This window comes from Hyperoodon ampullatus (genome assembly GCF_949752795.1).
Source record: "Hyperoodon ampullatus genome assembly, chromosome: 13".
Lineage (NCBI taxonomy): Eukaryota > Metazoa > Chordata > Mammalia > Artiodactyla > Ziphiidae > Hyperoodon > Hyperoodon ampullatus.
Window position 1 is genome coordinate 75,281,431 of NC_136926.1, and position 144,179 is coordinate 75,425,609.

The window sequence follows — 144,179 nt, forward strand, 5'->3', positions numbered from 1 at the left end:
AGTGAGTTTATAATATCTTCCCAAAGAAGAGGAAAAAAGGAATGAAAAGCCTGGTACAGTGGTGGCCAGGGATAGCCTGCAGAGACCCTTCTGCAGCTGAAGGGAACCTCCCACTGACCTGGTCTCTGAAGGACCAGCGTCAACTCCGAAGCCCAGAACGACTGGGTAATTGAAGGCTGTGGCTGTTAGGTCAAGGACAGTACTGGTCATTGACACCACACCTGAAACACACGATAAGCAGCCCTCTTGGGCCACATTCTGTCTTTTGCTGCTCTAGAGTTTCCATCCCCTTGTGATTACAATAATCAAATTAAGATCTGGCATCCCCCATTTCCTCCATCCTTAGGTTAAATTAATCCAGATAGCCTTGATTCATAAAGTTCCCTGGAATTTTCAACCAACTCCCACACTATGGTGCTTCCTGCCAAGTGATGTGTGCCCTGCTCTTCATTCTCTGACCACTCATTGATATTTGTGACTTGTTTTAAAAAATGATAGACCACCGTGAAGGGTCTATATTGGAGTCTTTCTGGCTAATTGATCATTCTTCCCCTTAATGAGTAACTTTTTCTAAAATCAAAGCTGCCTGGTTTATAAATCTCCAGTTGGCAGTGTTTCCCAGACCAGCGGTACCGATGAACAACCTCTGCTAACTAGGCTTCTTAGGAACTTCCTCCTGGCAACCTGTTTACTCTTATTTTGAAGGTAATGATAAAGCATTTCAGTGTATCCACAAATATCAGGATAAGTGTAATGGTTAACAAACCCATTTCAGGAAATTACTGACTTAAATGAAATAAACTCATCTCAACTGGACCATTTTCCACACCTCTGGACACCAATTCGTGTATGTGTATTCAGTAGTGTCATTTAGAATTTTCTGTACGTATTCTTCCATATTTTGCTTTAAACGTGAAGGCCTCCTTAATATTCAGTATTTAACTTTATTTCAGTCTCTCTGAATTCGATCACCTTCCTTTTATTTAAAATAATTACATAAAGACGAGACCCTGTTTTCAAATGTTTACAATAAAATGCATTATGTAGCAGAACATCTAAATACAAAATGTAGCAATATAATGCAGGACCAATTACCAAAGTGTCAAAACGAATACATCAAGCAAAAATGGGCATCCCTATGACGTCAGTTGACGCGGCCTCTGTGCTAACAGAGGAGGAGATGGGAAGGTGATCAGTCCATCAGTGCTTCTTGAGTATGGTTATGGGTTGTTGACCCTTCTGCTTTTACTTTAGGGAAGCATTTTAATAAAAGGGCAGTTAAGCCAGGATCTTATCTAAGTGCAGCCCTTTATCGCACTTGGCCACGTGTGTGTGTGTGTGTGTGTGTGTGTGTGTGTGTGTGTGTGTGTGTGTGTGCGCGCGTGCTGACATACCTCTTGCTTTGTCTCATGCATTTCCTGCAATCACATTGGCTATCACTGATGCCTGAGAGGGTTGATCCTACCCTTTCTGCTGCTGAAAGTACACAGCAGTAGGCGGTTTCAGCATGCTTCTACCAGGTGCTAAAGTTTACTTTCCCTGGCGGCTGGGGCTCCAGCTCTCTAGTTTGATATGTAGGCAGGTCATCCTGAGTCAGAGAAACCTTCACTCCAACCAGGAATGGTAGAAAGACTATTCTGCAGGGACATTAGCTCTGGACAGAAAAGGGTAAGTATGCTTAGACCTTACTAAAGTCACTGACCCCAGATGGGTGCTGGGCTGGTCACTTTCCCTCTGGGGTAAGGGAGGTGTTGGCATTTCAAATTCATCTCCTGATGATTGGGAAAGGTACAGTTTAGAAGTAGAGCTCTTCACAGAGCTACTTCTTGGTGTAACTAGGAAAAAAAATAACTCAAAAGAAGAGGCAACCATTCATGGAAAATTATAGGGAAATGATTTAGCTGTACTACTGAGAGTTTTCAGTAAATATTCAGTATTTTCAGCCTCTTAGTCAGTATTGGTTCTTTGCCTCTGCAGAGGATCTTCCTTGAAGTGAATACATTTTGAGAAAATTATCCCTTGATATCATGTGCCCCATTCTATTCCATACAGCTTGTTAACAGAAGAGTCTGTACTCTATTTCTACACCCCTTCCTCTCCCATTCTACTTCTGTGTTTCCACAGGAGATCCAAAACATCTGGTATCTGCTTCAATATTTTACTGCAAGTTGGCTCTTCCTCTCATGTTTTCTATTTTTTCATCATTTCATCGAAACTTTAGTCATCTTTGCAGTTCTGTTCTCAGATGAAATACACTAGCTTTCTAGTTGGAAAATTTTCTGAACATCGTTTCAGTTCTTCCTTTACTGAAATGATTGACAACTTGTTCCTTAAAACTCAGCCCTCCCTCGGCTTCAGTCATATCATTCTAGTTTTTCTTTTACCCCTGTGATAAAGACTTCATGGCCTATTCTTTGTACACTAACCCCTTAAGTACTGCTATTAACAGGGCATCCAGTCTTAGCTTTTTTTTCCTTCTAATTTTGCATATTCCTTCATTTTTTTCATCAAATATCTATTGAGTGCTTCTTATAGACATGCTCCATTCTAGGTGCTAGAGGGAAGGCACTGGATATATTTTAATGATATGACCAATTATGTATCCTGATGGATCCAAAAAGGGGTGTAAGACAAGAGAACTTAGTGGTGACTCTGGAGATTTTGCTCTGATCAAGTGGAAGGATCGAGTTGCCATTGTCTGATGTGGGCAAAGCAGTGAAAGGAGAGGTTTTGGGTGGAAAAACCAGGGGTTCGAAATAGACTCGTAAGTTTAGGATCTGCTGTGGTTTGTGTCCCCCTAAAATTCATATGGTGGAGTCCTAATGTGGAGGTATTTGGAAATGGGGGTCTTTGGGAGGTAAATGGGTCATGAGGGTGGAGCTCTCATGATGGGATTTTTGTCCTTATAAAGAGAGGAAGAGGGCTAGTTCTTTCTCTCCCTTCATGTGATGATGATACAGCTAGAAAGAAGCCATCTGCAACCAGAAGAATGTTCTCAGCAGGAACTGAACTGGCTGGCTCCTTTATCTTGGACTTCCCAGCCTCCAGAACTTTGAGAAGTAAATGTTGTTTAAGCCACACAGTCTATGGTAATTTATTATAGCAGCCTGAACTAAGACAGAATTCGTTTTAGAAATCTAAGTATAGACATTCAGAAGTGATAGTTGAAGTGATCTAAATTGAAGATATACATTTGAGAGTCTTCAGAATAGTGATAGTATTCAATGCTTTGATACTGGTTGAAATGACCAAAGAGAAGAGAACAGTACAAAGCAGCAAGCTATGGAGGATTCTGCTCCATAGGTTTTGTGGGGGAAAAAAAGGAGGAATCTGCAAAGGAGACTGAGAAGATACTTTTGAGGTAGGAGGAAAACCAAGGATTTTGTCATCCTATGAACCAAATACAGTAAGGAAGAGGAAGTGACTTACAAGTTAAAGTTGTGTTTGTCTAAATAAAATAAGAATAAAACTGATCATTGGATTTAGTCATTGGAAGCATCTTGGTCATGTTAGCCAGAGCAGTTTTAGGGCAAGTGTTGAGGATGAAGGCTCCACCTGAATGGGGTTAGGAGACAATGGGAGGAGGGAATTGCAGGCTGCAAGACATACTGAGGGATCACTCATGTTCTTGTCTTCCACTATCTCTCTATACATGCTCACAGCTATCACATTTATATGTATTTCCTTCGATGGAGTACTATTCAGCCATAAAAAAGAATGAGATAATGCCATTTGCAGCAACATGGGTGGACCTAGAGATTATCATACTAAGAGAAGTAAGTCAGACAAAGACAAATATCATATGATATCACTTACATGTGGAATCTAAAAAAAATGATACAAAGGAACTTATTTATAAAACAGAAATAGACTCAAAGACATAGAAAATAGATTTATGGTTACCAAAGTGGAAAGACTGGGGGGAGAGAGGGATAAATTAGGAGTTTGGGATTAAAAGGTGTACACTGCTATGTATAAAATAGATAAGCAACAAAGACCAACAAAGTTCCATGTATGGCACATGGAACTATATTCAATATCTTGTAATAACCTATTATGGAAAAGAATCTGAACTAAATCACTTTGCTGTACACCTGAAACTAACACAACGTTGTAAATCAATTATACTTCAATTATTGATAAAAATTTTTTATCTATTTTAACTATACTTTATCTATTTATCTATTTATACTTTATCTATTTTAACTATACTTCAATTATTGATAAAAAAATTTTATATGTATATCCCAGGCTTCTCTGAGCCTGGTTTTTATGCAGTTTTCTCAAAAAAAGCCCACCAAACCCAGATAAATCAATCATGTCCTTGTCTTCCTATTTTGCCCAACAAGAATGATAAATCTGCAGAAGTCAGTTTTCTTTCCATCCCGCTCCGCTGTACACACAGAAAGGCCCAACCATTTGTGTCGGGCTTCATACACTGATCTTTTTTCAAAATCTCACTTATTTCATTTCATTTTGGAGTGAAAGCACAATGTGACTGAACTTTTGAGTTTCTGTTCCCAGGAGAACGATGAAATGATGAAAACATAGAGTAAAAAGAAGTCAGATTTGTGTCAATGAACCCTTTTGTTTCAGCCACATTGAGTTTTAGGTGAAAATAAGACATTGATGTAGAAAATGGAGATGTGATGGCTTAGAGAGGAAGATTAGAGGTAGGGCAGAGATGAAAGTGTATAGATTTTCTTTTTGATATTGACAGTAAGTAGCTAACAGCTATAGCTAGTAGGTACAAATTATAACCAGAGCACAGTTTTCAACATTATATAAATCATCCTGTGTAAACAAAATCACAAAAAGAATTACACTTAAGCCTTCTTGCTTTCTTCCTGAATGAAAGAACTCAGTAAAAATATGAATATTGCATGTTCTCAAATGAAATCTCCAGGATATTGTGAGATTTATAGAAAGCCCACATGCGTTGTTTTTAATGGGGCCATTTTGAAACTTCAGCATTACAAATAAAATACATTTTAAATTAAGGAGTTAAGGGCTTCCCTGGTGGCACAGTGGTTGGGGGTCCGCCTGCCTATGCAGGGGACACAGGTTCGTGCCCCGGTCTGGAAGGATCCCACATGCTGCGGAACGGCTAGTCCCGTGAGCCATGGCCGCTGAGCCTGCGCATCTGGAGCCTGTGCTCCGCAACGGGAGAGGCCACAACAGTGAGAGGCCCGCGTACAGCAAAAAATAAATAAAGAAAAATAAATAAATTAATTAATTAAGGAGTTAAACTTTTCGAAGATAAAATTTTAGCATAAGTGCTTTTGTCCCTCAAGTGAAATTATGACCAAATTTATTGTTATATTTTCACTTTTAAATTTTATTCAGTGATGGTTTGAATTTAAAAGTGAAATTTCTCACACTGTTTAGAACTTTAGGTTTAGAAATCAAACCATAATAGTGTCATTTGCAGCTGAGCCCCATACAAAACCTCATTGAATTGATTGATTAAGTTGGTGAAATTTCCAATTTTCCATTTGGCTCTATTTGAGGGGCTTCCAGGGTCTCTCGACAGTGAAAACACAGTTAATAATTGTAAACTCTGATTACTAATTTCATTAACCTAGGACCCAATTCAACCATGACTATCATAGATCAAAGCTCTTCTTTTTTTTCCCCCTGAAGTGGCAGCATTAAATTGTGCTAGGACTCCTTTATTTGTTCTATGCAAATATAGTTTTTCATGTTCCCTCTCAGTAAGCACATTACAAAATAAATGCATTATATTCATTTAATGTTCATGTAATATTGAATACGTACAAAAGATTATATGTCATATATTTCTAAGCTTGAAGCATGAGGTATACATTAAACCCATTATTCAACACAGGAATTGCAACATTACTGAAGCCATCGAAACAATGTGTGTCTTCCTGCCCAGTTCCACCTACTAACTACCTTGAATTATTCTGGAGTGTTCAAACTTTCTTTATACTTAAAATAATAAGCATAGGGATTTCTTTTTACTTGTTAGAAATACATGAAATGGTGAAAACAGATTTGAATGGATTCCTGTCTCTCCATGTTAGGGAAGTGAGACTATCCAAGTGAGTATCACCATTTAACTTCCTCTGGAGTCTAAGCTCTGTCAACCTTTTGAGTGTAATTTGAATAACAGATACCTATAGTGACAAGCAGTATAGTACTCGATCCTTTCAATAGATTATCTAATTTTATATTATCTAATATTTGTCATTAACTATATGATGAGATGATGGATATTATCTTCATTTCAAAGGTTAGATTATAGATGCTCAGGATATTTGTCCAAAGTTCTAGAGCTGGTAAATCTGAGACTTGAACCCAATGTTCCCCTAGTCCAAACACTATGCTCGTTCTACTCTCAAGCATATAGCTTTGATCAATACATGACAAACTAATAATTGAGCATCAGGATGTGACTATAAATTAATCAGTTATGGTTCTTTCTCAAGGGTTTACATTTAATATCAACATCAGTTTAGATAATGTTATTCTTGTACTAACACTTCAATTGATGGCCTAAAGTTTAATGAGTATCGGTTAGTCTTTGAAGAAATGGGCTAATTGGTTATTTCATGTTTGGCACATTATCTTTCTAATTAGCCTTTTCCAGTATCGAATGTGGCAATGCAAATTTTAAAACAGCACTATTGATGATAAAAAGAAAAGTGTCCTTTTAGAATACAGGTATGCCTGTGTATCTACTATGTTTAAAATATATCCATTTATACCAAAAAATTCTGTCAAATCTAAGGAAATTATTAAATGTAGTTTAAGAAAACATATATAATTAAGCCCAAGACCTAGGTATATTTTCTAATAAGGTTGAAAGGTGGCAAAACTAATTTAAGTCTAAAACTAATTTAACCCATTCATGCATGGGTTTATTCATTTACTTTGTATTCTTAAAAATACCAATAATTAACATTTTTGAGTACCTATATGTAGTGGGCACTATCTTGTTGAACTTTAGTCGTTGATCTTATAATTGTCTTTTATCCTTTTAAGATTACTATCAGACGGGTATTGTTATGCACATTTAACAATGAGAAAACTACAGCAAAATCTCACAGCTAAACAGTGATGTAACCATAACTCAGTTATAGGTCTATATGATTGAGAAACCTGTACTTGTGTACAGAAGGAGGCCCTTAAAATGTGGTAGAGAAATCTGGAGTCAGGAACTGGGTCTCAGGTTTTGATGCTGCCACTGATTTCACGTGTGACATTAGACAGTCTCTCTGAGTCTTAGAGGGATAGAGGAGATGATAGCTAAGATCTGTTCTTGCTCAAACCTAACTTCTTGTATGTTTACTCTTTCTCCACAAATCATTGGTAATTTGGCAATGACATTGCCATCAACCATCTTTCTGTTGTATTGCGTCTGTGTGCTTTTTAAAAAATAAAACATTACAGTATGTTCATTGTAGCAAATTTACATAATAAAACACACTCAGTAGAGAAAGTAAACATGCTCCTAATACTATCACCCAAGAATAACGACTCTGATTGTTCATGAGTTATTGAAAGTAATATATAGGAGGTACATAAGTAGATTGGGGGTACTTTCTTTAGATAGTTGGTATCATACTAAATATTCTGTTTTGTGTATTCCTTGTAACATAAAACAGAAGTCGATATTTATTTACATGTTATTAAATAATTCTTTAAAAATGTTTTAGTAATTTCAAAATATTTAGTTTGGGCAACAAAGACTTTTTTCTGAAGCAGGTGGGGACTATTTGCAGCTTTGCTCTTAGAGTCTAAGTGTTAGGCCAGATGCCAACTGGACAGAAATGCAAGATGCAAACCTTGTTCATGATGGCGATTGTTACACAGCTTTCCAAGTCAACAACAGGTCTTGAAAATCACTCATTTCACCAATGAAAAATCATTTCAAGTATATTTTTTATTTCATTGAACTTTCTGGTGAAAATTTCAATAAAGGTACCTGATGCTGCTTATCAGATACATTTGGACTGTGTCCTCCTGACCAGCATACTGTAAGTGCTAACTAACCACCCTTAAAATATTAAAGGATAAACACATACATCACAGTATTTATACTAAAGTTTTTAGAGATTAATTCCTGGTCCTTGGTATAAATTAGAAACTTATGTCCACGCACAAATGTTTATAGCAGCTTTATTTACAATTGCCAAAATTTGGAAGCAACTAAGATGTTCTTCAGTAGGCAAATGGATAAATAAACTGTGTTACATCCATACAGTGAAATATTATTCAATACTATAAAGAAATGAGCTACCAAGCCATAAAAATACATGAAGGAATCTTACATGCATATTACCAAGTGAAAGAAGCCAATCTGAGAAGGTTACATACTGTATGATTCCAACTATAGGACATTCTGGAAAAGGCAAAACTATGGAGACAGTAAAAGAGTTAGTGGTTACCAGGGGTTAAGGAAAGAGGGACAAATAGGTGGAGCACAGAGGATTTTTCAGGCAGTGAAACTGTTCTGTGTGATACTGTAATACATGTCATCATTATACATTTTCCAAAACACACAGAATGTACAACACCTAGGAATGAGCTCTAACGTAAACTATGGACTTTGAGTGATAATGATGTATCCCTTTGGGAGAATATTGGTTTTACTGGAGAAACAGGAAGTAACATAATAGAGGACTATTTGGGGAGCAGGAAAAACTGAGTAAGACACAGTCTTAGCACTTAAAGAAACGGAAGCATAATATTGTTCCCTGGGCACATAGGGGAGGGTGGCAGGGCACACAGGTTCATGACTAACACTCACCCCATCCCTGTAAACTGCTCCAGGAGGAGGTGTGAAAGTCAGGATGAAGGAGACTGATTTCCTTTCAGTGGGAGAAGTGGGCTGGTTCTAAATGGACCAAGCAGCATCTGAAATGACACTGGGCAGAGAAATAGAATGGACTGGAAGGACAGCCACCACAGAAGATGGGGCATGCTACTAGGTCTCTTCTGTGTTTCCAATCTCTGGGATTCCTCACAATCACTACGTGAAAGAACGAGCAGGAATAATAGCAAGGACAAAAACACCATCTGTGTCCTGCTACAGCTTTGGTTCCATTATTTTAGTCTGTGTTTAAATCCTCACACTTATTTTTACTTCAGAATAGAGGCATTGCAGTGAATCAGGCTTCAGTATCACCTTTCATGTGTAAGCTTTAACTTTACTGATTATGTACTTTAAAGTAATGTTTCCACATAAATGTTGAAAGTGTTTCTCAGGACTTGCTGTCAATGTGTAAACACTTATATTTGAATTAAGCAGTACCTTTGCGTGTTATCCCTGCCCATGAGCATTTGAGGAGACTATAAATTAAATCAAAGGATAGTTTACTGGTAATACACAGCCTAATATATTTTCTCTCTTAAAGTACACACAAATTGGAAAGTACAGATTTTATTGTTCAGTAACCAAATCCATGGGATTATTTTGGAGCAAAGCAAGTATTGACTCTCTAAAATATACTTGTGGAAGGCTAATTTATGTTACGATGTTTTCTGGGGTTCAGGTAGTGCCTTTTTCCCTATTCATAATGTTCCAGCACAGAAAGTTGCCTTATTTTAGATTTTTACAAATATTACCTGAAAAAACGTATGCTATAGATTTAGTTTTCAAAGCTAAAATCTTTGATAGTGAGTATTTAAACTCCAGTTCAAAAAATAAGCAATAAGTAAACAGGTCACCTCCATGTGAAAAGTGAAAGAACTCAATATGAATTGTGTAGTTTTTTAGGGAGTAGAAGCCGGATCTCAGTGGAGCATCACCTTTTCTGGACATTTCAGCAGATTCTGGGTCCCTGGTTAAAGGGGCAGAACGGCCTTATACTCTGTTTTTATTAGTGGTGGTTGGAAATCGTTTGGTATCAGGAAGTTTAGCTTGCCATGTTAACTTAATTTTCCCAGGCCACTCTAATCCCCATAGCTGCTGTTTTTCTCTCCCAAACTGAATTGCCTGTGTGGAATATCAGACTCTTTGCTTAGGCAAATTAATCTCTCTGTCTTTGAGAAACACTCATGGTTTTCTGAGTCAAAAATATCCCTTTTTTAAAAGTAACTGTTTTTCTCCCAATAGAAGCTTCATTTCTGCTTCTGCACAAGCATAATGAGCAAGTTTTATTATATTACTTGAAATTTCAGCTTTTTTTTTTTAATGATTAAGCATCTGTTCTTCAATATTTCTCCCCTAACTGCTAGAATCAAATCTCTACACTTCAATGTTGTATAGTGTCATATAAGAAACCATTTATTAGAATATATTTAACGAAGCTGTGATTTCCATGTTACTAAAACAAGCAAAGTGTCAAATCCTTGTGAATAACAAGAAAGAAACACTGTTAAACTCTTCATAAGGACTTTTTTTTTATAAATCCAAAGTGCCTACAACCTGTAATATGGATTAACATTTTACAGCCCAAATCTAGCACTTTTTCACATCAAAAATCATAAACTTAAACTATACAATAGAATTTCTCAACCGATGCCTTACACAGAAGAAAAAACTGTTGCCGAAACACACTGTTCAAGTTGTATGTATGAGAAGGAGAAAGTCTCTTATGTTTGTGTTTAGCATCTCATCTGGCCCCACTTAGTATCTGCTAGACAAATCACAGAGGCCACCTAGAGGATAGCAACAGATGATCTCTTTGAAGGTTTTCCTCAGTTCTTGGCTCCGGAGTGCATATATTAGAGGATCAATGACGGAATTACACATGATTAGGATGAGATACAAGTTAAAGTGAGACATGAAGCACACACAGTATGGATTCTGGGGACAAGAGATGTAGAATATTAAGTGGAGGAAGAAGGGGGCCCAGCAGACAACAAAGACCCCAATCAATATGGTCAAGGTAATCGCCCCCCTCATGTTGGCACCTTGGTGGATGGTGCCAGTGCCTGGGAGGACGGCGATCCTCTTAATATGAAGTCTGGCCATGAGGAACATGTGGACATAGAGAGAAGCCATGAGAGCCAGCATGGTAAAGAACACGGTGATGAGGCAGATGATAACAGCGCTGCTATCTGAGTAAATGATGAACAAAATGCCCGACACTGTGCAAGCTGCCCAGATACAACTGATGATGATCGCGACCCGCTTAACTGTCATGATGTTATGGTACCGGAGGGCATAAAAGATAGTAAAGTACCTGTCCACAGCAATCGAAAGCAGGCTGCAAATTGATGCAAGCAAGGAGCTACAGATCACCGAGTCAATGACATTGTCAATATTCACTGTGAAACCTTGTGCGTCCGTGTCAGTGCTGTTTAACAGGGTGATGACAATGGTTTCTGACCCGTTGGAAACGCTCACCAACATATCAGCCACAGCCAGGCTGCAGATGAAAAAGTACATGGGTGAATGCAGATTCTTGTTCTTGGCTATTGCCACAATCACCAGAATATTCTCCAACAAGCTTATGACACCCAGAGTCACAAACACCTCAGGAGAGACAAAAAGTTGCTCATAGCACCCTCCGTCCGAGTAGCCTTTTGCAAGGGACTCACTGGCATTGCTGTGCAGTCCGTAGGTGCTGTGGTTCCAGAAGTGGAGAGAAGTGTGCATTCCATGGTGATGGGTGGAGTTCATCCTGCACCAAGGGGATTCAGATCCCCTCTGGATTGACTTAACCTCCTGGGTCAGGTAGCGTCAGCGATTTTCTCCACGTTTTTACGTGTCTGAAAGTTATAAGGCTGAAACTGGCATGCCTATGGTGAATAAATGTCACATGCTCCGAAGCTTGAAATGGAGTTTTTAGTCTCTTTCAGGTACGACTCTGATCAGCATCATTTTGAAATCTTAGGCTTCAAGATACTCATTCAGTCGAGTCTGCTGTTTGCTTTTTTGTTCTCACTTCCACTTTAACTTGAGTCGCATGCATTCAGGTCTTTTCAAAATAATTTGCCTAGTAGCTGCTGTACTATTGGGAGACAGATCTGTGTGCACATGCTCACATCAGCTGCCTCTCGGACGTATCAGTTCCCAACCTGAAGCTTTGCTTTGACTGTTAGTAGCTGCTGCTGATTTTTATGGTGTGTGAAGGGAAAAAAAATGTTCCGAGTGGCTCCTTCTCTGCTTCCTCTGGACCAATCCAAGTCCAGTGGAGTCTGTGAGACACCGATGATGTTCCAGAGATGCAAACTGCAGGCAACATTGATTCAGATGCAGAAGCCTGTGGAATCGGGAAGCGAGCAGGATGTGAGAGACTGAATTTCCCTTTTCAAGTTTTTAAGGAAAACAGCTTGGTTCCCAGAGGACATTCTTTGATTCACAACAAGTAATCTTGAGGCACCCAGGTTTATTCCTATTTAAAGGAGGTGTGTGTGTGTGTGTGTGTGTGTGTGTGTGTGTGTGTGTGTGTGTGTGTGTGTGTGTGTGTGTGTGTGTGTGTGTGTGTGTGTGTGTGTGTGTGTGTGTGTGTGTGTGTGTGTGTGTGTGTGTGTGTGTGTGTGTGTGTGTTCCTGAAATAGATACACTGCCTTTTTGGCCAGGACATTGAATTTATTTACCCTCTCAATTTCTTTGAATTAAGAACAAAGGCAGTAGTGCTTCAATTTAAAATAGTTGAAACACAGGGAGAATATGTAATAATACAGGAGACTATGCTGTGTATGGAAGGAATAGGTAGGTAGTTACAATTTATCACAAGCCTCAAGAAGGAGTTCATTTCTTATGCACTAATATCGGATATTTCTCCATAGCAGAATTTCTTTTATCATAGCTAGAAAAGCTTTATTTTCATTCACGATATTTAAAAACAATATAGTATTAATGTAAACTATGTTTACTCTGAACTCAGAAAGAAAAAGATCAGTAACTAGGCAATACTCAGGTTTTTTTAAAGAATTATTAAGGTATAATTGATATACAAAAGTTGCACATATTTAAGATATACATTTTAATGAGTTTGGACATTTGCATATATCCATGATACCATCATCACAGTCAAGGTACTAAGCATATTCATTACCTCCAAAAATTTCCTTGTATTCTTTTGTGTTTCCTTTTTTTGTGTGGTAATACACTTAAGGTGAGATCTACCCTCGTAATATATTTTAAAGTGCACAATACTATATTATGAACTATAGGCATTGTGTCGTACAGCAGATCTCTAGAACTTGTTCATCTTGCATAACTGAAACTTTATAGCCATTGGGCACCAATTCCTTAACAGTGGTCTTGGCAGTGATTTCTTGGAATTGACACCAAAATTACAGGCAACAAAACCCAAAATAGACAAGTGGGATTACAACAAACTAAAAAACTTCTGAACAGCAAAGGAAACAATCAACAGAGTGAAAAGGCAATCTAGGCAAAATGGGAGAAAATATTTGCAAACCATCTATCTGATAAGGGGTTAATATACAAAATATGGAACGGAATAACAAAAAACTGAATAGCAAAAAAACTAAATAACCCGATTTAAAAATAGGCAAAGGGCTTGAACGGACATTTCTGCAAAGAAGACATAGGAATGGCCACACAAAAAGGTGCTCAACCACACTCATCATCAGGGAAATGCAGATCAAAACCACAATGAAGGATCACCTCACACCTGTTAGGATGGCTATTATCTACAAAAGAAAAGATAACAAGCATTGGCTAAGATGTGGAGAATTCTGAACTCAGTTTTTTGGTGTGGTTTTTTTTTTTTTAAGGCAGCTTATCTACTTCATTAATCCAAGGCTTTCTAAATTAAACCCACAGATACCTTGGTAACTTTACTTATGCAAGCCCAGATGAGTGGATGCTAGTTATATATCAGAGTTTCTGAATGTTTTGCTTAAGCTAAGTTTGAAAGATTGTGAGAAAGTTACTTTTCAAATTTAAACTCCAGGTTATGACATTTTCTATAGTGTTTTTCCTTGCTATGACTATTTTTGGTTTTAGCTCTATATAATTTGTGGCTACTGACAGTAGGGACAACAAAAAATTATTATTTCAAAGTTAATTTTAAGTCTTCAGTTATTTAGGTAAGGGCTTTATCTTCTTCCCTTTTGCGACAGAGGCAATGTTAAGTATTATTCCTGAGCATTGAGTTAAATTAACATCTTCCATCCATCCCTGAAATTGGGTGGGACCAAATTCTAGCTAATGGAATGCCAGTACAGGTGAGAGCGTTGTTATCTCCTTTGTGAGATTCTACACATTTTCCCTCTGGTCTCCTCGTGGATGACGGCAGAATGTCTTTGAAGCCTCATGTTATAGATGTCAGAACCATGTCATGAAGGAGCCTGGGTCTCTGAATAACTGCACAGAACACAGCTCACATCTCCAACTCCCTCCACACCCTGGCCCACCAACTACATTGAACTGTGATGCAAGCAAGTGATAAATATTGCTGTGTTAAGCTGCTGAAATATTGATGTTTACCTGTCACAGCAGCTAGCGTAAATTACCTTGACTTTGAAACTTTTTAATGGAGCTGTTTACAAACCCAAATTACATGAACATCCTTTCTCCCATTTTGGATTTGCATGAGTAGTGAATTACCTAATAAGCAAGCAATAGGGAAGAAATCTGTTGAAATGTTTAAGCATCAGCTAGTCAACTCTGTATAACCTTCTTCCTGAGTCAACCTTGACTTTGTGATCTCTACTTCTCTTGGTGGCATAATTGTTCCATTTTCTTAGGCTTAAAATTCAGAATATCTTTGACTCGTTCATCTTTCTCAAAAATCCCTACATGAAATCACTTGTAAAATACCTTCTACCAGTGTGTCTGACTCCTCTTTCTCTCCCCACCAAACTCACTTCCCACTATTCTCCTTCATGGAAACCTTATTGCAATCAAAATTCCATGCAAGATTGCATGCACACTAGAGAGTTTCTCATGAGTTTACTCTATTCCCTCTGCTTGGAATGCTCTTTCCCTATATTTGTGAATGCATAATCATCATTATATTGTAAAAATTATTAATAGGCATATTATATATAATTATATAACAGGTAAAATTAGTACTTGAAAACAAAGCTCTCTTTTCTTTGGGTTTTCACCAAAAATAGGATTTAATTTACAGGCATTATGATCACACTGAAATCCCAGAAAACCATATACATTTAAAATCTCAAATTCAATTATTTGGTGTAGATTTTCTAAAACCTTGATTATATGGTTATTCATGCTGAAAAGATACCATTTTGTCATCTCCAAGGAGGAATTTTAATTGTCTGGTATAGTTTAGTTCTGTAGAAGCCAGAAGAAATACAACCAGCAATGCTAGACACATTAATGGTATTTTTAAAGATTTATTGCAGATTTCTTTTTTCTGAGTATACAAAAAAATGAGTTAGATCATAATATATTTCTCTTCTGAGCATAATCCTTGTTTTATATTTTATAACAATAAATATGAAACATTGCTAAAGAGAAGTATCTATCAAACTGTGCTACACAGAATACTATTTTTAGATGTTAATGTTATTCCCACCACAGAATAAAAGGTCAAAGAATTTTGGAAAACATTGCAAACTCATTGCCTTCTTGAAGTTGCAGAGTTTACATTAGCAGGTAAACTTTCTGAAATTTCTTACTAGAAAAGAATTCAATATTGCTTAATCTACTTATTTCCTGAACACAGACCCTATCTTCCCCCACTTTTAGTTTTCAAGTACCTATTACACTCAGTTCTATAACAGTCGTTTTGAAATGAGAATTTGTTCCAGAGTTGATTGATATATTAGAGAATATTTTGAGCATAATGCAAATATTGTGTTTGTTTTTATGTAGTTTTATGTAGGTGAATGTGGAAAACTGCACCCAGCTGATCCAAGAGACAAGAGACAAAACACACACACACATCAAACATTTACCAGCCACCTCAGCCCACAACATGTGTCACGACACACAACAATTTGGTGTTTCAACTTCTTGTGAGATTTCAGATCCTTCTTCCTCTATCACTTCCTTCATCTTAACTCACAAGCTGTAACCCTCCTGAAACTCACTTCCTCAAGCAAACTGCATACAGGTCTTTTTCTAGGTAAAGTTCCATATTTGCTGTACTGTTAAGGGTTGGTTTTTTTTGTTTGTTTGTTTTTGGTTTGTGTAGTTTTAACTATTAAGCATGCGTAATTCTGTTCTATTGTTTTTGTTAGGTTCCTGTCCTTTTTTTTAATGTGTCACTGATGAAGTTTCTGAGTGTTCTGTGTCTAACCCCATTTTTCCCCATAAGCCCTAGTTGTCATTGTGGTAGCATGATTTTGTGTAGCACATTGATTTTTAGACTACATATATCACATTAGAGCAGAACTAAAGGTAACATGATTTGGAACATACAGTTTGGGAAATATTCATGTAAAACAAATTATTCTGACTACGCAACTCTTACTTATTTTAAAGTGTTTAATGATTACCATATGCACCATGAAATAGAATCCTTATTTATAAAAATACATCTCTTATGTCTACAGGCTGATGTTCATGTCTTCCAGATTAAATAATTGCTGTCTCTATATAGAATATCCCAGTAACATGCATACACAATTCATATGCAGTATTGATATATTTGTAAGTTATTATTTTAGGGAATAGAAGATACAGACATTAATCAAAGCTGTTTTAGTTACTTCAAAGCCACATATGTTAAACTGTCTATGACCAGCACCAATGTGTTGGTGATAATGACAATTATATATGCAAGCTGTAAACATTTTTGGGATATGAATAAAAATAATAACGGATAAAAATTTGCCAATAATTCTTGTAGATTATTAATAATTAGGTAATGATGTACTTAATGTGAACATTTTATTCCCTGTTACAAAATAAAAATAATTTTTCTCTTTAGATTATATTTATCAGATATTTAAACATTCTCTAAATAATATATGGACTACAAGCAATTTTTGGTTGAAATCTGTGTTTATAATTATTTTTAATTGAAAACAAGTATTGTTCTCTATTGTGTTAATTTAAATATATCACTTGTTTGTTTTCAAATCTTGCAGAATTAGACAACACCAAGATAGTATAATAACTTTACCTAAAACACCTTCACTTCTAATAAAATATTATTAAAATGTTATTCTTTATAAAGTTGATACTATGACACATGAATTTATTTCAAAATATTAGAAAATTTTCTGTAAAAATTTCATTTTAATTTGGCTTATAGTAATAGCCTCTGTATGATTTTGCTGTCTTTATCTTAAATCCCTTCCCAGTCTACTTAATTTGCCTTTCTTCTTTCAATTCTTCTATTAACCAATAGTTTTACTGAGCATCTACTATATTCCAGGTATGGAGGTAAATAAGTCATGTGCTCTGCCACCAAGGAAATTTAGTGTAGATATAATCTAAATGGGAGACTTAATTGAAAGCTAATAATTCCTACATATTGTGACTAGTGATTAATAATTAGTAATTAACAGAAAGAATCTCTGCTTGGGCTGGTCTTAATTTGTTTATTGAAAGTGTTTTATTAAAATGCGAATTGGAGGAAGATAGGACATAGCTGGGTGAAAGAGGTTGAGAGGGCTAGAATTCAAGGCAGTTCTGCAAAATCAGATTGTGTGAAATAATATTATTAATTTGGGAAATAGAGAATACTTTGGCATGGCTGCAACACACAAAGGAGAGGTACAGAAAAGTCTGGAGATGTTAGCGAGGTACAGGTCACCTAGGGCTTTGCATGTCATACCAGGGGGCTAGGACTTTACATCCTTGGCCTCTATAACAACATGTAAAAACCTTGAATGAAGGCCACATTAAATTACCTTCAAGATAAAGAGCTTCAGTACTGAAGCAGTAACGTGATAAGATTTAGGAAAAGCAAGTATGGAATTATGGAGGGTAAAGGTCAGGAGTAATTACTAAGGTACTACTACAGTAGCCCAAATAAGAGTCTGTGAAGACCTGAGGTTAGCCAGTAGTTGTTTTGCTGCAGATGGGACTACTAATCAGTCATGAATGGAATGAGGAAGAGAAAGGAACGCCCTCCATTTTTTGGCTCCAGTGAATTGGCGGATGTTGGTGCCATTTACCTGGTAGACAGACACATGGATTGGTTCTCTCGGTCTCCATTTGAATCTCCTTCAGTTTGGAGTTCAGAAAGCTAAAATTTACATTGCCCAATTTTCCTTGCAGCCTGCATTCTGTATGTGAATTAGTTTTTCCCAATTAGATATTTTCTCAAGAGATTTGGAAAGCATAAATGAGACTGAAGTCACCTTCCTGTAGCCCTAGCAGCTGACTGAGGATCTGCCAGATGTCAGCTTTGGCACCAGGTGACTCCACCTTCAGGTGGCAGGTCACCCCCTCTGTGAATCAGGGATAGCAGGACCAGCAGCATGTCCTGATCTGTGGACTGCACTCAAGTGGTGTAAAATTGGAATAAATAAAATAGTTGAAGGTCCACAGCACCTATTCCAAAATTTTTGTAAGCACCTATTTCCTGTATTAAGTCCCTTTCTACTTGATATACTGAATGTCTGTTTTCCACACTGAACTATAATTGTTATACCTGATTAAGGAATCCTTTTAAGAGACAAGATGCATTTAGTTTTTAAAATTTTGAAATTGAAGTATTTTTGAGACATCTAAATGGACATATCTATTTAGCAAAGATGAGTATAGAATACAAAGGAACAATCCGGTATAAAGACATATATTTTGGTTGTAGTAGATATAGGCTGTACTGAAAGCTGTAGGCTTCTACTCGGATGGAAGAAAAAAGGGAATTATGAACAGAATCAGGAGGAACACATGTATCTGGGAGGCACGTGTAAGAAAAAGAATAGGCAAAGGAGACTGTGTTAGTCTAAGTCTTCTGGAAAGAAGATACCAAGATAGGATGAAGTGCATATGATTTTACTGATGAAAAGACTGTGAGAAAGAAAAAATGGGGAGTGAGCCAGGAGAAACTGAGAAAACTGTCAAATCACAATTCGAGCCTGACCTTGAGTGAGGAGAGAGGGAAGAAGGCAGAATGGAAGTGCCCTAGACCTGCAGTGAAGTTAGCCCTGCTGCACACGGTGATCGGCTGGGGGCACCTGTGGGAAGCGTGATGGTGGAGCAAGTGTGACAATGAACTTCAGAGAGCAATAGCGGGGGCTCATGGTCAGTTAAGCTCCCTGTAGTTGGAGGTCTCCTGGCATATTTTCACAGCTGCCACGGAGTCTGAGAAGTGGTAGAAAGAGAAGCAGGAGAGAGTCATTGGACTATCAAAGAATAAAGAGTATAAAGGAGATAAAAGGGCAGCAGGCACAAATCCAGCAGAGCTGTCAAGTGAAATCAGAATTGTTTCTTTTATACTGAAGTCAGTGTCACCCTTTTTGGAATGTATTTTGTTCACAGTATCTTTACTGATCAAAATATGACATAAAAATATAAACAGTTCCTATCAGATCAGTAAATTCTCAGTAATCCTAATAACACTTAAAAATAAAGGGCTTCCCTGGTGGCGCAGTGTTTGAGAGTCCGCCTGCCGATGCAGGGGATGCGGGTTCGTGCCCCGGTCCGGGAGGATCCCACATGCCGCGGAGCGGCTGGGCCCGTGAGCCATGGCCGCTGAGCCTGTGCGCGCAGAGCCTGTGCTCCGCAACGGGAGAGGCCACAATAGTGAGAGGCCTGCGTACCACAAAAAAATAATAATAATAAAATAAAATAAATTTAAAAAATAAAGTAACATGCTGCTAATTAGGTCTGTTATAATAACTTTATATTTGAGTGTGTGGATGTGTCAATTTCCTCTCCCTGAAGTTACAGTAATAGTAATAATAGTAATAACTTCAAAGCTTACCGTAAGAATTAAATGAATTAATATATATAAAGCATTTTGACTACTGCCTTGCACAGAGTAAATGCTATATAAGCATTAGGTATATTTATTTTATATTTTTTTAACCTAAGATTTTTATGGCTCTATAGTCTTTCTGGAAATTGCATACTAGTCAGAATCCACTTTTTTTTCACACTGTATTCAATGGGAGCCGTTTTTAAAGACACTTTGGTTATGAAATTTGATTTCTTATTTGTGTAGGCACTGAAAACAATTTCCCTTTGTTTGCAAACACTCAGTGATACCTCATGTATCATTAAACTCCTATTTTCAGCACAGCAATGGTTCAGAGTGGCACGATTTAGTCACTTCAGGCCCAGAAACACATAGGTCACATTTCTACACCCAAATGGGCTCATTTGCTTTTTTATCAATGGAGAACTGGGTTACAAACTCTATAGATAAATTCTCCTTTGCAATGAACTTGATGTGGCCTTTATCCCAATGAGTCATTTGAGAAACTTAGTTTTTGCTTCTTAATGGATTTTTAAAAATCCGGGTGTGGGAGAAGAATAGGAGGGTATTTAACACCTTTCTTGCCTTGGTGGGGAGATAGAGAATGCCTTGCTTCATTAAGCCGTAACTAATAAATATTCTAAAAATCAAATATTTATTTAGAGTTATAGTTTTCCATGTGTAGTGCATATAGTCTCAGAAATTTTCTTATAAATTTAATCTTTGAATTAGATTTCATTTGCTTGTGAATTGATTCTGAATTTTAATTGCTTTTAAATTGAAAGACGCTTCTGTCACTTCCTGCCCCAACATTTCCGTTAGTTAATCGACAATCTGTTTGGCTATTATAGTTGAACAACCTCTACTTAAATAAAATTATGATAAACAAATCTGTCATAAAACTTAGCATTCCTCCATTTCTGATTCTATAACTTTGGATTTTCTCATACAGCATGCCTCTGAAGGTGTCTGTGCTATTTCCCGGCTTTTGATTACATCTGGTGATATAGAGTTGATAGTTTTGTACAATATTATAATCAGGATCTCAGCTTTTCCAATGACTTGCAAAATAAGAGTTTGCAAAATAACTAAGTTTGGTTTACCTTAGTTTATCTAATATTATTAAAGAAGAGAAGCAGAAATATTATCTCACTGTGATGTTATAAGAAAATGTCTATAAATGCCCATGGAATGTTTTATAAAGTCAAAGCCTGTAAATGCTGAGTTTTGTCATTTCATGTATATGAGAGGTTTTAGACTCCCTAAAACGTCCTGCAATACCTAACAAACACATCTTGAAAATTCTTTCATGAATAATTTTTATTCAAGTTGCTTTTGCTTGTGGCCAGAAGTCTTTACTTCATTAAAATTTCAGAAGTAACTTTAAGGATATATGAAGTGCCTTCTCCCATTTAAGCTCAGTATATGTCTGACTGTGTACCTCTTACTAGGTTCAGGAGGTAATATGCTCCTATACCCCTTCAACTAGAGTTTTGCTTGGATGAAAGGGAAAAAAATAGTGACAGAATTTGGTTTTGTAGCAAGGTGTGGTGTGTCAGAAATGACCATTCCTGTGGTCCTGTGTGTGAGGTAACCAAAGACCGAGTGTTGGCTGGTTACTGCCACCCACGTTGTTTCTCAGGCAGGCTGTTTGGTAGCAAGGAGGAAAAATTTTACCCAAGTTACCTCAAGTAAGGGGCTTTAATTGTGAGGCTGTATCATGAATTGAACTGCTGTTTTAGAGACCAGCTGTTACCTCTTCAGTCTGTTCCAGACCCTGCATAGTTTCTATCTCTATGTTCCCCTTTTTCAACTATTTTTTTTTCTATCCAGACTTCTAATCCTGCACCTCTACCTTCTGTATAACCTCACTTCAGCCTGCCTTGGACCCCACAGGAACCTAACACTACCTGATGGAAACTTTGCATGTTCAGTACCCACTGGTAACTGTCAAGGTCTCTCCATGCTTCAGGTCAGATCCCTGAGAGGGTTTGGATGCCACAGCATGTCATAGGCCACAAAAAAGAACATGGAGTAGCTCATCTTATGTCAGGTGCCTTCTCCAGGTCCAGTTAGCTGGGATGGGCAGAGGGCCAAAGTGATACAAGGTAGCTTTCCATGCACATAAATGTGGTGGCCTGGATAACCTCATGTAAAAGGATGGTTGTAGGTGATGCGTCATGGATGGTGCCTGGTATAGGTGAAAAAAAACAACAAATTGTTCCAACTTATATTGGAGACATTAGGTCAGTGTACAGCAGGCCAATGTCATGGTGATTTATACTCTAAATTTCCTGAGATGCAAAACACAACAATATGCCTAGAGTATGTTGCATCATCTATATTATTTGAATTAGACTTTAAAGTTGCACCCCAGATTGAAAACTCAACAGTGATCTCAAATGATTGTTTTTCTTTTTTTACCAATGTTTTCATTCTTAGATGCCTGTTAGTCCACCATATCGATTTAGTATTATGTATGTATTGCATTCACCATCTTGATGCCTTGAGTTTTTCATTATATGCACCATCATTTTGCACGTTGATATGATTATTAGCTAATGAATTGAGAAAAAACTAAGCAGTTATTTCTGAACAAATCAGTGATAGTCAACTGTGTATGGAGTTCTTATACAAAAGAATTTCAATGAGTTTTTTTATATTTTAACATTATGTAAGATATTGTAATAAGTGTTGGGCATTTGGTCTCTTCAGTCAATAGAAAACTTTTCATTTTCTAAACTCTTATAGGAGGGAAAAATACACTGATTTTTTTCATTGTTTGCCTTACTCTCCTTTGGTTTCCTAACAGCCCCTCTGGTATTGTACAAAAGACACCTTAACTTTTTTTTTTTTTTTTTAGATTAGTGCCTCAAGTTTAATTGTTCTTTTCAAATGTGGTAAAACCACAATCTTCCAAAGCAAGTGCATAACTCTATTTATAGATTTTCTGTCTAGTTCCATCAGTGGGTTATAGTCTAAACAAGATGATTCCAACACTAGACTCAAGACCCTCTAACAAGTTTAATAACAGATTTTAGGTCTCTGGCAATTAAATAATATCCTTTGGCTTCAGTTACTCCTCACACTTCTCCAGTAAACATGCCATTCAGTGTGAATTCTTTTGCTCTAGGATATATGACTCTCATTTACCTTTAAAGTTTAGAACTTTAGAAACATATTACTCTGTAACTGGGTTTTGTGGTTATTCATAGCTTTTTTCTTGGGGAAGTTTCTGTACCTCAGATTATAAGATTAAACAAGTTTTGCCTCTTTCAAAATAAAGGATATATTGAACATTTATATAGTCTTTAATATTTTAACGTCCGCACACTCACTGGATATAAAATCACTGAAGGACTTTTTTAACAACAACAAACATGCATAGATATCCCAAGACTTTCACTCATCCATCACCCCATAAAATTTTTTATTTATGTATAGTTGGAAGGGCTGTATTTCCTATGAAAAATAAACTTGATCACAGCATATTTGATTGCTTCTCAGGAGTCTAAGTAGTCTAGTACCCTTGCAATCCTAGTTTGACGTATTATTCTCCATGTGATAGCCTTTGCCTCTATCTGGGATCTGATAGTCCCTGGCACTGAATCAAGCAACTAAAACAAGCAAGGTAACATTCTATTTATATGATCTTTCATAGATTCTATCAGGACTATAGGGTTTGATACAGTTCCACAGCGGTTATTTTAAACCCACGGAAGTTGTGAAGCCATTTTAGTTAGCCATCAGGGGGACCATACCATGTTTCATGAGCATAGCTTGATTATTGCTGCATGATGAAATTTAACATTTATTAAAAATTACATTTTTTTCCTAAAATGCTATGCAGTTATTATTGATTCATTCTGTTGGTCAAAAAATTCATTAAGTACCTCATATTAATAAATTAGTTTGAATTAGTTTCCTAGGGCTGCCATAACAAAGTATCATAGACTGGGAAACACAAACAGCTGACATTTATTTTCTTACAATTCTGGAGGCTAGAAGTCCAAATTCAAGGTGTCAGCAGGATTGGTTTCTTCTGAGGCCTCTCTCCTTGACTTGTAGATAGTCATCAACTCTTTACGTGTTTTTCCCTCTGTATGTGTCTGTATCCAAATTTCCTCTTCTTTATAGGACATCAGTCATACTGAATTAGGGCCCACTCTAATGACCTCATTTTAACTTAATTACCTCTTTAAAGGTCCTGTCTTCAAATACAGCCACAGTCAGAGGTACTGGAGTTAGGACTTCAAAATGTGAATTTGGGGAGGTTCACAAATCAGCTTACAACAGTACCTGCCGTGTATTAGGCACTGGGCTATCTGTTAACAGTCAAATATTTACTTGTTAATTCAATGTATGTTTAGTAAACCAGGGGCTATTCCAGGTGCTGGGGATGTAGTAAAGACCAAAACAGAAATAATATTCTAGTGGGTAGTATATAAAGGCTAAATGAATTAGTGCTACTCAGAAATCACTGCTTCTTTTAATATTAAATTCCAAAGGCGTGTAAATCAATATGGAAAGGTTTTGTGAGAATTTATAAACAAATCAATGTTTGGTTCCAATAAGGAACAGCTCACCCTGCCTGCTGGAAACTTCTAAATTTCTTATTGTTTCCTGGATGTATAAACTATAGTGAAGTTAGTTTTGAGTCAATGTAAAATAATGCTGAAGATTAAGAAGGATACCTTGATTTAGCTATTGTACAGTGGTAAGGCGTGAGGTATTTGGCAGAACTTAAAAATCTGAACTCCAGCTTTGTTAAAATTGTATTTCCTTGAAATATGTATTTTGTTACTGGTGACAGCTTTGAAATATCTACTGCAAATCAACTGCTATTGTCACAAAGCAAACATTTCTGATTTTTTGTTTTTTGCTTTTTTTGTTATGTGTATAAATCATTTATATATTTAGTATAAAATGCTAATGAAATGTGTGCATGTTAAGCAGAAGCTCAGATATTTGTGCACGTGTCTACATCTGTATAACTCAATTTCAGTTTTTTATCATGAGCTCTTATGTCCTCTCATTGTTGATAAAACTTAGAAGTCGTGTATAAATGAAAACAAACTAGGGATTCACTAGTCATTTTCATTGAAGAATCGAGTCCTATTCAATGGTTACCTTTCCTTCTCAGGGTTCTCTAGCTTTTGATCTGTCTAGTCTTGGCTTTAAACTCCCTTATGCACTTATTCAGTTGTCACACTATGTTACTGGGGCAGAAACAGCCCTCTTTTAATCCTCATTTGGCCAAGACCTATACTGACACTGGCTGCTGGTATCCTGGTCCATCTGTTTCTGATGTTTGAAGCTCAGGCCAGCAGTGACTGAGTAAGCTATAAGCATACATCACGCTCTTGATCAGCCCTCTGACACTGCATTACTTGGTGGGTAGATCAGGCCAACCTTTTGATGTGGACCATCCTCCCCTTTGTTGGGTAACCTTCTGATAGGTAAGTCCATAGTCATTTACAGCTCATCACTTTGCCTAACTGGGAGCTCCCCTAGTTTTTGGATTTTTTTCTTTTCTCATTCCGGGGATTCTATTTCTCTTCTTCATCATTGGTTTTCTCTTCATATGATGGTTGGATAAAGGGAAGCCGTTGGCCTTTTAGTAAGATCTGGAAGGGTGTGTAGGTCCCGCTTGTTTGAAGCTTTCTTTAGAAAGTGGAATCTGTCCCCAGCATTTGGTTCAAGCTCCAGAGAAACAGGAAATGTTCCACTCAGATTCTTGGGCATTTCTTTTGTTATTGAATTTCCTTTATGAGGCATCATTTGACATATTAAAAAAATGTATCAGAGTTTGTGGATTTATATCAAATCTGGAACAGCTATTCTATCAGTAGAAACATAATATTCTCTTGATCAGAGTAAGAGGTTTAAGTAGTTTGAGGTTTAAATTCTTGATCATGTTCCAGATATGCAATATGATTTCATTAAGTAAGTCAATCTAGTGATCCATGATCTTGTAATTCTTCAGGTATTTATTGACAGAGGATGAATTGGAATGAAGATTAGAAATGAGGGATTGTGAAATCGTTGAAAAAGGAGCTTCTCCATTATATTTGAAAGATGTGGGGGTTTTTTGGTTTGTTTTTTTTTTTGTTTTTGCGGTATGCGGGCCTCTCACTGTTGTGGCCTCTCCCGTTGCGGAGCACAGGCTCCGGACGCGCAGGCCCAGCGGCCATGGCTCACGAGCCCAGCCGCTCCGCGGCATGTGGGATCTTCCCGGACCGGGGCACGAACCCGTGTCCCCTGCATCGGCAGGCGGACTCTCAACCACTGCGCCACCAGGGAAGCCCGAAAGATGTGTTTTTTAATTACCAAGAAGATTTTAAGGAAAAGTTTCTCTAACTGATCAGAGTATGCTTTTATCGTATTTTGGCCAGCATACCAGGCTGTCCTTTGGTTGGAAAAATGAAATAGAGGACGTTTTCTGGGGATTGTTTTCCAGATACTAGTTATAAGTCAATAAAATTATAGCCTAATAACATTTATACTAAGAATCTCATAGATCTTCATTGCACAAAGGAATTCATATTCCCACTGTGTTATGAGGAGAGCAAACATAATTTAGCTGGGAAAGCACAGTCTAAGAATTTATTGCAAATTGAAAGTAAATCTATTTTATAACCACCACAGAGATAATTAGGAATTTTACTTGCTTAACTATCTGATGAAAAGCACCGGTTTACAAGAGAAATGAAAATACGTAGCTGAAAAAACTCAACGATTCTTTTTCTGCCTTTTGATTTATTTTGTGGAGATGGACTAAAGTATAAATGACCTTACCCCCAATATGCACTATAAATATAAATGCATTAGCCAATTAAAATGTTTGCTCATAAAAATGCACTGGAATTGCCAACTACTTAATATAATGCCTTAGTTAAAAACATATAGCTTATTTTTATCATCGCCTTTTAGAAAGCATCTAATTATTGTATTTGGGCTTGAATCACTAGTATTATTTGTTCCCTATTAAATTTCCTGACCAACTCATATACCTCTTTGGATTTCATTAGTTAAGGCCATTTTAAGGGTCTCCCCAAATGATTCTCTTTTTATTGTTGTTAAAAAACTTGTTTTCAGCAGTGCATCCCCACTAGACTGTGACAAAAATGGCTTCAGGAATTATGGTATTCATGGCTCCATCATTAAACATTCTGTGACTTTGGACAAAGAACAATTTATCTGAGCCTTAGTTTCCCCATCTGCAAATTGAGAAGACTAAAGCTACTTATGAGGTTATTGTGAGGCTCAAATGTAATGTATGTGTGTTGGGCTACACCCAGCAGGCGTGCAAGCCCTGTACCTGCCCAGCCTCGAGACTGAAGAATGAGCCTGGAGTCAGATAGAGACCTCAGTGGTTTAATAAATGGGAGATCTTACACGTCTGAAGCAAAAGGGTCCTAGAGCAGCACCCCACTGTGGATGGCAGAAGGCAGGCAGGACAAGGCAGCAGCAGTCTTTGGTGCCAGGAGTATAAGGAGACTACCATTTGTAGGGTGAATTGACCTCCGACTGGCTCATTGGTTACCAGGGAAACCAGCAGAGAGGTAGTCCCTCTTAACCCCTCAGGCTAAGTACCTTTGAGGGGCAGAGGTCTTCCTTTTGATAAACTATGTAGGGGGAGCCATTCTGATCTAAAGATTAGAACAACCACTAGCTGGGGCCAGGAGCAAGTATGTAGGCATTTACTGATTAGGCTCTAGGATTAAGAGGGAAGGTCAGTCCAGGAGCAGGTGTAGGTGAAGCAAGGACTAGTCGAGCAGGGGATGTACAGAGAGCAAGCAAACAGCCATCTTGAATGGCCTGACTATACAATGTGACAGCCCATTTTTAATCACAAAGCACACTACAAGTGGTTGCTTTTCTTAAAATAAGTTCAGTACCTTTAAGGAACATGGGGTTTCCTCTCACCTATCTTTAGAAGGTCGGTCTTAAAGCTGTGACAAATCAGAGATCATTTCTGAACCAGACCTTAGCATTCATGTGACGCTTTGTGTGGTATTCGGTCTCTAGACTGGTTCTTTCCACACTTAAGCCAATGTACTTTTCCATTTGTCTACAATGGGAAAATGAAATAGGTAGTTTCTCAATCATATACTGAATCCCATAAATGTAGGTAACTTGAATGCTTGTGACTCAAAGCTTTGGCTTCAATTTTTTTTCTTTATAATCTCAGTAATTGTTTCTCCATGATTATACTTATGAATTGATGAGTTAATGAAAGAAGATAAACCACATTTCAGCTGTATAAAAATTCATCTTATTATTTATTTATTTATAATCTAACCTTGATTAAATAATAAATAATAATATCATTATTATTTATTTATCATCTAACCTTGATTACTTCCTGAAACGTCTGTTTCCAAATATAGTCACATTGGTGGTGAGGGCTTCAACATATGAGTTTTTGTTCCATAACACCCATGGTATCACAGGTTGAGAGTATGCACACGTTTGATCACATTGTGCTCAGCTCATAATCTCAACAACAATTTGACACTTTTATGTCAGGATTTTAAAGGACTCCTAATAATTTTCTACATGACAATAAACAGCAGTTATCATTTCTGCTGCTGGTTTACTTCAGCCTAATATAGTGAAACAAATGAGTGTAGGATTCAGGAAACTCAGTTAGAATCCTAGCTCTGCCACTTGTGAGCCAAGTACCCTCAGCTAAGGTAGAAGGTTAAATGAGTTAATATAAGTTCAGGGCTTTAGATAGTACCTGTTCTATAGGTGTGACCTTTGATTGTCATTAGTATCACACTCATCAACCTCTGTAGGCAAACCTTCCTTATTTCTCTGTCATTTCTTATTTGACATGAATAAGAAACTCTTTAGTATTCTAGTCACTCACTTTTGGAGGCTTTGTAATTTGTCTATGTCGCTTTTAGGATACACTGACCCAGAACTGAACAGGTGATAGTATATTTCAAAAAAACAGCTAAAAATTCAGAATTGTTCAACCACAAAACAACAATAGTTCATGGGGAGAAACGTTATCAATGTGATTTTTCCTGATTTAATTTAATTTTCCTAAAAAGTCTTATCACTGAAATGAAATAGAAGCAGTGGTTTTTAAATATTGACTTTTGGGACCAAATTTTATCACTCATTATGTATAGTTAAAATTTTATTTTAATGAGAAAGTTGTGCTATCACATAGGTGGAAGTTTTAAGAAAATTCAGTCTATTAAAATATTCATTAAATATTGTAACTACGTCTGGACATATTGATAATTCAATATATGAATGTTGAAGTATATTGTTTCTTTGGACTCATTAGAATGGAAGCTCCATAAGAATGGCAATTTGTCTGCATTCTTAACTGCTATATTTTCACTGCTTGTCACAGTGTCTGGAACATACTATGACTTCAGTAAATAATTATTGAATGATCAAATGGCCAATAGTTCACTGTAACTACTGTGTATGTGTCCAAGCCTATGACATGTTCTAGAGATATAAAGAATACATAATCCTGCCCATGGGGGCACCGTTCAATGGGGAAAAAATGTGAAAAGTAAACAGGCACAATTCAAAGTATCTTGTGACAGAATAGAGGTATGAACTAGGTTCAGTAAGATCACAATAGAAGACATCTGCTGAAAGGTGATAAAGTCAGGAAATGACTCAAAGAATAGGTGATGGTCTAGTAGAGTGTTGAAAGATGTGTGAAATATTACCCATGTGCAGGGGTATGGGGGTGTTTTGAATGGAGAATAATTCAGTACAAAAGAGAATAAATAATAAACCTTAGAAATGGAAAGCTAATGGGCTCTGGGGAGCTTCATGTACCATACTAAAGTGCTTGAACTTTATCTCACTAGTATGACATTGAAAGATTTAAACAAGATGTTTTTTTTTTTTTTTTTTTTTTTTTTTTTTTTTTTTTTTTTTTTGCGGTACGCGGGCTTCTCACTGCTGTGGCCTCTCCCGTTGCGGAGCACAGGCTCCGGACGCGCAGGCTCAGCGGCCATGGCTCACGGGCCCAGCCGCTCCGCAGCATGTGGGATCTTCCCAGACCGGGGCACGAACCCGCGTCCCCTGCATCGGCAGGCGGACTCGCAACCACTGCGCCACCAGGGAAGCCCTAAACAAGATGTTTTTAGAAAGGTCACTGTAGCTGTAAAGAGTGGCTTGGAATCTGTGAGTCCCCAAACTGTGAAACTGCTCAGAAGTGTAATGGAATATTCTAATCCTCAAATCATATAGCTTTCAACTAGGGCAGTCAGAGTGGGATGGAAGTGAGGGGTATTTTGCTATTGCAGAAGGATTCAGATGCTAGAGTGAATAGGACTGAACAAGGCCACTGAAACATAAGGAAGACTGTTGAGTAATTCTGAGATTTCTGATTTAGGCAACTGAGTGGATGGAGGTGTCAAAAACTACAAAAGAAAACAACCCAAGAGGGCAAATTTAGTGTGGAAGTTGGATGGTACCAAGGTTGGTTTTGCTGAGTTAAAGTACTGGTGGAGGGCTTCCCTGGTGGCACAGTGGTTGAGAGTCCGCCTGCCGAGGCAGGGGACACGGGTTCGTGCCCCGGTCCGGGAAGATACCACATGCCGCGGAGCGGCTAGGCCCGTGAGCTATGGCCGCTGAGCCTGCGCGTCCGGAGCCTGTGCTCCGCAATAGGAGAGGCCACAACAGTGAGAGGCCCACGTACTGCCAAAAAAAAAAAAAAAAAAAAGTACTGGTGGAAAATCTTGGGTATAAGATTGGGGTTCAGAAAGGAGAAAAAGCTTGAATATTCAAAAAATATAGGTAACTGGTGAAGGCATGTGTTTTGAAAAGAATGTCCATGGAAAGTGGGAAGGGCTTAGAGGCAAAGATGAAACCCTGTGAAAACCAACAGTTGTTTTTCTAAATGTGGTGAGTAAGTAGGAAAATCTGTAGAGAGGACGGGAAAGGACTAGGAACAGATGACGTGGTGAGATATAGGATGCAAGGTTGACAAAAGCTCAAAGGCATTGGAGAAATCAAGTGAGATGAGGACAGCAGTGTCTATTGTGTTGTGCTTGCAGAGGGACCCTGGGGCTCCAGCAAGAAGAGCATTATGAGGGTGGGAGCTAAAGGCCATGGCGGGACTGGGCATGATTACGTGCAGGCAGAAATGTTACACTTGTAAGAAATTTGGTTGTGACTGGAAGACAAGGAGAGATAGGGCTTTGGTAATAATCTCTGAGCCATTGGATCCAGCCTTTCTGAAAGATGAGTCCTAATTCTGGATGAGTTAGGAATGAATTCCCTCTTTTGATTTTAATCTGAGCTAAGCATAAGGGCTACTCGCTGAGAAGAGGAGGGATTTGCAGAGATGAAAGGGAAGAAAATCAGAGGCAAGAATAAGGATGGCATATTTAGGGGCAAGAAAGAGAAATAACAGCGATCCATGTGGAATCTATTGGGAGACCTGGGATTGGTCTAGATGACAGAATCTCTTGAAAAAAAGCAACACTGCAGGGACAGGATATTTGTCTATTTTATTAACTCAACAATAGGCAGTCAGCAAATACTCGTGGAATGAACAAATAAGGGATCTGGTGTGTTTGGATGTGGTGAGTGGGGACAGTGATTTTGTTTTGTTAGAAGGGTGGTGATGAAAGTTTTAGCTTCAGCAATGCTGAACTTGAGACCCCCTATCTGATACCCCAGTAAAAACACCTACTAGGCTGGTGGAAAATTGTGGCTGAATCTTAAGCAAGAAGTTGTACATGGAGAAGAAAGATGAATCCACAAGTAGAGGAGAACTTCCTGGGACAGAAGTTAGGTTGCCAGGTTTACCAAATAAAAATATAGGACATACTATTAAATTTGAATCTCAGATAAACAGCAAATAATTTTTAGCAAAACTATGTCCCATGAAATATTTGACAGCCCTGGAGAGAAAATATGAAGAGAGAAGGAGGTATAGATCCTCTACATTTATAAACATATTCTGCAGTTCATAGGAAACTCTCCTTTATCAATACATAAAAGTTTATAACACAGAGAGAAAAAATGGAGGTGACAGGAGTATTGAGACCATCATTCTCTAAAAGGCTATTTTGAAATAAGAGGAGAAAAAAGTACGATTGTTCTTCTCATGTTCAGAGGAAATGGATTCTTTCACAGTTTTTGGAAACAACAAAAATGCTTCAACAGCTTTGCTACTTTAGCAGGATATATTATGTTCTAGGGAAGATTTGGGCAAAGACTGGTCAATAATTTAAAAATGTTTTAACATCTTTATTGGAGTATAATTGCTTTACAATTGTGTGTTAGTTCCTGCTTTATAACAAAGTGAATCAGCTATACATATACATATATCCCCATATCCCCTCCCTCTTGCGTCTCCCTCCCACCCTCCCTATCCCACCCCTCTAGGTGGTCACAAAGCACCGAGTTGATCTCCCTGTGCTATGCGGCTGCTTCCCACTAGCTATCTATTTTACATTTGGTAGTGTATGTATGTCCATGCTACTGCCTCACTTTGTCCCAGCTTCCCCTTCCCCCTCCCTGTGTCCTCAAGTCCATTCTCTACATCTGCGTCTTTATTCCTGTCCTGCCCCTACGACTTAAGGACCTTTTGTTTTTTTTTTTAGATTCCATATATATGTGTTAGCATACGGTATTTGTTTTTCTCTTTCTGACTTATTTCACTCTGTATGACAGACTCTAGGTCCATCCACCTCACTACAAATAACTCAATTTCGTTTCTTTTTATGGCTGAGTAATATTCCATTGTATATATGTGCCACATCTTCTTTATCCATTCATCTGTCGATGGACACTTAGGTTGCTTCCGTGTCTTGGCTATTGTAAAGAGAGATGCAATGAATATTGTGACACATGACTCTTTTTGAATTATGGTTTGCTCAGGGTATATGCCCAGTAGTGGGATTGCTGGGTCGTATGGTAGTTCTATTTTTAGTTTTTAAGGAACCTCCATACTGTTCTCCATAGTGGCTGTATCAATTTACATTCCCACCAACAGTGTATGAGGGCTCCCTTTTCTCCACACCCTGTCCAGCATTTATTGTTTGTAGATTTTTTGATGATGGCCATTCTGACTGCTGTGTTATGATATTGCGTTGTAGTTTTGATTTGCATTTCTCTAATAATTAATGACGTTGGGCATTCTTTCATGTGTTTGTTGGCAATCTGTATACCTTCTTTGGAGAAATGTCTGTTTAGGTCTTCTGCCTATTTTTGGATTGGGTTTTTTTTGTTGTTGTTGTTGTTATTGAGCTGCATGAGCTGCTTGTAATTCTTGGAGATTAATCCTTTGTCAGTTGCTTCATTTGCAAATATTTTCTCCCATTCTGAGGGTTGTCTTTTTGTCTTGTTTATGGTTTCCTTTGCTGTGCAAAAGCTTTGAAGCTTCATTAGGTCCCATTTGTTTATTTTTGTTTTTATTTCCATTTCTCTAGGAAGTGGGTCAAAAAGGATATTGCTGTGATTTATGTCATAGAGTGTTCAGCCTATGTTTTCCTCTATGAGTTTTATAGTGTCTGACCTTACATTTAGGTCTTTAATCCATTTTGAGTTTATTTTTGTGTATGGTGTTAGGAAGTGTTCTAATTTCATTCTTTTACATGCAGCTGTCCAGTTTTTCCAGCACCACTTATTGAAGAGGCTGTCTTATCTCCATTGTATGTTCTTGCCTCCTTTATTAAAAATAAGGTGACCATATGTGCATGGGTTTATCTCTGGGCTTTCTATCCTGTTCCATTAATCTATATTTCTGTTTTTGTGCCAGTACCATACTGTCTTGATTACTGTAGCTATGTAGTATCGTCTGAAGTCAGGGAGCCTGATTCCTCCAGCTCCGTTTTGCTTTCTCAAGATTGCTTTGGCTATTCGGGGTCTTTTATGTTTCCATACAAACTGTGAAAGTTTTGTTCTAGTTCTGGGAAGAATGCCATTGGTAGTTTGATAGGGATTGCATTGAATCTGTAGAATGCTTTGGGTAGTATAGTCATTTTCACAAAGTTGATTCTTCCAGTCCAAGAACATGGTATATCTCTCCATCTGTTCATATCATCTATAATTTCTTTCATCAGTATCTTTTAGTTTTCTGCATACAGGTCTTTTCCTTAGGTAGGTTTATTCCTAGGTATTTTATTCTTTTTGTTGCAGTGGTAAATGGGAGTGTTTTCTTAATTTCTCTTTCAGATTTTTCATCATTAGTGTATAGGAATGCAACAGATTTCTGTGCATTAATTTTGTATCCTGCTACTTCACCAGATTCACTGATTAGCTCTAGTAGTTTTCTGGTAGCATCTTTAGGATTCTCTATGTATAGTATCATGTCATCTGCAAACAGTGCCAGCTTTACTTCTTCTTTTCCAATTTGGATTCCTTTTATTTCTTTTTCTTCTCTGATTGCTGTGGCTAAAACTTCCAAAACTATGTTGAATAATAGTGGTGAGAATGGACAACCTTGTCTTGTTCCTGATCTTAGAGGAAATGGTTTCAGTTTTTCACCATTGAGAATGATGTTGGCTGAGGGTTTGTCATATATGGCCTTTATCATGTTGAGGTAGGTTCCCTCTATGCCTACTTTCTGGAGAGTTTTTATCATAAATGGGTGTTGAATTTTGTCAAACGCTTTTTCTGCATCTATTGAGATGATCATATGGTTTTCTCCTTCAATTTGTTAATATGGTGTATCACGTTGATTGATTTGCATATATTAAAGAATCCTTGCATTCCTGGGATAAACCCCATTTGATCATGGTGTATGATCGTTTTAATTTGCTGTTGGATTCTGTTTGGTGGTATTTTGTTGAGGTTTTTGCATCTAGATTCATCAGTGATATTGGCCTGTAGTTTTCTTTCTTTGTGACATCTTTGTCTGTTTTTGGTATGAAGGTGATTGTGGCCTCGTAGAATGAGTGTGGGAGTGTTCCTCCCTCTGCTACATTTTGGGAGAGTTTGAGAAGGATAGGTATTAGCTCTTCTCTAAATGTTTGATAGAATTCGCCTGTGAAGACTTCTGGTCCTGGGCTTTTGTTTGTTGGAAGAGTTTTAATCACAGTCTCAATTTCAGTGCTTGTGATTTGCCTGTTTATAGTTTCTATTTCTTCCTGGTTCAGTCTCAGAAGGTTGTGCTTTTCTAAGAATTTGTCCATTTCTTCCAGGTTGTCCATTTTATTGGCATATAGTTGCTTGCAGTAATCTATCATGATCCTTTTTATTTCTGCAGTGTCAGTTGTTCCTTCTCCTTTTTCATTTCTAATTCTATTAATTTGTGTCTTCTCCCTTTTTTTCTTGATAATTCTGGCTAATGGTTTATCAACTTTGTTTATCTTCTCAAAGAAGCAGCTTTTAGTTTTATTGATTTTTGCTATTGTTTCCTTCATTTCTTTTTCATTTATTTCTGATCTGATCTTTATGATTTCTTTCCTTCTCCTAACTTTGGGGGTTTTTATTCTTCTTTCTCTAATTGCTTTAGGTGTATGGTTAGGTTGTTTATTTGAGATGTTTCTTGTTTCTTGAGGTAGGATTGTATTGGTATAAACTTCCCTCTTAGAACTGCTTTTGCTGCATCCCATGGCCTTTGGGTGGTCGTGTTTTCATTGTCATTTGTTTCTAGGTATTTTCTGATTTCCTCTTTGATTTCTTCAGTGATCTCTTGGTTATTTAGTAGTGTATTCTTTAACCTCCGTGTGTTTGTATTTCTTACAGATATTTTCCAGTAGTGGATATCTAGTCTCATAGCATTGTGGTGGGAAAAGATACTTGATACGATTTCAATTTTCTTAAATTTACCAAGGCTTGATTTGTGACCCAAGATATGATCCCGGAGAATATTTCATGAGCACTTGAGAAGAAAGTGTGTTCTGTTGTTTTTGGATGAAATGTCCTATAAATATCAATTAAATCCATCTTGTTTAATGTGTCATTTAAAGCTTGTGTTTCCTTATTTATTTTCATTTTGGATGATCTGGCCGTTGGTGAAAGTGGGGTGTTAACATCCCCTACTATGATTGTGTTACTGTCGATTTCTCCTTTTATGGCTGTTAGTATTTGCCTTATGTATTGAGGTGCTCCTATGTTGGGTGCATAAACATTTACAATTGTTATATCTTCTTCTTGGATTGATCCCTTGATCATTATGTAGTGTCCTTTTTTGTCTCTTGTAATAGTCTTTATTTTAAAGTCTATTTTGTCTGATATGAGAATTGCTACTCCAGCTTTCTTTTGATTTCCATTTGAATGGAATATCTTTTTCCATCCCCTCACTTTCAGTCTGTATGTGTCCCTAGGTCTGAAGTGGGTCTCTTGTAGACAGCATATATATGGGTCTTGTTTTTGTATCCATTCAGCCGGTCTATGTCTTTTGGTTGGAGCATTTAATCCATTTACATTAAACATAGTTATTGATATGTATGTTCCTATTCCCATTTTCTTAATTGTTTTGGGTTGTTATTGTAGGTCTTTTCCTTCTCTTGTGTTTCCTGCCTAGAGATGTTCTTTTAGCATTTGTTGTAAAGCTGGTTTGGTGGTGCTGAACTCTCTCAGCTTTTGCTTGTCTGTAAAGGTTTTAATTTCTCCATCAAATCTGAATAAGATCCTTGCTGGGTAGAGTAATCTTGGTTGTAGGTTTTTCCCTGTCATCATTGTACATATGTCTTGCCACTGCCTTCTGGCTTGCAGAGTTTCTGCTGAAAGATCAGTTGTTAACCTTATGGGGATTCCCTTGTATGTTATTTTCCCCTTGTTTCTTTCAATAGTTTTTCTTTGTATTTAATTTTTGATAGTTTGAGTAATATTTGTCTTGGCATGTTTCTCCTTGGATTTATCCTGTATGGGAATCTCTGTGCTTCCCGTACTTGATTCACTATTTCCTTTCCCAATATAGGGAAGTTTTCAACTATAATCTCTTTAAATTTTTTCTCAGTCCCTTTCTTTTTCTCTTCTTCTTCTGGGACCCCTGTAATTCGAATGTTCGTCCATTTATTGTTGTCCCAGAGGTCTCTGAGACTGTCCTCAAATATTTTCATTCTTTTTTCTTTATTTTGCTCTGCAGTGGTTATTTCCACTATTTTATCTTCCAGGTTACTTATCCATTCTTCTGCCTCTGTTATTCTGCTATTGATTCTTTCTAGAGAATTTTTAATTTCATGTATTGTGTTGTTCATCACTGTTTGTTTGCTCTTTAGTGCTTCTAGGTCCTTGTTAAACGTTTCTTATATTTTCTCCATTGTATTTCCAAGATTTTGGATCATGTTTAGTATCATTACTCTGAATTCTTTTTCTGGTACACTGCCTATTTCCTCTTCATTTGTTTGGTCTGGTGTGTTTTTACCTGTCTCCTTCATCTGCTGTTTGTTTCTCTGTCTTCTCATTTTGCTTAACTTACTGTGTTTGGGGTCTCCTTTTCGAAGGCTGCAGGTTCGTAGTTCCCGTTGTTTTTGGTTTCTGCCCTCAGTGGCTAAGGTTGGTTCAGTGGGTTGTGTAGGCTTCCTGGTGGTGGGGACTGGTGCCTGTGTTCTGGTGGATGAGGCTGGATCTTGTCTTTCTGGTGGGCAGGACCAAGTCCAGTGGTATGTTTTGGGGTGTCTGTGACCTTATTATGATTTTAGGCAGCCTCTCTCCTAATGGGTGGGGTTGTGTTCCTATCTTGCTCGTTGTTTGGCATAGGGTGTCCAGCACTGTAGCTTGGTGGTCATTGAGTGGAGCTGGGTCATACTGTTGAGATGGAGATTTCTGGGAGAGCTTTCGCCATTTGATATTACGTGGAGCAAGGAGGTCTCTGGTGGTCCAGTGTCCTGAACTCAGCACTCCCACCTGGGAGGCACAGTAGTGACACCCAGCCCGAGCACCAAGACCCTGTCAGCCACACGGCCCAGAAGAAATGGGAGAAACAAAAGTAAGAAAGAAAATAAATAAAAAAAATAAAATAAAGTTATTAAAATAAATTATTAAAAATAAAAAAGTAAAAAGTAATTTTAAAAAAAAGAAAGAAGAGAACAACCAAGCCAAAACACAAATCCACCAATGATAACAAGCACTAAAAACTATACTAAAAGAAAAAAAAAAAGCAGGAAGACAGAACCCTAGGACAAATGGGAAAAGCAAAACTACCCACACAAAATCACACAAAGAAGCATACACATACACAATCACAAAAAGAGAAAAAGGAAAAAAAAAGTATATATATATATCTTTTGGGAAGTCTGAGGTCTTCTGCCAGCATTCAGTAGGTGTTCTGTAGGAGTTGTTCCACATGTAGATGTAGTTTTGATGTATTTGTGTGGAGGATGTTGATCTCCATGTCTTACTCCTCCACCATCTTGAAGGTCTCTCTCCAATAATTTAATTTTAAGAAATAGTGCTTTTTGCTAAACACTTTGTCCTCTGTCTTGATCAAATCTTGCTATCTTGCTGAAGCCATAAATCATACATCATGTAAAAATAAAACAAGTAATAGAAGATCTTTTGGTTACCTAAAATATTTATGCTCACTGAACAGCTAATGAAAGAAGGAATGTAACTGTACAACTACAAAATTTGCTGTTAGGGCTGAACATATACATAGAAGTTAACATAATTTTCACTTACCTAGTACAAGCATTTGATATGCATGTCACAATTTATTTTGCAGGATCCTAGTGCTTCATCTATTACTGAGGAGGACATAATTTATATGTAGAGCAGGGAGGCTTTTTTTCCAACTAATTTTTTTTTCTCTTTTTATGTGAATTGCTATGAAAATTATCTTAACTGTATCATAAAATTTCACAGAGACATACTTTTACATAAGCGCACAGTTGTAATTGTAATAGACAGTATTTTTGATGTTTGACTTCTGAAAACTTTCAATCACCCCTCCCCTTTTTCCTCTGCCAGACATCTGTGCAATCTGATAAAAAAGGCCAGTGCCTTCCTTCTCTTGGTGCTGGTGGGAAATTCAAACAAGACTAGTTCCTGGTGGGTACCCCATCCTAGCTCCACCCAGTAACCACTGCAAACACACAAACCACCGTCTTCCTTTGCTCTTGTTTCCCTCCTGTTGAAACCTGAGCCCTCCCTGGGGAATCATTTTGTTGATTGTTACATGAATAATAAACTATATTGTATGCATGGGTGCCTATGTGTCATTTATCCAGACATCTGTAAATTTCTGCAGAGGGTGGGGAGGGGGGAAGAAGTGCTGCTCAGCCTCCAGCAGGAGATGCTAGGTGCCAAAATAAAGTCGTGATCATATACATCTCTTTTCTTAGTACATTTATTTTGTGTGGTTTTGCACCTCTCTCCCACTCTCCCCGTTCCCATATCAGCAGCCCCCTCATAAGGTACTCACCATCTTCACTTCAAACACCATGGATTAGTTTTGGTAATTTAAAAATTATATATACATAGAATAATACAGTATGTGTTCTTGCTGGTGTTATTCAACATGTTGTTTGTGCGCTTTATTAATAGTAATGCTTTTAGAATAGTTAGTTGACTATTCTAAAATGACTATCCCACAATTTATCCAGTGTTTGTCTGTTATGAATAGTGCTTCTATCAACATTCTTGTCCACACATCTTTTGGTGCACATTTCTGTAGGATATTTACCTAGGAGTGGAATCACTGGATCATTGGATATGTCTACGGGTTGTAATAGATATGGACAAATAGTTCTTCAAAAATGTTATACCAATTTATAGCTACTGTGAGGTGTTTCTGTTATTTATTATTTATACTGGTAGCCAGAATCAACCTTTCTCATACATTTAAGGCCATGAATGAATATTTTATATAATTCCAGTATCTTGAATTATTTTAGTGTTAAGATTCAAAGTTTATATTTCCTTGTTATACAGATAAAAGGTATTAACTGATGGAAAGGTCTTTGAGGTGCTGTGACAGTTTCTCAGATGTACTGTAATTATTTCTGTGTAGCATAGTTTTTATAGAAGAGTTTTGATCTCGCCTTTAGTCTACAAATTGGAGTAGTTCCCAGTGAAAGGTTGAGAAGCAACTGATGGTTCAACTAATCCTCATATCTCTCAGAAAATGAATTTTGTGTGTTATGTTGACCCTTTAGCCAGACTTCTTCATTTACATGTCTTGAAATGCATTTATATTAGAAAAGGTTGTTTTAGAAAAAAAGTAGGGACATTCTCTTTTTCTTCTGCTGTCAGTATCCAATTTAGTCCAGGCACATTATTTTCACCTCCTGTTTGGGAACTTAATTAGGTATGATGATCACTTATATAAAAAGTTTTGAGACAAAATGTACAACTCTTCAAATTAAATGCCAATTGCTATATTAGGCTGTTTATTCTTCTTATGAAGCATTATATGCTGACCATAAAGTGATGATGTTGGTAATAAGCACAACCTCAATTACCATTTGAATGCATCAGTTTAATCTAATCTATTACAAACTAAGCAAAATGATGATTTAATGATGACTCAACGATTCCATAGATGATTCAATGATCATTCAATTAAATGTGTTGAGAACATTGGCAAGGCAGCTGTAAGGGAAGTATTTAATTTTTTTTCTTTGCTCACACCCTATTTCAAAATCAATTCGAGATGGATTAAGTAGTCAAATGTTTAAAAAAAAAGGAAGAAGAAAGAAAAAGCAAAAATACTCTGAAAAATGAAATTTTACCTTATTTTGAGGTAGGATGCTATTGCCTAGATAATTTTCTTTATGATTTCTTCCACTGCACTCATGTATATATGTTTACATGTGTGACTGTTCACTGTATTAGTCAGGGATCTCCAGATAAACAGAAGCAATAGGGTGTGTGTGTATTTTTACATACATGTATATATATAATATACTGAATATATAATATATATAAAATGACGAGTAGACACATAAGATGATATGGAAGCTGTGAAATCCCATGATCTGCCGTCTGTAATCTGAAGACCCAGAAAAGCCAGTGGTGTAATTCAGCTCAAGTCCAAAGTCCTGAGAACCAGGGGATCCTATAGCATAAATCCCAGACCAAGGGCAAGAAAAGAAGAGATATGTTCTAGCTCATGCAGTGAGGCATGAAAAAAGGCCAAATTCCTCCTTCCTCTGTCTTTTTTTCCAGGCCTTCAACAGATTAGATGATACCCACCCACACAGCATAGGGCAATCTACTTTACTGACTGCACCAATTCAAATGCTGATCTCATCCATAAACACCCTCAGACACCTAGAAATAATGTTTAATCTGGGCACCAATTGGCCAGTCAAGTTAACTCATAAAATTAATAATCACATTTACCCAATGGAAAATTCATGAAATTGAAAAGTCAAAAATATCCGATTGAAATTTTGATACAAATATGGCATAAAATTAAGGGGTTTACAGCCTGCCTTAATATATAGATGATACATATAAAATTTTCTTATTCAAAATATCTTAAAGCTAATATGTAGAACTTAAAAAAAGAAAAAAGCACAAAAGAGAAAACACAAATGCAAAGGAATTTATGAAAACATATTTAACTGATCTCGGATGGCCTTGGCCTGCAGTGGCTTGAAGTAGGAATTCGGTTCCTGGCCAGAGATTGAAGTCAGCCCACAGCAGTGAGAGCGCTGAATCCTAGCCACTAGACCAGTGGCCAGTGACAAGGCCCTGGCCCATCAGCTGGGTAGAAATGAATTTCCACAGAGAGGCAGAAAGCAGTGAAACAAGTAATAGTGTTTATTAGGAGGGAAAAGGGTACGAATGGATAGACATATGGGTGGGCTCAGAGGGAGAGTCGCACCCTCATTGTAGTTTGAATCACTTTTATGGGGCATTTCTTCTGGGTTTCCTTTGGCCAGTCATCTTGCTTTACCTGGTTCTGAGTTCGTATTTGGTGTATCTCAGGGTCCTCCGGTGTGTGCGCGCATCTCTCAGCCAAGCTGGATTCTAGCAAAGAGGCATGGGTAGGTTGACTTCACCTACTATGTGGTGGCGTCCCATCGCTTTTTGACATTCAAGGAGCCTTTCTGCACATGTGTAGTCAGGAAGGTCTCCTTGACCTTGAGAATGAGAAATATGTGATCTATTATTTGGGCAGGGCTTAGCTTCTCTTCCCTCCTGCTATTTTGGAGTATCTGTCCACAGGGGACGAACTCCAGCTGCTCGGCCTGGGGCCCATCTGTCTCCTGCCCCATAACCACTCTAAAAATCAATGAAATGTACTTTCAACCAGTGTTTTGCTGACTGTTTTGTTTATAAAAATGGAAAATATGAATGATGTGGTTTCAATCAATACCAGCAAGGGTATTGATTAAAACCATCAGCCCCCTCATGTTCTTCCCATGGAAATGTAAATTGGTCCAATCTTTCTGGAAAGCAATTTGCAAGATTACCAAGACACTTTAAAGTGTCTTTTTAGACTTCGTTTTCCTCTTTTGTACATTTTGTCTGAGGAAATGAGTTTATGATAAATCATAATTTATGTATAAAAATGTTCATAGCGGGCTTCCCTGGTGGCACAGTGGTTGAGAGTCCGCCTGCCGATGCAGGGGGCACGGGTTCATGCCCCGGTCCGGGAAGATCCCACATGCCGCGGAGCGGCTGGGCCTGTGAGCCATGGCCGCTGAGCCTGCGCGTCCGGAGCCTGTGCTCTGCAACGGGAGAGGCCGCAACAGTGAGAGGCCCGCGTACCGCAAAAAAAAAAAAAAAAAATGTTCATAGCAGTGTGATTTGTAACACCCCTAAACTTGATAAACTGCTAATTGAGAAAATAGCTTAGTGTATTACTGTATGTTCACATGATAGGATATTGTGAAGCTACTGAATGTGATTTGCTCAAATAAAATTTGCAAAAGAGGGTAATGAATTAAGAGAGAAAAAAACAGGATAAGTTTATGACAGCATCTGCTAAGTGTTAACCAAAACCCACTGTATCCTCTTTTCTGGTAACACAGCTAGAATATATTTGTAGTTAGGTAGGTTCAGGTAACTAAGCTCTAATGGAATATTTGTAAAAATTATTTTCTTATTCCACAAGACCCCCCAGGAAAGATGATCTGTGCTTTTTCCCCTTCCACTGAGTAGACAGAGGTGACCATGGTGACTTTAGAATGGACTAGTTGATGATGGAGAAATTTGCCCCTGAATGAACACTCTTCCTACACCCAAAACACATACATGCAGTCACTCAGGACTCTGAGCAAAAAAATATATTTTACAGCTGTTGTTACAGACTTATGTTTTGCTTTTTTAGGTAGCACAGGTTTTTCTAAAACTTAGCAAGGGTACAGATGGGGAGATAACATTAAGAGCAATAACAGTTCTCCTGCATTCTTTCCATATTTGCTTATGGAAAGGAGAATGCTGCTCATGTATTTTTTGAAGTCCCCTGGAGTTGTCTTCACCTGTGTCCTGTACATAAGCTGTTGCTTCAGCTGTAGTGGCATCATCCATTTAGGCCCTTTTTGGAGCTCTGGGCATCTTCAAAGTGCATTGCCATGGCTACCAGGTACCCTCATCTCTCTTAGAGCATCTTTGAGGTCCAAGAGAGTGAGGAAAACTGAAATGATATTCAGGTACAATCTTGTTATTTTATTCTTTCAGCCTCAGCCCTGCAAATAAACCAAAACATTGTTTACTGTTTCAAAGATGGTATCTTCTTTGGGACACTGAGATGTTTCTTTATTAAGGATTTAATTTTGCCAGACAATTATTTTAATCAAATTAGCTGCTCAGTTAATATAGCGTGGTGATTTTATTGAAACATATCCAAGATTTCATTATTTCTACTTGGAATTAAAATGATTATTTAAAAAAATAGCAGTACTAAAAGTCTTTTTAATGAAGTGGAGTGAGAAAATTTTATTGTGCCCATTTTATTCTTCACATAATTAACATCTATGTTTTATTACATTTGATCACATTTGATCTTTAAAATCAAATTTGGCTACATTGCAATATGAATTTCATACTATTCCTAATGATAATCTGTATAATACTTTTTAGAATTTATCATTTTTATTATAACCTGAATAATAATATTCTTAAGCAGTACAATTATTCTTAGGGTACACATTTTATAGAGAACTGAGGTCAAATAATTTTTGCTCAACCAAGCCTATGTAATTTTGGTAAAGTCAAGCTATGATCTGTATTAAGCTGGCTCCCAAGAGGAAGCAGTTAGCATACTTGGAATAGGGTAATTCACAGAGAGGTTAATGATTAAAGAGGTTTTTTACAATGACATGGGCATAGATAGTGCAGGAACTGGAGCTGTTACTTCCTCTGGACCTGGAGGGGTAAGAAGAGGGTTCCAGTTACTGGATCCTGGAAGGAGAGATTCCTGAGGAGTGAGCTGCCTTGAGAGAATCAGTAGCCTTCAGAGAAGGGAACCTGTCTGCTCTCAGAGGGAAGGTGATGGGAAATAAATACACGAACCTCACCTTCTCCCTCCATCTGATCTCCTGCCAAGTTCGTCTTTGACCAAACCCAACCAAAAGCCAAGGGAAACTTTCATATGGTTCATATAATTCAGCCCCCTGAGGTGGGAGGGGCAAGGCATCTGCTACCAGACCTCAGGCTCCATCTGACCAGCAGCTGCTCCTTCTGCCTTCACAGCAGAGAAGATCTTGTCCTGTTGACTATCAAGGCTTAAGTGATGATTCAGAAAGTGTCTATTTCGGTCCTTTCCTCCTCAGGTCTTATTGCATAGCCATTGGTAGAAGAGGAGATGAAGACTAAATTACTGGCTCCTGAGGATTCTACTGAATCTAGTGTTATAAATAATACTAAGTAACCAGAGATTGAAAAGAACTTTGTACTGGGTATTTGTTATTTTTTGGCAGCTCAGCTTCTAAATATCCTTGCTATACACACGGTCTAAGTCAAATATATGCTTCCACCAGACTTCACATCTGGAGAAGGATACACGCACACACACACACACACACAGTCATAGGAGAAATTACTTGAAGCCACAGCAGTGGAGTCAAGAGTCCTACCGCAGTTGCCGTGGCTATGAAATGATGTGCACTGCCAGTGGATGACCAGTGGGGACAGCACAGTAGCTGTACCTTAACCAGACAGTTGCAATGGCATGACCTTGACTTTTCCTCTCTGCTACCCAGAAGACTCCCTTAATTTCTGTTACTTCTTTGCTGATTCCATGTGATATCTGGTATCCTGTTCATAAATTCATTTTCTACTTAAATTAGCAAGATTATCTTTCTGTTATTTTCAACAAAAACTCCAGTGGGAAAAAATCCTTTCAATGCAAGCATTATTCTTCAAACTGCAGGTCGAAACCAGTCGTGAAATAATAGGTAGCCAGCAACAGTTAAAAAAAGAATTTGAGTGTAATAGATGAGAAAATATAATGCATCACTTCTATTAAATTTAAGTATTTTTTCATTAGAACTTTGGGGGTTTTGTGTGTGTTTGTTACTGTCTGTATATATGTTCTGAACTCAATGTAAAATCAATATTTTTAACGTGGGAAACTGTCAAAGAAGTTTGAAAATCATTATTCTAGAGTATATTACAAGATTCTGGTTGTCCTTTTTTTTTTCAGCCATGATAGGTGAAGGAATTCATGGCCTCACTACAATATAAACAGAACACTAATAATTTTTTTTTGCGGTACGCAGGCCTCTCACTGTTGTGGCCTCTCCTGTTGTGGAGCACAGGCTCCGGACGCGCAGGCTCAGCGGCCATGGCTCACGGGCCCAGCCGCTCCACGGCATGTGGGATCTTCCCGGACCGCGGCACGAACCCATGTCCCCTGTATTGGCAGGCGGACTCTCAACCACTGCGCCACCAGGGAAGCCCCAGAGCATTAATAATTTTTGAATGGGTTCCAGAAGCTTAACATTAAGAACAAAAATGAGTGTTCACCACGAGCCAAACTGAAGTCTTAGACTGTGTGCTTTAAAAAAAAATTGTATCCTACGCTTTTATGTGGCATGGTAAATTTGTCTCCAGCATCAAAAGCTTTGAAAGTAGACAGAGAGAAAAATATAAGAGAGTGTGTGAAGGAGGAAATCAACAACTGATTTTTGTACTGTATTGTTCAGTTTACGAGTTGCTTTCAATTCCACTGTATCATTTGATTTTCAAAACAAACCTGTAAATAAGTAATGTTATCTGATCTTTATGAGAAAACTAGTACTCAGAAGTTATACCTTGCCCAAACTTATGTATAACACATAGAGAGATCAGAAGTGGCTTAGCTGGACTTCAAATCAAGGTCAGTTGACTATCCAACAAATAATATTATCTTTAGATTTCAAGATTTATTCTTTCCTTTATTCTCTTCCATAATTAGAGAGCCAAGTGGGCCAATTCATTCTTTTTTATGATCTCTTCTCTGAGATAGTCTGTAGTAACTCAGAAGATGATTAATTTGATTTAAACATTTCAATATTAGCCCTTTGCAACTGTGTCTCTAAGGAGTTCATGCCAAAATGTAGATATATCTGGATTGCCAGATGATTTAAGCTATATGGGATTTATTTATGATAAGACTTGTGGAATTTCCTAGAAAATAATGTATTCAAAAAGCATGGAAAATATACGTACACAAACTGGGTCCAAAGAAGATGAATCCATGTTGGAGGGAAATGTGTCTTCTGATTATACGGCCGCATGCGTCACTGAAGATTTCCTTTATTCCAGCTTGTTTAGATCCATGTCCTAATCCCACGGTTAAGGGGTTGCATTGATGAGTGCATTAAAGCTAATGTCACGTAACAGTTTTGCTTTCCAGCCTATGATATAGACAATACATAGACCCTGTGTAGGAGTGTGTAGCCCTGTCCTTGATGTGGGGTAATTGCTGGAATGCACTGGGTACAATAGTTCACGCTGGTACATATGCGATGAAAACAAAGTGGGAGAGAATATCAACCTGTGTTGAAAGGAATCAACAAGAACAGGGAGGGCTTCCCTGGTGGCGCAGTGGTTGAGAGTCCGCCTGCCGATGCAGGGGACACGGGTTCGTGCCCCTGTCCGAGAAGATCCCGCATGCCGCGGAGTGGCTGGGCCCGTGAGCCATGGCCGCTGAGCCTGTGCGTCCGGAGCCTGTGCTCCACAATGGGAGAGGCCACAACAGTGAGAGGCCCACGTACCACAAAAAACAAACAAACAAACAAAAAAAGCCAAACAAGAACAGGGAGGCTGCTCAGATGAAGAGCACCACAGTGAACTAGGAGACCTACTGCAGTAGCTGGAGTGCAGGGTGAAAAATGTGGGTGCCGCAGGGTGCGGAGAGCACAAACTCATAGGAAGCTTAGCTACTCAGGACCCTTGATTCATGATACACTTACTTATTCAACAGACACTTACGACCACAGTGCAGTATTAGTTACCAGGGATATAATGATAAACTAGACAGACAAGGCTCCTGCCTCCTCACCACCAACCCCATTCAGATTAGAATCTATCCAAGAAAACAGAAAAGTGAGGAAATAATATCACCACCCGGGTTGTTTGTATATAATTGGGGTTGAGTGACTGGACTTCCTGTAATCAAGTGTCAGGGCAGAGCCAGAAGAGAACGGTTTATTACTGATAATGTGGTCCTGGTGTATGCTCCAGATTAGTGTGACCTGAGGAGAGTTGATCACAGCTCTATGGCAGCTCTTACTTCATTCTGTATCTACTATGGTGATTTCTATGTAGGTATCTTTTCCCCACTAGTTTCAAATGTAATTAAAGATAGGAAGAATATAATCTTTGTGTTTCCCGCAGCAAGAGGCCTAGAATAACTTAGTGCAATGGAGTTTTGTTTAATTAAATAATGAGACACCAGGTTTTTTGGTTTCAAGAGTATGTGCATTTGAAATGGACTTTAAAGTTGTATCCTGATGATTTATACACCTGGTAAAAGAAGATTATTGCAGAGATGAAAAACGAGGCACTTCTTTCCGGGCTAGGATTCCTGGAAGACATGAGATGCAGTGCTTATGCCTTTCCTTAAGAGAAGCAATTTTGCCATTGTCGTGATTAACAGGAACAAGTTTTTTGTTTGTTTGTTTTTGTTTTTGTTTTTGCGGTATGCGGGCCTCTCACTGTTGTGGCCTCTCCCTTTGCGGAGCACAGGCTCCGACACGCAGGCTCAGTGGCCATGGCTCACGGGCCTAGCCACTCCGTGGCATGTGGGATCCTCCCAGACCGGGCCATGAACCCGTGTCCCCTGCATCAGCAGGTGGACTCTCAACCACTGTGCCACCAGGGAAGCCCTGATTTTTGTGTTTGTTTTTGTTTTTTAAATCAAATTCCAGTATATTTGAAACCATTAAAGTATACTGTCATTTATCAGTGTGTACCAAAAATTTTTATTAAACTAAACCATCTTATTTAAAACAAATCATTTTTCTTGCCAATAAGAGTATATTCAAAGGTATAGTCTTTTATTTTTTTTTAACATCTTTATTGGAGTGTAATTGCTTTACAATGTTGTGTTAGTTTCTGCTTTATAACAAAGTGAATCAGTTATACATATACATATGTTCCCATATCTCTTCCCTCTTGCCTCTCCCTCCCTCCCACCCTCCCTATCCCACCCCTCTAGGTGGTCACAAACCACCTAGCTGATCTCCCTGTGCTATGTGGCTGCTTCCTACTAGCTATCTATTTTACGTTTGGTAGTGTATATATGTCCATGCCACTCTCTCACTGTCACAGCTTACCCTTCCCCCTCCCCATATCCTCAAGTCCATTCTCTAGTAGGTCTGTGTCTTTATTCCTGTCTTACCCCTAGGTTCTTCATGACCTTTTTGTTTTGCTTTGTTTTTTCTTAGATTCCATATATATGTATTAGCATATGGTATTTGTTTTTCTCTTTCTGCCTTACTTCACTCTGTATGACAGACTCTAGGTCCATCCACCTCACTACAAATAGCTCAATTTCATTTCTTTTTATGGCTGAGTAATATTCCATTGTATATACGTGCCACATCTCCTTTATCTATTCATCTGATGATGGACACTTAGGTTGCTTCCATGTCCTGGCTATTGTAAATAGAGGTGCAATGAACATTTTGGTACATGACTCTTTCTGAATTATGGTTTTCTCAGGGTATATGCCCAGTAGTGGGATTGCTGGGTCATATGGTAGTTCTATTTGTAGTTTTTTAAGGAACCTCCATACTGTTCTCCATAGTGGCTGTACCAATTCACATTCCCACCAACAGTGCAAGAGTGTTCCCTTTTCTTCACACCTATCCAGCATTTACTGTTTCTAGATTTTTTGATGATGGCCATTCTGACTGGTGTGAGATGATATCTCATTGCAGTTTTGATTTGCATTTCTCTAGTGATTAATGATGTTGAGCATTCTTTCATGTGTTTGTTGGCAATCTGTGTATCTTTGGAGAAATGTCTATTTAGGTCTTCTGCCCATTTTTGGATTGGGTTGTTTGTGTTTTTGTTATTGAGCTGCATGAGCTGCTTGTAAATCTTGGAAATTAATCCTTTGTCAGTTGCTTCATCAGCAAATATTTTCTCCCATTCTGAGGGTTATCTTTTGGTCTTGTTTATGGTTTCCTTTGCTGTGCAAAAGCTTTTAAGTTTCATTAGGTCCCATTTGTTTATTTTTGTTTTTATTTCCATTTCTCTAGGAGGTGGGTCAAAAAGGATCTTGCTGTGATTTATGTCATAGAGTGTTTAGACAGTTTTAATGATATCTTACTGGGCTTTGATTTTTAAGCCTAAGGAATTCAGTTCAATGTGTTATTGTTAATATAATGTTCTTAACCATTAGTGAATAAATTAACTTATTAAAAATTTATTTTTAAATTAGGTAAAAAATAATATGATTTAAAAAATGTAACTACTCTTTATAACCTCTCCAGAAACACCTCATTTACTTGACAGATAATGTTGAAATTTCTGAGTTAGGAACTTATGGGATTTTTTTGTTTTGTTTTTTTGTTTTATAAATTTATTTATTTTTTGTTTATTTATTTTTGGCTGTGTTGGATCTTCTTTGATGCATGTGGGCTTTCTCTAGTTGCGGCGAGCAGGGACAGCTCTTTGTTGCAGTGTGAAGGCTTCTCATTGCAGTGGCTTCTCTTGTTGCGGAGCACGGGCTCTAGGAGCACAGGCTTCAGTAGTTGCAGCATGTGAGCTCAGTGGTTGTGGCTCGCAGGCTCTAGAGCGCAGGCTCAGTAGTTGTGGCACATGGGCTTAGTTGCTCCACAGCGTGTGGGATCTTCCCAGACCAGGGCTCGAACCCGTGTTGCCTGCATTGGCAAGTGGGTTCTTAACCACTGTGCCACCAGGGAAGCCCAAACTTATGTTTTTACGTGGATATTATTCTTGATTCCATTTCAGTGATTCTGATGTATGAACTCACTAAATTCTATTGTACATCTCCTATGCACAAAGAATTTGGGGTTTTCTTGTCCATAATGAACTTATAGCCTAATGCATTTTATCCTCATGATTGGCAAGTGCCACGAGGAAAGCAGAAATAAAATGCTGTAGGAGTTCAGAGGAGCTAACATTTATTTCAAGGAACATTTTAGAAAATAGGAGGCATTTGACCTGGATCTTATGAAAGCGTCAGATTAAAACTGGCAGACTGGGGCTTCCCTGGTGGTGCAGTGGTTGAGAGTCCGCCTGCCGATGCAGGGGACGCGGGTTCGTGCCCCGGTCTGGGAAGATCCCACATGCCGCGGAGCGGCTGGGCCCGTGAGCCATGGCTGCTGAGCCTGCGCGTATGGAGCCTGTGCTCCGCAATGGGAGAGGCCAGAACGGTGAGAGGTCCGCGTACCGGAAAAAAAAAAAAAAAAAAAAAAAAAAACTGGCAGACTGCAGGGAAGGATATGTCATTTTAGGAGAGAAGAACATTAAACATTCTCACTGAATCAACTGCTATTTCTCAAAGTATAATCAACATTCCAACCAACCTGGTTTGGGACATTAGCTGGTTCCCAAATGTACTTTTACCTTTACAGTTTCTGTGCTTCTGTTTATTTTTATTTCTTTAATTTATATTTTTCTATAGTATTCGCCACTTATTGTTGCTTTCATGATTCTCCCACCTACCTAGACTCTACATAATTTTTCTTTACTCTAGTAATACCTATTTGTCTCTCTCATATGGCATTTTACTTCCAATATATATTCTTAGATTTGTTAATGTGACTAAGACTTAATCCAACTCTAGGTTATAAATACTGTGACTTTATCTCTGAATTATATTGGTACAGTATCTTGTATGTAGTACACGATTGATAAATAGAATTTTATCTTAAATTGTTTACTTAGGAAACTATCAGAATTTTAGAATGGTTGTCATCATCTCATAAACAATGCCCACTTTAACATGGGACCAAACAACTTGATATGATTGAAAAATACATAAAAAACTCCCTTGGGCACAATTATTCCCTACTAGCCTACTACAGTACATTAAAATGACCATGAGAATTTATTCCAAAATCTAAGCCTGATGCATTAAATATACCATGTACTCAACCTATAATTGATAGGTAACCTGTAATTGAGGTAATATAGCTGCAAAGGAGTCATGTTTTCTCAAGGGGGCTATATGACTCATAAACTGTAAGAACTGAAGAAATTCTAGAGCTAATGGTTTAGTCTGCAGAGTACATAAATAACTCTTGCAACTCAACAACAAAAAGACAACTCAATTAAAAAATAGGCAGAGAAATTGAACAGAAATTTCTCCAAGTAAGTTATACAGATGACCAATAAACACATGAAAATATGCTCAACATCATTAGTGATTGGGGAAATGAAAATCAAAACCACAATGAGATACCACTTAATTCCTACTAGGATGGCTGTCATAATTATTTTCTAAACCCCAGAAAATAAGAAGTATTGGCGAGTATGTGGAGAAATTGGAAACTTCATACTTTGCTGGTGGGAGTATAAGATGGTACACCTGCTGCGGAAAACAGTTTGGCTGTTTCTGTAAAAGGGAAACAGAATTATCATATGACCCAGGAATTCCACTCATAGGTTTATACCTAAAAAAATTGTAAACACATGTCCAATCAAAAATCTGTATATTAATGTTCATAACAAAAAAATTAGAAACAACCCAAGTGCCCACCAACTGACAAATGAACAAATGTGATATACCCATTCAATGGAATATTATACAGCCATAAAAAAGGAAGTACTGATACATGCTACAGTGTGGATGAGCTTTGAAAACATTATGCTGAGTGAAAGAAGCTAGACACAAAAAGCCATATATTGCATGATCCTATTTTAATGAACTGTCCAGAATACGGAAATTCATAAACACTGAACGCAGATTAGTCATTGCCAGAGACTAAGGGGGGAAGGAAATGGGGAGTGACTGCTTAATGGGTATGGCATTTCTTTTTTGGCACAATGAAAACATTCTTAAATTAGAAAGTGATGATGTTTGTACAGCATTTTGAGTGTACTAAATGCCACTAAGTCACAAACTTTAAAATGGTTAGAATGGTGAGTTTTATTTTATTTCAATAAAGAAAATAAATGTGAAAACCAGTCAAAACACCTTGCCTATTTACCTGGAAGAGGTATGGTGTGCTGAGATGAAGGTGACCATCTCTTGGGCTCTTGAAGAAATGTACTGGGTTCAAATTCCCATGTTTAAACTCACTCCAAAGTGAATCCCAATGAGAATCTTCTTTATGAATGTTGGAAGAATTTGTGACTTGTGTGTAACCAGTAGGCAAACATGCAGCCTTGTGAGACACTGAGAAGACCCAGCTAATAAGCCTTTGAGAGTAAAATGGGATGCTATTAATCATTATGTGACAACTGGTGAAAACTGGACTATCCATATCCTGGGCAAATTGGAATGGCCCTAAGACTGTGCATCATCTGAACCCTGACATGGATGAGATAAAATTATAGAGCAGAATTCAGCCGACATTTCACGCCTTCAGTCATTATGCTTTATGGCTGTTTTAGTCATCTATTCATTCATTCACCAAATATTAATATCTACTGAGCCCCAATTAAGTGCTAGGCGACAAATGTATTATCTGAGTGGTAAGAAACTTACAATGCTTCTGGACTTTATATTCCACCCAAAGGTTGAATTGTCTGTCATAAAGTAATTTCAACAATAACCACAGCTCTGTTGATGGATGCACAGGATGTAATTGAGTTCTTTGCAGTTTCAGCTCTATTATACCTTTGAAGGGTGCTTGTCAGTCCTGTATGAAGATGCATGTAGTATAGCTAGTTCTCTGGCTCTGTTCTGCCTTGTTTGCTATTGTCCTGTAATAGTTTGCCTATCAATGGCTCTCTCCTTCTCTGAATGTCTGCTGTTGGAGGAGTCACTACTCAAACAGTACTCAAAATGGATTTTCCTCTTTCATCTTCTTATTTCTGTGTTTCATATTGCTTGTATATCCTGCCTCTTGATGCATCTTTAAAGAGTGCTTTTGAGTGCTTCTGGGCTAGAGTACTAAAAGTCTGAGAATTCCGGGCATTTGTTCTCTGTGGGTCATGCTTTAGGTTGTATCTAGGGAGTGATCTAACATATGAGCATTTGAGCATTCAATATGATCTAGGCACTACAGTGCTTTACATATATTATCTCTTTTCATGACAATCCTGTTAAGTAAGATCGTCATTTTTCAGATGAAGAACTTGAGGTCTAAGCATTAAATACATTGCAAAAAATAAAGTCCAAACTCAAATCCAAGTTGTTTTAACTTTAGAGTCATGACTCCCACAATGCCTTGCTTTAAATATTAGGAAATCTAAGAACTATCAAGTTAACTGTATGTTTTCTTGATGGAAGATCATTAAAATTTTATTTATAGGATTTTCAAAATCAGAAAAATAATAAATGTACATTAATTTCATATATTAAGGCTTTAGAATTTTATTGGAGATTGTATTTGGCCTTTTTGCTTTTTTCAGTTTTCTTTCTGATATTTGGAAAACCATGAATAGATTTTAACATACATTCTTAACTTATTTTTTGTGAGAGCAAGGCATGGGTTACACTTTTCCAGGGGCTAGTACTCTAATACTTTCTCTATGCTAATTTTCACTTGGTACAATTCTAGGTCATTGTCAAAAACACAAGAATTGCTCTTACTTCTAAATTTTAATGTATGATGGAATCTCAAAACTTAAAATTAATATGGTATTCATTGGGATAGTGGGATACTAAATTAAGAGACTAGCCATTTAAAAACCTCAGGAGTTTTACAGTAGACCTATAGAATTCAAAGACATTGTTATTTCATCCAAAAAAATGTTTTGAGCACCTATTATATGCCAGGAACTCTTCCAGCACTGGAGATAGGAAACTTTCTTGCACTCATGGAATTGTTAGACTTTTTAGGAGAAAATGTCCCTCCCACTCTACCCACCACCACCACAAAAAAGACCATAGACTGGGTGAAGATTTTGCAATGCATATAGTGACCAAAGGTTATTTTCCAGAGCATGTAAAGAACTTGAACAAATCAATAAGAGAAGGCAAACAACTCATTTAAAAAACTGGTTAAAATACATGAAGAAGGACTTCCCTGGTGGCACAGTGGTTGAGAATCTGCCTGCCAATGTGGGGGGACATGGGTTCGAGCCCTGGTCCAGGAAGATCCCACATGCTGCAGAGCAACTAAGCCTGTGCGCCACAACTACTGAGCCTGCGCTCTAGAGCCCGCGAGCCACAACTGCTGAGCCCGAGTGATGCAACTGCTGAGGCCCACGCACCTGGGGTCCGTGCTCCGCAACAAGAGAAGCCACCACAATGAGAAGCCCATGCACTGCAACAAAGAGTAGCCCCCACTCACCACAACTAGAGAAAGCCCATGTGCAGCAACAAAGACCCAACGCAGCCAAAAATAAATAAATAAATAAACATTTAAAAAATGACATGAAGAAATAATTCACAGAAGAGGAAAGCTCAATGGCCTATATATATAAAATAGTCTCACGGGAAATTGAAGTGCAAATCAAAACTACAAGATACTATTTTACATCAACTGTATTAGCAAGATTTTAAAAAATGTATCTAACAAGTGTTGTCTAGAAGGGAGAGGAATGGAAATTGCTGGTTGAAGTATAAAATGACAAGATGACACAAAATACTTTGGAGAACACTTTTTCAGTAGTCTTTCAAGTTGAAAATAAAAACAGGAATAAAGACACAGACGTAGAGAATGGACTTGAGGACACGGGAAGGGGGAAGGATAAGCTGGGATGAAGTGAGAGAGTGGCATGGACGTATATACACTACCAAATGTAAAATAGATAGCTAGTGGGAAGCAGCCACATAGCACAGGGAGATCAGCTCGGTGCTTTGTGACCACCTAGAGGGGTGGGATAGGGAGGGTGGGAGGGAGACGCAAGAGGGAGAAGATATGGGGATATGTATATGTATAGCTGATTCACTTTGTTATACAGCAGAAACTAACACACCATTGTAAAGCAATTATACTCCAATAAAGATGTTAAAAAATAATAATAATAAATAAAGGGGTTTGATCAAGGAGATCAACTGAAAAAGTATATCCAATGAGGATGACGTTTTAAGTGTCAGACTTACAGTTTAGACTTTTTTTGTTAAGTAATGAGTAATAGATGTTTTGATTAGGAACTGATACATAATTTTAGCTATGCTTCATAAGGTAAACCCAGGGTAGTGTGAGGATGGACATTGGAGAGAAAAACTGAGGGCGAGGAGTTAGTTGGAAGGTTAATGTGATGATCTAGGTTAAGGGGTACTGAATGAGGTCCTAGGAGAAGTTTCAAATGTACTAAATAAAGTTGGTATCAAAGGCAAAAAAAAAGAAAAGAAAAATAGACTTCAACCAAGGAATTCGACTTCAAGATACATATTCTGACTCATGTGCATAAGACGACATCATAGCAGCAAGCTTTATAATAGAAACAAAAATCACTCTGAAACACTAACAAGAAAATGTGACTAGAAGAAAATTATCGTACTAGAAACTGAGCCAATTTTGAAACTCTGTTTGGGGTAGGTGATTACGAATGTCTTATTGTATGCCTATTGCAAACGTTGCTCAGCTTCTCAACTGCATATATAGAAAACCCGTCGTCTATATGGAAATAATTAAAAACAAGGGTGCAAGGAGTTTCAGTTTCAATAATTTCAATAAATGATGAATCACAGAATTTCAGGGAGAGGAGAAAGCAAAGGGCTAATAAAAGAAAAGAATTACGAGTCAGTAAAAGAGGCCCTGAAATTAAAGATTAGTCAGAGTATGTCGCTAAAGAAGCGGGCTAGAAGGAGAGGAAGGTGTGGTCAGAGTCTGGGAGGTTTGGATTAGTGATGTTGAATGTGGAACAGTTTTGGGAAACAATTTGTTCAGGCTGTATTGTGGTCATAGGGTGAAGAGGAAGAAGAGAGAAGATCGTAGGAGATGAGAAAAAGAAGAAGAAACCGAGGGGCAGGGTGCTGTGTGGGCATCTGGATTGGTGTTGAGTCACTTGAGGTAATGACAGAAGTTGGAACAGAGGAAAACTGTGAGCTACCGTCACTTCTTAAATGGATGAGGTGGTGTGACCATGAGGGCGAATAGTGACAACGAAGAGTGGATGGTGGGGGCTTCCCTGGTGGGGCAGTGGTTGAGAGTCCACCTGCCGATGCAGGGGACACGGGTTCGTGCCCCGGTCCGGGAAGATCCCACATGCCGCGGAGTGGCTGGGCCCGTGAGCCATGGCCGCTGAGCCTGCGTGTCCGGAGCCTGTGCTCCACAACAGGAGAGGCCACAACAGTGAGAGGCCTGTGTACCGCAAAAAAAAAAAGAGTGGATGGTGGTAAAGACCAAAAGAGCAGGAGTTCTTCTTTTTTTCATAAAAAGATCATAGAGAATTATCTGCTTTATGAGAGAGTTGTAGTGATTTATCTTGCAATTCAAAGAAAAGAAAAAACATAGATCTTACCTTCTGATCTTGAGACCCAAGTGTATGACTTCACCAAATTTCAGGGGATACTGTGTTCTCAAGTTCAGTTAAGACAAACCAGTACAGTAAGTACTCTCTGAAAGATGAGGATGTTTGGGGAGTTTGCTGATAATGGATCTATATTGGCCAAGGCACAGTGAAAAACTTTCCGAAGGGGTGGTTGAGTCAGAAGCAAGAATATACAGAACTTATTGGGAACAGAGGTGTGGATAAGATCTAATGACCAGGGATTATGATTTAGGTGTTAATGGATAAAATGAGTGAGGCTGCTGTGGAGTAGTTTCAACAGCTCACTTGAAAGAGAGTGAGCCCCAGCCCTTGACCAGGGTTAAGTAAAAATAGGTATAAAATTTAAGGAGTATCTTTCTGTCAGGTTCATACACATACAGAGTTGGCACTTGCACTGCCCTGAGAGTGAGTGCTTCCTTAAATTTTATGCTCTAGAGTCCAACTCTTTCTTCACCCTAGTCTTTGTCAAGGTGACTTCAGAAGAATTATCGCACTTGACCTGCAACTGGGGTACTATTTGTCACAGTGGTTACAGTCTCTGCACACAAATGTTAGCTACATTATGAACAAGTACAAAAATCTGTGTATTTATTTTCTGTTTTGTGCCACTATTTTTTTGTGTGTGTACTAGTATTACACTCTTTTGGCTTCTATAGATTCATGGGGTGGTGCAAGTGATTTTCTGTCATTATTCTTCAAAACTGTTTGTGGCTAGGCTGATTCTTCTCAATCCCAATTACCTTTCAAATGGTTTTGCCAAGTCCTAAGTGCAATACCACTGAGGGTATTGACTGGAATCACAATGAATTTGTAAACAATTTCATAGAAAATGTTTACCTTGCCAAGCCTTCCCATCAAACATGACTTCCCAGAAACATGGAAAATGGTTTTCCATTTATTTAGGTGGGTGTTTTTTGCCTTTAGTAAAGTTTGGTAATACGCTTCATATGGGTCCTGAACATTTCTAGTTGAGTTGATTTCTAGACATTTTATGTATTTTATTGCTCATACGATGGAATAATTTTTCTATCATATTTTGAACATTTTTGGCTTCTATATAATAATAAGCATTATTGCTGCTTAACTGTACCACTTCCCATTCCTGAACCACGTTATCCATATTAATACTGCGTCGATAGATTTTCTTGTATTTTCTCCACAGACAGTAACATATATATATATAAAGGATAATAATTATTGTCTCTTTCCAATATTTGTACCAATTATTCAATTTCATTTTCTTTGTGCCCTGGACAAAATATCTAGTAAGATGCTAAACAGTAATGGCAATATAATGCATTCTGCCTTTCTCTTGATTTTATGTGAATACTTCTATTTATCTAAGTTATGTATCTCTGTGTCTTAATTTCCTCATCTGTAAAATGAAGGTAATAGTACCTAATACACAAAGTTAAAGGAAGATTAAGTGAGATAATTATAAATTATTATTATTTATACATAAATTGCTAAAAGTGTGTCTTGGCCTCCTTGGAATTCAAATAGTAGAAATATCTAAAAGTGCAGAACAAAGCTTCAAAGAAATGGAAACTATGTTGGAACAGATCATAGCTTTGGAGAATAGATTTAGGAGACCTGGAAGAAAATCCAAGGCAGATATGGGTGAGTTGTTGTTGTTGTTTTTTTTTTTTTTTTTTTGAAACTTTATATGTTTCATTAAAAAAAGTTTTAATATGAAACATTTAAAATATATAGAGAAGTAGAGAGAATAGCAATGAACTTCTGTGTTCCTATATCACCCAGTGCCTACTGTTATTAACATCTTTCCATTCTTAGCACAGTATTGTAAATCAATTGTACTTCAATTTAAAAAAATACATAAAACTGAAAAGCAGGAAAAAAAAAAAAAACCAAACAGCTTTCCATTCTTGAGAAACAGTCACATCTTTATCTTCAGAGATATAGAGAATTTGTCTTGAAGCAAAAGCTGATTTTTTTTTTCCACCTGGTGAAATTTTAGTTAAATTTGGCTTCTGTGTCTAGGCTCAGAAATCAATTGAGCTGGTTTTCAAGGAGGTTAACTTTAGACAAGTCTACTGTTTCATTTTCCAGTCACTAACTCACTGACTCAAGCTGAGTTTTCTGCTTTTTCTCCTTGTCTGCACAGGGGCCTGGTGCAGATGTAGCATTTTTTTTCCCTCAGTGTCCTTCTCTATGAAATGGTTGTAATAGAACTTGGCTCTAAGGCCAGCTAGGTAACATTCTCCTGCCTCAGGACTCCTCAGAGACCATTATATATAATCACCAAGTGTCACAGGCATGACATGAATGATTATGCAAAACTCTATGCCCAATTTCCAAGTGGCTCCATAATTTGATAAAATGATGTGGCCATTTGTGAAATGCAAGCAAATAAGAGGAAATGGAGGGTATAGGATTTCAGAAGTGACAGAGTTGTTCTTTACCGAGTATCTAGTGTGTGTTAGATAGTGTGTCTGAACAAGACCATATCCCTGTCCTCCTGCAGCTGACAGTCAAACTGGTAAGTAACACTCAAAAACTTTCTGTTCTCTATTTCTATGCTTAACTGTAATACACTACAAACAGGAATTAATTTCATCACTGGACATATCTGGGCACAGTAAAAGTGAATTCTCAAGACTTATAAGCTATATTAAATAGAGCTATAAATACAAAAGTATTTCATTCATAGAAAGATATAATTCTTGTCTCTGTGTAACACTTTCCTTTTTAATAGTCAAATTCAGGGCAAATGAAAGGAAGTATAACTTTGTATAGCTAGGAGAAATTTTAATACCAAACCTATTAAAAACTGAAAATAATAATAATATGTCTAAAAAGATTTTAATAAATTCACTGATATTTGTTCCTAATAACTCCAGGAAAATATTTTAGTATACCTTTGTTTTTACTTTAACTTTAGAAAAGCAATTTTTGTTGTACTTTAAATGTCTTTAGGTGATTCTAAATCTAAGATGAAAAATGATGATGGAAGATAAAGGAACTACCAGCCATGTTTACATTCTTAGAATGGTTTTCTTGTACACAGATGTTTTCAATTTCGGAAAATAATTCCCTTGAAATCATGTAGAAAAGATACATTTAACACTTTTTATTTCATATAGGTCATTATGCAAAAATCTATTTATCAGAGAGGCCAGTTTTAGTGAGTCAAGAACATGTGAAGATATAACCATCTATTGAAACGTTTAAATTGATGTTTAAATTACTAAAGTATTCTAAATAGTATTTTAAAATAAAAAGTATATTATAATATGCAGACATAACTATTAAAGCTAAAGCTACTCTTTTTTCCCTAGAGATAACTTCTATTTTAAGTATGGCATTCCAGAACTTTTTCCATGCATTTATAATACATGAATTTACACATAGAAATATTTTGTGTATATATGTTGCATATGCTTTATATAAATGATATCATATTTTAGATGTTATTCAGCAACTTCCTTTTGCTTTTTACTGAAATATATCCTAGTGCTCTTTCCAAGTCAGTATCTAGAAAATAAACTCATTTTTAAAATTACAACATCATACTCTATGATATGGAAATGCTAAGTCTAGAATCTTTGTTCTTTCTAGATCCGTTAAAGCTTATGTAGCTACTGATGATAATTTAGGGTAGAGCCATCTTAAAAAAAAAAAAAACTTCACTTAGCACTGAATATTGATTTTTCTCTTCCATGGCTGTATTTGACAAGCTAACAATAAGCCACTCTTCATCTTTTAAAGGCATTACTTTATTTCTGGTGAAACAAAATCAAAATGTTCCCGATAATGATCTAAGGTAGGAGTAACTTTTCTCTGTAGTAAAAGCAGCAGAGCTTTTAGGATCTTAAAACTATGCTGTCGCCAGTTAAGTAAATGCAGAAATAGTTTTTATATGACCACAAAACTTTTCTCTCTCTCTGTCAAAGTCCAATCTTCCTAGAGTAGAAACAAAGCAGTTCTTTGCAAGGAGACCAACTAAAATTACACACAAATGCAGAATGATTAGGTTGCCTGGTATTTTCTGTAATTTAATCTGAGCCTCAGATCAGGGTGGCCTCCAAAGCTGTTCCAGTACTGGTCATCTATGAAGGGTAATGGCAAAAGTGTCATTTTTCTTCTCTCTTTCTCTCACGTGCTATGCATTCTTAGTCTTTCTCTCTTTCTCTTTCCCTCTCTCTTCTGTTACTGATGGAATAAATACTTTAAAGAAAAAGTTTGCTGTACATTTCCTAGTTTACAACTTACCTTCTGCATTTAACCATCAAATCATATGTTTATTCAGAAATGTGATGGCAATTCCTTAGAAAATCATTTAACCATTTATTTTATCAGCTCAATTCTCTTCCCTTTGGAGCTTTTGGGAGTAATAGTAGCTAACATTGATTTAGCGTTCTCTATGTGCCAAGTGTTGTCCCTGTAACCCCACGAACAGATTGTGACATTATCCATAAATTATAGATTAAACAAATGAAGCACAGATTGGTTAAATAGCTTGTTTAAGACCACACAGCTAATAAGTGGTAAAGATAGTATTTAAATTCATATTTTGTTTTTCTCGGAGACCACATAGGCAAACTTTGCATTTTATTACTCTACATGGGATACAACTAATGGATGGAGTTACGGTTTCATAGAGACATTCCTTGGAAACGTAGATGCATAAATCTGTACTTTCCTTTCTACATGGAAGGGCAATATAATACACATATAAATGTTTATGAAAATATTCTCCTAGACTCTTGCCAGTTTAACAATCCAGGAATGCCTTTCTCAAAGACCTGGGAGCCTTCTCTAGAACGTGTCATCACCAGGAAAGGTAGAGTCCCCATCTCCCAGTCCCTACAGGGGAGTAGGAGCCAAAGTTCGATAAGTGGCAATTTGCAGACACACATGGCCTCCACACTGAATTATGTCCTTCAGTGCTTCCCCATTAGCTCACCTCAGCATTTGAAGTTCCTCCTGCCTTTTGTTTCAGCAGAGTTAAGTTCAACCTCTCTCCCCTGTTGCAATTGTCTTGACTCGTTGCAATCTCAACTGTCTTGAATAAAGTCTTCTTGTCTCTTTAATTCGATCTGGTACAATTTTCCTTGACACCTGAAGAAACTTCTTTTTGAGAGGAGATGGAACAAAATGTGGATTAAAGTCTGCTGCTGTCTTCTGTCATCCACTGAGTAATCTTTGAAACATCAGCAAATCCACTGGCCCATGCACAGTGCCTCTTGGCCTATACCTCTATTACTCATTTTTCCACCAAAATGTTAAATTCGAGGCTGGCGGACGTTCCAAACAAGTGCCTATGAAAGATAGTCTGGTGTGATTAGCAGTAGAATCAGAGGTTTCAGGTCCATCAAATATTCTAGTCTCTGGATTTCCCTTTTCTCTACAGTTGGCTAGAGTAAAAAAAAAAAAGTAGTCAACTGTCTTCTGTGTAATATTCATTGCTGTTCATGCTGCCTGTCTTACCATAGGCTTTTTACATCCTTCACTTTCTAAATCCATACAGTTTCCCTGACAGTTGGAGAGAGTATGATAAAACGATCCTGTGGTTACTGCTGTAGATTACAGAGGCTGGTAATAAGAGCTATCATATAATAAAAACGAATTCTGTGCCAGCCAAGTGCTAACCACTTTACACAAATTAACATATTTAATCCTTACAAAACCATGTGAAGTAAATACTATTACTTCCCTCATTTAACAGATGATGAAATGGAGGTAATAGAAGGTAAATAACTTGCTTGGAATTACAGAGTTAGAAAATGGTCCTTTTGTGTCCACCAAGATCTTTCTTTATCCAGCGTTCTTACAAAGAACCACTGCATTTCAAATCCTGACTTGTCAATTATGAAAGTTTTGGGGGAGGTATTTATCCCTCTTAGTCTCAGTTTCTTCATCTTTAAATGTACATAAGAAATGCCATTAGCGTTTTGTTAGCTTTAAAGGAGTCATACATATTAAGTTTCTAGCACAGTAATCAACCAAAATAAACATTAATGGTATCATTTAACTTTTCAGTATTTTGGTTTATTTAACACATTTATTCCAAAATACTATAATATTTTCCCTATAAGATATTAGAGGTCCAAAAACTGTACACTCATATATTATTATTCACCCGACTCTTATTAACCAGAATGGGCTTTACCATGCCAAATCTATAAAAAACTGTCTTAATATTTGAGTTAAAAAGCCATGTAGAAAACGGGATGAGGGAACTAAGAATTTTTTAAAATAAATTTCTTTTTTTGAGAAGGCAGTCACGTGAAGCCTGGGATGCTTCAGAGGGGAGATTGGGACAGAAAGTCTGATACAATCCACCAGGCAACAAAATTCAGTGGACCTGATTCCAATGTTTGTGATTCCTGTCTTCCTGAATGCAAATGGGAAACTTCCCACATTAATTGATGAAGGGATTCCTTCTGGTATGGCTGAATTCCCCATTATTGGGCTTGACATTAACTCAAACTGGAAGCTTCAGATATTTTAAGGACTAGGGAAATGTTTGTTCTCTTACCAAATGTCAAGCCTCTTGCTGATATGTGAATTCCAGTTTTTCAAAGCATACTTTTCCTCTTCCTTTCTCAATGTAGTCATTCCAAAGAATGTACTTTTGGTTTTCAGTGCTGCTAAAATACCATCCTGAAGGAAATGGAGACGTTATTTCAAATAGCATGAATATTACATCAGAACAGCATTGCACAAAATGGGCTTTTCTCGAAGCTTTCTTTTCGTTTGCTTAGGAGCTGAATATATGCTTGATTTTTTTTTTTTTTTACATCTGCAAGTGGCTTCAATAATTAAATGTCTTTTCTTTGAATCTGTAAGGCGGGATATAGTTGAAACTCTGCTGCTGTTAAATAGCGCTCTATTTGCCCGTGTCTGATCATTGAAAGAAGGAGGTTCACTGATCCAATGCCATCTGTTTCCTTGTCTGTTATTAAAAAATACTGTACATAAATGGGTTTGAAAATGTCTTTAAGTACCTTCAAAACACACATACAGCTGTTTAAAATAACCTGCACACACACACACACACACACACATATAAGAGAAGCAAGTAAGGAGGAGTGAGGACAGAATCTGTTTTACTATCTTTATATCATATTCTGTTGCCCGCATCTACTTGACAAGACCTTTGCTTTCTGAGAACTTTGGTCTCAAGACATTAACTTAATGTTTGTGCACACACATATACATAATTAGGTACATGTGCATACATATATGTAGACATACATTTGTGTATGTATAATGTGTTTACATATGATTTATATATTCATACATGTTTGTACATAGACCTAATTTTTCAAATGTGTGAATAAAAGTGTTTCCTTTTATTCATAAAAGTAACACGTGTTCGAATGTACAATTAGGAAAACTATGTTATTTGTTAGTTAATAAAATACTCTGGAATCTGGTTGACTACATCTAGAGTGACCTTCACCAGCTGTGTGACTTTGAGAAAGTCACTTCACCTCTCTCAGCCTTAATTTCCTCATTAAAATGCAAACAATAACAGGACCTATCAAATATGGTTGTTGGGAAGAGACATTGTAATTAGATTACCAATAAAAGCATAATATTCAATGAATGTGAGCTGTTTAAAAAAATTACCCTTGGGGCTTCCCTGGTGGCGCAGTGGTTGAGAGTCCGCCTGCCGATGCAGGGGACACGGGTTCATGCCCCGGTCCGGGAAGATCCCACATGCCGTGGAGCGGCTAGGCCCGTGAGCCATGGCCGCTGAGCCTCGCGTCCGGAGCCTGTGCTCCGCAACGGGAGAGGCCACAGCAGTGAGAGGCCCGCATACCGCAAAAAAAAAAAAAAAAAAAAAAAAAAAATTACCCTTAATCCCACATTCATAGACAGCTACTATTAATATCTGGGTAGAGATATAGTTATAGCTGTCAATACAAACATAGATATAGTGATAGATTATTTCAACTGTATGTCCTTAGATTTTGCATTTGTCTGTTTGGCATCCATTCATCACAGGCTCAATTATATTAACTATATTTTCTTATTTTCTGTATTCTTGAGATTCTGGCATTTGTGGTCTCCCTGGTGGGGAGAGTCTGCCCCTCCCGGTGCTAGCCAATTCTTAGAGATAGCAAAGGGCTAAACCCAAAGCGTGCCTTTCATATGCAAACCAACCAATAATTTGATGCTATGCTCCACTTTTATAATAATTTCTATATACCTCTGTTTGTGCAAGTTCAAGCTGAGTGACCTGGAAATTGTTTCAGAGGTTGAGCATCAGAGGACTTTTTCCATCAGGTGTGTGTATGCATGAGTGTGCACTTTTGAATAAAACTCCCTTAATAACTTAGGCTGCTTCAGAACTATTGCCATCTAGATAATTTTAAGAGGGTAACAAAACCAGGATTGTTGTATGTATAGGTTTTGAAGATAGTAACAGGCCTTAGAAGTATAAAATTCCATTTTTAATACAAATTTATTATTATTGTTTTGGATAGGTTATAGCAGGAGACATTTAACCTAGCGCTATTGCAGAAAGGAGGCCATAAAGCATCATTTTCTTTGGAGAAGGTCTCCCATAACATACTGTATCTATGCTGATCTGGGTAGGAAATTTATTTGGGAATTTTGACACTTGTCACCCCAGTGACTGTAGTCAGCCTGAGCATGTGGCAGCCATCTTGTCCGGGTCCTGCACTGGGGACCCATCATTGGTGCCTGGAAGCTGATGAAGGGATCATTCCCCAAAGAACCATGAGATCATGTCTTTTTTGCAGGCATGATTACCTGGAAACGGTGAAGTGGGAAGTACACACACAGTTTTATTTTGCCACTAGAACTTAAATATGCTAAATGTTGGTGTGTTTTTTTTAAATCATAAAAGAAAGTCTATTTTTTTCTTAGTTTGGAATTCTTTGCTTGCTTTATACTTTGTTTCAAGATGAGTAACAGGGACAATCAATTCATACAGTTAGGAAGTAATTGTGCAGCATTTTAATGATTCATACTTTTGTTTCTCTTATCTCTGTTTTTATCATTTACTTCTCCTCCATTCATTGAACCTTTGGTTAAAGCATAGATCACAGGTTCTGCCAAGACTGGGAAAAAAGTGTAATTCAAAACACCTTGCAGAGAGATTTGCAACAATGATCATCCATAGATTCAGTCTATTCCCATAGGTAACAAGGGGTGCTTTAGCAAAGTACAAAAAGAAATTGATTTCATATTATTTATTCATAACTTCCTTCTTCCACGAAGTATTTAAGGGAGCCTATACATGAACACATATACTAAAACATAGCTAAGAATACAGAATCAGACTGAGAGTAGAAATAAAGATCTGGGAAAGAAGCACATACATGGCAGCCTTAAATTTCACTGCTGCAGGCAACTTCAGATTTATTTTTGAAGAAATGGAAACACAACTGTCTAAGTCCCATTAACACAGAAGAAGGAACATACCAGTTCATCATATGCTGTAAATTTTAAAATTACTCTGACTCACTGAAGAAAAAACTCCTCAAAACAATTAGCCCTCTGGCTGAAGCTGGATTGACAAGATAGCATGCACGGTGCAGGGACATTTTGGAATTAGCAACTTGGAGGTTTTGTCATTAGGCTGGCAAATTTTTCACACACATCACTGATGCACTTTGGTATTGTTCTTTTTTTTTTTTTTTTTATTAGTTTCTGCTTTATAACAAAGTGAATCAGTCATACATATACATCTGTTCCCACATCCCCTCCCTCATGCATCTCCCTCCCTCCCACCCTCCCCATCCCACCCCTCCAGGCGGTCACAAAGCACCGAGCTGATCTCCCTGTGCTCTGCGGCTGCTTCCCACTATCTATCTACCTTACGTTTGGTAGTGTATATATGTCCATGCCTCTCTTTCCCTTTGTCACAGCTTACCCTTCCCCTTCCCCATATCCTCAAGTCCATTCTCAAGTAGGTCTGTGTCTTTATTCCCGTTTTACCCCTAGGTTCTTCATGACATTTTTTTTTTAAATTCCATATATATGTGTTAGCATACGGTATTTGTCTTTCTCTTTCTGACTTACTTCACTCTGTATGACAGACTCTAGGTCTATCCACCTCATTACAAATAACTCAGTTTCGTTTCTTTTTATGGCTGAGTAATATTCCATTGTATATATGTGCCACATCTTCTTTATCCATTCATCCGATGATGGACACTTAGGTTGTTTCCAGCTCCGGGCTATTGTGAATAGAGCTGCAATGAACATTTTGGTACATGTCTCTTTTTGAATTATGGTTTTCTCAGGGTATATGCCTAGTAGTGGGATTGCTGGGTCATATGGTAGTTCTATTTTTAGTTTTTTAAGGAACCTCCATACTGTTCTCCATAGTGGCTGTACCAATTCACATTCCCACCAGCAGTGCAAGAGTGTTCCCTTTTCTCCACACCCTCTCCAGCATTTATTGTTTCTAGATTTCTTGATGATGGCCATTCTGACTGGTGTGAGATGATATCTCATTGTAGTTTTGATTTGCATTTCTCTAATGATTAATGATGTTGAGCATTCTTTCATGTGTTTGTTGGCAGTCTGTATATCTTCTTTGGAGAAATGCCTATTTAAGTCTTCTGCCCATTTTTGGATTGGGTTGTTTGTTTTTTTGCTATTGAGCTGCATGAGCTGTTTATAAATTTTGGAGATTAATCCTTTGTCAGTTGCTTCATTTGCAAATATTTTCTCCCATTCTGAGGGTTGTCTTTTGGTCTTGTTTATGGTTTCCTTTGCTGTGCAAAAGCTTTGAAGTTTCATTAGGTCCCATTTGTTTATCATTGTTTTTATTTCCATTTCTCTAGGAGGTGGGTCCAAAAGGATCTTGCTGTGATTTATGTCATAGAGTGTTCTACCTATGTTTTCCTCTAAGAGTTTGATAGTTTCTGGCCTTACATTTAGGTCTTTAATCCATTTTGAGCTTATTTTTGTGTATGGTGTTAGGGAATGATCTAATCTCATACTTTTACATGTCCCGGTCCAGTTTTCCCAGCACCACTTATTGAAGAGGCTGCCCTTTCTCCACTGTACATTCCTGCCTCCTTTATCAAAGATAAGTTGGCCATATGTGCGTAGGTTTATCTCTGGGCTTTCTATCCTGATCCACTGATCTATCTTTCTGTTTTTATGCCAGTACCACACTGTCTTAATTACTGTAGCTTTGTAGTATAGTCTGAAGTCAGGGAGCCTGATTCCTCCAGCTCCGTTTTTCGTTCTCAAGATTGCTTTGGCTATTCGGGGTCTTTTGTTTTTCCAAACAAATTTTGAAATTTTTTGTTCTACTTCTGTGAAAAATGCCAGTGGTAGTTTGATAGGGATTGCATTGAATCTGTAGATTGCTTTGGGTAGTAGAGTCATTTTCACAATATTGATTCTTCCAATCCAGGAGCATGGTATATCTCTCCATCTATTTATATCATCTTTAATTTCTTTCATCAGTGTCTTATAATTTTCTGCATACAGGTCTTTTGTCTCCTTAGGTAGGTTTATTCCTAGATATTTTATTCTTTTTGTTGCAATGGTAAATGGGAGTGTTTTCTTGATTTCATTTTCAGATTTTTCATCATTAGTGTACAGGAATGCCAGAGATTTCTGTGCATTAATTTTGTATCCTGCTACTTTACCAAATTCATTGATTAGCTCTAGTAGTTTTTCGGTAGCATCTTTAGGATTCTCTATGTATAGTATCATGTCATCTGCAAACAGTGACAGCTTTACTTCTTCTTTTCCAATTTGGATTCCTTTTATTTCCTTTTCTTCTCTGATTGCTGTGGCTAAAACTTCCAAAACTATGTTGAATAAGAGTGGTGAGAGTGGGCAACCTTGTCTTGTTCCTGATCTTAGTGGAAATGGTTTCAGTTTTTCACCATTGAGGACAATGTTGGCTGTGGGTTTGTCATATATGGCCTTTATTATGTTGAGGAAAGTTCCCTCTATGCCTACTTTCTGCAGGGTTTTTATCATAAATGGGTGTTGAATTTTGTCGAAAGCTTTCTCTGCATCTATTGAGATGATCATATGGTTTTTCTCCTTCAACTTGTTAATATGGTGTATCACATTGATTGATTTGCGTATATTGAAGAATCCTTGCATTCCTGGAATAAACCCCACTTGATCATGGTGTATGATCCTTTTAATGTGCTGTTGGATTCTGTTTGCTAGTATTTTGTTGAGGATTTTTGCATCTATGTTCATCAGTGATATTGGCCTGTAGTTTTCTTTCTTTGTGACATCCTTGCCTGGTTTTGGTATCAAGGTGATGGTGGCCTCGTAGAATGAGTTTGGGAGTGTTCCTTCCTCTGATATTGTTTGGAAGAGTTTGAGAAGGATGGGTGTTAGCTCTTCTCTAAATGTTTGATAGAATTCGCCTGTGAAGCCATCTGGTCCTGGGCTTTTGTTTGATGGAAGATTTTTAATCACAGTTACAATTTCAGTGCTTGTGATTGGTCTATTCATATTTTGTATTTCTTCCTGAGTCAGTCTTGGTAGGTTGTGCATTTCTAAGAATTTGTCCATTTCTTCCAGGTTGTCCATTTTATTGGCATAGAGTTGCTTATAGTAATCTCTCATGATCTTTTGTATTTCTGCAGTGTCAGTTGTTACTTCTCCTTTTTCATTTCTAATTCTACTGATTTGAGTCTTCTCCCTTCTTTTCTTGATGAGTCTGGCTAATGGTTTGTCAATTTTGTTTATCTTCTCAAAGAACCAGCTTTTAGTTTGGTTGATCTTTGCTATCGTTTCCTTCATTTCTTTTTCATTTATTTCTGATCTGATCTTTATGATTTCTTTCCTTCTGCTAACTTTGGGGGTTTTTTGTTCTTCTTTCTCTAATTGCTTTAGGTGCAGGGTCAGGTTGTTTACTCGAAATGTTTCCTGTTTCTTAAGGTGGGATTGTATTGCTATAAACTTCCCCCTTAGAACTGCTTTTGCTGCGTCCCATAGGTTTTGGGTCGTCGTGTCTCCATTGTCATTTGTTTCTAAGTATTTCTTAATTTCCTCTTTGATTTCTTCAGTGATCACTTCGTTATTAAGTAATGTATTGTTTAGCCTCCATGTGTTTGTATTTTTTACAGCTCTTTTCCTGTAATTGATATCTAGTCTCATAGCATTGTGGTCGGAAAAGATACTTGATACAATTTCAATTTTCTTAAATTTACCAAGGCTTGATTTGTGACCCAAGATATGATCTATCCTGGAGAATGTTCCATGAGCACTTGAGAAAAATGTGTATTCTGTTGTTTTTGGGTGGAATGTCCTATAAATATCAATTAAGTCCATCTTGTTTAATGTATCATTTAAAGCTTGTGTTTCCTTATTTATTTTCATTTTGGATGATCTGTCCATTGGTGAAAGTGGGGTGTTAAAGTCCCCTACTATGATTGTGTTACTGTCGATTTCCCCTTTTATGGCTGTTAGTATTTGCCTTATGTATTGAGGTGCTCCTATGTTGGGTGCATAAATATTTACAATTGTTATATCTTCTTCTTGGATCGATCCCTTTATCGTTATGTAGTGTCCTTCTTTGTCTCTTCTAATAGTCTTTATTTTAAAGTCTATTTTGTCTGATATAAGAATTGCTACTCCAGCTTTCTTTTGATTTCCATTTGCATGGAATATCTTTTTCCATCCCCTTACTTTCAATCTGTATGTGTCTCTAGGTCTGAAGTGGGTCTCTTGTAGACAGCATATATATGGGTCTTGTTTTTGTATCCATTCAGCCACTCTGTGTCTTTTGGTGGGAGCATTTAGTCCATTTACATTTAAGGTAATTATTGATATGTATGTTCCTATTCCCATTTCCTTAATGGCTTTGGGTTCGTTATTGTAGGTATAGTCCTTCTGTTGTGTTTCTTGCCTAGAGAAGTTCCTTTAGCATTTGTTGTAAAGCTGGTTTGGTGGTGCTGAACTCTCTCAGCTTTTGCTTGTCTGTAAACGTTTTAATTTCTCCATCAAATCTGAATGAGATCCTTGCTGGGTAGAGTAATCTTGGTTGCAGGTTTCTCTCTTTCATCACTTTAATTATGTCCTGCCACTCCCTTCTGGCTTGTAGAGTTTCTGCTGAGAGATCAGCTGTTAACCTGATGGGGATTCCCTTGTGTGTTATTTGTTGTTTTTCCCTTGTTGCTTTTAATATGATTTCTTTGTGTTTAATTTTTGACAGTTTGATTAATATGTGTCTTGGCGTATTTCTCCTTGGATTTATTCTGTATGGGACTCTCTGTGCCTCCTGGACTTGATTAACTATTTCCTTTCCCATATTAGGGAAGTTTTCAACTATAATCTCTTCAAAGATTTCCTCAGTCCCTTTCTTTTTCTCTTCTTCTTCTGGAACCCCTATAATTCGAATGTTGGTGCGTTTAATGTTGTCCCAGAGGTCTCTGAGACTGTCCTCTGTTCTTTTCATTCTTTTTTCTTTATTTTTCTCTGCATCAGTTATTTCCACTATTTTATCTTCCACCTCACTTATCCGTTCTTCTGCCTCAGTTATTCTGCTATTGATCCCATCTAGAGTATTTTTCATTTCATTTATTGTGTTTTTAATCGATGCTTGATTCATCTTTAGTTCTTCTAGGTCCTTGTTAACTGTTTCTTGCATATTGTCTATTCTATTTCCAAGATTTTGGATCTGGGAAATAGAATCTTGGATCAGCTTTACTATCATTATTCTGAATTCTTTTTCAGGTAGACTGCCTATTACCTCTTCATTTGTTAGGTCTGGTAGGTTTTTATCTTGCTCCTTCACCTGCTGTGTGTTTTTCTGCTTTCTCATTTTGCTTATGTTACTGTGTTTGGGGTCTCCTTTTTGCAGGCTGCAGATTCGTAGTTCCCGTTGTTTTTGGTGTCTGTCCCCCGTGGCTAAGGTTGTTTCAGTAGGTTGTGTAGGCTTCCTGGTGGGGGGGACTAATGCCTGTGTTCTGGTGGTTGAAGCTCGATCTTGTCTTTCTGGTGGACAGGTCCACGTCTGGTGGTGTGTTTTGGGGTGCCTGTGGCCTTATTATGTTTTTAGGTATCCTCTCTGCTAATGGGTGGGGTTGTGTTCCTGCCTTGCTAGTTGCTTGGCATAGGGTGACCAGCACTGTAGCTTGCTGGTCGTTGACTGAAGCTGGGTGCTGGTGTTGAGATGGAGATCCCTGGGAGATTTTCGCTGCTTGATATTATGTGGAGCTGGGAGGTCTCTTGTGGACCCGTGTCCTGAAGTTGGCTCTCCCACTTCAGAGGCACAGCACTAACTCCTGGCTGCAGCACCAAGAGCCTTTCATCCACCCGGCTCAGACCAGGTATGTGGGGAGTTTCTTGCCTTTTGGGGGGTCTGAGGTCTTCTGTCAGCGTTCAGTAGGTGTTCTGTTGGAGCTGTTCCACGTGTAGATGAATTTCTGATGTATCTGTGGGGAGGAAGGTGATCTCCGCGTCTTACTCTTCCGCCATCTTCCTCCGGCTCAGAAGGTTTTTTTTGAGGTGATGTATGACGGTCATACAGATCTGTGAATACACTTTTTTCTTTTCCTTTGCGCTTGTCTAGGTTCATTCGAAGTGCACCCGGCTCTTCAGACCAGAGCTCCTAGTGTGAAACAGCGGCGCCCAACACCTCAGCTCGGCAAGCCGTGCGCGTGAGCGCTGCGCTCGACACTCTGGTATTGTTCTTAAAGAACATAGTAATAGCATAACAATACCATGTCCACTAACAATAGCCCTCTTATAACAATTCGTGCACCAATACATTATTCTAGGCACTTTACAATTTTTAAATTTGTCAAACTCTGTCAGTGACCCTATGATATAAGTATCATTTAGAATCCCTGTTTTATGGATAAGAAAACTGAGACACAGAAAGGTCAAGTATGTTGCAGGAGCAATCACTCAGTGAGTGACAGACCTGAGATCTCAGTTATTATTTATCATGTCCATAATTTACAGAAACACTCTCTGGAACATGCTTGACTTTTACAGAATGGAGATGAAAGAGAAGATGAAAATGTACATTATTGTTTACATTATTATAGTCACTACCTTGTAGAAAACAAATTGAGGGACGAAAAGTGGAGGTAAAGCCATTGTCACTCAGCTTGGGCACCACAGAGCACAGGTTGTAGGGTCTATAATTGTTTGGACCAGTTAGCATTGTTTTATTTTCCAAACTGCCTGGAAGGGGATTGTATAGAGTGAACAAACCAGTGTGTATAGAGCATCCCCAGGAAAGGAAAAGTCATTCAAATTGCATTCCTGGCTGTGAGTAAGCAGCATCTTCCTCGTGGATACAGTAACATGTACCATCTATGACTTTGTGTCTTAAGTGTAGTGTTGCCCAATCTTTTGTCCACAGGTGAGCATTAGATCTGTTACAGCAGTGCTGAGACAGTGGGAAATTATAATATGGGACAAGAAAATGTGTTTGTAACAGGATACTGAGGATTATTTTATTAACTAGCTTGCAGGTAGCTCTTTAAAATGAAGCTAGATCCATAATAAAGAGCATTGGGCTTTCTGCTTAATTAAGGCAATAGATTCACCCCTCTTAGAGAAATGAGGTTGTGGGTTACTTCCCTTATTACTCTACCACTGAACAGATTATATAAATTATACAACTTCCAACTTTCATTTTTTTTCTATCTTTTAATACTCTCCTACTTAGAATATACCTGTGTTTCTGGAATGTAATATCACCACTAAATACTCATGATTTTGTCTTTTATCCTGTAATTGTAAGAGAAGTTTAAAAAAGCAAGAAATATCTGGTAAGAAATTTTATAAATTGTGTATTTTTAATGCAGTGCTTTAACTTTGTTTTTGATTTAACAGAACAAAAAGTTATATAACAGTATGAATTAAAAAGTATAAAACAGGTAAAGTAAGACTGGGGGGAAAAGAAAAGCAAGTATGCCTCTGGTAAATGTTAAAGTTGCTATAATTGAGCACAATTAGCTCTTACCTCCTGTAGCTAAGGCAAAAATGGAAATGTAATTACTTATAGTACTTATCTTGTTTCCATAGCAACTTATGTATATCTCTTGCTTTTTTTTTTTTTTTTATTTTTTTTTTTATTTTTTTTTTTATTTTTTGCTTTATCACAAATTTAATCAGTTATATGTATACATATGTTCCCATATCCCCTCCCTTTTGCGTCTCCCTCCCACCCTCCCTATCCCACCCCTCCAGGCGGTCACAAAGCACCGAGCTGATCTCCCTGTGCTATGCGGCTGCTTCCCACTAGCTATCTACCTTACGTTTGGTAGTGTATATATGTCCATGCCGCTCTTTCACTTTGTCACAGCTTACCCTTCCCCCTCCCCATATCCTCAAGTCCATGCTCTAGTAGGTCTGTGTCTTTATTCCCGTCTTACCCCTAGGTACTTCATGACCTTTTTTTTTTTCTTAGATTCCGTATATATGTGTTAGCATACAGTATTTGTTTTTCTCTTTCTGACTTACTTCACTCTGTATGACAGACTCTAGGTCCATCCATCTCACTACAAATAACTCAATTTCGATTCTTTTTATGGCTGAGTAATATTCCATTGTATATATGCGCCACATCTTCTTTATCCATTCATCTGTCGATGGACACTTAGGTTGCTTCCATGTCCTGGCTATTGTAAATAGAGTGCAGTGAACATTTTGGTACATGTCTCTTTTTGAATTATGGTTTTCTCAGGGTATATGCCCAGTAGTGGGATTGCTGGGTCATATGGTAGTTGTATTTGTAGTTTTTTAAGGAACCTCCATACTGTTCTCCATAGTGGCTGTACCAATTCACATTCCCACCAGCAGTGCAAGAGTGTTGCCTTTTCTCCACACCCTCTCCAGCATTTTATTGTTTCTAGATTTTTTGATGATGGCCATTCTGACTGGTGTGAGATGATATATCTCATTGTAGTTTTGATTTGCATTTCTCTAATGATTAATGATGTTGAGCATTCTTTCATGTGTTTGATGGCAATCTGTATATCTTCTTTGGAGAAATGTCTATTTAGGTCTTCTGCCCATTTTTGGATTGGGTTGTTTGTTTTTTTGTTAGTGAGCTGCATGAGCTGCTTATAAATTTTGGAGATTAATCCTTTGTCAGCTGCTTCATTTGCAAATATTTTCTCCCATTCTGAGGGTTGTCTTTTGGTCTTGTTTATGGTTTCCTTTGCTGTGCAAAAGCTTTGAAGTTTCATTAGGTCCCATTTGTTTATTTTTGTTTTTATTTCCATTTCTTTAGGAGGTGGGTCAAAAAGGATCTTGCTGTGATTTATGTCAGAGTGTTCTGCCTATGTTTTCCTCTAAGAGTTTGATAGTTTCTGGCCTTACATTTAGGTCTTTAATCCATTTTGAGCTTCAGAATAATCTTTAAAGAAGGTATTAATCTCTACGAGGTTAACAAGGTTTTCTAACTTACCCAAATTCACACCATAAACCCCTGTTTCTTTTTTGTTTTTAAAGGAATTTTGCCTTTTTAAAAATTTTTAAAATTTTTAAATTTATTTTTGGCTGTGTTGGGTCTTCGTTTCTGTGCGAGGGCTTTCTCTGGTTGCGGCAAGCGGGGGCCACTCCTCATCGGGGTGCGTGGGCCTCTCACTATCGTGGCCTCTCTTGTTGCGGAGCACAGGCTCCAGATGCGCAGGCTCAGTCATTGTGGCGCACGGGCCCAGTTGCTCCGCGGCATGTGGGATCTCCCCAGACCAGGGCTCGAACCCGTGTCCCCTGCATTGGCAGGCAGATTCTCAACCACTGCGCCGCCAGGGAAGCCCAAACCACTGTTTCTTGAACCATCCTCCAAGTCGGGAACAAGAGTTCCTGTCATTGTAGAACAAGGTTGCTGTGGATGTGTCGGCAGTAAAATCTCTGATTGGGCTGTTTTTCTAGCAGGTAGAGACACTGTACATCCAAGGTTACGGGAAGTACGTTCTCCTACCTCCTTCCTATGAATTAGTGGTGAGAGAATTTGAAGATTTTTTCTTTGGAGAGTCTGCACTCATTTCTGTATTCTGTTTATCTTCTCAGTTAACAGAAAACTAAACACAAAGTTTATTTGCTTCTATCTGCTATCATATAATGGAAATATATCTCCCTCAGGAAGTCAGTATGTATGAGCATGGGGCGTAATTGAGGCCCTGTGATATGGGCCAATAACTTCTCTTTAGCTCATGTGTGAATTTCAGGTTAAGTGTTACTCTGTTAAATGACATTTAAATTATTAATGTAACTTTTAGACATGTGTATTTTAGTAGTGCCCTCTCTATTCTCAAAGGCTTTAGGTAGAAAATCATACATTTACCTTACCTAGTGAGGACCAGCCCAGGTGAAATACCAGAGTGAGATAGAGGCCTCTCGCCTGGTGGGAGAGGGATGAGGACGTGATCACAGGTGGAGGGTAAAGGGTGCTGAAAATGGAAGTTGTACAAATTATGTTCCATTTCCCCAAGTAGGGCCTTGCCTGGGCCTTTGGTTGGGAGGGCTCTCACCTAAGTCTGAGAAGCACAGATTGCTGACCTTGTTTCTGAGTTCTCTAGACTGAGGCTTCATGACTGTGGCTCTCAGGATTCTAGTAAGAGGGTGACACATGCTCACAAATAACTGTGATAGATGATAGAATGTCCCTGTGAGAGAAATAAAGAAAATGATTAGATTTCCTTTCAGGAGAGAATTTGTAGGTCATAGGTACCAAAAGACTTGGGGATTAGGGTGGAATTTTTCATGACTGTTAATCACTTGGCAGCATTTTTGATGTAAGGAGAAGAAATGGAATAAAAAATACACTCATCTCAATCAAAAGAGGCAATTAGATTTCTAACACCTGCATCAAAAAATGAGTGTTAAAAACAAACTGAGGATTACTGAGTGTGGATAAAGAAATAATTTCTCTTATTGTGGGAGTCCTGGATTAATCACATCTAAAGCATATTGCTTTTCCTTAAATTTGACCTCTCCAAGCCAATACATATCTTCCCCAGAGCTGAAAAATATTTACCACCTGACATTATAAATCTCTCTACCTGATTTTTAAAATAATTTTATTAATGATTTTGTTGTATTGTAAGAAAATTCCTGTATGAATAATACAGCAATCTGATTTTCTTAATACACTGTAAGAGGAAAAAGTAGCATTTTGGACTATCAGATATTTAAGAAAATACTTTTGTTCTCTAGTCTGGTAAACAAAGTGAGAGAAACGGGTCCTGCTGAGTTAATTCCTTGAATTTCATCCTGCACAGGCTCTCTACCTCTGACTTTAAGTCCAACAGTGCCCTCTACTTCCCATTCTCTGTACAGAATTCCAGTGTTTGAAAAACGCAGAATGATCAGGAAGACGAAACTGCCCTCAGATTTATGACTGTATCCTCAAAATAAGTATAACAAGAAAAATTTACTCATATACTCTTTAATCTAAAGTACATAATTCTCAATATTTTCTACTTCTAAATCAGCAATATCTTCTGATCTTCTAAGAAGATAGATGTCAGGCATAGGTTGCTGGAAAAATATTAAATCTTATATATTATATTCACATATTACTTATGATATTTTCAAAGCCATAGTTGAATTATCAGTAATTTTAGAATTTCTTTTTTTTAAAATGTGATCTCTAAACGTTGTCACTGCTTGAAACTAGATTTCCAGAAAACTGGCTCCTATTCTAAAATGTTTGTCTTTGATATCAAACAACTCTCAAGTTGCCAGCTGTTAAAGTGTCATTAGTAATCTTGACTTAATAACTTGATATATTTAGAAACAGCATGCTTTTCTAACTGATTTCTCCTAATAAAAGTAACAGCAATTTCATTTGAAGGACTCCATTTTTATTAACAAATGTTCTTATTCAATTTGATTTTTAAGGATTTCCATGTGTGATGAAGAAGTTTGTTAAGCAGGACCAATTCAGTTACTTCTGAACTTGGTGCACCGTCACTGTGGCCTAATTTATATGTATCAACAGAGTTTCCATTAGATGTAGAATTTTACTTTGTGATTAAAGGTGCTATTTCATAGGTAAACATTTTGAGTCCTGAAGAAGAATTTCAGGAATGTAAATGTTTTTAAGAAAAAACAAACAAATAATTGATTTATTCCAGATCATTATTAGCTACGTAATATATACCACCACATCTTGGGAACCAGAGATAAAGAGGTGAATAAATTGAGAACATCACTCTCATGGGGAAATTAGAGGAGGGTGTCCAGACAATAACACAGTCAAGAATCAAATTAATTTTATACTTGTAGATAGTTTTGAGTGCTCTGAGGAATTACAGCACAGTGACATGAGAGTTATGGGTCAGAATGATGAGAAGCAGATAATTTACACTGGGTTGTCTCAGAAGACTTGTCTGAAAAGATGAGGTGGTATAAATACTCAGAATTACATCAAAGCTCATATAACTAACATCATTAGTGTGAGAACTTATAATAGAGGGAAATTCTTATTCTCTGCTCCACAGGATGAATGCAAGGACAAGGTGGGGACCGACATGAGGAAAACTTGGGATTATAACTGGGTGCTATTTTTGATATTGTACCATTGGATTTATCATTTGGCACCTCTGGACATACACTAGATTTTGAAAAGAGAGAGACAGACAGACAGACCAAGCTATCATTTACCTCTCTTTGAAGAGTTGATCTAATTAAGTTCTCTGAAAGTAAATGATAACCAGATTTCTCACATCAGAATCATAATATAACATATATTACATATATGACATACATATATGTTTATATATTATAATCCCTATATATATAACATGTACAACATATATAACATATATAGAATATATATAGCATACAATAACTTTTAATTTTGTAAATATAAATAGAACTCTGAATACTTATTCTGGCAATGAAAGATTATCAAGATTTGACTTATCCTCCACCTGTAAAGTAATAAAAGTCGAGACGCCAAATGTGAAACAATAGTATATTTTTAACAAAAGGAAGAACAAGAGTGTTACCCTTGAGAAAAAGAAAACAGCCATGTGAGCCCTACAATTTTGTCAGTTTCCAGCTTTGAGGCAACCTGAATTTCAGGCACAGAAACAAAATACTTAAAAATTACCCAGAAGATATATGTATACATATAGCTGGTTCACTCTGCTGTACAGCAGAAACTAACACAACATTGTAAAGCAATTATACTCCTGTAAAAGTTAATTTAAAAAAAAACCCCAGCTGTGATGTACGTGAAACCAAAACTTACGGAACTGAAAGAAGAATAAATAAATCCACAATTATAATTAGAGAATTTAACTTTTATTTTTCAGTATTAGGAAGAACTAGATGGTGAAAGGAGACATATAAAAGACATGAATAACACAGTCAACCCATCTGAAATAACTGATTTTTAGAAAGTACTCCACTGAGCCAAGAACAATACAACTTCCTTTCAAGTGCTCATGGAACATTCACCAAGATAAGCATTATACTGGGCCATAAAATGTCTCAAAATTAAAAAAAAAATTGAAATCGTACAGAGTATGATTCTGACCACGATGAACTTAAATTTTAAAAAAATCTGGAAGTTCCCCCCAAATTTGGAAATTAAGCAGCACACTCCCACTGGGAAATGGAGAAATCACAAGAAAATTTTTGAACCAAATACAAATGACTGAAAACACGTTATATAAAAATTTGTGAAATGTAGCTAAAGTGACACCTAAAAGTATATTTGTAGTTTTAAAATTTTAAAGTAGGAAAGGAGAAAGATATAATGCAAATGATCTAGTTTCTATCTTAAGAAGCTAAATAAAGAGCAAATTAAACTCAAAGAAAATAGAAGGAATGAACTAATAATGATAAAAGAAATCAATGAAATAGAAAAAGAAAAGAACAGAAAAATCAATGAAATAGAGAGCTGATTACTTGACAAGTTCAGTAAAATAATAAACTTTGGCTAGACTGATCAAGAAAAAAATTGAAGAAATTACTACAGATTCTACAAATATATAAGGGATGGTAAGAAAATATGAAAAAATTATGATAGCAAATTTTACAACTTAGATAAATGGACAAATTTCTTGAAGAATGCAAAGTATCAAGTTCTCAAGACTTACTCCAGAAGGAACAGAATAGCTGAATAGTCCTATATCTAATAAAGAAGTTGAAATTGTAAGAAAATTCCAAGTTCAGATGGCTTCAAGCATGAGCTTTGTCAAACATTCAAGGATGTTCTGGATGTTTTGTCTAGACAAAAAAAAAAAATGGATGAATATCAAAAATATAATGCTGAATGAAAGAAGTCGTACACAAAAAGTACATTTCCCATGACTCCATGTATATGAGATTCTGGAAAATACAGCATAAACTACAGTGATAGAAAACAGGTTAGTTATTTCCTAGGGCTAGAATCAGGAGATGATGATTCCCTGGGTCTGGACACAGAGAAACGGGCACAAGGAAACTGGAAATTGTTTGTATCTTAATTGCTGGTGAAATGCAATATATAATTTGTTAAACTCATGAAAATATACACTTAAAATTGGTGAATTTTATGATGTAAACCATGTCTTTGTCAAGTTGCTACTAGAACGTAAAATACAAAATTATCAAACTCAGACTTTTTTCTTGGGTGTGGTATTTCAACTTAATGTTTAGTTCTCACTTCTGGTGGATTAGAGAAAAGTGATTTTAATTTTCAATCTAGTAGTTCACTCACTAAAAAAAGAACCCTGTTATTAGCATTTCAGTTGACAGGTATACATGTTATTGGGTGGGGAGGAGATAAAAGAGGATGTAGCAGATGCAGATACCTTTTTAAGGCTATTTGCCAGGTGTAACTTTATTTTGACTGATAGTAGAAAGGACACTGGTTCAATTCAGCAAGATATTTTGTTTGAGGCTTATTGTGCGATAACCAGAACAGCTGGATCTGAATAATGAAGGTTCTGAAACTACTACAATACCATTTGTCTAAATTTTATTTGAATCACAGCTAGTTCCTAGATATTAAAATTCCTAATTGTGATTTATCTGAAAGGCTTAAGTGAGGGTAGGAAGAGAGAGTACAAAAAGGATTTAAGTATTTCCCATCTAAACAATCACCATAGATTTTTTTTTTTTTTTTGCAGTACGCGGGCCTCTCACTGTTGTGGCCTCTCCCGCTGTGGAGCACAGGCTCCGGACGCACCCGCTCAGCGGCCATGGCTCACGGGCCCAGCCGCTCCGCTGCATGTGGGATCCTCCCGGACCGGGGCACGAACCCGTGTCCCCTGCATCGGCAGGCGGACTCTCAACCACTGCGCCACCAGGGAAGCCCTCCATTCTATATATAACAGTTTGCATCTGCTAATAGCAAACTCCCAATCCATCCCTCCCCCCACCCCCCTCCCCCTTGGCAACCCCAAGTCTGTTCTTCATGTCTGTGAGCCTGTTTCTGTTTCATAGATAAGTTCATTTGTGTCGTATTTTAGATTTCACATATAGGTGATAGCATATGGTATTTGCCTTTCTTTCTCTGAGTTACTTCGCTTAGTATGATAATCTCTAGGGACTTGATGTTTTAATCAAAAAATGGATAAGGAACTTTGGAGGGAAAATTGTTTTATCTTTTAGGTGGTTGATCCCCCATTCACTGAGGTAGCTTTACACACCGCATCCTTGGTCTGCTTTAGGTGGGCTCCTCACTCTGGCATTGGCATTCAAGCCCTTTCTCAATTCAGTGCCTTCTCATAGCTGTTCCTTGTGCTCATAATAATCCTCCTCCACTGTTTGGAAACCAACCAGATTGTCCCTGAAAAATCACCTCCTCCAGAAGTCTTCTCTGGAGATTGCTTCTTCTGCTCCCCTGACTGCTGTGGATGCCCTAGGAATGGTCTTATAACACCCTGATCCTTTCCTTTGTAGTGATTTTTACTATAATTAAACACATTTGTGTCATTACTGGATTATTGTCTTTTTCTTCCACCAGTCAGTGAGATCCCCATGGTAGCGGCTATGTCCACCTTGTATGCCCACTGGATCCCAATACCCAGCATTGTCCCTGCATATGATAATTGCTCAGGAATATTTACTGAATGAAATAAGTAAAGTGTGCTTGATCCATAATACCTGTTCACTGAGAAACTGCTATAAAATTTAACTGCTTTTTAGCCTTGTGTTTTTACTTTGACACATTTGCAATTTTGTCTTTTTTTTTTAGGACATCCATGCTATTTTAACCAGCTCTCCAGTGGGCTAGATGTGACTGGACTTGCAGGGGAATGGTTGACAGCCACTGCAAATACCAACATGTCAGTATCCTTCTGGGTCTAAGGAATGTGAGACTATTAGACACATAAGCAAGAGTGAAGATGTCAGTTGTGGAAGTTACATTTTGCTGGATAGGATGTTTGCTATATCAGAAACAAATAGTTGATACCCCGAGAGAGATGCAAAGAAGATGGTTCCTGTTCCCTGGGTGACATTTTGACTGGTCCTCTGGACAGTCTCTCTCTAGAAAATCTCAGGATCTGAATTTCCTGGTAAGTAGTAAAGTTCAGTTTTTTAGTCTGAGTTATTAGTGTGCAGATTGGGAGTCCAGCTCCAGGATTGAAATCATTTCAACACTATCCAAAACAGCCCAGAGCACATAGTTGAAAAAAGACACAGACAAGTATGTGAAAAGTTTCCTGAATATAAATTAGAACTTCAATCTACTCGAAGGTGAAGAAAGTAAACTATCAAGGGAAAGTTAAATTGAACTCCAATGTGATTCCTTAAAAATTTTGAACTTTGCCACAGCAAAACTTACAGTTATACGAAAATTAGATACACTGCTGCAACGTTTTGAAGTAAAATTAATTTTAGGGCAATATATTTCAAGGTTAAAGGGATAGGGAAATGATTAGATATGAAATTGAAAGGATCAGTCTGTCAGATGTTAATATAATTTAACTAGCAATCAAAAGAGATTGGTGGTAGAAATTTAAACTTTAAAACCAAGAACTAAACATTTATGAGAAGTGACTGCTTTGCTATGTGGGAAAACTGTGGTTTATTTTAACTGTTTAGTTGTCATTGGGATTTTAATTGATGCACAGGGATTTATAGATGTGAAATGCATGTAAAAATAACCTGCACAGTTTACTGCTAGTTTTAATTTTTATTGCTTGATTATGGCCCTTTATTTAAACATGCGTAGAGTAATACTTTAAAAAACCTATATCTTTTGAGACTATATGATGCATTTTATATGTTATATAAATTATTACACAAAAATCATTTTATAAATTTGCTTCATTATTTGGAATCCCATTGTTATGAAACTTAATCATTTTCTGTGTGAAGAAAACATAGATTCTTGGTTTAAACAGAGAAATAGTGGAAAGAATACATGGAAGATGCAAAGATAAAGGATTTAAGAGAGGGTTCTTTACCTTTGAATTTTTCTCATTTTAATGAATGGATATCTCCTACCATAATCTGAGATAATGGAAAAGCATGCGAGATGGAATTAACGAGAACCAAATTTAAGTCCTAATTCTACCATTTAATGGGTCTCCGTTGTCTGAAAATAATAATGTCTACTCCATGGAATTGAAATAGGATCAAAAATGTAATGTGTGTAGAAGCTGAAATTGACAGAACACTGGCAGAAATGAGCCTCATTGAAATGGACATCGGTAGGCTTGCTATGTAAACTTTGTTCTTCTTGGAACTAGAAGCCTAATTCTAATAGGTAATGGATTTTCTTAATCTGTGTTTTTGTGCAGAGCCCGGGGCCAGAGTTTATAGATTAACACTTTATTAGGGCATGCCCTGCAGAGGAGCAGGACTGGGGGGAATGAAGGGAGTCAGGACAGGGCAGAGGGTAACATGAGGGGCATTTTAGACCTGGCTACCACTTAGTATAAGCAGAAGTGAGTGCATGATCTCCTGGGATGTATGCCCCCCTGTAAGTGACTGCTTCTAAGATCAGTCCCTCTGGAGGGAGCAAGGGAAACAAATTTATTCTCAACCAGGTCTCTTACAGCCAAAGGACTGCACGATGGGATGTTAAGTTCCCCACACATAATAACTGGGGATTCTTGGGATTACCAGCTGATTCCATGACTTGTGATACTAAGGGCAAAAGGAAGACCCTGGGGCTGAAGGTCAGAGACTGCAGGTGTGGGTGGGAGGCGACTCTCCATTGTGGGTGAGTCTGAGTGAAAGTGGTCACAGTGGTGGCTGGGCCTGAATAACATCCAAAGGCCTTAGAGACAGAGAAAGCTGAGGACATCTGAAGTGGCACATACGTGGTGCCTGATACCGGCATCATATATAATTACACTTAGAGAGGTCTTTACAATTTTTTGAGGACAAATAAAAGGATTTCTTGAGAATAACTGGACCCACTTTTTTATTTCAGAGCTCATTGCACATACATCACTGTTTATTGCATAGGATACATATAGAGAAAAGCTTAGAGCCTTCTTTTAAATCCCAGCTTCTTTCTCTGGAGCTAATTTCACAGGGAGACTCAGAGCAGAGTCCCCATAACAGTGCTCTCTGAATTCTTTTCCATGGGGCCCATGTGGTTCCTGTAACATCTGCTTGCTTCAAGCTGTTATTGAAAACATAATCATATTTAGCCTTTTTTGGGGGTGTGTTTGCTCACAGTACAGTCTTTAGGTGAAAAATGTTTATCAATCAGTTTTTAGAAAAGGCTCTTTCAGGTTCTTCAAAATATTGTCTGTAGCTCTAGATATCTGTCTAACTTGTCCCCTAGGAAATTTGTAAATATTTTCTTGATAACTGGGCATTTTCTGTCCCAAACAGTGTTGTGTGTGTGCTGAGGGGATGGAGCTACTTTCAAATTCTTTTTGGTGGAAAATGAAATTCCCAGCTACCTCACAAAACCATGGAAACCTTGATATTTCCTTTGTAGAACTAACGCACTCTAGATCTGGAAGGGACCATTCAGAACATATAAAATTTAACCATTTCTTGCACAGTCTATTATAGCATACAGAAATGTGTAGAATCTTATCTAGCACATGATTTTATTTATCCTCTTCCATGTAATATAATTCACAGTAGAATTTCTATATTATAGGTTCACCTATGAAATAGCTCCAGTATTTACTGTCATGGAAACAATTCTTCTTAAGAAAATGTGTGAAATTATTGGCTGGAGAGAAACAGAAGCAGATGGAATATTTTCACCTGGTAAGAAAAATGTTTATGAGCGAAAAGAAATATCAGGAGACACTCAAAATATATTTCAACTAATATGACTGTTTTTGAGAGATAAATGTTCATAAGCCGTTGTGTTGGTTATAATTATAAAGAAAGTTTTTAGAAAGCTTAAAGTTGTGAATTGTGTTGTTTGAGCTTTCTCTTAACACTTTCAAGGAAGGCTATTTTAAAAATGACATCAGTAATTTGGCACAATTTTAGTTTCAGAAAACTCTCAAATTGTCATGATTTCAATCAACATTTCTGATTTTTGAAACTAGATTAACAGTCACGATTTCTCTTCCATAGGTGGGAGTATATCAAACCTCTATGGTATATTAGTAGCTCGTTCTAAGCAATATCCAGAGATAACAACAAAAGGCATGACAGCACTTCCATGCATTGTATTATTTGTTTCTGAACAAGTATAAAGTTTAGATTTTTCCAACTTTTAAGAGTCTTCTAAGATACACTGATAAAGTAATTGAAAGACTGAGAATATTAGCTTCATTTTTCCATTAAATATATTCAGTAATCTCTGTCTGGATCTATGGATTAATATTGGAAAGGGGAAAAACAACTTTCCAGTTGGTATAGACTCTCTAGATTAGCAATACAGATAAGTCAGTATTAAAATTTTATTTCAACATAGGAGAAACTAACAGAAAAAATGTGATTATAAATATAAAACATTTTGCTACCTTTACCAAAAAAAAAGCAAGACAGAAAATTCAAAGATATAATGGTTCACTTTAAAGTTGAATGAAAAGAACGATAATGTGTTTAAGGTTTTCTTTCTCCAGTTAGGACTGTAAGAGTCGGTTGACAAGAAAGCTTTATTTTTATAGGTCCTCAGCCAAATGTTTCTGATACTGACAATATACCCATTGAGGTCTCCTTTAGTTTTAATGTTCCAACCCTGTGCCTAGTAACAATACATATTTTTAAAAAATCAATTCATCCCTCTAATAAATCCGATCACTTTTTTCTACCATGGTAACATTTATAATCTTAAAGTGTAATTGTAGTCCCAGCTTGAGAATTCTATCTAAAAGTACTTGGAAACACAGGGTTTTCTTTAAAATGTCCCCATATTTGCAATGTCTTTCCTTTGCCAAACTCAAGTTGGCATTATATAAATGTATATTATCAAATTAGAGACCACTGCTGCATATTTAATGTAATTTACTATAAAACTTAATACAGTTGAAGATGCTTGTTTACAAATGTCATTTTCATCATTTCACATATACGTTTTAAATATAATGAGCAAATAAGCTGAAATTCCACAATGCAGATTAAAAAAAAATTCCTATTTCATCTATGCATTCTCCATTGAAATGAAAATATGGTTAGGGTTTTAAATTTCTCTACTTGTTTCTCTCATATATCTGGTCTTTTCCGGGTAGCTAAAAATAACCCAGGCCAAATTTATCTTTGAGCTGTCACCTCCATCTTACTGATACTGTTTACATTATGCAAATGATACAAGGAGATAGTAGTCACCTAGAAGGCAAGAAATCAAAGTTGATGTCAAAGTCAAAATTAAAAACTGCAAGCAGAATAAGAATTGATTCATTTCTTCAGGCCTCACTCTTTAAAAAAATAGTTGGAAATTCAAGACTTAAACCTGTCCATAACATGTAAGGATTTACCTGGTGGATATTGTCACTAAATTTATAAATGACACGATTCATGTGTATACAGAGAACGAGAATATTCAAACTCCTGCATTTAAAGAGTCGTGTTCTGTGACAGTGCCTCCTAGAAAGAGGTACTACAACCTTCTTCATCTCAACAATGTCATGATAAGGGTCTGGAACTATGCCTTCAGAACTCTACTTGCATGTGTATATATATATATATCCATGCACAAACCTGTGCAAAGCTATGCGTATAAGCCCTAGTGTGAGTGATGCACTAGTGTAAGTGATGATTTAAGGCGGGAGAATTAATACCTTTCTTGTTTTCATTTTTGCCCAAGGGTCAATATTCAGTAAAAAAAAGCTGCAGCAATCCTTCGTATGGGAACTGATAATGTAATTGAAGTAAAATGTGATGAAAGGTATGTTCCTTAATACATTCTCAAATTTTTTTATTATCATGCTTGGTATGAAGATTAAAATCCCATTTTTCTATCATCCCAATTTTTAGCAAGAATACTCTCCCATATTAGTTTCAATAATTTTAACTAGAAGTAATTATGAAACAAGCACCAAAGGTATCCTATCCTACTGTTAAGACTTCTTTACTAAGTATAGTCCTAAATCAGTGAGACTGTCACATATCCGTTCCTTGTTTTAAGTAGATCCAGTTAGCAATATAATGATGTTTAGAGATGAAAAATTCAACTGCATTAGAAATCTACAGAGTGAAAATATATTTCCATTTGTCTTGAATCCTACTTTTCATAAATAAACTACATTACAAATACATATATTCTGGAAGATCATTTTGATGCATATCAAATGTATTTATACATTTATGCATATCAAATTCTGTGTTATAATCTGCAACTTATTCTTTTAATTTTTTTGGCTTTAGAATATATCTTAGGAATCTTAGCCCATGAATTTACACAGACCTTCCTTATTCTTTTTTAATTACTTCGGAGTTTTCCATTTTATAAATGTAACATAATTTCACATATCTTATTTAAAAGGGTTTTCACCTAGATTTTAGTATTTAAGAACAATGCTTAAATGAATATAATTATAGAAATATATTTGAGTGTCTGTGTTTGAATATTTCTCATGTGAATCTCTAGAAGTTGAATTATTGGTTCAAAGAATGTCTGCACTTATAATTTCATAAAGATTTTTACTTGCCCTTCAAACATTTTTCAGTTAATTGATACTCTTATCTACCTTGTGAAGCCTGAATATTATCAATACTTCTATACTTAAAAATTCTGATAGACAAAGATGACATTTAGTTATTTGGGACAACGTATATCCAATATATGGACCAGCCAATTGTGTATTACCATGATCTGTCTGTTCATGTTCTTTGCCCATATTTTATTGGTGGTTTATTATTTATTGGCTTGTAAAAATATTTATATATTGAAAAGTTTTGAAATATAAAATATATGAATATAAAATATTTTGCAAATATGTTTTATAAGTTTATAATTCAATACTTATCTCAAGTCGTTTGGTTTTCTTTATATAAATCCTGAGCATTTCCTGAGAACCCCTCCCCCAGATACTTTATATCTTTTTTACTGCTATGAATAGGATATGTTCTATGTTTATTCAGAACAATTAGTTTTAAAAAATAGGAACCTAATTGACTGTTGTAACCACCCATTTGCTCAACATTCTTATCATTTTCAAGAGTTTTTCAATAAACAATGTTAGGAATTCCAGGTATACAACCATATTACTCAAATTAGGTTTTTTTTCTCCTCTTCTTTTTATCTATCTATCTATCATCATCATTATAATGATCTAGCTAGCTAATAGGTATTTCCTCAGAAAAAAATACTATAATATTGATAGTAGTGAGCATCCTTATCTTATTCCTGACTTTAAGAGAAATGCTTCTTGTGAATCGTCAATAGACAGGATTTTAGTCTGAAAACTGGACGGAGTAAGAAAATATTGGCTTTTGGGTTTTTTTTCCCAGAAATTCTCTGTGAAGAAATGTGAGGCCACCTGAATTTGTGCCATGTTTTTCTCCCACTCCCCCAATTTGGATACTTGATTTTTCTACCTTGATACTAAGAAGTCTTTATAATTAAAGGTTAATAATTAGGTAGATGAAAGAAAGAAAGAAAGAAAGAAGGAAAGAAAGAAAGGAAAGCAAGGAAAGAATCATCTGTATCTTTCTTAGAAAAATCAGAATCTTCTGATTTGTAAGTAATGCTGATTTTAAGATGATTGAATAGTAAACTAAGCATTCTTTAACTCAAATAACATGATATTTAACATTGGTTTTAGAGAATTAAACATTAATAGCTGTTTTTACACCTATAAATACCTGTGGGAGACAATAAAAACTAATTTTTTAATCTTGAATATTATGTATTCTTCTAATTGGTAGAATTGGTTTGTTTATTCACTGATAAGAAATCAATGTGTATTTGCATTTTTCAGGGGAAAGATGATTCCAGCTGAGTTAGAGAAAAATGTATTACAAGCTAAAAGGAAGGTATGTTCTGAAGTTCCATATTTAACACACAAGTGCATCTTAATTTTCTTCACCTATTTTTTTTCCTTTTTTTTTTTTTTTTTTGTGGCATGCGGGCCTCTCACTGTTGTGGCCTCTCCCGTTGCGGAGCAAAGGCTCCAGATGGGCAGGCTCAGTGGCCGTGGCTCATGGGCCCAGCCGCTCCGCGGCATGTGGGATCTTCCCAGACCGGGGCACGAACCCGTGTCCCCTACATCGGCAGGCGGACTCTCAACCACTGCACCACCAGGGAAGCCCTCTTCACCTATTTTTGTTAGTGGAAAACAATTGATAAGATAATTGCTAAAGGAAATAAAATAATCCCTAAATGTAGGAAATTTCTTCTAAAACTGACGTGAAATAATTAACATTGTAGTATTTCCTGATAATTTTGTTTCTGTTAACTATCAAAAGAAAAGTTATCAGGATATTTACTAATAAAGGGGTTTGGTCATCTCTATTGTTGTAGTATGATTTTCTGAAAATAAATTCAGAGAGAAATAACAATAAATGTGACTCAGAGGTAGTGGTATTAGTTCATCTTATGGTTAAGCTACTTTTTCCATTACTGTAGGTACCTTTGAGTATTTGAAATTTTTAAGTACTTAATGCCCTTAGTCAAAGTTATCCAGCTTCCTGATGTCCAGAAGTGTAATGGTTAAGTAACAATATTAGCATAGGAGTGGACTTCATGAGATTGTAAGAATGGTGCAGCTTTTGTCATCACCAGGGCCAAACTCCTTTTTATGTCACTGCCACAGCTGGCAGCACAGTGTTCGGGGCCTGCAACCGACTCCACGACATCGCAGATATTTGTGAGATGCACAAACTCTGGATGCGTGTGGATGTAAGTCACATCCTTGAGTCTGGATAATGATTCACCTATTTAAAAAGATGTATCCTATGAATAGTCCTTAAAATTTCTTAATTGACATTGCAGGCAAGAGAAAAATTTCTGTAACCCTAATTTTTATAAAGAATAAATATCAAGAAAGAATAGTCTTATTTGCATAAATTATCTTAAATTAGACTTAATACACTATCATGGAATGAGCTACAAATGTATCAAGTGTTTAAAAAAAGTCTAAACCTCTATTAATATTCAACCAACAATTTAGAAAATCAGTTTAAAGAAATAGTTAAAACAATTTTAAATCAAAAGGACTTAGCCCATTACTCTAATATACATTTCTTAATTAATAGCTATTACGGAAATCAAAAGTTTTGATGCTATTAGTTTGGTACAGTGACTTTGGGCAAAAATGTCTTTGGCTTTGACTAGAGTTGGACAAATTTAAAGTTATATAATATGGTAGATACTTTAATTTTTCTGTAGTATTGCCAAATCTGATGCCAACTTTTAAAAATTTCTGTCTCTGGAAATTACACAGAAGGTATTTCTTTGAATTAATTAGAAAAAAAACTTTACTTTGTCATGAATAGACAATGAAAACTCATAGGAGGAAATTTTTAAATGCATTGTTCTTCTAAGTAGGATAATTATAGCCAAGTTTATAATTATCTTGAATAACAATTAAATCTTCATCAACTTTTGAAATAAATTTAACATAGGAAAAAGCAGTCAGTGCTATTTAAAAAGAAATAGAGGGCTGCCCTGGTGGCGCAGTGGTTTAGAGTCCGCCTGCCGATGCAGGGGGCGTGGGTTCGTGCCCCAGTCCGGGAAGATCCCACGTGCTGCGGAGCGGCTGGGCCCCTGGGCCATGGCCGCTGAGTCTGTGCATCCGGAGCCTGTGCTTCGCAACGGGAGAGGCCACAACAGTGAGAGGCCCGCGTACCGCCAAAAAAAAAAAAAAAAAAAAAAGAAAGAAAAAAGAAATAGGAACACAAATCCTTTGTATCTGTTACAGGCAGCTTGGGGAGGTGGATTGTTGCTGTCCAGAAACCACTCCTATAAACTCAGTGGCATTGAAAGGTGAGACCCAGGCCATTGCTTGTGCAAGCAAAAGAACCTATTTAGGCTTCTATTTTCTTTCATTAGACAGTGAGCACTAACTGGGGCTGTTTTGTCACCTAGGGCCAACTCTGTGACCTGGAATCCACATAAATTCATGGGTATCCCCGTTCAGTGTTCTGCTATCCTGACTGGGGAAAATGTAAATAATTTCTATTTTCAAGTAGTGACATAATGGACGTCTTGGTAATGACTAGCTTCATTGTGAATATTCAAAACCAAAATAATTGTGGCCTCATTGAATTAATGTAGTGCAGCACCATTTGTCCTGTTGAAGAAAACTGATCCTTCCCCTTTGATCTTTTTTTTTATGATATAGTCCTTATATTTACGTTAAAATATTGCAATTATTTTTTCCCATTCAAATGCTAACTGCTTTCTTAGGGCAAGTTTGAATTGCTCTTTAAAAAATCTAATTAAGATATTCAACTCTTCTTATTTCTTTGAACCTGTCTTCTCTGTCATAGTTCAAGTTTTCATCATCTCTGATTGGAATTGTTTCCCCTAAATATCTTTCAGCTTTTAGGTAGTCCTTCATGTATGACCAGTGTCATTTAGCAGGGAAGATGGACCTGAGTGTTAACCTCATTCATTTTCAAATCTTTGCTCTAACATGTATGAGCTTTATGATCTCTAACCTCTGCTATACTCTCCAACTTATCCGTTACAATTCCTTCTTTATTCCCTTATAAATTATCACCAATTAAGCAAGAATTGAAGAATTATAGGTTTACAGTCCCTTATTTACAATTTTAAAATTTAAAGACATTCTGAACAGTTAATTTTTTTGTAGTTCATCAGGTGACAAAACCAATCCTGACCTGTTGTGAGGCTCATATTGACTCTATGTACCCACTTAATGTAGATATTCATACTTCACTATAGAAATGTTAATGTATTTGATTATGACCTACAGCCCCAGACCCCAATGAAATGTTGCATAATCTTCTATATATGGACTAAACTACTTATTATTAAAAAATCTGTATTTTGACACCCACCTGTTGGCAAGGGTTTCAGAGAAAGGATGTGAATTATTTATTTATTTATTTTTAACATCTTTATTGGACTATAATTGCTTTACAATGGTGTGTTAGTTTCTGTTTTATAACAAAGTGAATCAGTTATACATATACGTATGTTCCCATATCTCTTCCCTCTTGTGTCTCCCTCCCACCCTCCTTATCCCACCCCTCTAGGTGGTCACAAAGCACCGAGCTGATCTCCCTGTGCTATGCGGCTGCTTCCCACTAGCTATCTATTTTACGTTTGGTAGTGTATATATGTCCATGCCACTCTCTCACTTTGTCACAGCTTACCCTTCCCCCTCCCCATATCCTCAAGTCCATGCTCTAGTAGGTCTGTGTCTTTATTCCCGTCTTACCCCTAGGTACTTCATGACCTTTTTTTTTTTCTTAGATTCCGTATATATGTGTTAGCATACAGTATTTGTTTTTCTCTTTCTGACTTACTTCACTCTGTATGACAGACTCTAGGTCCATCCATCTCACTACAAATAACTCAATTTCGATTCTTTTTATGGCTGAGTAATATTCCATTGTATATATGCGCCACATCTTCTTTATCCATTCATCTGTCGATGGACACTTAGGTTGCTTCCATGTCCTGGCTATTGTAAATAGAGTGCAGTGAACATTTTGGTACATGACTCTTTTTGAATTATGGTTTTCTCAGGGTATATGCCCAGTAGTGGGACTGCTGGGTCGTATGGTAGTTCTATTTGTAGTTTTTAAAGGAACCTCCATACTGTTCTCCATAGTGGCTGTATCAATTTACATTCCCACCAACAGTGCAAGAGGGTTCCCTTTTCTCCACACCCTCTCCAGCATTTATTGTTTCTGGATTTTTTGATGATGGCCATTCTGACCTGTGTGAGATGATATCTCATTGTAGTTTTGATTTGCATTTCTCTAATGATTAATGATGTTGAGCATTCTTTCATGTGTTTGATGGCAATCTGTATATCTTCTTTGGAGAAATGTCTATTTAGGTCTTCTGCCCATTTTTGGATTGGGTTGTTTGTTTTTTTGTTATTGAGCTGCATGAGCTGCTTGTAAATTTTGGAGATTAATCCTTTGTCAGTTGCTTTGTTTGCAAATATTTTCTCCCATTCTGAGGGTTGTCTTTTGGTCTTGTTTGGGGTTTTCTTGTTCATCTTTCTCTAATTGCTTTAGGTGTAAGTTTATTTGAGATGTTTCTTGTTTCTTGAGGTAGGCTATAAACTTCCCTCTTAGAGCTGCTTCTGCTGCATCCCATAGGTTTTGGGTTGTCGTGTTTTCATTGTCATTCATTGCTAGGTATTTTTTTGATTACCTCTTTGATTTCTTCTGTGAGCTCTTGGTTATTTAGTAGTGTATTGTTTAGCCTCCATGTGTTTGTATTTTATACAGACTTTTTCTTGTAATTGATATCTAGTCTCATAGCGTTGTGGTCGGAAAATTACTTGATATGATTTCAATTTTCTTAAATTTAACAAGGCTTGATTTGTGACCCAAGATATGATGTATCCTGGAGAATGTTACATGAGCACTTGAGAAGAAAGTGTATTCTGTTGTTTTTGGATGAAATGTCCTATAAATGTCAATTAAGTCTATCTCGTCTAATGTGTCTTTTAAAGCTTGTGTTTCCTTATTTATTTCCATTTTGAATGATCTGTCCATTGGTGACAGTGGGGTGTTAAAGCCCCCTACTATGATTGTGTTACTGTCGATTTCCCCTTATATGGCTGTTAGCATTTGCCTCATGTATTGAGGTGCTCCTATGTTAGGTGCATAAACATTTACAATTGTTATATCTTCTTCTTGGATTGATCCCTTGATCATTATGTAGTGTCCTTTTTTGTCTCTTGTAATAGTCTTTATTTTAAAGTCCATTTTGTCTGAAATGGGAATTGCTACTCCAGCTTTCTTTTGATTTCCATTTGTATGGAACATCTTTTTCCATCCCCTCACTTTCAGTCTGTATGTGTCTCTAGGTCTGAAGTGGGTCTCTTGTAGACGGCATATATATGGGTCTTCTTTTTGTATCCATTCAGCCAGTCTATGTCTTTTGGTTGGAGCATTTAATCCATTTACATTTAAGGTAGTTATCAATATGTATGTTCCTATTACCATTTTCTTAATTGTTTTGGGTTTGTTATTGTAGGTCTTTTCCTTCTCTTGTATTTACTGCCTAGAGAAGTTCCTTTAGCATTTGTTGTAAAGCTGGTTTTGTGGTGCTGAATTCTCTTAGCTTTTGCTTGTCTGTAAAGGTTTTAATTTCTCCATTGAATCTGAATGAGATCCTTGCTGGGTAGAGTAATCTTGGTTGTAGGTTTTTCCCTTTCATCACTTTAAATCTGTCCTGCCTCTTCCTTCTGGCTTGCAGAGTTTCTGCTGAAAGATCAGCTGTTAACCTCATGGGGATTCCCTTGTGTTTTTTGTTGTTTTTCCCTTGCTGCTTTTAATATGTTTTCTTCGTGTTTAATTTTTGACAGTTTGATTAATATGTGTCTTGGTGTATTTCTCCTTGGATTTATCCTGTATGGGACTCTCTGTGCTTCCTGGACTTGATTGACTATTTCCTTTCCCATATTAGGGAATTTTTCAACTATAATATCTTCAAATATTTTCTCAGTCCCTTTTTTTTTCTCTTCTTCTTCTGGGACCCCTATAATTCGAATGTTGGTGTATTTAATGTTGTCCCAGAGGTCTCTGAGACTGTCCTCAAATCTTTTCATTCTTTTTTCTTTATTTTGCTCTGTGGTAGTTATTTCCACTATTTTATCTTCCAGGTCACTTATCCATTCTTCTGCCTCAGTTATTCTGCTATATTTATCCCTTCTAGAGAATTTTAGATTTCATTTATTTTGTTGTTCATCATTGTTTGTTTGTTCTTTAGTTCTCCTAGTTCCATGTTAAACGTTTCTTCATTTTTGCCATTCTGTTTCCAAGATTTTGGATCATCTTTACTATCATTGCTCTGAATTCATTTTCAGGTAGACTGCCTATTTCCTCTTCATTTGTTAGGTCTGGTGGGTTTTTACCTTGCTCCTTCGTCTGCTGCATATTTCTCTGTCTTGCCATTTTGTTTAACTTACTGTGTTTGCTGTCTCCTTTTCACAGGCTGCAGGTTCTTAGTTCCCGTTGCTTTTGGTGTTAGCCCCCAGTGGCAGAGGTTGGTTCAGTGGGTTGTTTCGGCTTCCTGGTGAAGGAGACTAGTGCCTGTGTTCTGGTGGATGAGGCTGGATCTTGTCTTTCTGGTGGGCAGGTCCACATCCAGTGGTGTGTTTTGGGGTGTCTGTGACCTTATTATAATTTTAGGCAACCTCTCTGCTAATGGGTGGTGGGGGGGGTGTGTTCCTGTGTTGTTACTTGTTGGGCATTAGGGTGTCTAGCACTGTAGCTTGCTAGTCGTTGAGTGGAGCTGGGTTTTAGCATTGAAATGGAGATCCCTGGGAGAGCTTTTGCCATTTGATATTACGTGAGGCTGAGATGTCTCTGGTGGACCAATGTCCTGAAATAGGCTCTCGTACCTCAGAGGTTCAAGCCTGACACCTGGCCGGAGCACTGAGACCCTCTCATCCACATGACTCAGAAAAAAAGGGAGAAAAGGAAGGAAGGAAGGAAGAAAGAAAGAAAGAAAGAAAGAAAGAAAGAAAGAAAGAAAGAAAGAAAGAATAAAATAACGTTATTAAAATAAAAAATAATTATTAAAAATAAAAAAATTTAAAAAAGCAAGCAAGCAAGAAGAGAGCAATCAAACCAAAAGACAAATCCACCAATGATAACAAGCACTAAAAACTATACTAAAACAACAACAACAACAAAAAAAAAACCGGACAGGCAGAATCATAGGACAGAGGGTAAAAGCAAACCTATATGGACAAAATCACACGAAGAAGCATACACGTACACACTCACAAAAGGAAAAAAAGGAAAAAGAATTTTATATATATATATACACACACACACACACACACACATATAAAGGAAGAGAGCAACCAAATCAATAAACAAATCTGCCAGTGATAATAAGCTCTAAATACTAAACTGAGATAAACATAAAACCAGAAACAAATTAGATGCAGAAAGCAAACCCCAAGTCTATGGTTGCTCCCAAAGTCCACTGCCTCAATTTTGGGATGATTCTTTGTGTATTCAGGTATTCCACAGATGCAGGTACATCAAGTTGATTGTGGAGATTTAATCCGCTGTTCTTGAGGCTGCTGGGAGAGATTTCCCTTTCTCTTCTTTGTTCGCACAGCTCCCTGGGTCCAGCTTTAGATTTGGCCCTGCCTCTGCGTGTAGGTCGTGTGAGGGCGTCTGTTCTTCACTCAGACAGGACGGGGTTAAAGGAGCAGCTGACTAGGGGGCTCTGGCTCACTCAGGCCGGGGGGAGGGAGGGGTATGGATGCAGGGCGAGCCTGCGGCAGCAGAGGATGGCTTGACGTTTCACCAGCCTGAGGCGCGCCGTGTGTTCTCCCAGGTAAGTTGTCCCAGGATCACGGGACCCTGGCAATGGCGGGCTGCACAGGCTCCCGGGAGGGGAAGTGTGAATAGTGACCTGTGCTTGCACACAGGCTTCTTGGTGGCTGCAGCAGCAACCTTAGCGTCTCATGCCCGTCTCTGGGGTCCGCACTGATAACTGTGGCTCCTGCCCGTCTGGAGCTTGTTTAGGCGGTGCTCTGAAACCCCTCTCCTCACGCACCCCGAAACAATCGTCTGATGCCTCTTCGGCAGGTCCAGACTTTTTCCCAGACTCCCTCCCGGCCAGCCGTGGCACACTAACCCCTTCAGGCTGTGTTCACGCCGCCAGTCCTCTCCCTGCGCTCCGACCGAAGCCCGAGCCTCAGCTCCCAGCCCCGCCCACCCCGGCGGCCGAGCAGACAAGCCTCTCGGGCTGGTGAGTGCCGGTCGGCACCGATCCTCTGTGCGGGAATCTCTCCGCTTTGCCCTACCCAGGTACGTGGGGAGTTTCTTGCCTTTTGGGGGGTCTGAGGTCTTCTGTCAGCGTTCAGTAGGTGTTCTGTAGGAGTTGTTCCACGTGTAGATGCATTTCTGGTGTATCTGTGGGGAGGAAGGTGACTCGGCGTCTTACTCTTCCGCCATCTTGAAGGTCCCCCCCCCCACACTCACTCTTGAGTATTAAATACCCACCTCGTCTCCTCTACCTTAAGAGAATCTTTGTGCTCTCCTAGCTTAAGCCCTTCTCAGCATCTCAGGCTGGAACCATTAGCTCTGCTTCAGATTCTGCTCAGTTGGCTGCATGGCAACAATATCCCTTCAATATCCCATCAATAAAATGGCAGCTGCCTTGTCTGGAAACCTGCAGGTTAACAGTCGAATTCTTCCCGTCCACTGCTGTGTGTCTGGTACTCGGAAATTACAGTGCAGCTGCATGCTTTTCTTCTTTAAAAAGCTTTGGGATTTGCTGTTCCTCCCCTTTGCTAACAGTTCTATATTCAATTTTCAGATTTCTGATATTTTTATGTTTAGGGCTCAAGAGCCAGTTTTCTGCAGGCTTTCTTGATTTCTTCACTAATAATGAGTATTTTGAAGTAGCCCTTACCCACCCAGCCTCCTGCAACCCAGAATGTAAACTCAGTGAGGCCAGCGTTTTTCCCACCCTTTTTCTTATCACAAATCCACGGTTCCAGCACAGAGTATGGCAGATTTTAGGTGCTATAAATATCTGTAGCTTAATCTTTACCCCAGAACTGACAGTTAAAACTCATATTGAGTATACCATTTTAAAATATTTTTGTCTCCATTTCTTATCTAACAAAAAATTAAAGTGGAAGTTCGAAGTAAACTAGAGAGAAAATATTCTTCATATGTAAATATGACACTATATATTATATATATATAATATATATATAACATATATTTACACATACACACACACACACATAAAGTACTCTCCTTTGCAAGGTATCATTTTTATTCCATTCCCCCCACACCTCATTGTGATTCTCTCCCTAGATCCATAAGCCACTCCTACAAGAGTGTGAGTTTTCTTCCCTCAGAAATTGGATTTTTGCAGACTCCCAGACAAACTCTTTTGTTAGATCTGAAACTTATCACTGTATAGACATATGATCTTGAAAATTACTTACCATGGTAAAGTTTTCATTTCTTCAATCTATGAAAATGATATAATAGTAGTAGGTATGCCATAAGTCTTCCATAGGATCAAATGATATAATATTTGTGACGTGTCCAGCATATAATAGACACATAATAGATACATGGTCATTTTCTTCTTATTCAGAAAGTTATAATTGGTATTTATTTAAACTATACCCGGTCAATGCACACAGGTTTAGCCTTTGTTACGCTGTGGCAACACACATCTTTTGAGAAAAGCCTCTTTTCAACTGGGTGATGGAAAACATTGCTTTTGTCTAGTGATTATCTTTTAATAATATTTCTCCATTCTTAACACTGAGGAGGAATGTTTTCAACATCCTTTATATGCGAGGAAATGGCTAGGAAAGCACAAAATTAAATAAACGGGTTATTTTATTCTGTACCTCCTGTGGCCATCAGAGCACCTAGATGGCTGATTTATGAGAGAGTTTAGTTAAAGTGAACCAGCACCCAGTTCTTATTACCTTCAGTACACGACAGCCACGTAACTTCAGAAGAGCAGAAAAACTTCAAGGCTTTTAAGAAAAGGTAAAGAGAAATAGACAAGTAGTAGTCTAATTACACCATCTACTGTTCCAAATAAATCCAAAGAACTTAATACACTAAATTCCTAAGAAAGTAACATAATTTTTTATATAAAATAAACAAAAATTCTATTTAAATGTGCATGTAAGGTAGAAAAGCTAAGTGAATTGAAATAAATAATTGTGGTTTTTTATTGAAATGAGTATGACTTACATAGTAGATGTATCATTCCTTTTTCAGGGTCTTCTGGGAGCATGTAACCAGATGCAAGCTGGATACCTTTTCCAGCCTGATAAACTCTACAATGTTGACTTTGACACTGGGGATAAAAGTATTCAGTGTGGCCAACATGTTGATATCTTTAAGCTCTGGTTAACGTGGAAGGCAAAGGTAGGAATTTGACATCTCTTTTATTAGGTCTTATTTATTTGGATACCCAGTATAACCAATTCCAATTTTTAGAGCTTTCTTTGGGTGCCTTTTCCCAAATTATAGTCTTTTATTGTCTTAAACATTTCTCAAAGAAACTGCTCTGTTTCTAATTGCAAATGGCAAGCTTGGTTTCTGAGCTCAAAATTCTACTTGAGGTGGAAAAATTTTTAGCTTGTTTTACTGTTACTATCAAGTGGCAGGAATGAAATCTGTTAGGAATATAAACTTGTTTGCAGCTTCTGTTAAAAAAAATACTGCTTTTTTCTAATTGTAATTGGAAATAGGTCAAGCTACTTGAAGTCAATATAGATTCCCAGATGTGAACACTTATTAATTGCCTGAATGTTCAATCTACCTTAGAGGCAGGAGCAGCATATATTGTCTCTCCAAACACTATGACAACAGCAGGACATGTCTACACCCTCATTCTGCTCCTTATTTATAATTTTTAACTGCCCCTTATTTAAAATTTAATTTAAATAATTGACATGCTTTTAGGAAGCTATTTCTATCACCCTCTTCCCAGTACTCTATAGGAAGATGGGCATTAGGTTCTGTTCAGATGAAAGCTTTGCCATGAACTAACAGCATCTTTACTATATTGGGGATCTGGTCCTCTACATTACATTACCCACCCTGTGGACCCTAAGGGACTCTTCTCAGATGTCAGTATCAGAGGCAGTTAGAGCTGGTTAGATTTTTATTTGGTAGATATGGAATTCCTAGTACAAAACACTAATAGAAAAATATGTTCTGTAACATGAATCACACAGACAAATTCATGATCCTACTTTGGTTAGTCTATAATATATTGGCAATAATATATTGGTTAGTATATAATATATTGGCAACATTTTCTCTTCTAAATTTATCTCTTTCATCAACTGCTTTTTCCTAACCTTATAATCACCTAGTTCAAAATAAGCATTAAAAAAACCACTTTGAATAGTGTATCTACATTGGTAACTCACCTTAAATTCTTTTGATAATGAGGCATTGAAATAATGAATACATTCATTCAATAGTAATGGATCTACCATTTATTGAACATGTATTAGGTAGAAAGCTTTACGTGTTATTTAGCTTATGTTTCCCAACAGTTGTGCTGGTTATGTCTGTTAAATAGGTAAAGAAATTAACTTGCTAGTGGATGAAGAGAACTAAATCTAAGGAGCAAAGGTGACAACTCACCTAAATCCAAAATATATTTTTTTCCACAAATTCATATTGTCTTTCTTAATACAATTCATAGCACCATGGGAATACCAAAACTCACATTGGGTAGTGATGAAAAGCAGGCTCATCATCTTTTGCATATGGAGACTACTTCATAAAAATGGTGTATAAACAGATGTTATATAAGTAGGGCCATTCCTGGGAATAGGAAAAAAATCTCAGCATACTGTGAAATGGGAATTCTTTTATATTATAGAACATTTTTATATACTAGAAATCAGGTTCAGGTAAATATCCATGATGGGCTTGAATGGGAGGAGTTGACTTGCAAGTTTGTAGCATGATTTGTAACTAGTAAATATTTAAACATTTGCTATGTGAATCTCCATCAGTACTCTTGACAAAATAATGGGCATTAAGAATGAAGTCCAGAGATATAAATGAAAAATTTAATAGTTTTTCTCATTTGCTATAACTACAGAATGAATACTTCATTGAGAGTAGAAAGAGGAGCCATCTTTAATGAAATTCATATTTCTTAAAAATAAAATTAGTTACATAAAATACTGTGATAGGTTACAAAAGTAAGTAAGAAGGAAATCATATAGTAATATAAGATTCTACAAACATCGATTATTATGCAGAAGCAAATCTAATGCAAAAGCTTCTTTTTGGTTGGATTTTCTACATGGGTTGGACTGGTTTTATATTCAAAAAATGGCTGTGTTTGGCCAGGAGAGAGCTATAGGGAGCTTAATTGTCCAAGAGCCCATCTGCTTCCCTTAAATTCATAATTGCATTTGCCCTGAGGCTGTGCTTTCCAAAGTTTTCTCCCAGTCAATGACGGATTGAGCATGGCAGGGATTCTAAGGCATTCCCATTCCTGAGAGACACGAGACTCTCTTGATAGCTGACTTGGTGTCAAGAGTTCCCAAGGGCCTTTCTGAATTTTACTTAGATTTCATCATAGTCCAGGACACTTCTTCCCCACCTTTCCCCACCTGTTTCCTTCACTTAGGATCAGACTTATTCACAGTCTGAAAGCTCTCCCAGTCTGACTGGCTCCTTCCCACTGTTTTTCACACAGGTACTTCACTAATTAAGTCCTTGCACCTTTAATCTCATCTTGGTGTCTGCTATTTGGAGGACCTGGGCTAACAGAGTCCAATTAAGTTCAGAATAGAAGTGCCATTGTCTTTACTATTCAATCTTTGTAGATTTTTTTCAAGAAACTTAAAGATACATTCACAAGGAGGATGCATATCCTGATTTTTGTGGTTTTTTTTTTTTTTTTGTGCGGTACGTGGCCCTCTCACTGTTGTGGCCTCTCTCGTTGTGGAGCACAGGCTCCGGATGCGCAGGCTCAGCGGCCATGGCTCACGGGCCCAGCCGCTCCGCGGCATGTGGGATCTTCCCAGACCGGGGCACGAACCCGTGTCCCCTGCATCAGCAGGCAGACTCTCAACCACTGCACCACCAGGGAAGCCCCCATATCCTGATATTTTTCACTGCCAATTTAGTATGCATTGAATGCCACCAAAAGCTCTATATGGAAAATTGCTGAAGGGTAATAAACTCTATGCCAAGTATTTCAATGATATTTATCCCCATTTCTTCAGAATTCAGAGTAGGAATATTCTTCATCAATAATCTCTATTAACTTTTCTGCAATTTTTTCTTCCTCTAATTACTTACAGCTTCCCCCTGAACCAGATTGCCCTCAAAGAAAAATATCAAATGATAAAGTGGTTAGCTCAAAATATTAGTCCACTGATATTTAATCATGTCTATTCTTAAGCATTTCAAAGACTAGTAATGCCTTCTCCAAACCAATATTTGTTCAAAATTGTGAAAGTTCGGAGCATCTGACCAAATGTTCATACAATCAAAGCTTTTTACACATTTTGATTCATATATATTTCTTGTGGAGAAAAATAAGTCTTTGAAAAAGGATAAAAAGTTGCATGCTAGGGGTAAGTATTTATAATTTTAAATAGTATGGTAATTGTCAATAAGAAGGTTATATTTGTGCAAAAATCTGAAGAAAGTGAAGAGGAGATCACGCTAATATTTAGATGTGTAGCAAGAGGGAATCTCAATTCAAAATCTTTGAGATTGAAGCACACCTGTTGCATCTAAGGCACAACAGGGAGATCAATATGGCTAACGTGGAATGAGCTGGTCATACGAGGAAATAATGTAAGAAAGAAAATGAAAGGTTCCTCCATCATTACTCTTTCTTAGAACTACATCGCCTTCGGTCTCTGTTGAAAACAAGTTCTGATTTAAACAGAAAGTGTAGCCTCTTGGGGGCTCCGAGCATCCCCACTTACTTAGTTGTAGGTGTACCTCGTGCTATTTGCATTGTCACTGAGTTCCCACATATGGTAGGACCAGTGGAATTCCATGCTCATTATGCAATGCAAAGGCTAGGTGTGCCTGGGGAGGCAAGGAGTGGCAGACGTGTATGTTGCCTGTATCTCCTTAGCTCATAGGCATGATCCATTGTCCCACTGGACTTCACGCTCAAAACACAAGTCCAAAGTAAAATTTTACAGAATTTCAGAACAGCGACAGCAGAGCATTAAGTTAAGCCTGAAGCCCTTCTGAATATGGGCCATGTGTGACTGCACAGGTTGTATGCTCATGAAACCAACTCTGATCACAAAGGCTTAAGTATTGAGAAGACACTGAAGTACCACCTCATGGTTGTAAAGGCTCTACACTACACAAGCCTAGAGTAACTATGAACACATACCCTCAGCATGGACATACATGGAACATATGGACAGAAGCAAAGAGACCAGTTAGGAAGCAATTTCAGTAATGCAGTGGAGAGTGATTGGGCCAGCATAGTGGCAGTGAATAGGTTAAGATATATTAGATTCTAATTACGTTTTAAAGGTAAATCCTATGGAATTTTCCAAAATATTAGATGTGGGGAGTGAGAAAAAGAAGAGGGTCAAGGATAAGAAAACTTTGATGTTTTGGGCCTTAGCAACTAAAGGATAAAACTCATGTATTACTGAGATTGGGAAGACTGGGAGAAACAAGTTTGTGCAGACAGGTCAGGAGTTCACTTTTGGACATTGATTTTGAGATGTTTATTAGTTATGTGAAGCAGGAGACTGAGGTTCAGAGATGAGGCCTCAGATGGAAATGAAAGTGGGAGAGTCATCAACCTGTATATACTGCTTAGAGCCATGAGACAAGTGGAAATCACCAAGGGAAAGAAGGTGAGTGGAGACAGACTGGTCGATTTTTCTGTGCCTCCGTTATCCACTTTATAGGATTCTTCTAAGAGTAAATTAAACCAAGAGTACAAAGCACTAAACTACATACCTGATATACTACTGAAGCTCAACAATTGTTAGTTTTAAGATGCACTATGCCAGCCAGTATGCCAAGGGCTTTATTTGTCATATTTCTCCTATTCCTCACTACATTATATATAATTTTTAAAAATTTGCTCTGCATACTAGACAGATAAAAAATTCATGTCAAAATATTTATCAAACATTTGTAGATCTAGGCAACCAAACTTAGAAAGGCTGAGTAACTTGCCTCAAGTTCCACAGACAGTAGGGAGTAAAAGCAAGTTGAGGGGATAGAAATAAGAAGACAGTGAGAATATATAATACCTACTGTTAGTAAGATAATAATCACATTTATTTAAATTAGTATATTTAAATAAATTTAATACATTTCAGGAACTTCTTCAGTGTAATTTAAAGGTACTTACTTGAATGAAGCTTTTGATTGTTTTTAACTACAGGGAACCTATGGCTTTGAGGCACAGATCAACAGATATATGGAACTTGCAAAATAGTTTTATAAAGTTTTAAAGAGAAAAGGTAACTTTAAGCTAGTATTTGATGCAAAGGTAAGGACTCTATTAGTGGGCTTTTTTTTTGTGAGAGAGAGTTTAAAGTATACTTTCTTTGCTGAGTATTTTTTTACTTGAATATGTTACCTATCCAATATTTTGAGATAATTTAAAAGTTGTATGTAATAATTATTTTAAATATTTTATTTTATCTAAATGCAAAACATTTAGGTTTTAAAAACTTTTCCATTTAAGTTCTCTTTCTTACAGGCCGAGGGTCCAAAAGATTAATTTGTTGATTATACTCAATTTTAAAATTTTTAAGATGAAACTCTTCGGTTATAATTGCTTTTCTGATTTTGATGACACTGAATTAAGAGTAATTTAATTGTTCCTAGTTTTTTTCTTGTATGTTAGAGAATGCAGTTGGGTTTCTGGATAGTAGATGACATAAGAAAGAGTGGGCTTTAAATTATATGATAATCCTTGGTTAATCATTATTAAAGTACTAAGTAGATATTAATGAAAAAATGGAGAGTTTTGCTAGTATTCTATCCATCTTTCTCTTCAAGGCCCAGTCAGCCAACCCAGTGGCATGCTTTAAGTCATGCTAGTAAGAGTAACTATTAGGAAACAAAGGTGGTTGGTCTTTTTTCTACATTGTCTCCCTCTGATTGTATTATTTCTATTTTTGGTTAGTCTCTCTCAGTCTTAAGTTGAAACTAGAAGAAATTTGTTTGTTTGTTTTTAATACTGTACATTCTCTGATCATTTATCTGCCTCTCTGAAATGAGCTTTCATAAATTGATTTAAGTAAAGTTCTCTTATACCCCTTTATCTATATAAAAGACATCTAGCCACTGAAGCCAGAACCTTGAATTCATCTTGAAAACCTAGCAAAGATCAATTCTATCTTTTGAAGATTTGGGAAATGTAAACTCTCCTATCTGTACCCGTGGCCACTGCTTCAGTGAAGTCCTCTCCATTCTCTCCTGAATTACTATAACATTCTATTAACTAATATTCTCCTCCCCTCAATTGTTCTCTCCCCTAATCGATTGTCCATACTACAGCCTGAGTGACCTTACTCAAATATAAAATTGGCACTGTCATTAAAATATTTAATATATTTTGAGGAATGGGTATGGGATGGATGGCTGAAGACTGGGCACTCCGTGAGGACACCATTTCCTTTATCTCTGTATTTGGTGCCTGATATATGTATTAGATCCTCAAAAACTATTTTAAAATATATTAAAAGTTAAATTAAATTAAATACTTCTGGGATAATTAAGGAATTAGGTAGGGCTTTGAGGATACTTATAAAATTACTAAAGAATTAGGTAAAACTTTAAGAATACTTATAAAATTTTAATTTTTGATTTAGCCTGAGTTCACCAATTTCTGCTTCTGGTACTTCCCACCAAGACTTAAACATATCCCAAAAAGTTTGGAAGAGATCAAGAACAGCAAAAGGTAAGTTTGTGTGTATGGTGTAGTATTTATCATTTTAATATTGCCTTTTAAATAATGTGTCTGGGTTAGTTTGATTGGTTAGTGGAAGGCGGTAATGTGGTCTTAAGCCATTTTTTTAATATTTGTATGGAACCAAGTGAAATCTCAACCCACCAGTCATTTTGCAAATTAATCGTCATCATTTATATAATTGAAAAATATTTTTTGAATGCTTAATATTCAATCTACTGAGTTTTTTACCCTTTGGTTAATTCATTTATCAGTTAATGCTTGCCATATGTTCCAGAGGATTTAGAGGTATAAAATGAATAAGACAGAATCTGAGTTCTAAGCTAGAAGGCTTAGTGGGGAGAAGATAAGAATAGAAATAATTACAATTTTTATGAGCAATAGAAGACGTACTTGGAGAAGAATTATCACATTTGAAATATTTATCATAAGGTCATCTGAGCAAGAATCTAGGAGAGATTTTATTACAGATCAGTGATCAATACTGAAAAAAATCCAAATAAATGTCATAGCAATGAGGAGATTTAATCTTTACCCTAAGAATGTATATTAAAATAAAGAGAATCGCCACTATTACGTGTTATTTAGCTATACATTTACTGTAAGTTTTTAACCTATTTTAAGCATGCATCATATACATACATTTTATAATAGTATCACCACCACTTTTGAGTTGACCAACATCACAACTACTTATCTTAGGCAATGTGATCTGCCCTAGGAGAAGGTGAACACAAACTATCTGATATCAGTGTTTAAGGGCATCAACTTTTTATGTCATCAGAAAATTTCACTGGGCTTATAAGACTTAAGAGAAAATAGAGAATTTTGTTGTTTGTTTTTTTTTTGCGGTACGCAGGCCTCTCACTGCTGCGGCCTCTCCCGCCGCGGAGCACAGGCTCCGGACGTGCAGGCTCAGTGGCCATGGCTCACGGGCCCAGCCGCTCCGCGGCATGCGGGATCATCCTGGACCGGGGCACGAACCCGTGTCCCCCGTATCGGCAGGCGGACTCTCAACCACTGCGCCACCAGGGAAGCCCCTTTGCTTTTTGATAATACCCCTTGTTTAAATATCTTGTGGTTTGAGGCAAGTATTGAGCGAAGCTCTTAATTTTTTTTCTTAACATGTAAGTGTTACCTTTTACTAGGTAATTACTACCAGCTGAGAGTTAGTGGAGTACATGTTTACAGAGAGCGAGCTATTTCCTGGAGATACACACACTCACTCACCAGAGAGCCGTCCCTCTCAGAGATCTGCACATGCTCCTGGATGGGGGGCAAAGGGGAAATATAAAGCAGTTTTTAACAATATTGCAGGCAATAACTAATACCTTTTATTTTATGGTCATGTTGATTAATTAAAATATTAAAGGACATTAAATGAAACGTCTGACCATATAATGACTATATAAGCAACATATATGTATATATGCCCTGCCATATATAAAAACTTATGGGAAAGTTAAGTAATGGAGAGCATCTGTAGCACTTTAAAGGTAAACTGTGTGCAGGACTAGAAGTTTCGAGAAGAGGAGCACATTCAATAGTTATAGAAAGCCCTCCTCTTCCTTTCCGAGTCTCAGTACCACTTTGCCTTATAATAATAACCCAAGGGCGTAATGTGATCTAATGTCATGTGCATGGTATTGTTTTAGGAGCTGTGCAAGACAATTAAACAGATAGAATTTGTCTCTGTAAAACTTACAAAGAAAACTATGTTTTGCTGCAAAACAGTGACCTTGTAGAAAAACTCAAGATGTACTGTAGGGCTTCCCTGGTGGTGCAGTGGTTGAGAGTCCGCCTGCCGATGCGGGGCACACGGGTTCATGCCCCGGTCCGAGAAGATCCCATATGCTGCGGAGCGGCTGGGCCCGTGAGCCATGGCCGCTGAGCCTGCGCATCCGGAGCCTGTGCTCCACAACGGGAGAGGCCACAACAGTGAGAGGCCCGCATACCGCGAAAAAAACGATGTATTGTAATAATGCAAAGAGCGAAAGTTAGAATATCAAAAGATACTACTACTTTTCCATTTTCTATTTCATTTTACCTCTCCCAGATACTTCTACTTGAATTGCCATGTAAATAAAATGTCACACAACCTTCTTTAATATATTCTAGCGCACTTGCATTATTTTGTGAGTTTGGTAGTCGTGAATCATGGAGTAACAAGAGCTACAGTATGAATATAGAACATGCTGCCTTTTCTCTGTACTAAGCTGCTTCTTAAAAATTATCCCTGACAGTTTTAAATTGCCTGCAATTTACTTCAAGCTAATGATAGTTATGTAGCCATCTAGGATGTGGAACAGTATTTACTTGTAAAATTTCCTTTTAATGATATTTGCATTTATACACAGATTGCTCCAAACATTAAAGCATAAATGATAGAGGAAGGCACAGCCATGCTAAACTACCAGCCTTATGGGGACAAAGTAAATTTTTTTCGAATGGTCTTTTCTAATCCTGTCACAAGACAAACTGATGTAGACTATGTTACTGATGAAATTCAAAGACTTGGGAAAGATTTATGATACTGCAATAGGATTTTGAATACCAAATGTAAACACCGACTTTAAAGATTTACTGCTGAAGATAATAAGAAAGGAATATTATAAATGATATTCTTTCTTCAGAACCTTTGACTCTCTTTTATCCTATGTTATGCAAGATGAATAAAGAGCAGTGGGTCACTGAAGATAGATAGATAGATAGATAGATAATAGATTCAATTTTGTTTATGTATTTGTTGTTTTCATTAATTCAATGAAAGATTATTGAAAATCCATTAACTGTCAGGGACTTTTCTTGGTGTGTTAGAATACATCAGTAAATAAGAAAGACAAAAATCCCTCCTCTTGTAAAGAAAGAAGTTCCACTGTGAACATTTGGTAAGTTAACCAAATTAGTTGCATAAAGCCTTCCCGAGGTGAAATCATTTTCAATAACATATGGTAGTGTTCTGTTTCATAATACTTGTGATGTTTCTCTATTTCAATAAATCAGATGAACAAAATGTTCTGTATTTTGGAGCAGAGAGTCAGGGAAGAGAATGACAAGGGCTGACATATTTGCCTTTTGATCCCTGCATTTTTATTTAGAAGGAACTGTGGCTTCTACCAAGCTTCTGTGCAATGATTTAATTCATTTTTTTCTGCAATGCCATTTTTAATGTCTCTAAAGATCAACAACAGTGGCATCGTTTTATAATTCTCCAAAAGTATATTGGCCCTAGTTCACAAAATGGAATCGGGTAGCGCCACAGGGATGATAAAATTAGTATTTTTCAGCTCCTTTTTTGAGATAATAGAGTTAACATTAATTGAGCACTTATGGTATGCTAAGCATCTTAACTTGCATGGTTACATTTATTTCTCTCAATATTATGATTTAAAGTGATTTATTATCCCCATTTCATGAATGGGAAGATGAAGATTTAAAGAGTTTAAATAATGTCTAACAGCATGCTGCTGATAAGTAATAAAACCCAAATTTGAAGCTAGCCAGGTTTTTTCTCAAGTGTGTATGACAAAGAACCTGCTAAATGCCTTGATGCAATTCACATACACTACCTACCAGTCAAGCCATTTGTCAAATCACTTGACTTATGCAGATCTCTTTCCTCTTCTCTGAAATAGGAATAATAATTGTGCCTATAATGCAGGGACATTATTAGAATAAAATAAAATAATTGTGTTAAATATTTTTTAAAACTTTGAATCACTCTGTGTGTGTTAGTTTTTTCTTTCACAATGTGTACATATATCAAATCATTATGATGTACACTTTAAATATCTTACAATTTTAATTGTCAATTATAACAATAAAGCTGAAAAAATTAAAAGATATTTTCTCAATATAGGAAAAAATCAAATAATTTTGTAACTTCAAAGAGAGCTGAGATCTTAAAAATTAGTATTACATGATGAGAAAAATAAATGGAAATATAGAATTGAATTTAGAGAAAAATACAAAGAGGAAAAGGATTTAATATAGTATATATATAACTCCTTCTTTATAGCCCATTAACAATTATTTCCCACCAATAGACAAAGAGGAAGGCAGACCCAATAAGAGCTCTGTAGGCTTGGCTGTGTATAGGCTCAGTGCATAATCGTTAGTTTTGCATAATTAATTTTTTATTATGTCAAATAAAGCCAGAGATTTAAAATACTAAAATCTCCAGCACAAAAATTCACAAACCACTTTTGACACATTCGATCCATCACAGCACCTTCTCCATACACTAAACAAATCTTTTGTGTTTCGGTTGCGTTTTTACCTTTCTTGAAATAATAAAGCATAATATGCTGAAAATGTTGCTTTTTTTCTTCTATATTCAATATTAAAATGGCTACACAAAAATTCACCAATTTTGATGTTTCTTTTTAAATGCACACTGATATGACATCTGTCACAATACAATCTAACAAAATTGTTTTGAATGAAGTTAAAGACAACTAAGCACTACTAGAGTCATCTTATGGAAAAAAACTCAACGAACTTCTTGGCCAACCCAGTAGCTAGACTAGGTAAAAATTAAGTTCCATAACATTGGTTTTATCTTTATTAATCATTCAGGGTGCAATCAAATATTGTCATGGTTCTTAATTACAGAGGAGATTGTACCCTTCTGTTTTTCAAGCTCTGTTGCATCCATTCAAGTTAAATGTCTGAAAACTTTTATATTTTAGAAATAAAAACACATGAATTGGGATAGAGATTCTTTTCAATTATTCTTCTACCATATAAATAAGACATTTCATGTCCAAAGTTTTTCTCAGAGGAAACATAAAATTGATTATGCTACAGACTTTGATAGTTTTTGTGTCTTTGTGAAATACAGGGAAGAGCAGTTTAATTATCTTAGTGCAATGTATCCTTTGATAAGAATTACTGCTCTATATGGGAGGGTTTGTTCCAAATGCTATCTGGTTTGTCAGACTTAGAAACATAAATCTGTTTCTTCCCTATGCATTATTCATAACTGCTTATCATTACATAAAGTTTATCACACATAGATTAAACATTTCCTTTTCAAAAAATATGCCTCAAGTTTCTTTGTCCCTATAGCCACAATTTTAGGTATTGGTTTTATTTCTTAATGAACACTTTGAAATAAGAATATACTAAATCATAAGAATACTTTTTAATATATATTGCATAGGTTATATAAATTAGTTAAAACAGTGCTTTCTTCCAATATCAGTTCTGTGAATTAAGCAAGTATATGTTGTAGAGTTTTGAGAAATCTACAGTCTGCTTTATTCAGTAGTGTCTTGCTAATAACAAGGAAACTAATAAGAATTGTTCTATTTTGAGGTATACAGCATTTTCAATTATTTGCATACCTATTTTACACATTGTTGAAAAACTGTAACATTTAAATTAAAGAAAGGATAATACTCATTAACCTGTGTCATCCCCCCACCCTTGAACTTGGATTATTTTTTATTTCATGGCCAGTCAAAATTATTTTAGCCACAGAACACTGTTTCCTTTGCTGTGTTCTCTCAACCAAGGTTCTGACACAAACCTTGTATTACATGAAATAATATGTGAGTTTTCTTTCCATAACTTACAGGAATTCTATAAAATGGGCTCCTTTCTTGCTGTTAAGAGATTTAGTTTAACATAAAATTCTTAAAGGGATAATACTAACTTTATCTTTTTCTTTTGAACTTTTTCCAAATATATGACATATAATAAGTAGCATTGGTTTAACCAACAGAGATGACTTCCAGAGAGACTGTGTCTCCTGAACTTAGGGTAGAACAGGGTAGACCAAAAAGTGAAAATAATGTGTTTTTAAATTTTATTTTCAATTCAAAGTGCTAGTATAGAATTGTGCATAATATATAGAGGAAACTTGAAACATATAACAACATCCAAAAGGGGTTCTTAAATATTTAGATTCTTACCAGGCAGATAAGTGGAGCAATGATAATCAGAGTTACATGGAAAATCAAAAATACTTGAAATAAACAGTTTGATATTGCTGGAGTAGAGTGTAGAATTATGGAGTTCTGCTTCAAGTAGCTAGAGAATTACAGGTCCTTAAATTTAGCATTTTGACAATGTGAAAACAACTAAAGTGAATGCAATGGGGGTAATAAAATAAAACTTGTATTGATGAGGGGGGAAAAGACATTGATTTTGATGGCAGTTTCAAGGACTGATTGGAGGAAGAGCAGGCCTTAGAGGCCATTGCAATAATCCAAGAGATAAGAATTTAGCAGTGCAAGGTAATAGGGAATTAAGTTTCGGCAGTAGATTTGCCAAAGTGCATTGAGAAGATAAAAGTCCACAGAGCCTGAAGTTTCTAGCTTGAGAGACAGCTTAGGTCTCAGTAGCTCAAGAATCCAAAAGGGAGACCCATATTAGCACAATGTCATTGTTATTTAACTTGCATATAGAAAACAAGATAAAATGTATGGATTTACAGGGCTTAGCTCTCTGGAAAATATCACACGAGTTATATAGCTACCTGAATATAAAGTAGAGATGTTTCATGACTGAAAAAGCTCCCTTCCATGTAATTAATGTAGCATGATACATTACCTAGAGACTTCATATGTTAATGTAGTCTGAACCAGCAAGAAAGGACCTGGGGAACTCTTTGACAATCCCATGCCTCTCTCTACTTTATGCTTTGCAGTTACTTGTGTCCTAGAAATTCTTAGTAAATCTTCGTACTGAACAAGATCTCTGAGTCTGATTTGACAATTCAGATCCTTTGTATTAGCTCAATGATTATCTGACCCAGGAGACTGAGAAGGAATGCTTGAAGACCCTGGTCTAAGTTAATTCCTTCACTGTTTCCAGTGCAGCCCTATAGAAGTGGGTCTGGAATGGAGAAAAGTCACAGTGGCACAGGACTGACTCTAAACAATCTCTCTTTTGCTGAATCATAATTACTTTATACTCTTGGGGTCTTCAGTTTTTTGTTTGGCATTTGTCTGAGCTCAGTTGGTCCCTTAATTCCTTTTGAATGAAGAGTCAGGCTTTTTTTTTTTTTTTGGCTTGTTTGTTTTGTTTTGTTTTCCCTCTAATGTCTGGCTTTCACATTAGTCCTCCATCTAGGACACAACTTTTAATGTTTATTCTGCCCAATCAGCCCCTTGCTCTTCCCCTGGGCTGCTTGCTCAGCCTTCATCAAGAGATGAGGAATATTGGCTCTACCCAGAGGCTATGCACAACTGTCACCTTTGTTTGCTATATTTCGAATGGTATCTAACCCTTTCCGTCTGAATTGTCCATCTAAATATACCTGTTTTTTCCTAATCTAAAGCCCCCCCACATGGAATGTGGGTACAAATTCAATAAATATTTTTACAAGAATATTGGAATTTTTCCCATCTCATGTGAGATTTCTTATGTCTAGGTCCCCATTATAGTTCTCCTTTCACAAATATAAGAATGAATGGGCATTAAATCTTTCTAATCTTCACTCCTACACAGAATGTCTTTTCACATAGAAAAAAAAAAAACTTTGCAAGACACTTCCTTGATAAAGTGATGATAGTGGCTATGCTGATATGTTATTTAAACTATCTATAGGAATAATAGATATCCCATTAAACCATACCTGTATACTCTCAAACTAATGAGCCATTTATAAAGAACACTGTTGTGGGACTTCCCTGGTGGCACAGTGGTTAAGAATCCACCTGCCAATGCAGGGGACACGGGTTTGAGCCCTGGTCCAGGAAAAATCCCACATGCCACAGAGCACCTAAGCCCGTGCGCCACAACTACTGAGCCTGAGCTCTACAGCCCGTGAGCCACAACTACTGAGCCCTCGTGCCACAACTACTGAAGCCCACACACCTACAGCCTGTGCTTCGCAACAAGAGAAGCCACCACAATGAGAAGCCCGCGCACGGCAACGAAGAGTAGCCCCCGCTCGCCGCAACTAGAGAAAGCCTGTGTGCAATAATGAAGACCCAACACAGCCATAAATAAATAAATAAAAATAAATAAATTTAAAAAAAACCAACACTGTTGTGCCTTAAATTCTATAGTTCGCTGGATATTCAAACAGTCTTACCATCTCCAAGCTTCCTCTCAATACTCTGAAATATCCTGTTAAGAATAACTTGTAAAATTTCTTAAAGAAGCAGCTTTGGTACATCTAGTTGCAAACCTTACCATGTTTTAACTTATAAAATAATTAAAATAGCTTTGGTTAATAAATTCTAGCAGTACATTATGAGCCTATGGTCCTTGAAAGGCTATGAATATTTTTGCTATTTTTACTTTGATTACAAACAGTCTAATTGGGTTCTATAACCTCCTAAGTTTAAATCACTGGTAAACTGCACTATGAAAATCCTATGAAAGCATTTGTTGAAAATGAGATACTAGCTAGTAATAATCTAATTTTTGATAGCCATTTTCTAGCTTAAAATCACTTTGGCATATTTTATTTTAGCTGATTCTGTTTTCTAAAGAAGGCATAGTCACAAACTTTGTGAAAATAAAAAGCATGAGAAAGAGCTTAAAGAGCACAGATGCTGGAACCAGGCAAACTGCCCCTTACTAGCAAGTTCCCTGGTCTTCCTGTAGTCACTTTCCCCATCTCTATAATAAATAATAAGAATTCCTCACAGGTAAGTGAATTAGTTTGTTTATATTAAGTTCTTTAGACAGTGCCTGGAGTCTTAAATATAGACCCTAGATACATGTTAATATTATTAGTACTACAAACACAAGTTTTAAAATTGTTTTTTTGAGATAAGTTTTTGAACTCAGTGTTCAATACTCATTTTCTTTCTACTTTGTCATTCTGCCTTTCCATGTGCAAAGGCTTGTGTCAGAAGCACAATACAGAATAGACAATAGTTGTGCCTAAAGTGTGTGTAGATGTTTGATGGGGGCAGTAACAAGAAAGGTATGATCTGAAACTATTTAAAGAAGAACGATATAAAGATTATGAATCTATTGCTTAAGTAAAGTATTTCAAATAATTTGACAAAATGAAAAAAAAATTGAAACATTTTTCAATTATACTCTGGTTTCATAATTTTGTTTTCTAAGTGCAAAGAACACCACCTATCTGATAAAATGACCAGACTTTATCAGAAAATGTAACATTAATCTAGAAGGAAGAGTCATAACTTTAGCAGGAAAAGAAGTTTTATGTAAATTTTATCCATGAATTATCCCTGATCCACGGTCGGTCAGTTTTCCTATCTGTCTCCTATATATAGCATGCCCCTGGAGCTCAGTGTCTACCAGGCTGAAATACAGCAAGAATAAAGGTTATTTTTGTGGCTCCTACTCTCCATGTTTACCAATATAAAGAGATATAGAGAGAAATTTATGAGAGTCGGAAATTTTTGAGACAGCAAGCAACACATCTGGATCAAAACGATGAATGTTATGTTTGCTGAGGTTGGTTCTGTATTCCCAGGCAGACCAAATAATCTTGGATACAGAGACCTCACATACATTTGGATCTTGTACTTGGAGCTGACCCATGATTTCAGATTTTCTCTTGGCAACTCTGCACCCCGTCTGAGAGTTTCTTACCATTGTGGTCCCTTGGGGATATTTTATGGCACATTTAATTTTCCAAAGGTACTGAACACAGTATTTCTAAGTATCAGCTCCCCATTTCCATTTGTCAAATCATTTAAACGTAAATAGAAATAGAAATGAAGCCATACATATGCAAATTATCTTTGATTTAGCCAAGAGCTAGAGGTATGACATAATTCATAGTTTACGTTAATTCCCTTTGCCCAGATCACATAGCTCAGGGAATAATTGGCATAATTAAAAGTACAACTTTGTTCAACAATCTAACTTTAGTACATGCACTTCATTTCAGTGATTTATGGATAACTCTGAAAATCAACATTACTCAGCCCCTCTCAAATGCTATGGATCGATCCATGTATAATTACAGCAAATGCATTCATTAACGGTGTTATAAATTAAAATTTTTCCTTTGAACAGATGATTTACTATGATCATTCAACAGTGCTGGATTTTTGTTCCAATGACTGTATTGAAAAGTTAAATGCCTCCAGGAAGTAAGATGACAAAAATATGAAAATGCCAACTATATAGAGTTGTTTTACAGCTGTATTAAATTTGGTTTCTACTTTTTCCTTGACTCTTAAAGCAAAGAACATTTCTGTGGGTTTTTTCCCCTTAAGTTAAAAGAGCAATTTTGCATCATGTTGCTCTAAATTTTATGCTTACCTATCATTCCCTAACTCCAAGGCCATTAAAGGTAGAGACTTTCTTAATATTGTGAGGCAGGGATCAGTCTAGGACCTGGTATATGTTAGGGACCAAAAGGAGCTGGATTATTTGGTGATTGATTTATACATTCACAAATTCTCACAATAATGCACATACCAAATGAGATCTCATGCAAGTAAAGATAGTTTTGTGAGACCTGGCTAAATGTTACTACTTATTTGTGACATTTAGAACTTGTTATGAAAATCAGCGAAATTTAAGTTTCTGTTTTCTAAGAACAGAAACACACTATATTGCAGACTTTTGGGTCAGTACTGTAAATTCTATACCCTGAGTCTCCCAGGCTTCTCTGAAGTGCATAATTATTGCCAATCAAAAGTATCTTGACTGATCTCATGCAACCCAATTACAAGACCTAGTATAAAACTACAGTAATCAAGACAGTGTGGTATTGGTGAAAGGATAGATACACAGATTATTGGAACAGAATAGACAGTACAGAAATAAACCCACATAAATATAGGAAATCGATTTTTGACAAAGATCCAAAGATAAATTGATTGAGAAATGATATCTTTTAAGTAAGTGGTGCCACACACACACATACACACAAATCTTGACCCATAGCTCACAACTTATACATAGAAAATATAGAAGAAAAAACTTGTTGGGTCAGTCAAAATGTTTTTAGCAAAATTCATAGAAGAAAAATTGGAGCTTTATCAAAATTAAAAACTTTAGGTCTGTGAAAACACAGTTAAAAGAAAGAGAAGACAAGCTATAAACTGGGAGAAAATCATGTTTCGAAACATGACAAAAGGCTTGTTTGCAGATTATTTAAGAACTCTCAAAACTCAGCCATAAGAAAAGAAACAACCTGATATTAAAGAATAAGCAAAAGAACTGAACAGGCACTTCATCAAAGAAGATATGTGTATGGCAAATAAGTGCACAAAAATATCAATATAATTATTCATTAGTAAAATGCCTGTTAAAACCACAATGAGATATCACTGCATACTTATTAGAATGAAGAAAAAAATTGGCAATACCAATTGCTGGCAAGAATGTAGACCAACTCTAACTCTCCTGCCTTGGTGGTGGGAATGCAAAACAGTGCAGCCATAGCAGAAAACAATTTGACCTTTTCTTATAAAGTTAGAGATAGACTTCCTATAAATCTCAGCAAATTCCACTTCTAGTTATTTGTCTAAGAGGAATAGAAACTCATATTTGTATAAATCCTGCATGCAAATGTTTGTTTATAGTAGCTTTATTTCTTATCATCGAAAGCAAGATACAACCTAAATGTCCTTCAGCCAGTAAACGGATAAATCAACTGTGGCATATATTCCATTGTATACTCTCAGTAAGAAAGATAAAATTTTGACTCCCGTAACAACATAATGACTCTCAAATGCATTCTGGTAAGTGAAAGAAATTATGCACAGATTGTAGGAAAAGGCAAAATTATTGGAGACAGATCAGATGAGTGATTCCCAGGGGCTGCAAGTCAGGGGGAGGGATTGTCTATAAAAGGGCAAGGGATTTGGGAGGTGATGAAACTATTTTGTGTCATGACTGTAGTGGTGGATACGTTACTCTATGCCTTTGTGAAAAGCCACAGAACTGTACACCACAAAAAGTAAGTTTTACTGTTTGTAATTTCTAAAATAAAAAACAATAATTTGGAAAACTAAAGCAAAGTAATGATTACTTTGTTCTCAGTTGCACTTCCTCTGAAGTAATACAATGATTTGATTCAATGGTTAGAGAGTTGATTTGAGACAAGTAGGAGTTACAAAATACCATGCACCAGTAAATATTTCAAGATATTTTCAAAATATTTCAAAATATTATCCTGTTACTATACTACTAAAATTTGGGGATTCACCATGTTTGTTATAATCGTTTTACCAGATGTATTAATTGCTGTAGCTTATAACGTGGATGGACTTTACTTTTACTTTGTTCCGTCGGCAGAAACTTCAAGATGCAAAAAAATGTTAGAATCCAAAAGTTCATGATGGATTCATCCAGGAAGTAATATCGATTTTAGGTGCCGTTTCCATTGTGTTTGGGGAAAAGATGTCTATAATTGCTTCTATTGCTAAAAAATGAAATTTGCAATGATCTATTGATAGATATTCCTTCATAGTAGAATCACTAATGATAAGATATATGGAGACAAATAATTGACTTGAATATGTCCATTAGACATAAATCAAGGAGAGAAAGATTTTACAAATATCATTAAAAGAGCCTATATTTTACAACTAGAGCCACATGGAAAACTTCTACTTTGGCAGAAAATCTGAACATCTACTTTGACAGATGATCTGAAGTCTGAAAATAAGAGTGAGTCACAGAAATTTGGGAGAAATCAGTATTTAATAGGATCCCATTTAATGGGCTTCTGTCTGGTTCTTCTCAAGCAAAGGAAAATAGAGAAGTTCATATCAGACTTTCCTTCATTTCAGGTGACTGATCACTCAGTGGGTCTTCCACATTTGTTGCCATGACAACAGAGATGTGGAGATAGAGAAACTATTAACTATGGCTCTTTAGAAACTCAATTATATGTTTGATAGGATGATGTGGCTGATAAAAAATGACAGTGCAGCACATTGCTCCATAGATTCAATCTGAGTTTTCTTTTTGTACAAGCTGTCTTCTGAACCATCCCATCAATTTTTATATCAAACCCTGGTAAACTGTTTTCTCTTGATCCAGTGGTCCTCATAGGCTATTGCTTCTTCCAACTACATAAATTTCCACAATATTGTCCACTGACAACTCTACTGTTGTGCCCAATATACACTTATTACCAGTTTGCTGGTCTTCCTGTTGCTTGTTCATCTACAGCAGAAGAGAAAATTCTTGCTCAACTGGCCTGTGGACACAATCAACTGAGTTATAAATCTTAACTCTGTCTTTACATATATATCCCCACTCATAAGAAATTTTTTTCTGAACTAATAATGCCTCCTTCAATAATAGATGCTTATATTCAGTTAGACAATTATCTCTACAAGGATAGGGACTACTTATGGGACTACCATTTTGTAACCAGGGCCAATGACATGAGTGTCAACAATACAATTAATGTATGTTTACTGACTTGGATAGTGCATTAGTTGCAATGACATGCTTGGCAAACTGGCTCTCTTGCTGGACAGTAACCTCTTCTGGGCCAGGGATGATTCTATTCCTGGCAAATAATGGGTGTGCAGTGATGCCTAGTATATCAATGAGTGTCATACACTTAGCTCTACAAATGTAATGCTTCAAGGTTTTGATAGCTGTAGGATGAGGGAATTTAGAACTGTTGTACTCTATGTTATAACAGGTGTCATTTCTCATTCCCTGTTTACAGTAGAGAAATGGTACTGAATAATTTAAAACAAAGAGCATATATTACATAAACCACACACATATAAAAATGACATAAAATCAGGAGCAATTACATAAAACAAAAGTTAATTCTTTCGTTATTATATATGGCCCTAAGCAGGTCATTAGTATCCTGAATTCCAAGGTTTCAGGTGGGTGTATCATGAGGAAACAAAAGCAGAATATTAAAAACACAGTGACATTATTCAATTACTATTCACACATTATCTTGCCAAGGTCTTAATGGCATTCTTCTCATTAAGCAGTCTTCTACAGTGTTCTACTAGAGAAAGATCACTTGGCTGGAACTCAGTGCTTTGGGTATTTGAAGCTTGTTTTGTCTAGTAGTTCTTAAACTCTGGGTCATGACTCCATATGTTGGCCCATTTCAGTGGTTCTCCAAGGGATCTTTTGAAAAAAATACAAATGCTTGGACCCACCCAGACAAATTAAATCAGAATTTCTGAGATTGTGATCAGAATATTTTTTTTAAAGTATCCCCAGTGATTCTGAAAAAAGTTACAGTTGAATCACTGGCTTATCAGCCAGTAAAGTTAAAATAGAAAAGTCTGACCTCACTGAGTTCTATCCCCTGAACAGCCATCAATAAATTGGCTAGTTTTTTGAAAGAATGAATGTTCACATTTATTGTACATAATGTTTTGCCCCACCACAACATTTGATGAAAGATCATATATTTACTTTGAGCTGAAATAAAGTATACAATTGACCCAAAGAGCTCATTATCTGAGCATTGAATATATTAATAGTATGATGTATGTTATTTGGATAGATATTCTAAGTAGAAAAATATGAGATCGTTGAACAAGGCCTTTTGATATTGAGAGAAGCAATTATTCATTCTGGAATGGAAGTAGCTGATTTATTTTAATCACATCTCTCCCCAAATAAAAAAGAATCATGCAATTTGTAAAACTATAGAATATAAGTAAAAAATTATTTTAAGGATACTTAAAGGTCTGATGTAAATGACTTCTAGTTCAGTTACAGGGATTTTAGATGACCTATTTTATTTCTTTATAATCTAATGTGTATCATCTAAACTGAGACAACTTAAAACCAACTACTTAAAAGAGATTGATGTTCTTAGGGGCAGGGAAAGAATAAGAAAGTGGCAACAACTCTTCCTCTTCTCTATAACTTATTCACCAGGTAAGGATGTCTCAGGATTGGTTTTTCTCTCCCTCTGGGTAGACAAGGCATGCAACAAAAGTAGAGTTAATCCAGTCTTTGATTTCAACTAAATACAGTTAGAGGAGCTTGTTGGAAAACATCCTTCTATTTTCAAGGTACAAAGAATAAATCTAAATTGGAGAAGTCTGGAATGTATGTCACCTGTCTGTATCTAAAGGTCAAACCTCTAATAATATATCAGGCTTTGATAAAAGAAATATTTATATAAAAATTTTGACCTCCAAAAATTCTTGACTCCTATGTTGCTGGTATAAACTTAATATTAAAAAAAAAGAAATTCTCTTGTCAAATGATGTATCCTCAAGATATTCTAAATAAGTAAAACCTTTGGCAAAATGATCAATAAAAAGATAGAAGTACAAGTTAACACTTAAGAGGAAACAGGGCTTTAAATACAGATTCTATAGAGATTTTTAAAATCATAATAAAATTCAAAGCAAAAACTAATGCTAGTAATTTTGAAGGACATACTACCATAATTTTCTTAAGAAGAAGTAGAAAAATAGAAGAAAATGAAAACATTAAATGAACTGACTCAGTAACTTTGCTGCCCTATAATAGAGACATACAACAGGTCTTAGTAATTTAATAGATGGGTTTTATACACCCTCAAGGAACAGGTAATACCAACTTTATCACAGAATAAGAAAAGAGAGACCCCTCAATCCATTTTATATATGTATTCTAACTTTTAATAAGACCAAAACAGAATAGTATAATAAAATTACATTTTATACCAAAACGCTTGTGAACACTGAGGTGTATGTTCTAAATAAAACACCATCAAATCATAGTAGGCACTTCCCTGGTGGCACAGTGGTTAAGAATCCGCCTGCCAAGGCAGGGGGCATGGGTTCGATCCCTGGTCCAGGTAGAGGCCACATGCCACGGAGCAACTAAGCCCGTGTGCCACAACTACTGAGCCTGCGCTCTAGAGCCCAAGAGCCACAACTACTGAGCCTGTGCACCACAGCTACTGAAGCCCGTGTGCCTAGAGACTGTGCTCTGCAACAAGAGAAGCCACTGCAATGAGAAGCCCGCTCACCGCAACGAAGAGTAGCCCCCGCTTGCCACAACTAGAGGAAGCCCGCGCGCAGCAATGAAGACCCAACACAGCCAAAAATAAATAAATAAATAAATATAACATTAAAAAAGAAATCATATTTAGCAGTGTAGGCCCATCTAAAGAAGACTCAATATCTTAAAATAGAATGCTCTTTTAATTAATCTTTGCATTCAAAGCAATTTTGATCAAATTCTCAGCAGGTGTTTTGTGTTTATTTTTCAAAAATTCACAACCTGATCTCAAATAACAGAATAAAGAACCACAAATAGCCAAGTCATTTTGAAGCATAAGTATTGGGAAGAAGAACTTGCCTTACAGAATATCAAAACTTCCTGCAAAACTCAAGTAATTCAGACACGGGTACTGGCAGAGGAGTAGATCAATAACATACTGTACGACTGGAACTGAAAGTGAGAATTCACATACATGTGATAGAAAAGTGACTGTGAGTGAGCAAGATACACACCAATTTCAGGATGCATAACTTCCTTCTTGAGACAGGAAATAGTCAGAATAGCATTTCAACAAAACACGGAAATTTATATTTCGTTTTTTCCCAGTTATATTGAGAAATAATTGGCATACATCCCTCTTTAAGGTGTACAGCACGATGGTTTGATTTACATACATCGTGAAATGATTACCACAGAAGGTTCAGCTAACATTCATCATCTCATATAGATGCAATAAAAAGAAAACGAAGAAAAGGAAGAAAAATTTTCTCCTTTTGATGAGAACTCACGATTTACGCTCTTAATAACTTTCCTATATATCATGCAGCAGTGTTAACTATCAGAGGAAGGTGGTAAAATGTACAGACTTCCAGTTATAAGCACTAGGGGTGTAATGTACAACAGGATGACTGTAATTAACACTGCTGCCGAGTACATAGAAAAGATGGCAAGTCACATTTCTTTCATCTTAGGCAAATACAAAAAATAATATTAAGATTTGTTTATGTGAATGATGGGTGAATGGATATTTGTTAAATCATCTTCTATACGACTGAAATATTTCATATTTAAACAAATGAAAAAGTCATTTTTAGTGTAGTTGAGAAACGTAAACTGAAAGTCAGAAAACTGGAATTTTAGTCCCTTTAGCCTTTAATCATCTCTATAACTTAACTTTCTAAGGATCAGTGTTCTCGTTTATAAAATAAAGCCGCTAGAATAGATGTGTGCCTTTAATCACCAGATGGTAATGTCCCTGGCTGCTCTAACCCATGTAATTCCCAGGAATTTCAATGTGTTTGAATTTCAGCTGCATTTATCAGCCAGCCTGTATTTGTCAAGTAGGTGATACAGTTCCTAACCCTCCTGCTTAATCCTCCGAGGAGGCAATTATGATAATACCATCAATGAATGCATTAACTGGCTCTTAATGTTTATCATTTTCAAGTCCTTCCTCATCTAATTATGACAAATGCCAGTGAATTCAAATATCCCAGTGGGAAAACAGTAAATGTATACTGGGTTCCATCCAAAAGAATGCAAAGTGAGACTGGCTGGGCTCCAATTTTCCTTGGAAAAGAAGGCCTTAGCCAGGTCTGTGAAGGCATACGGTCCCTGCTGGCTGGTCTGTCTCTCCTGTTCAGTCTTTCCACATTCCAGACAGCAGGAGCAATCAAAGACATCACCTTACGTAATTCTCTAAACTCTTAACCTTAGAGTGTCTGCTTTACATGCTGACCAGACAGGCCTGTTAGGAGGGGATTTAGTAGAAACAATACTCCTGCTTCAATCATTTTCCTAACAAGAGTCGTGATCTCTTGCTGCCCTCCCGGCAATTCTCAAAGTTGTCCTTTAGACTGGTCAGTTACCATTGGGCTCCAGGCAGAACTAGACAATAGGAAAAAGGGTGAGGATGACACCACTCATTATACCCACACCATTCATGTATTTGGAAAAAGGCGATGAGAATTCAGAATAATCCTTCCAGTTACATTTTCCACTTTGTAACCCAACTCACACCTTTCTGTCCTCTCCAACACAGAACCTCCGTACTCTCCCTCCCCGTTTCATTACTGAGCCTCTCAGAACATCATCGCTGTCCCTCATGCCTAGCAAAGCCAAAGCATTTTGCATGTACCACTCCCTGGCTGCTTCACTCAGACGGTTACCTAAGACCTAAGATCTAAGACCTAAGATCCCCCACCAGGGGTAGGATGATTGGGTGAGCAGATCATGGGCTTTTAGTGTTTTTCAGATTCTATCACTTTAACTGAGACAGTGAACTCAGCTCTCGTTCAAATGTTTTTCATTCCAAACCCAAATCCTCATAGGTGAGTTTGAATTCCTCAAGTCCTTGGAGGCATAAGGAGACTAGATACTGTCGTCTTCATTGAAAGAGTGCTGATTTTTGTTTGGACAGGCACTTAGGTTACTGGTGTTATACTTGACCTTGTCAGGCTTGTTTTATTCTTTATCATGGCAAATCTATTTCAGTTTTTAGCTTAGTCCTAGGGCACTGGTTCTTTATTTTGGAGCTTTGTCCTTAGTCTGAAAGCTTGGTCTTTCTAGAGTCTCCACTGAATGCCCGGGGCACTCAACAAGGCCTCTTCACTCTGCCTGGACTAGAGCTCTCATCACCAGTTAGCCCTAGGGCAGTTGCTCTCTGCTAAGCTTCACGGAATCTCCAGCTGTTCACGCATAACCCAGCCCAGGAGACCCACGGTGAACCCATGTTCAGGCTTCCTGAACCTTCTGAACAGCAGTAAAAAAAAAAAAAAAAAAAAAAAAAAGTAAAAACTGTTAACGTAAAGAAGGAGATCAGAAGGAATGAAAGACTTCTCTTGACTACTGCTGCATAGCAAGGAAACAGCCTCCAAAAACGTTGCTTTGAGTCAATTAAGCAGGCAAAGGATTTTGTAAGGTTTGGGGGAATGGAGCTACTGTGATAGCAAGTGGCTGAGATGTTGAGATGTAAGACCCAGAGCAGACTTCCAAGCTCTCTGGCTTATTTTCAAAATAAGATATGTGGTTAACATGAGCAATAAAAAAAGATCCAAGTCGTTTCCCTGAGAAAGATATCAGTGGTTATTTCTTAGCAGCTCAGCGTTAATTTAGGACCAAAAAGAATTTCCCAAAGTATCTAGGTAAAATTCTGTTTGATCAGAGGAATTCAAGATAATTCAGGAATATCCTGTCTTTCAATGGCATGGAAGACTAAATAAATCAGTAACTGTGTGTAAACTCTCTAACCTAGATTTAGAAACATAATAACGAATGCAACGTGCAAATCTTAACTGGATCCTTAAAGAAATAAAAGAAACCAACAAAAATAGGCATCTTGAGGACAAGTAGGGCAATTTAAATATGACCTCTATTATATATCATTGAACTAACATCAATTTTCTTAGGTGTGATAACAGTATTATAGTATGCAAGAAAATGTTTTATTATTAAGAGGTTGTATGGCGGGGCAGCAGCTGATGTATTATACTAAGAATATTCAGATTATGATTTGCTGAATGTGAAAACACAAGCAGGGAGCCCCCTCAGGATCTGAGCTCCCACTTTGGAGAAGTCAAGTTGAAAACCTTGGGGTCATTTTGAACGAAGGTGCAGAGAAAGAAAAGCCACAAGATCCCCGAGTTACAGACCCTGGAAATGGGTTTGGGGTGGGGAGTGGTGTGCGGCGAGCCAGCGAAAGGGCAGTGCTCTGACCGAGGTCATGAGTGAGCAGGGTAGCAAGTACCTATCACTTTTAAGGTGGGTGGGGGAGAGGTCACTAACTCTAAGTGGTTATTTTAAAAGGTGCCTCTGGGGCTTCCCTGGTGGCGCAGTGGTTGAGAGTCCGCCTGCCGATGCAGGGGACATGGGTTCGTGCCCCGGTCCGGGAGGATCCCACATGCTGCGGAGCGGCTGGGCCCATGAGCCATAGCTGCTGAGCCTGCGTGTCCGGAGCCTGTGCTCCGCAACGGGAGAGGCCACAGCAGTGAGAGGCCTGCGTACGACAAAAAAAACAAAAACAAAAACAAAACAAAACAAAAAAAAGGTGCTTCTGGAGGAGCAAAGTGGGAACTTGGGGCAGGTGTCCTAAACTCAGGTCCTTATTTAAATGTATAGACTTTGGGTGTGAGCAGAATTGTCGGCAGGTAAAACGCCTAAGCAGCAACTTCAGAGAGTTGTTTTCTCATCACTGAGATGTGCATACAGAAATATTTAAAAGTAAATGTCATAATGGCTTTAATTTATTTTCAAAAATTTTACCAGAAAATATATACCTGTATAAACATAGAAAGGTCAAGGAAATATGGCAAAATTATAACAATTGGTCATTCTAGGTAAGGGTATCATGTGTTCATAGTACTGTACTTTTTTCTTTACTGTAGGTTTGAAAAATTTCAAAATAAAAATGAGCAGGGAAAAGAATGAGTTTTGAACTGATTCTTGATGACCTCCAACATCAAAGATCAGATGAAGTCTGATCCAGCAGAGGATGAGAAATAGCTAGAGAGGTATAGTGGAAAGCAGAAGAGTGTTGTGTCATTGAAGCTAAGAGAGAAAAGTGTACCTAGAACAAGGGAGCAGTAAAAGTGTTCAGAGCCCCTAAGAGATCATATAAGATGTAGGCTAAGGAATAGTAACTGGATTAAGTAACACAGTTGTCACTGCTCATAACACACAGCTCAAAAGTGAATTTATAGTTTAAAAGAAAGGAGTGAGGTATTCACCATGAATTAATTTAAAAAATGGAAATAACACCATGATGGAATGTGGAAAAGAGATAAAGATGACTCAGGATCAGGAAATCTGGTGTCTCTACAGAGGAGCACAGAATTGAAAATGCCCAAATAGGAAGAACTAAAAAATTTTGCTGAAATGCAGACTACTAGTTACATTCAAAGAAAAAATGGACAGTTGTTCTCATCCATGGTTAAAGTTGTGCTATGAATACAAAAGAAAGACAAAAAGGCAAAGAGGGCTATTGTCAAGATTTTTTTAAAGCAGGGGTATTGGATCTCAGCTGAATAGACAGTGTTGTGTGCAAAGCAGGCATCTTAAAGGATACCGGATGAAGTAGAGGTATCTACGGACTGGATGAATAGAAAGAATTAGTGATTCTCAGTTTCTTGAATTAGTGATTTTGGAGGTGGAACAGTTTTCAATGATGACAAAAAGGAAGAAGTGCAGAGTAGATATGAAATTGTATGAATGAAGGAATTTCAGAATTACGGTGTTTCTGTTACTGTGGCTAACGCAGTCACTCCCAAGGGCTACCTGAGGAAGGAGTCCACTTGGGAATGAATTATATGAGCCATTGTATCTTGTAGAAATTCAGGAAAAATTCTTGAACAAATACAATTGGAAATTTGGGGAAAAAAAGATATGGAAAAATATGACATACAAAGGATATTCTTGGATTGGTTAAAAGTATCATTTACCTCATCCTTGTCTATCTAAGTTTTGAAACAAATTATTATAATTCCAATCAAAGTTTTCCTTAGGTTGATTCCTAAATATGAACAAAATGTTTTGTTTTAAGGAAAGAGATAATTTATATAAATTTCTTATCTATGAAGAGCAGGTTGGGAAAAGGCATGTATTTTCATGTTGAAAATACAGAGTATATTTCTGCATGTAAAAAATACAAAGAAAAGCACTTTAAACGTAAAAGGAAATGTATGAATTAAATCGATCTTTGGTTTTTTAGAAATGCAATTTATGTTAATTAAATCATTTATATTTTAACTTTCAAGTATAAATAATTAGCAAAATGGGAGTGCCAAGTCAAGGTAAAATTCAGCAATATTTAAATATATGTATTTATGGTATTTCATCTTAAATTCTTTTAACCTTGGATTTAATTACACTCTGACTACATACAGTCTAGCAATATCCACAATGTTCTTAAATTTAATCTTTCATCTTACTGATTAAATCTGCTCTTTCATCTACAGAAGCACAAAATAGATTTATTTGAAGCTCTAGAGCATTTGGTTGATTTAACATTGGGCAACCAATTAATGTAATCCATCGTATCACCGGGCTAAAGAAGAAAAATCATATGACCCTATCAATAGATGCAGACAAAGCATTTGACAAAAATCAACATTCACTCATGACAGAAACACTTGGCAAACTACGAATAGAGGGGAAATTCCTCAACTTGATAAAAAACTTTTACAAAAACTCTGCAGCTCAAAAGAATGAGACGACAAGCCACAGACTGTGAAAAATATATTTGGAAAAGACATATCGGATAGAAGACTGTTAGCCAAAATATACCAAGATCCACACCCTGAGGGATAGAGAGGAAAGAGTCCACAATACAGGTTCCTCCTACTCCAGTGATCTCAAATGCCCTGCTCAGGCCAAAGCAAATAGCAGCTCCCCATTCTTTCTTTTATCTTCCTTTTCCACAAGATGTCATCTTTTCCCTAGAGACCTTCATACTGGCTTCTTATTGTAGTTTATGTCCAAATGGAGGTCATATCACATTGGGTGATGTCTCTGTTTATAGAAATTCTGTGTATTTAAAATAGAATGAAATACAGACCGCTTTCTATTTATAAGAATTTCAAAGAAAACTGAAGACCATGGGTTTTTGTGTGCCATTTAACCAAAATTCTAATAAATGAAATAATATTCAAAGGCTTAATAAGCTGGAAGAATTAACTGCTATAGAATGCCTAATTTTTTCAAGCCATAGAATTTGATTTCTCTTTCTAAAAATATGAGAATACTAATATACTCCTCGTAATGTTATCTTGTGAGAATTAACTGATATTATGAATGTAAATTAACTGAGACTCAGAGAAATTAAGCAACTTGCTTACATTTACCCTGTATAAATGACAGGTGAGGGGTCTGGTACTAATTAGTAGAACTTGTTAGATATATTTGGGATGAGTTTGGATGCCATGACTCTTAGAAGCTGATCTTTTTATAGGTTCAATTGAATATGTCACTTTATTGTACTAGAATTTACTACAATTCCTTTACCACTTTCCTAATAGAACACACATACGCACACGTACCAAGAAACCTTCCTTGCATTTATTTAATTTGTCCACCAGATGGCATGATTAGCCCACAGGTTGTCAAATAGTCTAGAAAAAGTTCTAAAACTTTGACATCCTTTATTTGTGCAGAGTTAAATAAACGTATGTTTGGACGCATTTGTTCCCATTTATATTCATATTCCTTTTTACCATTCTCAAATGAAGCAGTACTGAAAAAACCAACATGTACGTTGTTCGACCACATTACCATGGGTGAGCCCGGGGCCACTCAGGGAAACAGTGGGATGGACTGCCAGGCAGAGGGAGGGAAGTGAGCTCTGGACAGGCGATTTTACTGTAGTTTTGTGGGGGAAAAAAAGGGGCAGGGGGCTTCCCTGGTGGCGCAGTGGTTGAGAGTCCGCCTGCCGATGCAGGGGACACGGGTTCGTGCCCCGCTCTGGGAGGATCCCACATGCCGCAGAGCGGCTGGGCCCGTGAGCCATGGCCGCTGTGCCTGCGCGTGCGGAGCCTGTGCTGCGCAATGGGAGAAGCCACAACAGTGAGAGGCCCACGTACCGCAAAAAAAAGGGGGGGGGGGGAGGGGAGGGCGGGAAAGCAGGTTTAGGATGGGCTAATTTGAATAACTTCAAGAGGCTCTGGGGGGCAGGGGCTGTCCCTGGTTGTCTGGTACCCGGCCCTGGGGCAATGAGGGAGGTCCTTTGAGATGTGGACTTAATCTACTGCTCAGGAAGGAGAACTGATCTCAAAACTGGGTCAAGACCACACACACACACACACACACAACTACAGTATATACGTAACCTTTAAATTTTGTGGCAAGTCTCTTTATATTTCACACAGGTGAAAGTTCTCTCTATCCTGTTGACAATTGAAGCTCTTTTCATTCACCCCTAAAATAACGTTCATGAAGGAATTCTGGCAGCCACTGCGTAGACTCCTCTGCCTAGCAGTACAGTGGGGACGGGAGGAATAAGCCTGGGAATTTCCCTCCCTTGGGGTGGCCTTTGTTCCCATTTTGTGTAGGTATTTACCTCTGTGTCTTTTTTTCTTTGTGTATAAAATTAAAAGGTTGAACTAGGTAACAAAGATTTCTTTCTCCTCTAAGTCAGAATATTTGATGCACAGAGCTTTAAAGAAGAGTCAGAAAGAATGGTGGGGAAATTATACAAGTCCTGGTTAGTGAAAATCAATTAAATGATCATGTATTATATAAAAGAAAGCAAAAGTTGTGGATCCAGATAATAAAATTATTTGCAAAATGTGAGGGGTAAAATTCAAATGGAAAGGATACAGTCAGGCAAAAGGTGGCACATATATTAAAATTTGAAAACTGAAAGCCCAGAAGCAGTAGCCCAAGTCTGTCTCAATACCCCCAACACTTCTTCATCACTCCCCAAATCAGAAAAAGCTGCTACCTCCAAGCAAAAGTAAATAATCACCTGGCAAGAGGACCCTTTGGGAAGGCTCTCCACTCTAGCCACCACTGTCATGGTAAAGAAGTGATGAGAGGGAGCATTCAAGTTTACACCTACCTGTGTGTGTGTGTGTGTGTATATATATACACACACACACACACACACACACACACATATATACACACACACACACATATATATATATATAAAGATAACTATTGGAATTCCGTGGCGGTCCAGTGTTTAGGACTTGGCACTTTCACCACGGGGCCTGGGTTCAATCCCGGGTCAGGGAACTAAAATACCGCAAGCCGCGCAGCGCGGCCACAAAAAACAACAACAACAACAAAAACCCAAACAAAACAAACAACACCCTGGTTTTGTTTTAAGAAGAAATAAAGGTAACTGAACTGGTATAGAATTTGGTAAGGATAGTTTTGCTAAAAGAATTGAACATAAATTCCTTTAGAAAAGGCACTTGACCCTTTGGTTCCTTTTTGTTTCCCCAGTGCCTGGACCAGTGCAGAGCGTGTGGTACATGTATAGTAACAGATAAGTGACTCCAAGGAGATTAAGGATGGATGTTTGAGGGCAAATAGATGGCCTTTCCTTTCTAAAGCTTATACTAAGGAGAGACAGAAAACACTATTCTGAAAACAAAATAATTGGATTCATAGTTTGGAACTCTCTTGGCAAAGTAGCAGGAGAATGAGGCCAGTAATGAAAGGGAGGTAAAAGGTTGATTAATGAACATATTTTTAAAATAATAAAAAGTCCATCAAGGGTATTGATCAATTGGGGATACCTAAGAAAGACTAGGATGGATTGATTGGATTTCTAATTTATGTCATAAATTCCTTGGGTTTTAAAAATCCCCTATGACAATATTTTAGACTTCATTAAGTTTACATCTTCAGTGTTTGTTTTTCCCATTTCTTCTAAATTTGGGCATTTCTGTGCTAGTGGATCTTCCCCCGACATTGTGACAGCTTTTCTCTGAGGCCAAGGCCAAATTATACATGCATCTTTAAAAAGACAATCGTTCTGTAGTTGCAGACTAATTACTTTTCTAACTTCCATAGTAAATTTTCTCTTAAAATACTATCTACAGTGTGAAATTGAGTAGACATCTGACGGAGCTCAACCCATTTATTTCTCCCCTCAAAAATCATTAAGTTTGAGTCACACTGAAAGCTGTACTGACATTAAAGAATGCATTGTATTGCTTTAAATTGCTTTTCTACCTACACATTATCCAGGGACAAAAAGCACCGAACAATCTTTCACATTTTGAGCTGTGTGTTTTAAATACACACACACACATACCATTTATAATTAATAGGTAATAGTAACACAAAGAAGAGAACAACCTAACTTATAGTTTTGGCTTCCTGGGTTACAATAAATAATTCTTGTGATCAGGGATGTAATTTGGTACTCTTTTCCAACAAAAGTGCTGTTAAATTATCATTTATTTTGCCTTTTATAAAATTTTCTTAATTATGCAGAAAATGGTAGCAACTCTGGTTAACTTTTTTAAAAATTTAATTTAATTTACTTTTTTATACAGCAGGTTCTTTTTTTTTAAACATCTTTATTGGAGTATAATTGCTTTACAATGGTGTGTTAGTTTCTGCTTTATAACAAAGTAAATCAGTTATACATATACATATGTCCCCATATCTCTTCCCTCTTGCATCTCCCTCCCTCCCACCCTCCCTATCCCACCCCTCTAGGTGGTCACAAAGCACCAAGCTGATCTCCCTGTGCTATGCGGCTGCTTCCCACTAGCTATCTGTTTTACATTTGGTAGTGTATATATGTCCATGTCACTCTCTCACTTTGTCCCAGCTTACCCTTCCCCCTCCCCATATCCTCAAGTCCATTCTCTAGTAGGTCTGCATCTTTATTCCTGTCTTGCCCCTAGGTTCTTCTGATAATTTTGTTTTTGTTTTTGTTTTTTTTTTTTAGATTCCATATATATGTGCTAGCATACAGTATTTGTTTTTCTCCTTCTGACTTACTTCACTGTGTATGACACTCTCTAGGTCCACCCACCTCACTACAAATAACCCAGTTTCATTCCTTTTTATGGCTGAGTAATATTCCATTGTATATATGTGCCACATCTTCTTTATCCATTCATCTGTGGATGGACACTTAGGTTGCTTCCATGTCCTGGCTATTGTAAAGAGAGAGGCAATGAACATTTTGATATATGACTCTTTTTGAATTATGGTTTTCTCAGGGTATATGCCCAGTAGTGGGATTGCTGGGTCATATGGTAGTTCTATTTTTAGTTTTTTAAGGAACATCCATACTGTTCTCCATAGTGGCTGTATCAATTTACATTCCCACCAACAGTGCAAGAGGGTTCCCTTTTCTCCACACCCTCTCCAGCATTTATTGTTTCTACATTTTTTGATGATGGCCATTCTGACCAGTGTGAGATGATATCTCATTGTAGTTCTGATTTGCATTTCTCTAATGATTAATGATGTTGAGTATTCTTTCATGTGTCTGTTGGCAATCTGTATATCTTCTTTGGAGAAATGCCTATTTAGGTTTTCTGCCCGTTTTTGGATTGGGTTGTTTTTTTAATGTTGAGCAGCATAAGTTGCTTGTAAATTTTGGAGATTAATCCTTTGTCAGTTGCTTCATTTGCAAATATTTTCTCCCATTCTGAGGGTTGTCTTTTCATCTTGTTTATGGTTTCCTTTGTTGTGCAAAAGCTTTTAAGTTTCATTAGGTCCCATTTGTTTATTTTTGTTTTTATTTCCATTTCTCTAGGAAGTGGGTCAAAAAGGACCTTGCTGTGATTTATGTCAAAGAGTGTTCTGCCTATAGTTTCCTCTAAGAGATTGATGGTGTCTGGCCTTACATTTAGGTCTTTAATCCATTTGGAGTTTATTTTTGTGTATGGTGTTAGGGAGTGTTCTAATTTTATTCTTTTACGTGTAGCTGTCCAGTTTTCCCAGCACCACTTACTGAAGAGGCTGTCTTTTCTCCACTGTATATTCTTGCCTCCTTCATCAAAGATAAGGTGACCATATGTGCATGGGTTTATCTCTGGCCTTTCTATCCTGTTCCATTGATCTATATTTCTGTTTCTGTGCCAGTACCATACTGTCTTGATTACTGTAGCTTTGTAGTATAGTCTGAAGTCAGGGAGCCTGATTCCTCCAGTGAATAATCACTCAGAAATGGTAATTATCTAAAACACTGAAAAATTCAGCCATCATTGAAGAGGTTTCAATCGTTTGATATTAAATAGAGGGACAGTATTTAAGTGGCATTAGAAAGAAAGAAAAATTTCATAGTTGGCATAAGAGTTTTTGTTGTATCAATATTTCAAATTCTCCAAAAGATTATCAAAATAACAAATTATGACAAATTAAGCTTGAAAACTGTGAAAAGACTTATTCCATATCCACAATAATGAGGATTAAAATGAAGGTCTTTTTACACAACATTCTTTGTTCTCTGGGTTTTATACATCATCGAAATCAGAATAAAAAGTCAAGAACATTTCTGGTCATTGCCAAGAGTTGCAATGAGGATTTCCAGTTCTCTTGCTGCTTTTATTTTAAGCAAGTAAAAAGAATCTGTGCTATTTCTTAAATTCTAAAAGTTGCTCTCAACCACATCTGCTCTACAGTGTTTACAACAGAAAGTCTAGTTTCTTTATCAAATATGCAAATGGTTATTTTAATTTAATGTGGTGTTTCCAATTCAGTTAAGAGTCTCCCACAAGGGTGAACTGTTTTACGAATCAATTCTGATGCTTGCGCATTTCTTATTATTTTTGGTCTCACCATGTCCTTTAAAGCCGGAAGTGCGGTCATCCTACAGCAAATGTATGTTGCACATACTATTTGGGTCACAGTAGTCTTACCGTTTTTTGTATCACAAAAAATGCTTGGAGATTCTGATGATATCTATGTGAATCTATGGATCATTCCCCTTGATAACAAACAATAAATGACAAGAGTATTATACGTAATTTCAGTGGATCTGTATCCTTCTAACTGAATTCATGAACTGCAATTAAGGAACCTCAGTTTATTTTTTCCCTGTGGGTAGTGAATGGGACTTTAGAATATGCAAACAGGAAAAGAGAAGTGAGCTGTGAACTTTGAAGCATGATGCCTGTACCTCAGTCTCCTCTTTGGCAAAATGAGGTGATTGAATGAGATGATCTTGGACTCCATTCCCCCTCTGACATTCTATCATTATGTGTAACAATTAGAATGATGGTGATAATAATTTCTCTAGAACAGCCGTCTTCAAACTGTGCTCTTCAAGCCATAGGGATATTAGAAGGTGCTTAAGAGGTGTCATGAGGGTGTTAATCAATGAACTGGATTTAAGAATGCTCAGATCCTAAGCAGAACAGTTTCTCTTGAATTTGTTTAACAAATGATGCGTTTGTGGATGACTTTACTTAAAGAATACAGAGAGAGAATATATATGTATGTATGTATGTGTGTGTCTATATACGCTGTCCAAAACGGTAGCCATTAGCCACATGAGGTTATTGAGCTCTTGAAATGTGGCCAGTGAGACTGAATTTTTTAATTTTACTTAATTTTAATTTAAACAGCCACCTATGGCTAGTTTCTAAGATGTCAGACAGTACAACTATAGATTTTTTTGAGCTAAATAAACTGGTCTCAGTTTCTTATTATTAGCAGTCCTTTTTCTTTTAAGTTTTAGGCCCCAATTTACTATGCATTTATGCTTATTTATTTATTAAGATATAATTGGCATATAAATTAGTTTCTGGTGTACAACATAATGATGAGATATTTGTATATATTGCAAAATGATCACCACAATATGAAATACTATATAAGTCATGGGGATATAACGCACAGCATGATGACTATGGTTAATAATACTGTATTGCACTGCCGGGGTCCCAGGATCCAGGGACGGCTTCCATGGGAGAACGCACGGCGCGCCTCAGGCTGGGGCAATGTCACGCCGGCCTCTGCCGCTGCAGGCTCGCCCCGCACTCCGTGCCCCTCCCTCCCCCCCGGCCTGAGTGAGCCAGAGTCCCAGAAGTGGCTGCTCCTGTAACCCTGTCCTGTCTGAGCGAAGAACAGATGCCCTCCGGCGACCTACACGCAGAAGCAGGGCCAAATCCAAAGCTGAGACGCAGGAGCTGTGAGAACAAAGAAGAGAAAGGGGAATCTCTCCCAGCAGCCTCAGAAGCATCGGATTAAAGCTCCACAATCAACTTGATGTACCCTGCATCTGTGGAATACATGAATAGACAACGAATCATCCCAAATTGAGGAGCCAGGAGTCAGTGCTGTGCCTCTGAGGTGGGAGAGCCAACTTCAGGACACTGGTCCACAAGAGACCTCCCAGCTCCACATAATATCAAACGGTGAAAATCTTCCAGAGATCTCCAGAACCCAGCTTCACTCAACGACCAGCAAGCTACAGTACTGGACACCCTATGCCAAACAACTAGCGAGACAGGAAAACAATGCCACCCATTAGCAGAGAGGCTGCATAAAATCATAAAAACACACCCCAAAACACACCACCAGACATGGACCTGCCCACCAGAAAGACAAGATCCAGCCTCATCCACCAGAACACAGGCACTAGTCCCCTCCACCAGGAAGCCTACACAACCCACTAAACCAACCTAAGCCACTGGGGGCAGACACCAAAAACAACAGGAACTACGAACCTGCAGCCTGCAAAAAGGAGACCCCAAACACAGTAAGATAAGCAAAATGAGAAGACAGAAAAACACACAGCAGGAGAAGGAGCAAGATAAAAACCCACCAGACCTAACAAATGAAGAGGTAATAGGCAGTCTACCTGAAAAAGAATTCAGAATAATGATAGTAAAGATGATCCAAAATCTTGGAAATAGAAGAGACAAAATGCAAGAAACAGTTAACAAGGACCTAGAAGAACTAAAGATGAATCAAGCAACGATTAAAAACACAATGAATGAAATGAAAAATACTCTAGATGGGATCAATAGCAGAATAACTGAGGCAGAAGAACGGATAAGTGACCTGGAAGATCAAATAGTGGAAATAACTACTGCAGAGCAGAAGAAAGAAAAAAGAATGAAAAGAACAGAGGACAGTCTCAGAGACCTCTGGGACAATATTAAACGCACCAACATTTGAATTATAGGGGTTCCAGAAGAAGAAGAGAAAAACAAAGGGACTGAGAAAATATTTGAAGAGATTATAGTTGAAAACTTCCCTAATATGGGAAAGGAAATAGTGAATCAAGTCCAGGAGGCACAGAGAGTCCCATACAGGATAAATCCAAGCAGAAATACGCCAAGACACATATTAATCAAACTGTCAAAAATTAAATACAAAGAAAACATATTAAAAGCAGCAAGGGAAAAACAACAAATAACACACAAGGGAATCCCCATAAGGTTAACAGCTGATCTTTCAGCAGAAACTCTGCAATCCAGAAGGGACTGGTAGGACATAGTTAAAGTGATGAAGGAGAAAAACCTGCAACCAAGATTACTCTACCCAGCAAGGATCTCATTCAGATTTGTTGGAGAAATTAAAATGTTTACAGACAAGCAAAAGCTGAGAGAGTTCAGCACCACCAAACCAGCTTTACAACAAATGCTAAAGGAACTTCTGTAAGCAAGAAACACAACAGAAGGAAAAGACCTACAATAACGAACCCAAAACAATTAAGAAAATGGGAATAGGAACATACATATCGATAATTACCTTAAATGTAAATGGACTAAATGCTCCCACCAAAAGACACAGATTGGCTGAATGGATACAAAAACAAGACCTATATATATGCTGTCTACAAGAGACCCACATCAGACCCAGAGACACATACAGACTGAAAGTAAGGGGATGGAAAAAGATATTCCATGCAAATGGAAACCAAAAGAAAGCTGGAGTAGCAATTCTCATATCAGACAAAATAGACTTTAAAATAAAGACTACTAGAAGAGACAAAGAAGGACACTACATAATGATCAAGGGATCGATCCAAGAAGAAGATATAACAATTGTAAATATTTATGCACCCAACATAGGAGCACCTCAATACATAAGGCAAATACTAACAGACATAAAAGGCGAAATCAAAAGTAATACATTCATAGTAGGGGACTTTAACACCCCACTTTCACCGATGGACACATCATCCAAAATGAAAATAAATAAGGAAACACAAGCTTTAAATGATACATTAAACAAGATGGACTTAATTGATATTTATAGGCCATTCCATCCAAAAACAACAGAATACACATTTTTCTCAAGTGCTCATGGAACATTCTCCAGGATGGATCATATCTTGGGTCACAAATCAAGCCTTGCTAAATTTAAGAAAATTGAAATTGTATCAAGTATCTTTTCCAACCACAATGCTATGAGACTAGACATCAATTACAGGAAAAGATCTGTAAAAAATACAAACACATGGAGGCTAAACAATACACTACTCAATAACGAAGTGATCACTGAAGAAATCAAAGAGGAAATAAAAAAATACCTAGAAACAAATGACAATGGAGACACGACGACCCAACACCTATGGGACGCAGCAAAAGCAGTTCTAAGGGGGAAGTTTATAGCAATACAATCCCACCTTAAGAAACAGGAAACATCTCGAGTAAACAACCTGACCCTGCACCTAAAGCAATTAGACAAAGAAGAACAAAAACACCCCAAAGTTAGCAGAAGGAAAGAAATCATAAAAATCAGATCAGAAATAAATGAAAATGAAATGAAGGAAACGATAGCAAAGATCAATAAAACTAAAAGCTGGTTCTTTGAGAAGATAAACAAAATTGATAAACCATTAGCCAGACTCATCAAGAAAAAAAGGGAGAAGACTCAATAGAATTAGAAATGAAAAAGGAGAAGTAACAACTGACACTGCAGAAATACAAAAGATCATGAGCGATTACTACAAGCAACTCTATGCCAATAAAATGGACAACCTGGAAGAAATGGACAAATTCTTAGAAATGCACAACCTGCCAAGACTGAATCAGGAAGAAATAGAAAATATGAATAGACCAATCACAAGCACTGAAATTGAAACTGTGATTAAAAATCTTCCAACAAACAAAAGCCCAGGACCAGATGGCTTCACAGGTGAATTCTATCAAACATTTAGAGAAGAGCTAACACCTATCCTTCTCAAATTCTTCCAAAATATAGCAGAGGGAGGAACACTCCCAAACTCATTCTACGAGGCCACCATCCCCTTGATACCAAAACCAGACAAGGATGTCACAAAGAAAGAAAACTACAGGCCAATATCACTGATGAACATAGATGCAAAAATCCTCAACAAAATACTAGCAAACAGAATCCAACAACACATTAAAAGGATCATACACCATGATCAAGTGGGGTTTATTCCAGGAATGTAAGGATTCTTCAATATACACAAATCAATCAACGTGATACACCATATTAACAAATTGAAGGAAAAAAACCATATGATCATCTCAATAGATGCAGAGAAAGCTTTCGACAAAATACAACAACCATTTTGATAAAAACCCTGCAGAAAGTAGGCATAGAGGGAATTTTCCTCAATATAATAAAGGCCATATACGACAAACCCACAGCCAACATCGTCCTCAATGGTGTAAAACTGAAACCATTTCCACTAAGATCAGGAACAAGACAAGGTTGCCCACTCTCACCACTCTTATTCAACATAGTTTTGGAAGTTTTAGCCACAGCAATCAGAGAAGAAAAGGAAATAAAAGGAATCCAAATCGGAAAAGAAGAAGTAAAGCTGTCACTGTTTGCAGATGACATGATTGTATACACAGAGAATCCTAAAGATGCTACCAGAAAACTACTAGAGCTCATCAATGAATTTGGTAAAGTAGCAGGATACAAAATTAATGCACAGAAATCTCTGGCATTCCTATACACTAATGATGAAAAATCTGAAAATGAAATCAAGAAAACACTCCCATTTACCATTGCAACAAAAAGAATAAAATATCTAGGAATAAACCTACCTAAGGAGACAAAAGACCTGTATGCAGAAAATTATAAGACACTGATGAAAGAAATTAAAGATGATACAAATAGATGGAGAGATATACCATGTTCCTGGATTGGAAGAATCATTATTGTGAAAATGACTTTACTACCCAAAGCAATCTACAGATTCAATGCAATCTCTATCAAACTACCACTGGCATTTTTCACAGAACTAGAACAAAAAATTTCAAAATTTGTTTGGAAAAACAAAAGACCCCGAATAGCCAAAGCAATCTTGAGAACGAAAAACGGAGCTGGAGGAATCAGGCTCCCTGACTTCAGACTCTACTACAAAGCTACAGTAATCAAGACAGTATCGTACTGGCACAAAAACAGAAAGATAGGTCAATGGAACACGATAGAAAGCCCAGAGATAAACCCATGCACATATGGTCACCTTGTCTTTGATAAAGGAGGCAGGAATGTACAGTGGAGAAAGGACAGTCTCTTCAATAAGTGGTCCTGGGAAAACTGGACAGGGACATGTAAAAGTATGAGATTAGATCATTCCCTAACACCATACACAAAAATAAGCTCAAAATGGATTAAAGACCTAAATGTAAGGCCAGACACTATCAAACTCTTGGAGGAAAACATAGGCAGAACACTCTATGACATAAATCACAGCAAGATCCTTTTGGACCCACCTCCTAGAGAAATGGAATTAAAGACAAAAATAAACACATGGGACCTAATGAAACTTAAAAGCTTTTGCACAGCAAAGGAAACCATAAACAAGACCAAAAGACAACTCTTAGAATGGGAGAAAATATTTGCAAATGAAGCAACTGACAAAGGATTAATCTCCAAAATTTATAAGCAGGTCATGCAGCTCAATAACAAAAAAACAAACAACCCAATCCAAAAATGGGCAGAAGACCTAAATAGACATTTCTCCACAGAAGATATACAGACTGCCAACAAACACATGAAAGGATGCTCAACGTCTTTAATGATTAGAGAAATGCAAATCAAAACTACAATGAGATATCATCTCACACCAGTCAGAATGGCCATCATCAAAAATCTAGAAACAATAAATGCTGGAGAGGGTGTGGAAAAAAGGGAACACTCTTGCACTGCTGGTGGGAATGTGAATTGGTACAGCCACTATGGAGAACAGTATGGAGGTTCCTTTAAAAACTACAAATAGAACTACCATACGACCCAGCAATCCCACTACTGGGCATATACCCTGAGAAAACCATAATTCAAAAAGAGACATGTACCAAAATGTTCATAGCAGCCCTATTTACAATAGCCCGGAGATGGAAGCAACCTAAGTGTCCAACATCGGATGAATGGATAAAGAAGATATGGCACATATATACAATGGAATATTACTCAGCCATAAAAAGAAATGAAATTGAGCTATTTGTAATGAGGTGGATGGACCTAGAGTCTGTCATACAGAGTGAAGTAAGTCAGAAAGAGAAAGACAAATACTGTATGCTGACACATATATATGGAATTTAAGAAAAAAAATGTCATGAAGAACATAGGGGTAAGACAGGAATAAAGACACAGACCTACTAGAGAATGGACTTGAGGATATGGGGAGGGGGAAGGGTAAGCTGTGACAAAGCGAAAGAGAGGCATGGACATATTAAAAAAAAAAAAAGAATAATACTGTATTGCACATTTGAAAGTTGCTAAGATAGTATATCTTAAAGGTTCTCATCAGTATTAGCAGTCTTTAAACCTCAGCTGATGACTAATTAAGAGTTATTTTAGATGTAATTCAAGCATCAAATGAATAATTGCACTGGGTGACTGAATTCTGTTTCATAGTTAAAATCCTGAAATTCTTCTGCTCAGATTATGAAATGGGCACAGAATTTAAATCAGACAAATCTGGTTTGAATTCCAGCTTTCTAGCTTAGTAGCTGAGTGTCATACCTACAGGTGAGTCACTAACATCTGTAACCCTCAGCTTCTTTGGTCAAACAAGGCCAGTAATTCCAATCTCATAGGACTGCTGTGAGGATTAAAGAAAATAATATGTATGAAGTCCCTAATGCAGTGCCTGGCTCATGAAATTGATTTTCTACAAATGTTATGTCACCTCTCTATGTAGTTATATAACATATAACTGAGTCATGTTTAATTCACCTTTTCACCTCTTTAGTATTGAGGATGGAAAAGTAAAAAAATGATAAAAACCTGTTAAATTAGTTTTACTTCTCTGTGACTCTTAATTTGATCACGAACTATCCAGGTATATCCTAAGATTGGGGGAACCAGGAGATAGAGAATAAAGATTTACAGTTACAGCTTAATATAAAGAGTACAGATTTGAGTCTTGCAAATACATCTACTGCCACTAGCAATCATGCTACTGTCACCTCCAAAATGTGCTTGTCATTGAGTCTTTGAAGACTTGTGCATGTGCTGATGTGGACACAAAAGTCCTTCCTCCATTTGGGTTCCTCTCCAGCAGGAATATATCAGCTTTAGTGGAGGCAAACTGATTTTCAGGAAGAGTTCAGGCAAACAGCATTGTGGTAGCCACTGCCCAGAATCAACCGTAGGAGGGCAGTCTTTTTAAATCAGAAAGATATTTCTTGAGCAAAATTCTGAGTAAGGAACACTGAAAGGAGACTCTGTTTTCTGTTACCTAATAAATTTAGTGCTCTAAGTATGCCGATACCCAACACGAGACTTGAACACAAATTTCCGGCTTATGTATATTTTCCACTTATTCTTTTTTTTTTTTTTTTTTTGCGGTACGCGGACCTCTCACTGTTGTGGCCTCTCCCTTTGCGGAGCACAGGCTCCGGACGCACAGGCTCAGCGGCCATGGCTCACGGGCCCAGCCTCTCCGCGGCATGTGGGATCCTCCCGGACCGGGGCCCGAACCCGTGTCCCCTGCATCGGCAAGCGGACTCTCAACCACTGCACCACCAGGGAAGCCCCTCCACTTATTCTTGACACTAAATTCCAGTCCACAGATTTACACCCTAAATGTGCTTAAAAGAAAACAGTTCAGAAATTTTAGTCTAAGTTATATATTCCTGTGTTCCCTGAAAAACCTGGATTTCCTTGTAGTTGAAAATCAGAAGTATAAAATATAATTTTATTTTATAGTATCTAGTTATATACTGCTTTCCTTGGAAAGGACTCTTAGTTCTATATTTCTTTGGATAACTCCAAAACCTAAGTGCTAACTCCTTACATGGGACTCTCTTTGAAACCATTTGGCATAAAACAGATTTGTTCAATGAATCTCATAGACTCACAAGACATTTGACTAGGTCAACAAAAAAATAATATTTTTATGCTGGAGGAATGGTGCTTTTCAGCACTGGGTCTAGACTTATTTTACCAGTAAAGATGTATTAGTAGTTAGTGGCTATTTACAGAAGCAGACTTTCATTGACATTTGCGAAGGTGTGTCTAAGCAGACAGTTCCAATTGACTTCCAAATGCAATGTGGCCCCATGGTGAATTGCTGAATGATAAACCTCACCTCCTCCACCAAGGTGACTTTTATGTAAACATCCTGGACTTCTTCTGAGGAGGCCTGACCTGCAGGGAACCTGCCTAATTCCCACGCTTTGCAAAATTACATAATGCAAAGCCCCTTGCTTATTCTAAAAACAGTGAGTATAATTAGTCTTGAAAATCAATGTTTCCACTCATCAGGATGACAAAATAACTTGTTAAGAAGCGTGCTTAATTTACATATCCAAGAGTCCACAAAAGCTTCAGCTACCATTTATTTGATTATATCCTTCTAGGAGAAAAAAAATACAGTTCATTGGCTGGCTGCCACTCTCTAAAATATAAGAGGTAATTAGAACCATACTGTTGTCATGTTTTCATAGCAAAATACAATCTGCTTTCAGAGAGAATATGCCATTATCTTATCTGGAGCTCCTTTACTCATAATTATTAAGATATTTATGCTTATGGGTGAAATTAATAAAATATGAATAAATTGAAAATGGACTTCATATATAATATCTTGTGAATAACTCAACAAAAATTTTGGAAATTAAAAATATGTATACATATGTATATGTAAAAATACTTTTTTGTGTAATAAAGGACACAAATAATGTGAAAAAATAAAATGTTTTTTTAACATAATGCCAGTGACAAATCCTTAACTATTTTTTTAAGTGATATGAAACAACAGTAATTTAAAGAATTTTACTTATATTGGAATTGTACCATTACTACAATTTGCCATGGCTCACGGGCCCAGCCGCTCCGCGGCACGTGGGATCCTCCTGGACCAGGGCACGAACCTGTGCCCCCCGCATCGGCAGGCGGACTCCCAACCACTGCGCCACCAGGGAAGCCCTCGTTATCACAATATTTTGATGGCCAAGAGCAAAAACCTACCAAACTTATGAGAAAGTATGAAAAATCTAAAGGAAGGAATGAACTTTTGTGTCTATTACTTCTGTATTTCTACATTCATCTTTGGATGTGGGTTACTATTTTCTTTTTTCATTTTAAAACAAAGTTCCTATGGCATTTGTTTATTCCCCTAAGAAACAAAGTAATATTATTCCCCTAAGAAACAAAGTAATATTAATCTGTTTAGTTTTCAATCATCATGTTCAGTTCACTCAAATCTTTTGTGGATAGTAATTCTTCTTCAATCATCTGATTCCTCAAACCAAAATGTTGCATGCCTTTAAAATTTTCCCAGTAATAAATATATTTGTCAAGGAACTGGAATATTTGAAATCATTGACACCAGTGCATTCTTTCCCGGTTGATAGATCTACCTGGGAAGAAGTTCATTACAAGAAATTAGCTTTAGTTGCATGATCTTGGAATCAAGGATGCTAATTTTTTGGCATCTGGATAAAACAGCATCATAATATGGTGCTATTTATAGTGGAAACTATGAATTTAATTACATTTTAGATCAATAAATACTTGTTGAATAGATTCTGTGAGCTGGCCTCCTGTGTTCCAGACACCATTCTAAGGGCTGAAAAAACCAGTGATGAATAAGACCTAAATGGTCACTTCCCTTACAAAGCCTACATTTTAACAAGGAAAAGAGAAGACCAAAAATTTATAAATAATTTACTGTAGGGGAAGTACAGTACTTGAAAATATCTAGTAGAAGGAGCTGGGCTTTTCCAGAGGCCCTTTAAATTTTCTCTGAGGATATTAAATATAAGTCAAAGTCTGAAGGATTGTAGGAGTTTAAGAAAGATATTTATTTTACTTTTGCTTTTTCTTGGTTTAGTTGTTTTTTTTAATGTTTTATAGCAAATGTTGCATTATTTTATGTTTAGTTTAAATTACTATTTAGCCTACTCAGTAATACTAATAGCTTAATGATACTTTTGGATTATTTGAATTCACTAAACATGATAAAAATGAATTTAATATCTGAAGTTTGGAGAATGCATAAACCTTTCTAAATAGAATGTGTATAGCACAATGTTCTCACATCTTACAAG

The 144,179-nt window shown here is 37.1% G+C and overlaps 1 protein-coding gene and 1 pseudogene across 2 annotated transcripts; one reads left to right on the forward strand and one right to left on the reverse strand.

Moving 5' to 3' along the window:
* Positions 1 to 10,597: 10,597 nt before the first annotated feature.
* On the reverse strand, positions 10,598 to 11,596 carry MC4R (melanocortin 4 receptor; the record flags this gene model as incomplete). The annotated part of the gene is made up of 1 exon (XM_079717827.1): positions 10,598 to 11,596. The coding sequence occupies one exon, from the start codon at positions 11,594 to 11,596 to the stop codon at positions 10,598 to 10,600; it is 999 nt and encodes a 332-aa protein (XP_079573953.1).
* Positions 11,597 to 12,141: 545 nt separating this feature from the next.
* On the forward strand, positions 12,142 to 107,966 carry LOC307062488 (glutamate decarboxylase 1-like; annotated as a pseudogene). Its single transcript has 12 exons — positions 12,142 to 12,205; positions 72,109 to 72,183; positions 81,697 to 81,787; positions 84,574 to 84,686; positions 85,005 to 85,120; positions 86,680 to 86,760; positions 88,796 to 88,850; positions 89,599 to 89,715; positions 90,737 to 90,801; positions 90,904 to 90,982; positions 98,757 to 98,906; positions 107,793 to 107,966. The product of its transcript is annotated as a glutamate decarboxylase 1-like (transcript).
* The last annotated feature ends 36,213 nt before the right edge of the window (positions 107,967 to 144,179 follow it).